We start from the raw sequence: 144,179 nt of genomic DNA, 5'->3' as shown, positions 1-144,179 counted from the left end.
GGCGGGAAGGAGGGAGGAGAGTGAAAACATTTCCTGATGCTTCTGATGATATTTAGGACCTACTGGTCCAAGCTATGTGTTCACTAATTAGCATATACTATGTATAATTAATGTCAACCCTACCTATCTCATCTTCTCAGCTAAACTATAAATTTCATAAGTTCAGAGTCCATTTCTCAATGCAGTATCTTCTGTATAATAGTTATTTCATTAAAGTATCAATGATTGCTTTAATCAAAAAACTGTCTCTTTTCATTGATCAGCACAATTGCTGGGCACAAATACAATAAGGCTTTCCAACTGATATGGAAGAAATGGCTTCTATTATTTAGAGAGTTCCTCTGCCCTTTCTGATTATCTTCTATGGGAGCCAAGGAACACAAGAGTGTTGTGTGTGGTTGGGGTAATGATACTTTATTTCTCCTTTGGTGCATTCACCTTGTCCAGAACTCCAAAAGTAAAGTGACTGCTCCAACATAACATGTTGCTGTATCTATACTACTGGTTTCTAATTTCTGTATAAAAATAGAGCTCCCAAGATTATGGAATCCGTTGCATTTTAACAAACAAGAACATAAAAGCCTATGAATTTTAGTACAAATGTAAGTGTAAGTGTAAACACACACATACACACAAACAGATCCTGAAGTGCTTTTCCTCTTGGGACCTAATCAAAATTCACCCTTTTCGAACATGTTCTCACGGATGTAAATCTCAGTCCTAGCTACATGTAACATATTGAATTATTTGATGCAAACCAAGATTTGAGTCAGTTTTCCATTTTAATAAGTAGAAACAACTAGCTCAAACTTTGATATCAAACCTAAAATGTACATTTTACAGATAAGCAGAATTGCTTTTAAAAAAGCGCTTCCCTGGGTATATTTTTAAAAATAGCTCATTTTTAAAGTAGCAAGGCAGTAATATCTCGAAGTTTAATTGTGTTGATTCTTAACATATTCTAAAGCCCTGTAATGCTTGGATAAATATGTTGCCTAGTTCCTCAGGCCTCAATTATATACCTTTTAAAAAAGACTAACGCCTTGGAACTGGAAGCATAAATAATTAGAATAAAAACATGCCCGTTTATATGAATTATCTATAGTCCTCAAAATGTGAAAATAACCAAGTTAGCACTTGCTGTATATGGCTTTTAATTTTTTTATTATATACTTTTTGTTTCTTATATGAGCATCTTTATTGCTTACAATTTTTCTTGTGGCTGATGGGAAGAGATACTATAAATCACCCACAATATACTATATGTTGTAGAATTTTCAATTTGTGAATCACGGGTGATGAGTCCCTGTGTTGGGACCCTGTATAAAAATGATGAGCTAGAAATAATAATTAACCAATAAGTCAGCTTAGTTTTATGCTAAGCTGAAGATTCTTTGCATCAGAATCAAAAAGATTTCACATTCAGGTAACAGATTACACATTACTGTATAACATGCTCGCAGCATCTAGCACATGGCAAGTATTAATACTGGTTGGACGAATGAAGAGTTAATGATTTAATTTAATTTCTCCATCACACAATCAGCTTGTTTTACCTTTCCTATTTGAGGACATATTTAAGGATAAAAGTCCTTTCATGACAACAAGCACTCTACAGAGTTCCTTCTCCATTACCCCAGTGATATATTATTATTAGGAAAGGAACACAACTCAGCTACATATACCTAAAGGTCCAGCCTAGAAAAGAGGGGAGAAGGAGAAACGATCAATGATAAAATAAAAACAAGCCACTGGAAACAGGAGGATTTCAATGGGTATGGCTGCATCTGTGCTGTGCCTTTGTAAAGGAGTTTATCTATGCATGATGTAATTTTACCTGGAAGTAGTAGACTGACGACCCCAATGATAATAATGTACTGAGGGCCTATTTTGTGCCAAGAACTGTATTAGAGGCTTTATATAAAACTCTCACTCAATCTTCATATAGATTCTCTTTTAAAGAAGAATAGTATCATTGCCTAACCACAGCAAACTCTTCCAAATGAGAGAACTTACATATTAAAGGACTTTGAGTGATATGTCTAGCAAATTGGTAGCAAAAGCATAGCCAACTCCTCTTAGCTCTCTACTTTCCCATAACCTCAGATACAGCATAGTGTGGTAGGCAAGGAAATTAGGATTATAAATTACCTGGAATGTAGTTCAAGTACTGGCTGTATCACTTACTGATATTATACCATTGAGCATATTATTTAACCTTCCTCAGGCTAAACTTCCTTGTTGATAATAATACTTTGTCCTGTTATGAGACTGGTATGTCTCAAGATGTATGATGTACTTAGTTCAGGATCTAAAACATGGCAAACAACTGTGGAAGCTGTTCTTTATGATGCAGGATTTTACATTTCTGTGGGTATTAAGAAGGAGTCTATTATGCTCTATGTGCATTTTCGGAGCTCCTTAAAAGGTAGACTGACTATGTGACTCAACCATCCTAGCCACAGCAGAGTAAAACAGAGATCTACGCCTCTCCCATAGGCAGCCAATATCTTTATGGCCAGGAGCACCTGAAGTGATCTGGCATGACAGATTTGCCCAACAGGGTCAAAAATGTCTATCTAACCGAATAACATCTCTATGTTGGAGATTTTGAACACACAATCTTTAGAGATAATGAAGTTGGTGGCTGCTGGCATATCCCAAATGCTTATATACTAAGATAGGGTAGTACACAGAAGCAGTTAGCAATAGAAGCCATGAGTAAACCAGAGGCCGTGAGAGTACTTAATTAGTTGATTCAACTTGAAGTGCCTCTGATCATTAAAACAGGAAGTAATTTAACTAAGTTTATTTGATATTAGAATCATGAGCAAGGGGACCAAGTGAACACAGTTGATCAACCCCCAAACCACTATATTGAAGCACATTTCCCAATCCGAAAAGATTACAAGGAGGAATATGATGTCTGTATGATTATTTAGGGAAAAAAGAGTTAATAACGAAGGGAATACATGGTCTTCTCCCTCAGAACAAGCAAGTTTTTCTCTAGGATTGTGTGTTAACATAACAACTGCAAGAATAGTAAAGAACAACACTGAAATGGTCAACTGACCACACCAGCCACTTCCATCAGCACAGCACCAATTGACAAATAATTTGCAAAATGTCACGGGAAGCATTTAATTAAGCCTGTGACGGCAGTTTCTGTTAGCTTTGTCTATAATTATTCTTCATTTCCTTAACATAAACAAATTAGCTTTAATAGTATGTCAGATAGTGTTTTCAGTCCCCGCAGAACTTCTAATTTGTAGGCTTTTCAGTTGCTGGTTTATCAAAGCTGTCCGTAAAACATGTTCTCAACCCCATGCATCTGCCTTCTGGTGCTCTTCTGGCCCCTGAATATCTATTAATTTACTGTCTTCACACTGGGACAATTTTTTTGTTTTTTTTTAAAGGGATAATTTCACTTTCTAAGAATAGATGTAACATGGTGTCAAGCATGTGGTAGAACTCCAGGATACTAGTATAATTTTGAAAATTCATGCATGTGTTAGAAAATTCCCATGTTTAAGGCAACAATGTTCCTCATCTGCTTAATGCAACTGAAAGACAAGACACATTTTAGAATTTGCAAATATTTTCTCTGTCAACTAGTTTAAAATAGTGAGTCATCTAAACATAAGTAATAGGGGTGTCATACCTATCTACGAATATGAAATAGCCATTCAAGTGAGAGCCAGGAACAAGTGAATACCTTCCCATCTGTGAAATAGAGGGGACTTAAAGTGTTGCTGAGTGTCATGGTGTTAGTCATCATTCAAACTACTGCCATCACTGCCTATCAAAATGGGTCATCAAACACAGGCTTCCAGGGCTGATACGTGCATGGCAAAGGGGGAGAAAGAGACATTCAACCCTCTCACCAATCCATTCTCATTCCCACTGTATCCAATGTAGTCCTGATATTTTGTTGATATTTTTATTAAATCACATGGACCTGAAAAGTACTGCCTGGGCAAAACAATGTTGACAGTGATCTCAACAAATTACCTCACAGTTGGCATCAGTCTCTTATTCTAGCTCAGCATAATGAGCTGTCCCCTATTTAGAAATATATACTCTAAATTTATAATCCCAAGGTCATTTTAGAGATGGGATTTCAATGTTTCAGTATATTTCTGTACCAAGTGGCTTACCATAGCTTCTCAATCTTCTCTTACACTTCCTAAAACTTATCTTCCTTATTGTCCTATGCCCTTCCTATAAAGTATTGGCTTTAAAATTTCTTGAGTTTTCCCAAATTCTGAAAATCCACATATTTTAGAAGTAATTTGGGGGACAAACAAAATGTTCTGGAGATGAAAACAATGTCTGAGAGAAACCAGTGAAAAATATAATCATAGTAAGCAATGTCTTCCTTACGCAAGCATATCAGGGGGAAACATCTTTTATGAATGCTAACCCACCCCGTGGGTAGCACCATGCTCAACAAATAACTCAAATGAAGATTCCAATGTCTTTATTTCTTTCTTAGTTCATTTCTGAGGCATCAGAGGTCCCATTCTAAGTTACAAAGACCTATTGCTTTAGAGACATCTCTATTTTTCAGTAATCCTTTAGCTTATATCAGTAACACAAAGACCAGCTGGAAAGAATTCCAGAGTTTTTATAATAAGGACTTTTAATACTCCAGGGCATCTGAATTCTTCCAAAATGGAAAGACCTTCCACCCTCTCTCTACCCCTTAGCAGTGTTCATTGATATATGTTTCTGGTGTAGTTAAATATTTTAACACAACTTGATTGAATTATAGAATGACAAAGTAACAAGTAAACCTTCAGAATCATTAAATGTCAACAAGAAAAAAACCTTCAAAGTAGGGGGATAATATCTCATAGCTAAGGTTTTCAGAATCTGGTGCTTATTGCCCGTCCCCTCTTCTCTGGGAGATTGCTTTGTGTGCCATGTGAATGGCAACTCACCAAGGAGAAACAAACACTTCCTAGTGAACATACTAGCCTTCATATCTAAGTTTTGAAATAAATCATTTTCTTTTTCTAAATGCAGCAACATTTTCCTCAGTAAATGTTCTAATTCAATACCTAGAGAGGTTTCTTGCCTTTTCTTCCATAGATTTGTTTTATAATACTTCCTTCTAGTCCAGGGAAAGAGCTCAGTGTCAGGCAGTATCTAACATAAAAACTCCTTCTGTCTCCATTCCACATGAGCCAGGGAACAAAGCTAAAAGCCATCTACTTGCTGCTATACAGTAAAGAAAGATGTTTAAATTTAAATGAAGTATGTAATACTGGGTGTTATAGTATCAAAACTCCACAGGTTTTATAGAGATGGGGCCAAATGTATCCATTATTTCAACTGTCCAATTCTCTATAGATTTCCACGTGCTTTTGACTTACAATGCTGTATGACAGATTACATCAACATCCTGAATGGGAAGGTGTTTGTTTATTTTTTATATATCAAACTCAGAATTTTTTATTCCTTTTGTCTTTTGGAAACTTCAGCTATTGACCCAAGGACACTCCTTACATCAGTGCAAAGACCAATAAATATAGCTTAAAACAAAGACAGTATTACTCAGCTTTTGGTTGCAAATTTAATTTCCTCAGTCCATAGTTATCTCTAATAGTCTTGAAGCTAGGCCATATTTACAGAGGAAGTCTCCCCTTTATATATCTAAACCCAAAAGTTATTTGGCTCATTGGTTTTTTAAAGTACTACTTTTGAAAGGATAGATAATATGACAAAGGAAAAGTTCCTACTTGACAGGAAGAAGAAGTAGAAATCTTGTGCATTTTGGATTGTAAAGAGATATGGAAGGATAAGGCTAGGGGAATTATGAACCCTGAGTTTCTGGGGAGAGACATTGTTGAGGAAAAACATCTGGGGAATTGTCAGATTGTCAAGCTGGTGATATACATCCTTACAATATGACACAGGAGTAAGAGCTCCAAGGACAGAAATGCATCGAGATAGATGGTCCTGGAAGACTGAACTCAAGTTTCTCTGATCTTCTGTGTCATGTTAAAAGAATCCAGATTATCTCAAATGTCCGTGAGTGGCTGTGGAAACTCTTTCATCATAACAAAGGACAAAAGTGGCATTGAAGCAGAAAGACAAAGAAACTTAAATGCTTGATCAGATGGTGCTGCAGCCAGGCTTCAGGGATTAAACCATGCTTTCAAGAACACTGTAGAAAAAGCCCTCATACCTTGCCTGTAACAAAAGAGCATGCTAGAATTTATACAAGCCCAGACTTTGCTTCAGTGACTGTAGTCAAGGTCAGCCAGAGCCCTCAGAGAAGAGTAACATGCCCCTCCCTTAACGCTATGGTGAAGCTTTCCACAAGCTTTCTCCACAAGTTTGGAGGCACAAAGCAGGGGAGAGACAGAACTAGAAAAGAGTTTACCCAAAGGATGTTCAGTTAAACTGAAACCGACTGCTTAAGGCCAGAAGAGTTACCTCTAACTGGCAAGTTTTCCTTTCTCTTCTACTATCAGCAGAAAGGGGGGCTTAAGAATATACAAGCAGTTACATTTTTGTACATTTTACAATATAAGTTATGCCCACTTTTCTAATATTGTATTTTCATTCATATCAGCTTGTATTTATGAATGTTTCTCTTAGATGTGACAACTATATCTCCCTCAGTGGTACCTATTATGTCAGTCTGCACAGAAACACCACCCTCATTAGTCATCAAATCCACTCGTTCTACCTGATGTCACTGTCTTTTAAATCTGCCCAGTTTCCTTCATCACCATGGCCATTCATATGGATAATCACAAGAGATTCCTAAGTGGTCTTGATCTCTGTGCCTCTGAATTTTTTCAATTCCATTCATAGCCAACACAACCTCGGTCTTCTGTTTCATTCTTTATATGCTGCATCTAAAATAATCTCTCAACTGATTCACTTTGTTATAAAGCAGAAACTAACACACCATTGTAAAGCAATTATACCCCAATAAAGTTGTTAAAAAATAAATAATAAAAATAAAATAATCTCTCAACATACAACTCCGTTCCATTATTGCCCTGCTCGAAATCCAATAGTTTTCAATTTTCCTGAGAATAAATCCAAGCACACTTTAATGGTGTATCATCCAGGGTCCCAATGGGAAAGACATGACACATTCAAATTAGTATCATTTCAGGTGGATCTTATAAGTAATGACTTATTTAGGTACTATAGGGTATAACATAAGGAAACCATAAGGAATAGTGTGGTGAGATTGCATCATGTCAATATGGCTAAGCTAGAACCACATTTTTCAGAATCTCCTTCACTGTATGGTTATGGATGTGAGTTGACCAGAAAAAAAGTTTGAGATCTGGAAGACAGAAGTGAGGCAGAGGCCATTACAATCTGACGGCAAGTGTTTTACAGTGGTAAAGGACAGATACAGAGGTACAGATGGGTCCCAGCTGGTCCTTGCCCCAGTTCCAGCTGTCCTTTCCAGCTGCAACCTCAGGATCCCTGTTAAATGCAAACTTTTCCCCCGGGGCTCCATCATCACCCCAGTCCACGAGCTGAAAGTGACTGGCATCCCAGATTGCCTGAGAAGTTTTGATTTACACGCCTGTACCAGTGCTTCAGAAGGGCTGATTTATGACTTCTCTCTCATCCTCTAACTCTCCCCATGGACCATTATTTCCCCAGCTTCTCCCACCATTGTGGAAGGTCTTATTCCTATAATAAATCCCTTATTTCATAATATCCATAGCAGTTCTGCTTCCCTGACTTTGCAGAGCATTTAGGAGTCTGGGATTATTGTTATCCCTAGGCAGAAAAGAGAGAAAACAATCAGGTGGAGGAAGCCTCCTTGAGATTAGGAGGGACTTCAAGCTATGGAACACAACTACTTCAAGGCTATTTCATAGGAAGAACAGTAGGGAAATAAATACCCTGATTTCACTCTCCTCCTGCCTTCCAGTCTACTGTCTGGGGTCCTCATTGGCAGAAACCACAGGCACAGGAACCATTGATATAATCCATACATGTTGACCTCCAGTGCAGAGAGTAAGGGACATATTGGAAGACACCCAGCACACATATATTACATGACACATCATGACCTGCCCTCTACTCCCCAGTCCTTTTAACCCCACATATCTCACCACCCTTTTCCCCATACTCTATGCTATACCACTCTTTTTCTTTTTATGTATTTGAGTCTTCTATATTTTTACTTTCCTGAGGGCCTTTGCAAATGATCTCTCTGTATGTGCTATTTTTTTCCTTTCTTCTTCTTCTTCACTCAGATAATTCCAAGTTGCCTTTCAGCTATCAACTTTATCACTTCAGCATAGAACCATCACTAGATAACTTAGCTAAATTATAAATCCTTTAGGTGGGCTTCTATAACAACATGTATTCTCCCTATTATATCTTATATCTCATTAATTATAATGTCTTTTCTGATAGAACATTAACTGTAATAGGAGAGGCCATGTATATACTGTTCACTGTCATAACTCAAAATAATAGTGTTGTGCCAGGCACATAGTAGACACTCAGTATTTGTTAAATAAGGGAAATGAATAAGTGAATGAATGAGGACTATGGCTTTACTACTAAGGCAGCTGAACACCAACTAGAATATTTTTGTACTTGTAGAATTTGAGCCTAAATCTCAAGAGTGAACCCACTAGCATGTGGTGTCCATGCCTTCTTTGCATAGAGGGATCACCAGTGTGTGGAGAGCCCATACTGCTGAGAATATTGTCTCTTTCTGAGAGGGAAGTAAAAAGGGAACAAACGATGACCACTGTGTCTCTAACAGCCCAGGACCAGATTTCACTGGAAATTTCACTTTCAAGTAGGACACTAAGGCTACCAGATGGACACCTCTGCAGAAAACAACTATAAAACTTAGACATAATACAAAAAGCAAATATCTGAAGGTACTGGAGAATGAAGATAACAGAGTCTGGTGGAAAGTGCACACTCACTTGGAATGGGGAATATGGCATGCTCCATGAGTATGTTTCCATCTTTTGTGGCCTTAACCTAGAACTAAATACATGCACATGGAACACACAGTGGTGAGAGGGTCTCACATGGAGAAAGTCCCACTCTCTCTGGTCTGGGGAACCAGAAAAGTGAAGCTAGGCAATGTCAAACTCTGAAGGAAGTGTGGCAGTTCTGAAGTGGCAAAAACCATAAAGGGGATCCCCAAACTCTTCTGTCAGTATCTCCAACTGAACCTGAACATGCTCAAAGCAGAATAGGCTCAAAGCACCTGAATTAAAGACAAAAGCTCTCAACTGAGACCAGATCTGATACCCATGCAGCAGAGCTTATAGTTCAAATCCAGACAAGCCAAGTACCTGCTGCAAAGGAAATGATCCTTATCACAGATAACAGAAGCTAGAATCTTTCCAACATTCATAATATCTTGAATGCAATCCAAAATTATCCAACACGAGAAAAACCAAGAAAATACAAAGGAGAAAAGGAAAAAAAGTCAAGTCTGACCCAGAGATGAACAAATGTTGGAGCTAACTATAAGAAATTTTAAATGGCTCTTATAATTATCACCAATGAAGTAAAACTTTTGGTGAATGGAAGAAATAGAAAATTGTTCAAGGCAAAGAACATGGAGATAAAAGATTGAGAAAAAAAATAGTCTCAAGAACTGATTAGATGGTATCAAATGATCTAATATACATGTAATTGATATACCAGGAGGAGAAAGTGAGGCAGAAAAAATATAAAATAACAGTTGAAACTTTCCCAATTTATTGAAATATAGTATTTTTCAAAAAGAAGATATTAAACATCAAGCAGAACACAAAGAACCTGTTATGAGGCTCATCATAGTCAAAATGGTGAAAATCAAAGATAAGGAACAACTCTTGAAAGCAGTAAGAAAAAACGTTATATACAGGGGACAAATGATCCAATTAATGGCTGATTTCTCATCAGAAACCATGAAGAGTGAGAAAATCTCTCTGTAGTGCTGAAAACTGTTTTTTTTTGGGGGGGGCATCTAACAAGGATTCTGTGATATCTTTATCCTAGATATACAGGATATTTTCCTTCAAGAATGAAGGCAAACTAAAGATTTCCAGGTAAAAGAAAACTAAGAAGACTTATTACCAATATAATTGCACTATGATAAATGCTAAAGGAAATTATTCAGGTTGTGGAAAATGATATCGGTGGAAACTTGGATCTTCTGAAAATAATAAAAAGAACTGAATTCTGCTAGAAACCTGAATGAACAGGGAGATAGATTCTCCTAGCATCTCCAGAGAACACTACAGCCCTGCCAATACCTTGATTTCTGATATATGAAAGAGTGAGATAGTAAATGAGTGTTGCTGCTAGTTTGTGGTAATTTGTTACAGCAGCAAGAGAAAACTAACAGAGGGACTTTTTGATAAATGTTAACCTTACGTTTTGAATGGAACGTGGAAAAATCCACACCATTTTTCCAAGGGTCCCCAACAGAACTGAGTCCCACTTTTCTACAGCAGTAACCAGCCCAAAGATGTTACTTGGGATACACTTTCCTTCCTTTCTTGATTTATTCTTCCCATCCCGCCCATCCCTGGGTCTCTGGAAGCACATTCTAAATTAACCTACCTGAAAGGCAGGCTTTGTCTCAGGTTCTGCTTTTGGCGGGACCCAGGTTAAGATAGCTGGTCTAGAGAGTGGCCCTAGACGGGAGATCCTTAGTTTGGGAGAGTCCTCAGGTTAGGATCCTTGGTTGTTCTCAGTGACCAACAGGTCAGCTGGCAATCAGGACCCCAGTGCTGTCAATAGGTGGAGTGGTGATCAGAACTGGCTGCAGAAGCATCATAATTATAACACTCTAATCCTCTGCAGATTAGGACAAGTTACAGGTGAAAGTGAAGCACTGGTTTATGAGGTAGGGGTAGCACTTGAAAGGTTTGGGGTCAATGGTAATAAGGTCTATAGAAGTGGCTGCCTTTGGTTAACTGTTTTTTAGAGTTTTTTTTTTTTTTTTAAAGCAAAGACAGGTTTGGGTTATTCAACTCAATTCAAGGTATACTGTGAAAGTCAGAAAGCCTCATGGCAATATTTAAGACCCTTTGCAGGTCCAAGTGCGGGGAAAATATCAGGTTCAGGCTTTAAAGGTACTGGTAGGACACCTACAAGATGAATGATAGCCTCAGCAGGACTTCTGCATCAAAACCAGGACCCTAATAGAGAGTAGGACCCTGATACCTGGGAAAGACTCATTTGCATGAAAGAAACTGAGAAACTTGAACCCCCTCGGCCAATTGTAGCAGATCCCACCTTCTTGATGGGGAGCCAGACTTCACTTGCCTGGACACCTTGCAAAGACCTCACCTGAGGCAGGTGCCTTATAAGATGAAGACTTTGCCATTTCCATCTGCAGAAAGGCTAGCTCTAGCAAGAGTTCACCTCTCTTGTAGGACTTTTTGAAAACTGCAAGAAGCAGATAATATACCCTTTTGCAGCACAGGGAAATATAGCCATTGTTTTGGAATAACTGTAAATGGAGTATAATCTGTGAAAATATTGAATCACTATGTTGTATACCTGAAACTAATATTGTAAATCAACTATACTCCAATAAAAAAGCAGCTAACATACTTCAACATTTTGAATTCATATGAACTTAAGAATATACAAAACAAAACTCTTTTTCAAAGGTGTAAAGAGAAAAGTCAGAGAGAAATAGAAAAGAAATATTAAAAATGTGGGTACTAGAATAATTTAAAATCAATTACATATAACAATGTTTTATCTTAATAAACATTAGTGTTTAGTTCTTACAAGGATTTCTTTAGTCAGGAAATGCTATTTAAATTCATGAGTACTTCCAAAGATATCATTATTTGAATGCAGAACCTGAGGCAAAAAAAAAAAAAAAACCAGGAAAGCACAAACACCAGGTAGTAAGTTTTGGTTTGTTTACATTGGTAAAGAAGGTTAGAAAAAAATTTTAAATAAGGTATTAGTTTAACAGGTAGTATTCCAACTGTTTATGGTTGCTTTGCAGTCTAGGTACTTTAAATAAAGGACTTGAATTCATGCTTTTGGAGATAAATATGCTCCTCACTATTGCTCCAGGCATAAATGAAGAGAATTGTCTTCCATCTGACTTGGCCCATAAGTCAATTGAGCACATTTAGCAAGTAAACCTTAGTAATTCTCATGTCAACAAGTCAATGTTATTGAATGCAGTATGACAACATATAAATAAGTGATATGTCTGCTTATGAGAAATGTGGCACAATGAAATAAAAGACTGTGGAGCTAAAAAAAAAAGTTCAAATTATATTCTTCATTTATAAGTTATATGAACTTTGGTAAGTCAATTTCTCTGAACTTAAGCTTTCTGTTTCAAAACACTGACATAAAAATGCATAGTTCAGAGGGTTATATTATATAGCACATGCAAACATAGCAAATATATTGGAGAAATATAAATCCAAGACAAAACCTTCTGCCAACCCAGAAAACTTTTCACAAAATTAGAAATAGAGTTTATTATTGAATGAACATTAAGCCAGAATATAAGTGCATCACAGTCAGTCTGCTAAGGGACTGTGAAGACAGAAAGAAATCTTCCCCTTTTATGTAGCCAAGAACATACAGCCCATTAACCACATGTTCAAGGTGAACAATAACTAGTCCTCAAGCAAGATGACTTGACAGCACCATGTGTCGTGCATAGTCCATCTTAACTTCACCTGGTAATTATGGTGGCCACCTGTGTTTGCTAATTTGCTTTAGCCAAAGGGAAATAAGCGTCTCATATCTTTATGATGGGAGGTAGTTTTACATCTTGGAGCAATGGACCCACTGAAGTTAGGCTCTGACCCTCTGACAGAGACTAGGAGATAGGGATGCTATCTTTCTTGATTACATTTTAAAGGAATGGCTCCCAGGTCCTTCAGAAAGCCATTTCTGGGAGAATCTTAACTACATTACATATCAAGTAAGCATGTTTTTCATTTTTTACCAAAATTAAAACTGGTACATAAAGCCTCCAAATATTTCTTGTTCCTTCTGTCCTATTAAGTAGCAGTGGAAAAAATAAAGAACTATAAAGACTCTCAGTATTACAGTTCAGCCCAACAGAGGCTAAGGGAAATGGTGTGGCTGGGGAACACCTTTGGGAGTTGCCAGGTAAAATCTGAAACTAGAGGGCAAAGAGAGAACAGAAAAAGAGGCAGACCACTCCAAATTGGTAGGTGGCAGTTTTACAACAATAAGCAACAGAACTTACATACAGGGTTTGTCTTAGGTGGTCATAAGACGAGCAGATCTCCACACCAACCCACCAGAATCTTAAGAGTTTATATAGAGGTCCTAATTGGGTTCAACCCCATATTCAGTTCAGGTGGTCTCAATCACTCCTTACTCTCTCAAGGTTTTATCCTTGAAACCGAGTCCCACTGTAGGAACAGTGGACAGAATGTATATTCCTAGACAGGGGAGGGGGTGAAGAGCCTCCAATTGCCAGGGTCCAGCTCACAAGACCTCCTCCAACAATAGTCTACTATACTCTGATCAAGATGCTGACCAAAATTAAATGGATAAATTACTCAAAAATTTTAAAAAGCCAACACTGTTGCAACAGAAATAGAAAACTTAAGTTTTAAAGATATTGAAATAATTCAAACACTTTCTCGCAAAAAAAAAAGTTTGCAGATACTACTCTCAAGTATTCAATATCAATGTCAGGTTTTCTAATTTAAGCTAAACAAATATTGCCTTTTCCCTTAGCCTCTGTTGGGCTACCCCCCACAGACCTGCAGGCCTTATAGTTGCCCAGCTTCAAGACCTAAGAAAGAACCCAGAGACAGCTACAGACACAGCAACAGTATATTGTACAGAGGATCTTACACATCTGAAACAAAGGGTCCTGGAGTGACACCCCCACTGTGTACAGCAGACAGCAGGCAGGATGTGGCAGCACTCTTCACCACTTGGGAGAGAAAGAGGCTACCATTTATAGAGGCAATTGACGTCGTGTTGACTCATCTGTTACCAGGGAAACGAGTGAATAGGGCGGGGGCAGGAATGTAGGCAGTTACTGATTACGCCCTATAATTAGGAGGACTGGATAGTCATGGGAGTGAGGCAGGGACTGGTAGAGCAGGGGATATACAGGCAGCAAGAGAACAGCCATCTTGAATGGCCTCAGAAGAAAAGTAGAGTCAGTGGCAGGGAGCATACAAACATATTTTGTTACAAACATGTTTCAAAGGTAATTGCTTCTAACTTAAAACATTAATGATAACTTTCCATTTGGAGTTGAGTTTATCTATGACCAGAAATATTTCCATAACAAGTTATGGACAGACTGGGAAAAATCTCCTTGAGTTCAGAGTTAAATCTCCAACAATCTATATAAAAATTAAAATTTACACTGCAAAGGTGAAGAAGCAAAAGTAATAAAACTCAGTTACAATTAATTGATACATATAATTTGAAAACCAGCACACCAGTTGATTAGGCTGTATGGATTGACTAAGCATCCCAGCACCCACTCAAGGCACTGCTCCTTTGGGGATAAAACACCTTTCACTCTGAACAGATGACTTACAAATGGACTTTGGAAAGGATGCACTGTCCCCTTCTGATCATTGAAGCCTCCTAGGTTCACAGCCCTCAGTTCCCTATGTTTATATATCTATGCCATTTTAATAACCCATAACTGTTAAGAATAAAGTAATTATTTTATTAAGAGATGGATCTGACTGAACCAAGAAACAATCAACTATGATTGAAAAGTACGCCTCTCCTAAGCTATTCTTTAAAGCAAGCATAGTTCCCAGACCAGTAACATCAGCATCAGCATCACATGGGACCTTGTGAGAAATGGAAATTCCAGGGATCTACTGTAGATTTACTAAATCAGAAATTCTGGGGGTGGGCCCCAGCAGTCTGGGTTTTAACAAGCCATCCAGGTGATTCTGATGTACTCTCAAGTTTGAGAACCACTGGCCTAAAGGTTGACTCCAAGAAGCAGTTACTAAAGGTGTCTGTAAAGTACAGATTGTCAAACAATGTTGTTTTCTACAATGTGCCTGAATTTACCTGTCATTTCAAAGAATCTGAAGTCTGCAACCTCATTTGAGTTATATTTTTCATGCCTCCAGAAAACTGTAAGACTGAGAGCAGGCAGGTTGTTGAGGTTCCTATCATGCTCAGCAATTCCTCTAAATGCTAATACCTGGGATGTCCCTGCTCTCCTTCTCCAGACTTTAAAACACAACTGCCCAGGCCCCAATTCCAGCAATTCTTATATAATAGATCTGGAGCAAGGCCTTGGTATCAGTATTTTTCAGCCCTGCACAACACACACATGCATGCAGCCCACCACCACCCCATAACCGCCCCACACACACCTCCTCCTAATATATAGGCAGGGTTGAATACCATTGGCCATTGGCCTTTGAAACCATTGCTACATAGAGGTTAAAGAATCCAAATAAACTTTCAACAAGAGACAAGAAAGGACACTGGATAATGATTAAGGGATCAATCCAAGAAGGAGATATAACAATTATAAATATTTATGCACCCAACATAGGAGCATCTCAATACATAAGGCAACTGCTAACAGCTATAAAAGAGGAAATCGACAGTAACACAATAATAATGGGCCTCTTTAACACCCCACTTACACCAATGGACAGAGCAAACAGAAAATTAATAAGGAAACACAAGCTTTAAATGACACAATAGACCAGATAGATTTAATTGATATTTATAGGACATTCCATCCAAAAACAGCAGATTACACTTTCTTCTCAAGTGCGCACGGAACATTCTCCAGGATAGATCACATCTTGCATCACAAATCAAGTCTCAGTAAATTTAAGAAAATTGAAATCATACCAAGTATCTTTTCTGACCACAACGCTATGAGATTATAAATCAATTACAGGGAAAAAAATGTAAAAAACACAAACACATGGAGGCTGAACAATACGTTACTAAATAACCAAGAGAACACTGAAGAAATCAAAGAGGAAATCAAAAAATACCTAGAGACAAATTACAATGAAAACACGACGATGCAAAACTTATGGGATGCAGCAAAAGCAGTTCTAAGGGAGAAGTTTATAGCTATACAAGCCTACCTCAAGGAACAAGAAAAATCTCAAATAAACAATCTAACCTTACACCTAAAGGAACTAGATAAAGAAGAACAAACAAAACCCAAAGTTAGCAGAAGGAAAGAAATCATAAAGATCAGAGCAGAAATAAATGAAATAGAAACATAGAAAACAATAGCAAAGATCAATAAAACTAAAAGCTGGTTCTTTGAGAAGATAAACAAATTTGATAAACCATTAGCCAGACTCATCAAGAAAAAGAGGGAGAGAACTCAAATCAATAAAATTAGATATGAAAAAGGAGAAGTTACAACAGACACCGCAGAAATACAAAGCATCCTAAGAGACTACTACAAGCAACTCTATGCCAATAAAATGGACAACCTGGAAGAAATGGACAAATTCTTAGAAAGGTATAACCTCCCAAGACTGAACCAGGAAGAAATAGAAAATATGAACAGACCAATCACAAGTAATGAAATTGAAAGTGTGATTAAAAATCTTCCAACAAACAAAAGTCCAGGACCAGATGGCTTCACAGGTGAATTTTATCAACATATAGAGAAGAGATAACACCCATCCCTCTCAAACTCTTCCAAAAAATTGCAGAGGAAGGAACACTCCCAAACTCATTCTATGAGGCCACAATTACCCTGATACCAAAACCAGACAAAGATACTACAAAAAAAGAAAACTACAGACCAATATCACTGATGAATATAGATGAAAAAATCCTCAACAAAATACTAGCAAACAGAATCCAACAACACATTAAAAGGATCATACACCATGATCAAGTGGGATTTATCCCAGAGATGCAAGGATTCAATATACAAAAATCAATCAATGTGATACACCATATTAACAAACTGAAGAATAAAAACTATATGGTCATCTCAATAGATGCAGAAAAAGCTTCTGACAAAATTCAACACCCATTTAAGATAAAAACTCTCCAGAAAGTGGGCACAGAGGGAACCTACCTCAACATAATAAAGGCCATATATGACAAACCCACAGCAAACATCATTCTCAATGGTTAAAATACTGAAAGCATTTCCTCTAAGATAAGGAAGAAGACAAGGATGTCCACTCTCACCACTGTTATTCAACATAGATTTGGAAGTCCAAGCCACGGCAGTCAGAGAAGAAAAAGAAATGAATGGAATGCAAATTGGAAAAGAAGAAGTAAAACTGTCACTGTTTGCAAATGACAAGACACTATACATAGAGAATCCTAAAGATGCCACCAGAAAACTACTAGAGCTAATCAATGAATTCAGTAGAGTTGCAGGATATAAAATTAATGCACAGAAACCTCTTGCATTCCTATACACTAATGATGAAAAATCTGAAAGAGAAATTAAGGAAACACTCCCATTTACCACGGCAACAAAAAGAATAAAATACCTAGGAATAAACCTACCTAGGGAGACAAAAGACCTGTATGCAGAAAACTATAAGACACTGATGAAAGAAATTAAAGATGATACCAACAGATGGAGAGATATACCATGTTCTTGGATTGGAAGAATCAACATTGTAAAAATCATTGTACTATCCAAAGCAATCTACATAGTCAGTGCAATCCCTATCAAACTACCAATGGCATTTTTCACAGAGCTAGAATAAATTTTTCACAATTTGTATGGGAACACAAAAGACCTCAAATAGCCAAAGCAATCTTGAGAAAGAAAAACAGAGCTGGAGGAATCAGGCTCCCGGACTTCAAACTATACTACAAAGCTACAGTAATCAAGGTAATATGGTACTGGCACAAAAAGAGAAATATAGATCAATGGAACAGGATAGAAAGCCCAGAGATAAACCCACACACCTATGGTCAACTAATCTATGACAAAGGAGGCAAGCATATACAATGGAGAAAAGACAGTCTCTTCAATAAGTGGTGCTGGGAAAACTGGACAGCTACATGTAAGAGGATGAAATTAGAACACTCCCTAACACCATACACAAAAACAAACTCAAAATGGATTCGAGGGCTTCCCTGGTGGCACAGTGGTTGAGAGTCCTCCTGCCAATGCAGGGGACACGGGTTTGTGCCCTAGTCCAGGAAGATCCCACATGCCATGGAGCAGCTGGGCCCGTGAGCCATGGCTGCTGAGCCTGCATGTCAGGAGCCTGTGCTCTGCAACAGGAGAGGTCACAACGGTGAGAGGCCCGCATACTGGAAAAAAAAAAAAAAAAAAGGATTCGAGACCTAAATGTAAGACCAGACACTATAAAACTCTTAGAGGAAAACATAGGAAGAACACTCTTTGACATAAATCACAGCAAGATCTTTTTTGATCCACCTCCTAGAGTAATGGAAATAAAAACAAAAATAAACAAATGGGGCCTAATGAAACTTAAAAGCTTTTGCACAGCAAAGGAAACCATAAACAAGACCAAAAGACAACCCTCAGAATGGGAGAAACTATTTGCAAATGAATCATCAGACAAAGGACTAATCTCCAAAATATATAAACAGCTCATGCAGCTCAATATTAAAAAAAACAAATAACCCAATCCAAAAATGGGCAGAAGACCTAAATAGACATTTCTCCATAGAAGACATACACATGGCCAAGATGCACATGAAAAGCTGCTCAACATCACTAATTATTAGAGAAATACAAATAAAAAGGACAATGAGGTATCACCTCACACCAGTTAGAATGGGCATCATCAGAAAATCTACAAATAACCAATGCTGGAGAGGGTGTGGAGAAAAGGGAACCCTCTTGCACTGTTGGTGGGAATGTAAATTGATACAGCCACTAGGGAGAACAGTATGGAAGTTACTTAAAAAACTAAAAATAGAATTACCATATGACCCAACAATCCCACTGCTGGGCATATACCCAGAGAAAACCATAATTCAAAAAGACACATGCACCCCAATGTTCATTGCAGCACTATTTACTATAGCCAGGTCATGGAAGCAACCTAAATGCCCGTTGATAGATGAATGGATAAAGAAGGTATGGTACATATATACAATGGAATATTACTCAGCCATAAAAAGGAATGAAATTGGGTCATTTGTTCAGACATGGATGCATCTGGAGACTGTCATACAGAGTGTAGTAAGTCAGAAAGAGAAAAACAAATATCATATATTAACGCATATATGTGGAACCTAGAAAATGGTACAGATGAACCAGTTTGCAGAGCAGAAATTGAGACACAGAAGTAGAGAATAAACATATAGACACCAAGGGGGGAAAGCGGTAGGGGGTGTCGGGGGTGGTGCTGTGATGAATTGGGAGATTGGGATTAACATGTATATACTGATGTGTATAAAATGGATGACTAATAAGAAAACAAAGAAAGAAAAAAATATTTCAACTGGGGATCTGTGTGAGGAAGATTTAAACATTTCTGATGTTAAGTGTCCATGCTGTTCTTCTGCACTCTGCCTTATCTCCTCTTCACATCCCAAGGCAAATTATGATGGATAGGGGCAAAAATGGAAGAATAGAAATAATTAGGAGCATGAAGCTCCATACCACCATGTCCCACTTTCGTAACTCGTGTAAACTCCAGAGGAAGCATCAAACACGAGCCATTCATGGAAAGTAGAAAATATTTTTTTCAAAACCAAGAAGTTCCCTATTATACAGATTAGCACACTTACAGGACATTACTAGCAGTATTACTGTAATAATCGGACCTTGATCTTATAAGAACACATCTCCACAGGAGTGACTTTTAGCCATTCAGACTCAATCTCTTCCTGAGTATTGCGTATTTAAGGAGAATTACGTCACTGTTCTTATCCTCAGGTTTGACAGAAAAAAAAACTTGATAAGTTACAATGAAGATAAGCAAGGTTTTTTTCTCTCTTTTTTCTGAATTTATTTTTCCAATTAATCTGTTGTCTATTATTCATCAGAAATTGACTTCAGATATTTCTCTAATATGTTTCAAAGACTCTTACTCAAATGGTTTAGCTGGGCCACTAGCCTGACACCAATCCATGGCCTCTCTCTCCTTTAATTAGATAAATCAGATGAAAATGTTGCCCAGGGGGCTTGGGTGACTCATGTCACTAGACAGGATAATAGGCAGAGGAAAAGACATCAGACCAATACCGCCATGGATACAGGGAAGCCTGCATTTCACTCAGTAGAAGTATAAAATCTCACAGAAAGCTTACACTATTGTGACTTTTCTTTCATGCTTTTCAAGAGGTAGATGGACAGGACTAAGCAGTATATTGCAACTTGAGTTTGCCATGGAACTGGAAGGAAAATTAAAATCTGTGCTGAACCACTAGTATTTAAGAGATGTCAACAGAGTAAAATATTTCCCCTGGCCAGAGGCCTCCTCACACTGTATAAATCTTAGGTAGTATCAAGGAAAGCCAAGTTTTATAGTTATCAATATAAACGTCTAAAACCTCAGTTTTTAGACTAATTTTAGCTAATCATCTGAGGTTGAGAAGCCAACTTATGCAACTATTCAAGCAGAACAGACCGTCAGCACTAAAGAAGAAAGCTAATCATAGAAGATAATACCTATGTAAGACTCAGTGAGGTCTTCAATCAGATCAGCTGATTCTCATAGGTGAGGTAACTTGTGACTCCTCCCTGGAAAACTGCCTAGAGGCAAAAAGGTTCTGAGTACTTGAAGCTGGGAAGACAAGGCAGCCTAAGAAAGAATATCAGAAAGATGGGGAGCATTGGAGTCACATGTCACATATATTTAAATTGAATAAATATTGTCCATTTATGTCTGTTTTTCTATGAAGGGACATGAACCATCAAAGACTGTACTCAGCTATTAAAAAAAATGGTCAAGCCTGGAAACCAGAATTACACTCATTCTCTGAAAATCAATCAAATAATGATGAAGTAATAACATTATATTTTATTTATGAGTAATTATCTTTTCCTTACTAATAAATATAACAATTTTCCCAATAGCCCTATGTGATGGACAAAGAAAGAGAAAACTATCCCCCATTTTATACATGGGAAAATCAAGATCCCAAGTTATTGATTTGCTTAAATTAGCAATAAAACTGAGGACTCAGGACAACAGATTTCTTATTTCACAACAGACACTAGAAGAGTTAATGTGATTCACACAAAAGGAATTTGGTTACAGTCACAAGGCAGAGAAATAGGATTTCCTTGACAGATTTGGAAACAAATCACATTCTGTGAAGCAGTGATGTTCATTCGCCTATTTTTCAGTCTGAATCTACCTTTCTGTGTGCTTTTACCTGTGGAAAATATGAAAATTAATAAAAATGGACAACTATGTCTAAACTACTATAATTAACAAACTTATTTAGGAAGTTTAGAATTTAAAAGTCATAGTACATCCAGGGGAATACAATGAAATACTGACATACTAAATTTTAAACGATGGGATACATAATGTGCCAAATAAAATACAATCAAGAATAGAAGGAAGTTTTTTAACGTCATAAAGGAAATCTACTATAACCTACAGTAGGCATCATACTTAGTGATTGAAAATGTAAAGAAGTTGCATTCTTTACAGGAAAAAAATGCCTGCTACTACTTTTACTTTCCAACATTGTGCTCAATGTCTTAATAATTCAGTAAGAAAAGACAAAGACATTAAGAGAGGAAAAGCTTAAAACTGTCATTATTTTGAGGTAATGAGTTATAACTTACAAAAAAGCCAACAGAAAAGGCAATTAGCTCTAGTTAGAATTTATTAAGGAGACTTGATATAGATGTTAACACTAAAATCAATAGCTTTCCTACTCCTTATCAATATCCAATTACAAAATGTAATGTTTTAAGTTCCCATTTTTTAACTTTTTATTTGAACTAATTATAGATTCATAAAAGTTATAAAAATACTACTGACAGGTCCCACATACTCTTCACTTGGTTTATCCCAATGGTTACCTTCTAGAATATTATACCAAAGCAAGAAATTGACATTGGTATACAGTGTGTATGTATTCCTATGTCATGTTATCACATGTGTAGATTCATGTAACCACCCTACAATCAAGAAACAATTAAAAGATGTAGTTCATGCTACCTTGAGAAGATGTAGGTATAGATCTTACCTATCTCCTTCCTCCTCACCATCCCTAATGCTTGACAACAATTAATTTGTTCTCAATCTCTGTAATTTCTTCACATCAATAATGTTAAATAAATGGAATCATACAGCTACAGCATGTGACTTAAGTTTTTTTTTTTCCTGTTCAGCATAATGCGCTTGATGAAAACTGGACATTTTGAATATTGTAATAGCCCTGAAAATCAGACTCCTTCCCCCCCTTTGGAGTCTGTTTATGTAGCTTGATGTAGACACTAGCTCTTTCTTTATTTAGTGACTTTGTTTTGTGACTTTTCTAAACGATTTTTGTTAAACTGTACTTTTTTGTTATATGTGGTCTCTGAAAGGAACTATTCATTTAGCATAGGTTCAGCTAGTATTTTGAAAGGTTTCCTTAAATGCCAGGAACCAGCTGAGATAGGGAAGAGAGAGAGAGCTGAAAAAGAAGTAGAACAAGAAGGAGGAGGAGGAGAGGAAGACAAAGGAGAAGTAGAATAAGAGTAAGAAATAAAAAGAAAAGAAACCCTTTCCCAGTTTTTGAAGACTGGCACTCCTTCAATGCTTAACCAAGCTATTTACAGCCCTGCCTTAGCTTTCACTTCTGCTTGCATTGTGCCTAGAGATAAGTCAGAGGTAAAAGCTTAAGGTCTTCTGAGGTCTGTGCTAAGCATGCATTCTGCCCTGGTCATGTCTGTGACATTCTAAAGTCCCCACTATACACAGACACTTTTGTATGCTCAAATTCCCCAAAGAACCTCTCTCCCCAGCTTTACCTCCCTGGCTCCCAGTGTCTATAGTTGGCCTCAATTTAACCTTTTGCCTCAGGTAGCTGCTGATTGTTCATTTACCTCATAATATTTTTGAACAGTGACCAGCACTTTTCTGCCCTCAGTGAGTTCCAAGGTAGGTGAAACAAACCTTGCCCTCAGGTAACCCCCAGATAGGTTAGAATAATAGTTTACGAATCAAGTCAGCTCTGCTCCCTCCAAAACCAGAGACTAAGGTCCCATGCTGGAAATGCAGGCTGCCATCTTTAAGACCATCATCAAGCCTGGGAGAGGTATGGAACAAGGGCAAATAAAAGGCTGCCAAGCTTTCCTACCACTTTTAAGTTGCCTTTTTCCTGATTCAGCCTTTGTTTGGTTGGTATAAACCTTTGACTATTTTCCAGAATGCTGATGAAGTTGATTCTAATAGCATTTCCTTTATTATTCAATGTTTCCATGGAGGCCTGAGCCCTTGGAACTACCTACTCCACCATTTTTGCTAATGTCACTCAGTTTAATGCCTTTGAGATGCACCTAAGTTCTTGTGTATATCAATAGCTTATTCCTTTTTATTGCTGAGTAGTATTTCAGGATATGGATCTACCATGGTTTGTTTACCCACTCACCTATGATAGGACATTCGGATTGCTTCCATTTGGGGCTATAATAAATGAAGCTGCTGTGAACTATCATGTACAGCTTTGTGTGGACCTAAGTTTTCATTTAGATGGGATGAATGCCCAGGATTATGTATGCTGAGTGACATAGTAAGTGTATGCTTACTTTTTTAAGAAACTGCCTATTTTCCAGAGTGACTATACCATTTCATATTCCTATCAGTAATGTCTGAGAAGTACACTTTTTCCACATCCTAACCAGTATTTGGTATTGTTACTATTTTTCATTTTAGTTATTCTAATAGGTGTGTACCGGTATCTCATTGTGGTCTTAATTTGCATTTCCTTAATAGTTAATGATGTTAAACACACACACACACACACACACACACACTGGAATATTATTCAGCCATGAGAAAAAAGGGAAATCTTGCCATTTGTGACAGTATGGGTGAAACTTGAGTGCATTGTGCTAAGTAAAATAAGTCAGACGGAAAAAGACAAACCCTTATGGCTCTTACATGTGCAAACTAAGAAAACCAAACTCACAGAAATAGATAGTTGTATGGTGGCTGCCAGAGGCCAAGGGTGGGAAAAATGAGGAGATGTTCATCAAAGGGTATAAATCACCAGTTATAAGATGAATAGTTCTGGAGATTCCAAGGTACCACATGGTAACAATAGTTAACAGTACTGTATTATATAATTGCAGATGGCTAAGAAAGAAGGCCTTAAATGTTCTTACCATAAATAAGAAATGGTAATTATGTGAGGTAATGGAGATGATAACTAACCTTACTGTGGTAATCACTTTGAATATATGGGTATCAAATTATCATGATGTACATCTTAAACTTATACATGTCAATTATATCTCAATAAAGCTGGAATGAATGAATAAATAAATACATAAAATAACACAGGTTTCTGAGCCTCAGAAAAAACTGTAATGGGATAAGCAAATATATTTAATTAAAAAGACAAGTTGAATTGGAAAGCATATCTCTAAATACATTATATAATTATATGTTATTATATTTATTTATTTTTTTGTGTGTGGTAGGCGGGCCTCTCACTGTTGTGGCCTCTCCCGTTGCGGAGCACAGGCTCCGGACGCGCAGGCTCAGTGGCCATGGCTCACGGGCCCAGCTGCTCCGCGGCATGTGGGATCTTCCTGGACTGGGGCACGAACTCGTGTCCCCTGCATCGGCAGGCGGACTCTCAACCACTGCGCCACCAGGGAAGCCCTATATGTTATTATAGAGACATCTAAAGTACGGTGATTCTGAAAGCTTTGAAAGTAAAGAATTGGAAGTTTGGTCATTTTGATTATAATTAACCAAAATCACAGCATTATCTGTATACAGACAGAACCAGTTTAGAAAGATTACTAAAAGGATAAAAGATCTAAGTTAAAACATGCTTAGGAAAATATACAAGGAAAATGAACCAAAAGGCCAGTTGAAAACTGGGAAAAGTTATTTCCACCGCATATGATAGATGAAGGGCAAGATGTCCTTAACATTGTTAAAAGAAGACTAAAACCCAATAGAAAAAATTTTTTCAAGCAGATCATAGAAAGGGAAATATAAATGGATCTGAATACTTGAGAAGATGCTCAACCTCATTCATTATGTAGCAAGTATAAATCACCACACGGAGAGGCCCTTAGGCTATGTGGAAAGGAAGAGAAGCTCAGCTGAACCCAGTCTTCCAGTTGTCATTTTGAACCTCTAGAAAATACCAGCCACCAGCTGAACAGCAAGTGACCCCAGACAACACCATATGGAAAAGAAGAATAATCCAGCCAAGCCTTTCCCAAATTCCTGACCCACATATTCAAGCACAAATTAAATGATTGTTGAATCTTAAGCCACTCAGATTTAGGGTGACTTGTTATACAGAAATAAGTAAACAGAAATTGGTCCCCAGAAGTGCTACTATAACAAAAAACTAAAACATGTGGCAATGACTTTAGGAACCAGCAGCAGGTAGAAGAAGCTGGAAGAGCTCTGAGGACACTATTGATGGAAGGAGAAGGGCACTGAGGCAGTGTCAGCAAAGAGTGGAAGGAAGGGGAAAAAGATACTAAATTCTAGAGTATCTGCCTCTCCAACTCTTCAGTCTGATATATCTTTTTCCCAGTTACAGCTTCCCGAGTAACTGGAAACTGTGTCTTGTCCACCATTCTCTTGACCCCGCCTGAGAAACCTACAATCTAGCTTGTTTTGTGTGCGGATGGGATAGCCTACGCTTCAGAGAGGTTTGGCTTCTTTGCCTTTTGTTGGCTACTATTGGTTTGATCAAAAACAGCCACATAACCTGTCAGTGTTAATTCTTAATCCTCATTCCTCATGCTTCCATAGAGACTGAAATGATTTGTACACTACTGACCAGGAGGAGACAGGTTGACTCTTCTCTGTCCCTCTTCATCCCTTCCCATGGAGGAGGAGACACTTGATGGGATGCTAAGTTCAAGAAAAGAATTCAACTTAGTTGCTCCAGATTCTCTCCTCCATGTCTTTCTGCCTGGAAAGACTGCTGTGTGGTAAGCTTAGCTGGGAAGGCTATGCTGTGAGAGGGGAGACCTGCTGCTGTATCTCTCATCTCTCATTTGCTTCTAAACTATGGTGGAGACAAGGAGGATATTTACACCCCATTCCCCCAAAATTCAAAACTTCTAAGGTGTTTACCTGTATCTTAGTTACAGGAACCTACTCGCTTACTTGACTCTATATCCACTCAATTGCATTCTAGAGCAGAGGTTTTTAATCATATAAGCTTAGAGGATCTTTGTGCACCATGAAAATATATGCATAATCTTGTCTTCATTTGTATTTTTTCTAGGAGAGTGTCAGTAGACTGCTCTCACCAGATTGTCCAAGAGGTCCATAACCTAACTCTGGTTAAGAACTAATGCTCTTGAAATATCCTGCTGAACTCCTATTTCCTATTCCCACACCCTCACCCCACCCCATGCACCTAGTTCTTAATTGCAGAAGTAAAGGATCCTTTCCTCTTTCAGAGTATTCTCTGACTGGTGTTTGCTTTCAAGGATCTTAATTTTGCAATATCAGTGTATCCCAAATTTAGGAAAATAGGAAGATCGTCTTCACCAAAGCTAAATATGGAAATGAAATTTGACAGTCTATAAGCCCCGGGAACAGATGTGTTTCAAAATTCACACTTTTTCAAACTTTAGAGAAGATGGTGCATATATTCTATGTTACCCAATGCCACCAACAAGGCCCGGAACAGTATTCCATGACCAAACACTTAAGTATTTCTGCAACAAAACATGAATATTCACACCAAGTGGGAGAGAGACTGTAAATAGTGTCACCTCTATTCAGTCAGGTTTTTGCTATAAAATGAGTTACGAAATACTTCTTTTTCAGTGACTTGGGGGGAGCATGTGGTTAAAGAATTGTGAACCTATAACTAAATACCATCACTGCCTTCCTTTAATCTCCCCTTGTCCAAGACTAAATAATTCTAGTTTCTTAAATATTTCTTTGAAAGTCTGTTTGTCATCATCTTAATTATCCCCGTAGCTGTCCTGTTTCAGCATAATCTGGCAAACAACAGAACTGAGAACACTGTATGTTATTATGCAGTAGGGTTTAAAGGGAAGATTACTTTTGGCTTCCTAGGACTGTGATGATACCTGAAAATAGTCAACTTCATATAGCCTCAGGGATAACACAATTTGCTCTGCTTCACTCTTCCTAAACTTGATTATTAATCCCTGATCTAAACTCCAGTCTCCAAACATCTGCAAAAGTAATCTTGTTCTTACAGCCCTTGGAAATAGGCCCAGTGATCCTTTTATCCTACAAAATGAGCTGTCCAAAAACGGAACAGGCTGTCTTAGAGTATAATGAGTTCCCTTTTATTAGAGGTTTTTAGGTGGAAGCTAGACAATGTAGTGAATGTGCTCATAATACTGAACAAATAAACAATGAAAGAAGTTCATTTAATCCCTATGTGATTGCACATTTCATCTTGTAAAGCCACTGCTACAGAGTTCATAACTAAGCCTTGTTCCACATGCTCAAATTTATTAACTCACACTGGGGCAGCTAAAGCTATGATCTCAATTGTTTTCTTGCCCACTGGGAGAATGAGTATTCTATTTGGACTCATAGGGTTCTCATGTCACAGGACTGCTCTTCCCTAGAAGAGGCAGACAACTAGAATCCGTTTCAATTCAAATCAGTTAATATTTATTGCTAACTTGCTTGATCTCTAATAAACAGCATAGAATCTGTTGAGGAGAAATTTATGTGTATATATAATACCTGGAGAACCACACTAAGGACAACGTAAGCATCTGTGAAATAATATGGTGAATTCCTTAGGCAAGAATACAGAGAAAATTTAAATTAAGAGTTAAGGCACTCAGATTGAGGAGGCTGAGTCTTGCTACGGACTGGGCCATCTCAGGGCAAAAGAGAAAACTAGATGGCATTTGTAAACAGGGGACCAACCTATTTTTCAACCTTTCTTCCACTGAGTATTCTTGGGTCTTCAGTCCAAAATTCACACTGGATCTCGTTTTCTTCAAAACTTGATATCAGGAAAAATTCTGATCAGATTATTTTTTTATTTGTATCAGATTCTATTGAGGGTTCAATAGCATTTCGCACAGTGCTAGACCCCTTAATAAACCCTAAATAAATTGTAGCAATTATTATAAATAAAGCATTGTATTTCTAAGGGTATTATCAAGAGATAAAAAGTTGTAATACAAAAGAAAAGAGCTTAAATGATGTATTATTATATGATTATAAAAAAGTTGCAAAAAGACATATGTAATATATTAACTTTGAAACACACAGAAAATTGCTATATGCTCAGATATATGTGGTGAAAAATATATAACTGTATATGGGAAATCTACTCTCCCCCATAACAATAGTGATTTTTCTCTGGGAAAGAAGGAAGTGGAACTGTGCCTATAATATTATCTTTAAAAATTCAACCAAGGTATATACATTCTCTTCATAAACATTTGGCAACACATTGTGTGGGTTGGGGATGACAAGAGAAAATGGCCAAAGATAACAAAGTCCTTTGACTAGATTCCATTAGACAATCAATAATTCTTAAACATCATCTATATTCAAGTCCATAATGGTGCTATGGTTGCTCCAACATGAACATGACAGAATCCTTGCCCCTGAGATGTTTGTGTTCTTACTCAGACACAGAAAACAACCAGGAATGATGTACAATCCTTTGGAAATTGATGACCCCTCAATATGAACAACATCTAGCATGTTGTAGTAACCAGAAATGCTTGCTTTATCAAAATTGGGTACTGTTTCAGGCCACATTTCCAAATATACTTCTGCCTACGTGCAGTCCAGTACAGTGAAATAAAATCAGGGTTTTTAGATGAGTATCCTGGGTTTAAGTCTTGGCCCTCATGCTAGACAGGCCATAGAAAAGTCTTTTTACTTCTTTAAGGCCTCAGTCTGTTCATCTGTAAGTTAGGGATCAGTAGTAATACCTGTATTACAGTTATTGTGGTTATTAAATATAGTAATTTTTTTCTAAAAGAAGTTCTTGATTGTATATAAATTGCTATACAAAAAAATTTTAGCACCAAGTAAGTACCCAGCACCATACTAAGTACTAATAATTCAGAGATTAATAAAATATGGACTTTGTCCTCAAGAAACTTATAGGCTGTTTTGAGAAATACTGATAATTAACTGTAAAACAAGGTATGATAAATGGTAACAACTTGTTATGAAGATCCAAAAGAGGGAGAGATTAATTAGGAAAGTAGGCAGATGAATGAGTCATAAAGATAACAAATAAGATGTTCCATATGAACTGTAAAGAATGACTAGAAATGTGTTGAATCAGCTGAAATTAAGGCAAGCTCATCATGAACTAAAGTTAGGAGATGGGCCAAAGCACTTGGAGAATAGTGAGATGGCCTTGTGTCTAGAGTAGGGGGTACATGGTAACAAAAAGTGGGAGACAAGTTCTCAGAATGAGGTTGTGCCTGATTTTAAAAGATATTGATGTGAAAAGAGTCAGGACCATGTTTGTTGGCCATGTGGGGCCATCAGAGCTTTATGAGCAAGGGAGAAAATAATACCACCTTGGTTTTAGGAAAATTAATTTTTTGAAGACAGTATAAATGACAAATTGAAAAACCCAAATTGGGTATATTAGTAAGGATTATTTTTGGGCTCTAACCTGGATGAGGGATGATGTGACACTGGACAGAGCAAGAGATTGGGGCAGGGTTGTTTCAAGAGAATGGATGAATTGGAGAGCTATCTCAGAGGAAAATGAGATACACTTCATAACTGATTGTATATAGAAAGTGAAAGAAGTCAAAGATGACTCGAGGCTTCCACCAGGGGAACTGTGTGGATAGTAGTGCCATTAACCAAGACAATGCCCAGACAGAGAGATGTGTTTTTGAAAACGGAAGGGAATGAGTTCAATTTGGGGTAAGTTGAGTTTGACAAGCCAGCAGGATATCCAGATGGAAATGCCCGGAAGTCTGGGCACAGATGCAAAGTGAACAATTTACTTTGCCATTCTTTCCTCTACTGCAAAATGGATGGGATATTGCTTGCCACTTCTCTCCAAGGACCGTGGAGAGGATTAATGAGGCAGTGTTCACATTTATTCCACACCGAGGATCAGTGAGAGCTTGGCAAAATATTACGTTGAGTCCCATTATGTTAACTTGGAAACAAAGCAGCTTTGATATGAAAGCCATTAAAGGAGGAGAATGCAAACTACAAGGCCACTTTGTAGAATATAATTGTACTTCAGGCAGCCAGTCCAAGTACTGCCTTGATGTGGGTGAGCACTAACCTGTTTCCAGCTGAAGGCAAAGAAAGTGAAGCAGCCTTCCTATTGTCTGCATTTTCTTTTTGAATTCCTTCCCAAAGTCACCAGGACTCAGCCCAGATGTGAGCTCAGGAATTAGTTAAATAGAAACCTTACAACACTTTCTAGTGAAACTCATCTCACAATTTCTCCCATCATCAATAACACTGATTTCTGAAGCAAGCTACTGTTAGCTGCCTCTGTCCTATAAAAAAGTAACTTTGTTTTATAAATAAGTTCCACAAATAAGTGATATCATATGATATTTGTCTTTCTCTGTCTGATTTACTTCACTTAGTATGATCTCTAGGTCCATCAATGTTGTTTGTGAATGGCATTATTTCATTCTCTTTTATGGCTGAGTAATGTTAGAAAAAAAATTTTATGGTTACCAAAGGGGCAAAAGGGGTTTTGGATTAAGAGATACACACTACTACACATAAAATAGATAAAAAAAAACAAGGACTTACTGTATAGCACAGGGAACTATATTCAATATCTTGCAATAACCTAAATTTAATGGAAAAGAATCTGAAAAAGAATATATATTCTTTACACCTGAAACTAACACAACATTGTAAATCAACTATACTTCAATAAAAAAAATTGAAAAAGAAAAAGTAACTTTGTGTTGGCTCATATGCCAGTGATTAACTGGCAACACTGAGGTCACCAGGTAACATATGCTTGAGACCACTGCCAAGCCAGCAACTCATATCTGACATGTTCCTTCTAAAATGTGGACTCAGGCAGAGAAATATGCCTATTCATAAAATGGAACCTTCCAGAATATCTCAAAACCTTTTAATTTACAAATTTTATTTCCTCTTCCTACACTTCAGAGAGGGCAGAGAAACAAAACACAGAATGAAAGATATATGATACAATAGAAAGAACATGTTCTTTGAGGGTTCTGACAGATCTGATTTCCAATTTGCCATTTACTGTGTCCCCTTGGTTCTGGTCTTTCTGGGCCTCAATGTCCTTAGTTGTAAACTGCAGTGTCATAAGGATTGAATTCTTGCCACTTGTTATCTCTGCGACCTAGTGCAGATTACTGAGACTCTTTCTGCTTCAGTTTTCTCTTCCATCAAATGAGGATAATGTTACCTGCCATAGTTTATGTGAGAGTTGGATGAAATAAAATTAGTCTTTAGCTTTGGTTCTGACACATAGTTATTTCTAAATAAATGGCAGCTGTTATACTGGTGGCAGTGGTACTTCTGCTGCTGATGTGATAATATGAAGCAGATGGCTCATTAAAGGTCCTCAATAAATGTAAATTTAACTATGGAGTGTGAGTAGGGATATCACTATAAGTAGCTCCCATGTGATTCAGGTTACAATATACATCAGTGGTCATTTTATTTAATTTTTTTTTTTTTTTGAGGAACAAGAGCCCAGTGTTTTTATTTGATCATTTCTTGCATTTGAAGTACTCCTCGATGGCATCCTTGGCCTGAGCCTCTTTGCCACAGCCCTTAACCACCACACAACTGCAACCAACCGCTTTACGGGTTTTCCCTCTCTCTCAGTTTTACAGAGGCCTACCCATCCCCCTAGTTTCTTGTTGTCATCAACCTTAATCAGGTTGATTTGGTGCTCAGCACAAAGGACCTCCACCAACTTGACATACATAGGCTCATCACAGTTGGATGCAAGCACGCAGAGATGGGCTTGACGCTTGTCTAAGGCTTTGGCAGCTTCGCATATTCCACGTGCTAGGCCATCGTGGATGAGGTTGGTCTTCAGCACCTCTTGCAGAGCAGGATTAACGTCCATTACACTTCCAGCAGTAGTGCCTTCCTCGGCCCTGGCGGTGGGTTATGGGTGGAGCCGAATCTTAAGTGCACCCGAGCCTCAGTCTCTGCGCGACTCCACGGCGTTAGTGGTCATTTTAAATAGGAATAGAAATCACCAAAGGACAGCCTTGGGTGGATAAAAGTATATTACTTGCTTTGCCTTGGCTTTCAATGAGGAAACCTAATAAGTTGGATATTTTTTTTAAATACTAAAATAAAATAAAATAAAACTTTGGAATTTAAAAAGTAGTTATGGTAGAGCCAATTTCTTCATCTTCAGTGGTGGTTTCCCAGCTGCTCATAGTGAGGGTCTTCAAAGCAGGCCCAAGGAGCCTCTCTTGGTCTCACCCTAAGAAAACCTCTGTATATGAGATGTAAATGATGTTGGGGATATCCTGAGTAGCTGAGAAAATCAGCAGAGATGACAAGACAAAAACAGATGCCTCCCAACTTCGATTCCAGTGGTTTCAGGAACAGGTGGAGACATCTATGAAAGTCAGAAACACTTTCTTTTGCAACAATTTTCCTCTCTTTACTAGAAAAATAGGTGGTTTCTTGTCTAGTATTGTATTTGTTGCCATGTTGGCACTTTAGAATAGCTAAACCTTATATTCCTTAAAAACAAGGTCATTTAAGAAAGATTTAGGAAGTAGGCAAAGATTGCCTCTTTCCTTCCTTTCCTGAAGTTCAGGTTGTTGGAGCTAGAACTAACCCTCCCTTTTCATCCAAACCTAAGTCCACTACTAATCAGGAGCAGATTTACTAGCTGTTTCTTCTAAAGACTGCTGTTTCTGCACGTACCTAATTTTAGAGGATTCTCAAACGTCCCCTGCCATTGCCTTCCCCACCCTATCATCCTGTGCCTCAGAAAAGATCCAGTAATCTGTATGTCCCCAGGAAATAGGAATTTATTGTGTTTCATCCCCCAGAAGTACCTACTATATTTCCTGGAAAAAAGAATAATTGGTCTTAATGATGTCAATTCTGCTTAATCTTTTATTACATTTCATTAGAATTTGGAAGAGGTAGTTCACATCTCTCTTCCACTGCACCCCTCCCTGCAACCCTTCTAAAGACAGAATTTTAAGCAGGATGGCATCTAGGGAAGAAGGGAAGAAATATACAGTAGAATAAGCCTTTCTCACCACCTCTTTAAGCCGTACCATGGGCACCATGATTTATTCCATCTCTTTATAGGACCTGTGTTGGTTATATGAAAACAAAAACTAAGCACTTCCCTGGTGGTCCAGTGGTTAAGAATCTGCCTTCCAATGCAGGGGACATGGGTTCGAACTCTGGTCAGGGACCTAAGATCCCACATGCTGCAGGGCAACTAAACCTGTGTGCCTCAACTGCTGAACCCACACACTCTAGAGCCCATGTGCCACAACTAGAGAAAAGCCCACTCACCACAATGAAAGATCCCATAGGCCGCAACTAATACCTGACGCAGCCAGATAGATAGAATTGATTTTTTTAATACTTAAAAAAAATAAATTTATTTATTTATTTCTGTATTTATTTTTGGCTACTTTGGGTCTTCGTTGTTGCGTGCAGGCTTTCTCTAGTTGCAGTGAGCGAGGGCTACTCTTCATTGCGGTGTGCAGGCTTCTCATTGCGGTGGCTTCTCTTGTTGCGGAGCATGGGGTCTAGGCACGCAGGCTTCAGTAGTTGTGGCACATGGGCTTCAGTAGTTGTGGCTTGTGGGCTCTAGAATGCAGGCTCAGTAGTTGTGATGCATGGGCTTAATTGCTCTGTGGCACGTGGGATCTTCCAGGCCCAGGACCCGAACCCGTGTCCCCTGCAATGGCAGGTGGATTCTTAACTACTGCACCACCAGGAAAACCCCAGAATTGATTTTTTTAAAAAAAGAAAATAAAAACTATACATAACAACAGCAATGACTATAATTCCGCCAAACAAATTAGTTTCAAACACCCTAATACAAGTTGTTGGATTTGTGAATGGTAAGGAACCTGCAATGGAAACAGGAAAATTTATATCAGACTCAAAATCAGTCTCATATTTAGGATGTGCTTTTTGTTATATATTTCCTGAAAGCGATTCTTCCACGCAGGATGTCAAATTCTTCCATTAACTAACCTGTTGCCTTGCTGAATAGAGGAGTGAAATAAACATTTAGAAGTGTTTATTTTGATTTCCATTGTTAGCACCAAAGTTTCAAGGTTAAGATGCTGCCTTTTATTTTTGTACAATGTTGCTATTAAAGTTGTTGCACTTTCAAAGGTGACTGTGCAGTTGGCCAACTAACTGCTGTGGAGGTATAACTTTTACCAGTTACACTGAGAATTAATACTTTCACACAGAATTTTATTCTAAAGAATATCAATGTTAGAAATGATTTGTAAAACTGTAAATTCATTTGACTGACTTCATTAAAATATTGCTGCCAAACTCTAGATATCATAGAAACAAAATAAAGAAGGATTATTGTCAAAGGTGAAAGTGCCTGGAAAGAGCAAGAAGTATGCAGATACTAGTGTATTATAATAATGTTCCTCAAAGAGAAATGTATTATAAATTTTTTTCCATACCTGGTCCCAAACATGGATTTTTAATGTAGGTTAAGCAAAAGTCATATGCAATAAAACCATTATGATAAGGATTACAACAATAAAAAACATGAAAATAAATGAAAGTCATGTATCATTTATGGTTAAGAATATAATCTTAAAGTGAGAAATTAAGTCTTATAACTGATTAGAAATTGTAGTGTTGAGATTCATGGCAGCCAAAGAAAAGAGGAAATCATTTGCTCAGGAGACACAATTTTACCTAGCATTAAACTCTAAGAGGAACTTAAAATTTTTTCTTTATACAAAGAACATTTAACTAGCTATTGAGCAATGAATTAAATAGCTGTTTTACAAAAGATATGGAAACTATATTCATGTAACTGAGTTTTGCACAAATTTACAACAAAAAAATTGCCAAGAAAATAGTAAAATCATATTTCCATTAAGAGTTTCCACCTGGCTCTAAAACAATGCAATCCACAGGTGCTGTTTTATTTTTATTTTATTTTATTATTTTTTTTTTTGCTACACGCAGGCCTCTCACTGTTGTGGCCTCTCCCGTTGCAGAGCACAGGCTCCAGACGCGCAGGCTCAGCGGCCATGGCTCACGGGCCTAGCCGCTCCGCGGCATGTGGGATCTTCCCGGACCGGGGCACGGACCTGTGTCCCTTGAATCAGCAGGTGGACTCTCAACCACTGCACCACCAGGGAAGCCCCCACAGGTGCTGTTTTAGGTAGCTTAATTGATAACAGGAAAAAAAAGCTCTCAACAAAAGAGGTCACCACTTTACGTTTGAAACAAAAAGTTTAATGGATTATCTGGTAGGCAAGAGAGATCTGTATGAACAGAGCTCAGTATTACTGATCAAAGCAAGTTGCTGATCTTATACAGGGTTTGGGGAAGCAGAGATTTTGGGGACTGTTAGACTTTCAGAACTCGGAATGACTCAGAATTAGTTGATCTTTAGTAGTTATGGAAGTGTCTCTAAAAGTGGAAGCATTTCAAGCGGTAGAAGTGTCTCTAAAAGTCAGTCATAGTGAGGCTATTGCTGATTGCCTGGCCTTCAGCCAAGTGATGATGTTCCCAGTGGGTAGCTTTCAGAAGTGTAGTTAAAGAAGCAAATTTACAGGGATTGATTGACATGGATCATGACCAACTTTTTTGAGTTTGAAGTACAAGAAGTTTTTCTTCTCAGAGCAGAGAATCTAGAAATGGATCATTATTTCTCCCCAACTTAACTTGGATAGGATTTTTAAGAAGTTCATTAGTAGTCAATTTGGATTTTAGTTCTTACTGAGTCCCTGAATAACAGATGTTATATGTTTGAGAGGAAATCAACATAACTTTAGAAACCAGATGTGTAGGTAATAAAGTTAACATATTGTTATAAAAAGTGAAGAATCTACATTGTTACTTTTCTATATGCCAGCAGTGAACAATAGGAATTTGAAATTAAAGATACAAGCATTTGCCTTAGTGCCAAAAAATAATAATACTTGGGCATAAGGGTAAAAAAAGAAGTACAAGGTTTATATTAGGAAACCAAAAAGCTGATAAAAGAAATTAAACAAAAAAATCTACACAAGTGGAGAGATATTCCATGTTCATGGATAGAAAAAGTCAATATTTTTAGAATTTCAGATCTTCCCAACTTGATTTATAGAGTCAACAGAATCCCAATCAAAATCAACCCCTTATATAGCTACTAGGAAAATTAAAAGACAAAAGTAGTAAAATCATCTATATCCACAATAAGTAGTTAAAGGAAACAAAAAAATGTAAAATATGATATCAGAACATTAAATATACAGGAAGGGGAGTAAAAATGCAGGGTTGTTAAAATACCTTCAAACTAAAGAAATCAGCAACTTTAATCATGTATATAACGGTAACACAAACCAAAAATCTGCAATAGATACCCATGCAAAAAGAGAAAGGAATCCAAATATAACACTAAAAATAGTCAGCAAATCATAAGGGGGTAGAGAGTAAAAGAAGAAGAAAAGAACAACTGCAAAAACAACCAAAAAAATGGAAATAAGTACATACTTATCAATAATTACTTTAAATGTAAATGAACCAAATGTTCCAATCAAAAGACACTGAATGGCTGAATGAATACAAAAACAAGGTCCACATGTATGCCACCTACAGAGGATTCACTTCAGATCTAAAGACACACACACACTGAAAGTGAGGGGATGGAAAAAGTATAAATGGGAAATAGAAAGAAAACCATGATAGCAATTTAATATCAGATGAAATAGACTTTAAAATGAAGACTGTAATAAGAGACAAAGAAAGACATTATAAAATGATCAGGGGAGCAATCCAAGAACATATATCAATTGTAAATATATACGCACCCAACAAAGGAGCACCTAAACACATAAAACAAATATTAACAGACATAAAGGCAGAAAGTGACAGTAAAACAATAATGGTAGAGGACTTTAACACCCCACTTACATCAATGGACAGATGATCCAGCGAGAAAATGCTGGCCTTAAATGACATTAGACCAGCTGTACTTAACAGATATAGAGAGAGAACATTCCATACAAAGCAGCAAAACACACATTCGTTTCAAGTGCACATGGAACATTCTCCAGCGTAGATCACATGCCAGACCACAAAACAGGTATCAATAAATTTAAGAGGATTGAAATCATATCAAGAACCTTTTCTGACCACAACACTATGAGAATAGATATCAACTGCAAGAAAAAAAATAGCAAAAGACACAAACACGTGGAGGCTAAACTATATGCTACTAAACAGGCAATGGGTTACTTAAGAAATCAAAAAATACATGGAGACAAAAGAAAAGGAAAACCCAACGATCCAAAGTCTATGGGACAGGAGGAGACCTTCAAGATGGTGGAGGAATAAGACATGGAGGTCACCTTCCTCCCAACAAATACATCACAAATACATCTACATGTGGAACAACTTCTAGAGAACACGTACTGAATGCTGGCAGAAGACCTCAGACTTCCCAAAAGGCAAGAAACTCCCCCACATACCTGGGTAGGGCAAAAGAAAAAAGAAAAGACAAAAGAATAGAGGTGGGGCCTGCACCTCTGGGAGGGAGCTGCGAAGGAGGAAAAGCTTCCACACATTATGAAGCCCCTTCACTGGTGGAGACAGGGGGTGGGCGGGGGCAGGGGGAAGCTTCGGAGCCACAGAGGAGAGCATAGCAACAGGGGTGTAGAAGCCAATGTGGAGAGATTCCCGCACAGAGGATCGGTACTGACCAGCACTCACCAGCCTGAGAGGCTTGTTTGCTCACCTGCCAGGGCAGGTGGGGACTGGGAGCTGAGGCTCCAGCTTCGGAGGTCAGATCCCAGGGAGAGGACTGGGGTTGGCTGTGTGAACACAGCCTGAAGGGGGCTAGTGCGCCACAGCTAGCCAAGAGGGAGTCCAGGAAAAAGTCTGGAACTGCCTAAGAGGCAAGAGACCATTGTTTCGGGGTATGCTTGGAGAGGGGATTCAGAGCACTGCCTAAACGAGCTCCAGAGACCAGAGATGGGGATGAAACACTTAGGCTGCTGCTGCAGCCACCAAGAAGCCTGTGTGCAAGCACAGGTCACTATCCACACCTCCCCTCCTAGCAGCCTGTGCAGCCCATCACTGCCTGGGTCCCGTGAAACAGGGACAAATTCTCCGGGAGAACACCTGGCATGCCTCATGCTGTTACAACATCACACGAGCCTCTGCCGCCAGAGGCTTGCCCCACATTCCATAACCCTCCCTCCCACCAGCCTGAGTGAGCCAGAGCCCCCTAATCAGCTGCCACTTTAACCCTGTCCTGTCTGAGTGAAGAGCAGATGCCATCAGGCAAGCTACATGCAGAGGTGGGGCCAAATCCAAAGCTGAACACCAGGAGCTGTGTGAACAAAGAAGAGAAAAGGAAGTCTCTCCCAGCAGCCTAAGGAGCAGTGGATTAAATCTTCACAATCAACTTGATGTACCCTACATCTCTGGAATACCTGAATAGAGAACAAATCATCCCAAAATTGAGGTGGTTTACTTTGAGGGCAACGGTAGACTTGGGGCTTGTTTTCTGAATCTAATTTGTTTCTGGTTTTATGTTTATCTTAGTTTAGTATTTAGAGTTTATTATCATTGGTAGATTTGTTTACTGATTTGGTTGCTCTCTTCCTTTTCATTTTTTTATATATAGTTATATATTTTTTTTCCTTTTTCTCTTTTTGTGAGTGTGCATGTGTATGCTTCTTTGTGTGATTTTGTCTGTATAGCTTTGCTTTTACATTTGTCCTAACGTTCTGCTTATACTTTTTTTTTGGGGGGGGGTATAGCTTTTAGCACTTGTTATGATTGGTGGATTTCTTTTTTGGTTTGGTGGCTCTCTTCTTTCTTTCTTTCTTTTTTTCTTTTTTTAATTACTTTTTAATATTTTTTAATTTTTAATAACTTTTTTATTTTAATAACTTGTATTTTATTTTTTCTTTCTTTCTCCCATTTCTTTTCAGTGGTGTGGCTAACGGGGTCTTGGTGCTCCAGCCGGGTGTCAGGCCTGTGCCTCTGAGGTGGGAGAGCCGAGTTCAGGACACTGGTCCACCAGAGACCTCCTGGCTCCACGTAATATCAAATGGTGAAAGCTCTCCCAGAGATCTCCATCTCAATGCCAACACCCAACTCCACTCAACGACGAGCAAGTTACGGTGCTGAACACCCTATGCCAAACAACTAGCAAGACAGGAACACAACCACACCCATTAGCAGAGAGGTTGGCTAAAATCATAATAAAGTCACAGGCACACCAAAACACACCACTGGACGTGATTCTGCCCACCAGAAAGACAAGATCCAAACTCATCCACCAGAACACAGGGACCAGTCCCCTCCACAAGGAAGCCTACACAACCCACTGAACCAACCTTAGGCATTGGGGGCAGATACCAACAACAACAGGAACTACGAGCCTGCAGCCTTCAAAAAGAAGACCTTAAACACAGTAACTTAAAATGAGAAGACAAAGAAATACACAGGAGATGAAGGGGCAAGGTAAAAACCCATCAGACCAAACAAATGAAGAGGAAATAGGCAGTCTATATGAAAAAGAATTCAGAATAATGATAATAAAGATGATCCAAAATCCTGGAAATAGAATGGAGAAAACACAAGAAACGTTTAACAAGGACTTAGAAGAACTAAAGAGCAAACAAACAAGGATGAACAACACAATAAATGGATTTAAAAATAATCTAGAAGGAATCAATAGCAGAATAACTGAGGAAGAAGAACAGAGAAGTGACCTGGAAGATAAAATAGTGGAAATAACTACCACAGAGCAGAATAAAGAATAAAGAATGAAAAGAATTGACAACAACAGTCTCAGAGACTTCTGGAACAACACTAAATGCACCAATATTCGAATTATAGTGTTCCCAGAAGAAGAGAAAAAGAAAGGAACTGAGAAAATATTTGAAGAGATTATAGTTGAAAATTACCTTAATATGTGAAAGGAAATAATCAAGTCCAGGAAGTGCAGAGATAAATCCAGGAGAAACACGCCAAGACACATATTAATCAAACTATCAAAAATTAAATACAAAGAAAAAAATATTAAAAGCAGCAAGGGAAAAACAACAAATAACATACAAGGGAATCCCAGTAAGGTTAACAGCTGATCTTTCAGCAGAAACTCTGCAAGCCAGAAGGGAGTCACAGGACATATTTAAAGTGATGAAAGGGAAGACTCTACAACCAAGATTACTCTACCCGGCAAGGATCTCATTCAGATTCAACAGAGAAATTAAAACCTTTACAGACAAGCAAAAGTTAAGAGAACTCAGCAATACCAAACCACCTTTACAACAAATGCTAAAGGAACTTTTAGGCAGGAAACACAATAGAAGGAAAAGAACTACAATAACAAACGCAAAACAATTAAGAAAATGGTAATAGGAACATATATATCAATAACTACCTTAAATGTAAATGGATTAAATGCTCCCACCAAAAGACATAGACTGGCTGAATGGAAACAAAACCAAGGCCCATATACATGCTATCTACAAGAGACCCACTTCAGACCTAGGGACACATACAAACTGAAAGTGAGGGGATGGAAAAAGATATTCCATGCAAATTGAAATCAAAAGAAAGCTGGAGTAGCAATTCTCATATCAGACAAAATAGACTTTAAAATAAAGACTATTACAAGAGGCAAAGAAGGATACTACATAATGATCAAGGGATAAATCCAAGAAGAAGATATAACAATTGTAAATATTTATGCACCCAACACAGGAGCACCTCAATACATAAGGCAAATGCTAACAGCCATAAAAGGGGAAATCGACAGTAACACAATCATAGTAGGGGACTTTAACACCCCACTTTCACCCATGGACAGATCATCCAAAATGAAAATAAATAAGGAAACACAAGCTTTAAATGATACATTAAACAAGATGGACTTAATTGATATTTATAGGACATTCCATCCAAAAACAACAGAATACACATTATTCTCAAGTGCTCATGGAACATTCTCCAGGATAGATCATATCTTGGGTCACAAATCTAGCCTTGGTAAATTTCAAAAAGAAAATTGAAATCATATCAAGTACCTTTTCCGACCACAATGCTATGAGACTAGATATCAATTACAGGAAAAAATATGTAAAAAATACAAATACATGCAGGCTAAACAATACAATACTAAATAACCAAGAGATCACTGAAGAAATCAAAGAGGTAATCAGAAAATACCTAGAAACAAATGACAATGAAAACATGATGAACCAAAATCTATGGGATGCAGCAAAAGCAGTTCTAAGAGGGAAGTTTAAAGCAATACAATCCTACCTCAAGAAACAAGAAACATCTCAAATAAAGAACCTAAACATACACCTAAAGCAATTAGAGAAAGAAGAAAAAAAAACAAAAACAAAGTCAGCAGAAGGAAAGAAATCATGAAGGTCAGATCAGAAATAAATGAAAAAGAAATGAAGGAAACAATAGCAAAGATCATTAAAACTAAAACCTGGTTCTTTGAGAAGATAAACAAAATTGAGAAAGAATTAGCCAGACTCATCAAGAAAAAAAGGAAGAAGACTCAAGTCAATAGAATTAGAAATAAACAATAAGTAACAACTGATACTGCAGAAATACAAAGGATCATGAGAGATTACTACAAGCAACTATATGCCAATAAAATGGACAACCTGGAAGAAATGGACAAATTCTTAGAAAGGTATAACCTTCCAAGACTGAACCAGGAAGAAATAGAAAATATGAACAGACCAATCACAAGTAATGAAATTGAAAGTGTGATTAAAAATCTTCCAACAAACAAAAGTCCAGGACCAGATGGCTTCACAGGTGAATTTTATCAACATATAGAGAAGAGATAACACCCATCCCTCTCAAACTCTTCCAAAAAATTGCAGAGGAAGGAACACTCCCAAACTCATTCTATGAGGCCACCATCACCTGGATACCAAACCAGACAAAGATACTACAAAAAAAAAAAAAACTACAGACCAATATCACTGATGAATATAGATGCAAAAATCCTCAACAAAATACTAGCAAACAGAATCCAACAATACATTAAAAGGATCATACACCAAGATCAAGTGGAATTTATCCCAAGGATGCAAGGATTCTTCAATATACGCAAATCAATCAATGTGATACACCATATTAACAAATTGAAGAATAAAAGCCATATCATCATCTCAATAGATGCAGAAAAAGTTTTGACAAAATTCAACACCCACTTATGATAAAAACTCTCTAGAAAGTGGGCATAGAGGGAACCTACCTCAATATAATAAAGGCCATATACGACAAACCCGCAGCAAATATTCTTCTCAATGGTTAAAAACTGAAAGCATTTCCACTAAGATCAGGAACAAGACAAGGATGTCCACTCTGGCCACTATTATTCAACATAGTTTTGGAAGTCCTAGTCATGGCAAACAGAGAATAAAAAGAAATAAAAGGAATACAAAACAACAACAAAAAAACAAACAACCCAATCCAAAAATGGGCAGAAGACCTAAATAGACATTTCTCCAAAGAAGATATACTGATTGCCAACAAACACATGAAAAGATGCTCAACATCACTAATCATTAGAGAAATGCAAATCAAACTACAATGTGGTATCATGTGACACCACTCAGAATGGCCATCATGAAAAAGTCTACAAAGAATAAATGCTGGAGAGGGCGTGGAGAAAAGGGAACACTCTTGCACTGTTGGTGGGAATGTAAATTGATACAGCCACTATGGACAACAGTATGGAGGTTCCTTAAAAAACTAAAAATAGAACTACCATATGACCCAGCAATCCCACTACTGGGCATATACCCTGAGAAAACCATAATTGAAAAAGAGTCATGTACCACAATGTCCATTGCAGCTCTATTTACAATAGCCAGGACATGGAAGCAATGTAAGTGTCCATCAACAGATGAATGGATGAAGAAAATGTGGTGCATATATACAATGGAATATTACTCAGCCTTAAAAAAAATGAAATTGAGTTATTTGTAGTGAGGTGGATGGATCTAGAGTCTGTCACACAGAGTGAAGTAAGTCAGAAAGAGAAAAACAAATATCATATGCTAACACATATATACAGAATCTTAAAAAAAAATGATTCTGATGAACACTGGGGCAGGACAGGAATAAAGACGTAGACGTAGAGAATGGACTTGAGGACATGGGGAGGGGCAAGGGGAAGCTGGGACAAAGTGAGAGAGTGGCATGGACATATATACACTACCAAATGTAAAATAGAAAGCTAGTGGGAAGCAGCCACATTGCACAGGGAGATCAGCTCGGTGCCTTGTGTCCACCTAAATGGGTGGGATAGGGAGGGTGGGAGGGAGATGCAAGAGGGAGGAGATATGGAGATATATGTATATGTATACCTGATTCACTTTGTTATAAAGCATAAACCAACACACCATTGTAACGCAATTATACTCCAATAAAGATGTTAAAAAGAAAAAAAACTACATCTATGGGACACTGCAAAATCAGTTTTAAGAGGGAAGTTTAAAGCGATACAAGCATACCTGAGTAAAAAAGAAAAATCTTAAATAAACAAACTAACCTTACACCTAAAAAATAGAAATGATCAATGAAACTAAAGCTGGTTCTTTGAAAAGATAAAGTCAATAAACCGTTAGCCAGACTCATCAAGAGAGAGGGTTCTTATGAATAAAATCAGAAATGAAAAAGGAAAAGTAACAACTAACAGCACAGATATACAAAGGGTCAGAAAATATCACTATGAATAATTATACACTAATAAAATGAACAACCTAGAAGAAGTGGAGTCATTCCTAGAAATGAACAATCTCCCAAGACTGAATCAGGAATGAGTAGAAAATATGGACAGACCAATTACCAGTAATGAAATTAAATCAATAATTTTAAAACTCCCAAGCAGCGAAAGTCCAGGACCAGATGACTTCAAAGGTGAATCCTACCAAACATTTAAAGAAGAGTTAAAACTTATCCTTCTCAAACTATCCCAAAAAATTGCAGAGGAAGGAATACTTCTGAACTCATTCTATGAGGCCAGCATCACCCTGATATTAAAATCAAACAAAGACATCATAAAAAAAGAAAATTTCAGGCCAATATCGCTGATGAACATAGGTGCAAAAATCCTAAACAACATATTAGCAAATCAATTCCAACAGTACATTAAAAGGATCATACACCATGATCAAGTGGAATTTATCCCAGGGATGCAAGGATTTTTCAACATTCACAAATCAATCAATATGATACACCATATTAACAAACTGAAGAATAAAAACCATACAATCATTGCAATAGATGCAGAAAAAGATTTTGACAAAATTCGACATCCATTCATGATAAAAACTCTCGACAAATTGGGTACAGAAGGAACGTACCTAACATAATAAAGGCCATGTATGACAAGCCCACAGCTAACATCATACTCAATGGTAAAAAGTTGACATTATTTCCTCTAAGATCAGGAACAAGACAAGGATGCCCACTCCCACCACTTTTATCCAACATAGTATTGAAAATCCTAGATGCAGAAATCACACAAGAAAAAGAAATAAAAAGCATCCAAATTAGAAAGGAAGAACTAAAACTGTCATTTTTTGCAGATGACATGGTACTGTACATAGAAAATCCTAAAGACACCACCAAAACCTACTAGAACTCATCAATGAATTTTGTAAAGTTGCAGGATACAAAGTTAATATATAGAAATTCTTTGTGTTTCTATACACTAAGAACAAACAATCAGAAAGAGAAATTAAGAAAACAATCACATTTATAATTGCAGCAAAAAGAATAAAATACTTAGAAACAAATCTAACTAAGGAGGGCAAAGATCTATACTCAGAAAACTTTATGACAAAAAAAAAATTGAAGATGGCACAAGTAAATGAAAAGATATACCATGCTTTTAGGTTGGAAGAATTAATATTGTTAAAATTACCATATTACCCAAGGTAATCTATAGACACAATTCAACTCTTCTCAAAATAACAATGGCATTTTTCACAGAACTAGAACAAATAATTCTAAAGTTTGCATGGAAACACAAAAGACCCTGAATAGCCAAAGCAATCTTGAGAAAGAAAAACAAAATTGGAAGAATCAGGCTCCCTGACTTCAGACTATACTACAAAGCTACATTAATCAGAACCAGTACAAAAACATGCACATAGGTCAATGGAACAGAATAGAAAACCCTGAAATAAAGTCATATTTATATGGGCAATTAATCTACAACAAAGGAGGCAGGAATATACAAAGGGGAAAAGACAGCCTCTCCAATAAGTGATATCAAGAAAATTGGACAGCTACATGCAAAGAATCAAACTGGACTACTCTCTCATACCATGCACAAAAATAAATTCAAAATGGATTAAACATTTAAATATACGACCTGAAACCATAAAAGTTTTAAAAGGAAACAGGCAGTACACTCTTTAACATTGTTCTTAGTAATATTTGTTTGGATATGTCTCCTCAGGCAAGGGAAACAAAAGCAAAAATAAACAAATGGAACTAAATCAAGTTAAAAACCTTTTGCACAGTGAAGGAAACTATCAACAAAATGAAAAGACCACCTACTGAATAGAGAAGATATTTGCAAATAATATACACAATAAAGGGTTAATATTCAAAATATACAAAGAACGTATACAATTCAACACCAAACAAAGAAACAACATGATTAAAAAATGGTCAGAGGACCATAATAGACGTTTTTCCAAAGAAGACATACAATGGCCAACAGGCACATGAAAAGATGCTCAGCAACACTAATCATCAGGAAAATGCAAGTCAAAACCACAGTGAGATATCACCTCATACCTATCAGAATGGCCATTAACAAAAAGACAACAAATTACAAGTGTTGACAAGGATGTGGAGAAAAGGGAACACTCATGCACTGTTGGTGGGAATGTAAATTGGTGCAGCCACTATGGAAAACAGTACAGAGGTACCTCAAAAAATTAAAAATAGATCTACCATATAACCCAGCAATTCAATATTATATATATATATATAAAATATTACTATATGTATTCTATGTATATAGAGAGAATATTAATATTACTCAGCCATAAAAAGATAATTATTACCATTTGCAAAAACATGGATGGACCTAGAGGGTATTGTGCTGAGTGAAATAAGTAAGGCAAAGACAAATATTACATGATTTCACTTATATGTGGAATCTAAAAAAAAACCAAATGGACAAATATAACAAAATAGAATCATAGATAAAGAGAACAAACGGTGGTTGTCAGAGGGGAGAGGGTGAGGGGAGGAGAGAAATATCTAAGGGAGATTAAGAGGTACAAACTTTTGATTACAAAATAAATGTGTCAAGATACAATGTAGGGAATATAGTCAATAATAATATAATATATTTGTATGGTGACAGATGGTAACTAGACTTAACACAGTGATTATTTTGAAATGTATAAAAATATTGAATCACTATGTTGTGTGCCAGGAGCCAACATAGTGTTGTAGGTCAGTTATACTTCAAAAACAAACAAATAAACAAAGAACTCATAGAAAAGGAGATCAGATCTGTGGTTACCAGAGGCAGAGGGTGGGGGTAGGGGAAATTGGATGAAGGTGGTCAAAAGAAAAAAACTTCCAGTTATAAGATAAATAAGTACTAGGGATCTAATGTACAACATGATAAAGATAATTGATTATATTTCAATTACATGTGAAATTTGCTAAGAGAGTAAATCCTAAAAGTTCACATCACAAGGAAAAAACCTTTTTTCTATTTTTTTAATTTGATATCTATATGAATGATGGTCACTAAAGTTATTGTAGTAATAGCTTCAGGATGGTGTAAGTCAAATCATTTTGCTGTACACCCTAAACTTATACAGTGCTGTATATCAATTATATCTCAATATCTCAACAAAACAGGAACTAAAAAAAAAACTTCTACTCTGTGAAAGGCACTGTTAAAAGAATTAAAAGACAAGTAACAGACTGGGAGAAAAATATTGTAAGATACATTATTTGACAAAGGATCCTAAAATATGAAAAGAACTCTTAAAATTCAACCATATGGAAACAAAAAACCTAATCTAAGAAATGGACAAAAGATATGAACAGACATCTCACCAAAGAGTATGTACCAATGGCCAACAAGCATATGAAAAGATGTTCAATATCATAAGTCATTAGGGAAATGCAAATTAAAACTACAACATGAATGCCAATCCATGTTTGGATTTGGTTAAAATCCAAAATACTGACAACATCAAATTCTGGTGAGGCTGCGGAGCACCAGGAACTCTAATTTATTGCTTGTGAATATAAAATGATACAGCCCATTTGGAAGACAGTTGGGCAGTTTCTTACAAAACTAAACATACTCTTACCATATGATATTGCAATCACTCTCCTTGGTATTTACACAAAAACCTACACCCAGATGTTTACAGCAACTCTATTTATAACAGCCAAAACTTGGAAGAAAGCAAGATGTCCTTCAGTAAGTAAACGGATAAACTGTATACATTAATACAATGGAATATTATTCAGCAGTAAAAAGAAATGAGCTATCAAATCACAAAAAGACATTAATTAGATCATTAAATGCATATCACTAAGTGAAAGATGACAATCTTTAGAGGCTACATACTGGATTATCTCAACTTTATGACATACTGGAAAATGCAGACCTATGGAGACAGTTTAAAGATCAGTCGTGCCCAGGGGCTTGGGGGAAGGGCAGGAGGGATGAATAGGTGGAGCACAGGAGATTTTCAGGGCAGTGAAACTATTCTGTATGATACTGTAATGTTGGATACACTACATTATGCATTTGTCAAAATCTATCTAGCTGTATAACACAAAGCATGAACCCTATTGTAAACTATGGACTTTAGTTTACAAACTATTAACATAGTTTAATACTATGTTATTAAACTATGTTAATAACACTGTATATATCAATAATAGTCAATTGTAACAAATGTACCACACTAATGCAGGATGTTAATAATAGGAGAAACTGGGGAAGGAGAGAGTATGTGCTAACTCTCTGTAATTTCAGATCAATTTTTCTGTAAGTCTAAAATTGCTCTAAAATATAAAGTCTATTAATTAAAAAAGAAGTGAAGAATCTAACTTGACTTCTTGCCCAAAGAAAAGGCATTCTATCCCTGCAAGGAAACAAGCTACATGAGTCAAAAGGTCAACAAGTAAGACAAAGCTCTTCTCAGGAAGCAGATTTAGATTTGCTAATATGGTCAAAACCACATAATCTAAGCCTCTAAATTATATTTTAAAAAGCCAATAGGACTCTGAGAATAGGAGACTTACCCTTGGTTCTCCTACGTGTTCAGCATGTCAACAAACTACTTTATCCTAAAGCCTTTGCCTTATATCTACCCTCAAGAACTGGGTAAGGGTGTGTGTTGAAGGAAAGGTCGACCTTGTAAACCACCAGAGATGAAGCAACACTGGGCACATGGCATGCTGGAATATCCTGTCAGGGAGATAGGAAAAAGCAGGGACTGGTGTAAGATTGAGGCTAAGGATGAAATCACTGGGCAGAGAGTACCCTAGTAAAAATTATAAAGTCCCAGATAGTACAAGAAAAGACTAAGCTGGATATTGATACACAAACGGTAGAATAATGTTTTGGGCATCATATGGGGACATAGACTTCTCAATAACAGAAGTGGTCAAGTCAGGTGGGGACCAGAAACCCAGCTCAATTCAGGGAGAGGCTTACTGTGAGAGGAAAGGAGTTGGGGCTCTATTCCTACATACTGGAGTTCTAAGGACAGGCTCAAGACCCATTAGGACCCAGACTAGAAACTAGTTGCCATGGCTTTGGCAGTGTGTCCATCACATGAGTGGAAATGGCGATTGTGGATCCAAGCTCATCAGTTGCTAGGCTTCCCTCCCTCCCTCCAGTTTCACTAGGCATTTTTTGGATATTCCAGACCACAGTCTGGTGGGGAAAAAAGTCCATGATACTCTACAACATTTTGTTCTCAATGGTTTTGAAATTAAGTGGAACTGAGCCTGCAAGTAACAGACCTCTAGTATATCCTGCAGGTTGAGCAGAGGTAGTCATTTTCTGAAATACCTGACAGGAAGAGTAAGTTCTGAAGTGTTGAAGTGTTTGCTAGAGAGTACCTAACTGTGTGGGACTTCTGCATGGGCAAAAGGTCAGCCCAAGAGCACTGGGAAAGATGGCTCTGCAAAGACTGGAAGGCTGGAAAAAAGGAAGTTATACACCAAGAGACTTCTCTTTAATGTCATCTCTCCCAACATACACTTTCAATTGTTTGCAGACATCCTGACTCTTTTCCTAATGGAACCTGGGATCCCAAGATGTTGGGATCCTGAGATCTCGATATCCATTGTTCTCCTGAATCTCAGTTATTCCAACCTCCCTTCTCAACTACCAAAGCCAGTTCAGAAGGGAGAGTTCAAGGTACATGCTAAACAGGGGCTAAAAGGAGTGTGTGCATGTGTGTATCTGACAAAACATGCATCTCTAACTGAGTATGATCATGTTTTTAAATCATGAATGACTAGAATAGGAAACATAAAACAGCCATTATGTCTTGACAGGTCATTTCCAGGCCACAGGAAGCATTAAAACTAGCGGTTTCAGGTGCCAATCAAGGAGCTTCCCTCCAGAGATGACACATATCAATCAGATTGATGAGTTTTCACAATCATGATATTTTACAGGACCAAAAGCTCACTAAATTATAGATGTATTTCTTCATTCAATTCTATATAAATATTCCCCAAACCAGTGTTAGTGCCTTTCCATGGAGAGCAATCAATAGGTGCTTACTTGATTGAATCGAAATGAATTATTTAATTGAATTGGTTCATACAAAGTAAATGCTCAATTAATTTATTTTTTGTATTGATTTAAGGACATCTTCATCTTCAGAACTGACTGTTAGCAATTAAACCAGTCTCTGCACAGCCTTTAATGGGATTACTGCTCCACAAGTTTGACAGTTGTGCCTGTACTAATCAGGAACAAAGCCTTGATATTCAGGTGATTGAATAAGTGATCAATTATTCAGGTAATAAGTGATAAGTTAGGTCAAAAGAGAGGTGATAGAATCTTTGTATCTTTCCATTCATTTGTCAACAAATATTTTTTTAGCACCTACAATGTGGCTTATAATTTCATTTCTCCATTGTTAACACAGTTCCTATCAAATTTTTGATATTTTATAAATTGTTGCCAAATGAAGTTATACAAACATTTGTAATTGACTTAGGTCAAAATCATTTTAGTGATTCCCTTATAAGGTTAGGAAAGCATTTAAACAAAGAAAGGGCACTTCAGAACATTATAGGCTAATTCGTTAGCAGATTATGTTAATGCTATTGCCTACAGCTATTCCAGTGGAGTAATTTTTGGTAATTGTGCTTGCATACAACAAAGTAAAAAAATTATTGAAATGTAGAAATCAATTAAAGTTTCAGAAAAGCACTAGAAGCCTTTTATATTTTATAGACCATGTAATGCAAAATTAGTTCAGCACTAAATTATTCATGTTCTATATAACTCTTCACTGAAATACCAAAAAATCTCACCTTGGATACATTTTAATGAGCATTTTCTAATTTAAAAAAATAAAAATATTATCAAAGGCACCAAGTGTATGCTGTGCTAATAAGATGCCGCCACATACAAGGATACCGCAGTTAATGAAACTCTGGACACAAAGGTTATTTTTAATAGTAAAGAAAATTGACTAAGTCAAATAAACAACAGTCCTTTTAAATCATGAAAAAGCACTTTGGCATAGTTCATGTGTCTCAGGCCCAGAGACATTCATAAGATGCATCTACGTATAGTTGTACCTGACATAATTACACACACACACACCAACACGCACAGTGTTACAGGTGTGCCAAGCAGAGAAAAACTGGGACGTTTCCAGGGTTCTCATCTTTTCTTTCCCAAAGGAGGTACCCCTCCCCATCACCTTGCATGAATTCTCTAGCTCCTTAAACGCCTACTAGTTAGGTATAACCATATTACTGAGTTCTAGACACTGGAATAAATACCAATGGAAATATTTGCCACTTCAAGACCTGGCCCCTAAAAACACCCACATATGTTCCTCACTGCCTTTTTCCCTTTTATGGCTAGTTGAAATAGAGATGACCCTCCCACCCCTGCAGAGACCATGGAAGCTACATATTAAAGATGGCAAAGCCTCCATCAACCAAGTCCTTGGAGAGCTACATGCAAGAAGGCCACCATGCCAACCTAGGCAAACACCCAGTGCTCTTAGCAAGAAATAAATCTCTTTCGGTTTGACACTGTACACATTGGGATCTATCTGTTATAACAGTTAACCTCAGCTACCAACATGTAGAGATGTAAATCTAGTCATGCCTCTAGATTTTTTCATAATGGCCATTCTGACCGGCGTGAGGCGATACCTCATTGTAGTTTTGATTTGCGTTTCTCTAATAATTAGCGAGGTTGAGCATCTTTTCATGTGCCTCTTGGCCATGTGTATGTCTTCCTTGGTGAAATGTCTGTTTAGGTCTTCTGCCCATTTTTTAATTGGATTGTTTGTTCTTTTGATATTGAGCTCCAAGAGTTGTTTGTATATTTTAGAGATTAATCCTTTGTTATTTCATTTGCAAATATTTTCTCCCATTCTGAGGGTTTTCTTTTTGTCTTGTTTATGGTTTCCTTTGCTGTGCAAAAGCTTTTAAGTTAAGGAAGTCCCATTTGTTTATTTTTGTTTTTATTTCCATTACTCTAGGAGGTGGGTCAAAAAAGATCTTGCTGTGGTTTATGTAAAAGAGTGTTTTTCCTCTGTTTTCCTCTAAGAGTTTTATACTGTCTGGTCTTACATTTAGGTCTTTAATCCATTTGGAATTTAAAGGTGTGGTGAAAAGGGAACCCTCCTGCAGTGTTGGTGGGAATGCAAATTGATACAACCACTATGGACAACAGTATGGAGGTTTCTTAAAAAACTAAAACTAGAACTACCATATGACCCAGCAATCCCACTATTGGGCATATACCCTGAGAAAACCATAATTCAAGAAGAGACATGTACCATAATGTTCATTGCAGCTCTATTTACAATAGCCAGGACATGGAACCAACCTAAATGTCTGTCGACAGACGAATGGATAAAGATGTGGCACATATATACAATGGAATATTACTCACCCATAAAAAGAAATGAAATTGAGGTATTTGTAGTGAGATGGATGGACCTAGAGTCTGTCATACAGAGTGAAGTAAGTCAGAAAGAGAAAAACAAATACCGTATGCTAACACATATATATGGAATCTAAAGGGAGGGATGGTTCTGATGAACCTAGTGGCAGGACAGGAATAAAGATGCAGATGTAGAGAATGGACTTGAGGACACAGGGTGAGAGGGGGAAGCTGGGGCAAAGTGAGAGTAGCGTCGACATATATACACTACCGAATGTAAAAGAGTTAGCTAGTGGGAAGCAGCCGCACAGCACAGGGAGATCAGCTCGGTGCTTTGCGATGCCCTAGAGGGGTGGGATAGGGAGGGTGGGAGGGGGGCTCAAGAGGGAGGGGATATGGGGACATATGTAGGCATATGGCTGATTCACTTTGGTGTACAACAGAAGCTAACACAGTATTGTGAAGCAATTATATCCCAATAAAGATCTATTAAAAATAATAACAATAAAAATAAATAAATAAATAAAGCTAGTCATGTCCACCCGTGTTTAGTGTTCTCTGGGTCTGCTTCCTTAGAGGGAATATTCAAAGAGCTAAAACAGCTCTAGCTACTTGAGATGTTTTTCCCCTGAGCTCTGCAAGTGGATGAACTTATGCCAGATTTAACCTGGATTTTCCCATTGTCAAGTCTAAATACTCCATCTAGACCTCCTCCCCTACATCTTCCCCATTTTCCCTGTCTAAACACAGACCAGTCCTCTTTACTCCCATTTCCAATTTAAGCCTGTCTTTTTTTCTGCCCTAGGACTTATAGGTACACTTTATACTTTTGACACTTTGGCCATAATTTTCATTATTACCAACAATGTTTTATTTGCCTCATACAACCTGAACAACTGGTAATGTTATATAAAATACTTTTCACCACTTTTGAGCTTGTCTGAAGGAAAATAAGACACTCCTTCTACCTCAGAGTGTGTCCCTGAGTTACACAGTAAGGTAAGTAAAGAAATAAAGTGCAGTGTGCAGCTCTACTGAGAGGAGGGAGTAAGGAGTGGTAGGGGTTAGACAGGGAATCCAGTTGGTTCACTAGCATGACCACTTATCAGCATTCCCTGTTTAGTGATACTTTCATGGTTCTTCTGCTCTCATACATTCTTAAAGATGATAAGCTAACTCAACTAAGCTTTATCAAATAAAAATGTATAGAATATATATTATATGCTGAAAATTATATTAAGGGTCAAAGAGAATACCAAGAAGTAGAGGCAGAGTCCTTTCCCACTAAAAGCATATGGCCTAATTAGAGACACAAGATATACACATTTATGTTACAAGACAGTGAGTGTATGATTAAGTGCCAAAATATATCACGCAGATAATACAGGCCTGAGGTGGGTCAAAGATGGAGGAGATTGGTGTGAAGTGCATCTGTCAAGAGACATTTCAGGAAGTTATAGGAAAGGGATGAAACTTGAACCAGATCTGATTTCTCTTTTCCTGTACCCTAAGTGGTTTATTTTTGCCTCTACTCTATTCAACAGCATGCATAATTTGATAAAGTTCCAGGAACTAGAAAGTCTCCCCTCTGTTGACAGATATAGTTTACCTAAAAATGAGGATGTCAGAGACTCAGAGGGTATGAGCTCTACCTGGCTCTTGTCTTCATTATGAGTTCTCCTCTGGGCAAAAGCTATAAAAGACCACAGCACTTACATATCTGAAACATAATGAAATGACATGTTTTTAAAAGGTCAAGATGCCAGAATGCAACATAACTATTGTGTTAAACTCATATTTTTAAAAATCAGCAACCTTAAAGTCTTTGCAGAAAATTACAATTAAATATTAGATAGAATGACATTAAAAACCCTTGAAAAACGTTATGAAAAATGGCATTCTAACAAAATCCAACCCCACCAGAGGTCTAAGGTAAAATTTCTTTCTCTAGCGTCTTCCATTCTCAAAGAATTCCCTTTTGGGTTATAAAGTCTGACTTAGCACAATATTTTAGATCCATAACAGCTCAAAGAGTCAAATATAAGGAACCAGGTGGAACTGTAGGTATTACAATCTTTAGCTTACAATTACCCATCTATTTGGACTCTACCAAAGTACTTGACTTTGAAAGTATTTCATTTGGTTGGCTGCTTTTAACTCTGAAGTCTTTCTAGTGGAGCCTGACTCCCCTGTAGGACTTTTTGAGAGGCAAAAAGTGACATTTAGAATGCCGTCAACACACTCAGTTTGTGACATATTAGTTGTCAAACCGAAAGCTTGGAGGTTGACCTCTTCAATGGTTTACCAAAAAAAATAGATTATCAAAAACAAATCAAGGACAATGTATATTTTTAAAAGTTTCAGGTTTTAAGTCAAACATTCATCATATTTTAGTTATTATTATTGGTGTTATGTTGTTAATATACTGAAGATTATTTAGTTCTTCATTTAAAATTAAATTACACAAAACTATGCCCCATCTCTACTAATATCCCAAAATATCTCACCCCTTTGCTCCTTCTTGCTGGCACACACATCCCGATAAACTCCTACTTCTAATTCAAGAGTCAGCTAAAAGCATCACCTCCTTTGGGGAGGCTTTCCTAGTCCCTCAGTCAAAATGAGACAGTCTAATATTTGTAGTCACCTGATATTTTGCATATTCCTTCATTTTAAAAATCTTTTTTCATTATATTCGTGCATTTTTCCACTAGGATTCCTTGAAGGGAAGGATTGTTTTTTATTCATCTTTGCTTTATGGTATCTGGTAAATGGTTAGCATTCAGCAGGAATTTAATAAACATTTTTAAAGAAATATATAAATGAAGGGAACTAAATTCTTAAGTAAGGAGGTCTGTTTTTTAAAGCATGCACTACATTATACAAAAGGACAAGAAGGTAGTTAACCACTACAAAGTGCAGAATTTATGCAAGTTGTTATAATAAAAATTAGTATTAAGTATATTATTTATAACAGAATCTACAATATAAACCCACAACCAACTTGGTTAATTTAAATCATATAATTAAATGAAAGGATAAATGAGTATTTAATAAACAAATAAGAAAAGTGGTTGGTGAGTGATGTGAGCAGAAGGCTTGTACACTGCTACTATAAAAAAGAATATGTATTTACATTATCAAATAATTTTCTGGAAAAATGTAATGAAAATGTTTCCCCTATGAATCTAAGTAACTGATCATTAAACTATAACACTCTGAGCTCTGATACATGTTCCTTTTTAGCACTGATCTAAATCTATGCCTGATCTGATTCATGACAACTATGCAGCTAAGGTTAAGACCAAGACCTGAAAGTGTAAAAGTGCTTATTGGATTCTTTCTCATTCCTGAGAATGATGAAAGTGACAAAAGCACACTGCATTGCAGAATGTACTTCCCAGCATTTTCTAAATCTTAAAATCTTATTTCTAAATTAGATAGGTAGGTGCATAAGTTGTGTAGCCTTGCCACTAGTTTGTCACCTAGAAGAAATAAAATGCTGCTACTGTCACTATTTCTTCCTGGTGCTCTCTTGTTCTGTTCTCATAATACATTTTCTCAGGGGCAATGCATTCTTTCACAATAGACCATGGGCTAGAAGTATCAAAGTGTCTGAGAAATTATTGTTCCCATTGCTCAGTAACACCATATACTGCATCTGAATTCAAATAATCCCAACATAGATCAAAATATTCATTTCTAATCCCACATTTTTCCTTAATAAAAATACATCAAAGATTGGAAAAGACATAAAACACTACCACAAGTTTATGGTGATTTGGCTATAAAGAGCTTCACAGAACTCGTTCTGCCAACTTGTGGTAGCTCCATCCCACATACTTTTATCCTCTTGCAAGGAAAAAACCATGGACCCTGCCTAGTTCTACTGACTTACAAAGAAAACACCATGGACATAACACAACAAACAAGAAGAGGAAGATGCTGAAGGCCGGAAAGAAGGCAGCAGATTCTAGGGACCTTAGGACCTAAGCAACAACATGGCAGTGAGTCCCCTGGGTTTCCTTAGTGCCTCTTCATATATCCCAGATAGGACACTGAGCCCCCAACTCAGAACTACTAACACACACAGATTTTTTAAAAAGCTCCAAGAAAAACCTGTTTATACTACACTGTTTTCTACATCCAGTTGCTTATCCTAGAAAAGACATATGTATATTCACGTTTGAAGAACAGCTGACACTCAGAAAACATCACCAAGAACACAGAAGTCAGATCTTTACCTCCTACAGGAGAAACAATTATAAAGTATGTTTCTGTGTAGATCAGTGGTTCCCAAACTCTGGCTTTAATCACAATCTCCTAGAGGACTGGTTGAAATAAATTGCTGGAATTCAGCCCCGAAGTTTCTAACTCAGTAGATCTGGAGTGGGGTCCAAGAATTTACACTTCTGAAAAGTTAATACCAGCATAACACCAAAGGCAATACCAGTGATACCAATCTGAACTGTGCAATGCCCAACTTAACTGTAATGTTAATACTCTCGCATTTAAGCCAAAATCCCAGCTACAAATGTACTGCTAATGGAGAATAATATTCTGTGTGTATCATGCACTGAAGACATAATCTTCCAAGTGGATAATACTGTTTGCCTGGAAGGTAGAGAATATTTCCACTGTCTATCATTTTGAGAAGAGTTAGGTTTGGGAGCAGGAAATGGGCGACAGAAGGCAAGCTTTAGAATATAAAACACAGTGAGGCAGCGGGATATTTCCCTGCTTGGGTACCATGGCTGTTGGAGTCTGAATACAAGAAGTATAGAGATGAAGCCCTAAAGTCATGGAAATTAGTCTTCTTTGGAAAGCTGAGGGATTAGTACCACAATATGGGGAAAAGAAACAACAGCAGACATTATGCAGTTAGATAGTTGATTCCTATGTAGAAAAAGAAGACAGTGGTTTTGGATCTGTGAAGTAACAGCAATACATAGCTGATCCTGTCTCACCACTTCTGGGACAATGAGGAAACATGGAAGTAACTTATAAGAGAGCTGAAATATGTGGACACTAAAGATCCCATAATGTGGAGAGCTTTGGGGCACTCTTAGCCAAGCTTAGCACCAAAGGATTATCTATCCTCAAAGAACCATCGTAGTCTCCGCAGGAATCTGGATCATCTAGGCTTCATAACATCAGTGATTCCATACTAATTGCATGACAGAGCAAGACTAAATGCAAAAGTCACACCACGTGGCAATAGATTTCATGGCAGTAGACTGGAAAACCCCAGGGTTCTTTCTTGTTGGTGTAAAAATGTGAACTGCTTTGGGGTTGTGTGAGATTGTGAAGTTTTTGGGCAAATTAAGGGTAGGGGGAACCCCAAGAGGGAGATTCTAGATTTCCTGATAAAGAAGGAAGTTGGGTACTGAAGTGATTAATTGAAAAAATTAAGGAGATGTGACCAAATTGGTCTTCTGAATCAGTGGAGCATTTCATACCAATTACATGGTTGTTGTTCAGTTCCCTGTAGCTGGTTGGCTCATTGGTTAAATCATGATGCTAGGAAAGAGTGGATAGGAGATTTAATTTTACACTTGAATAGGCCTGTTTTGCTCATGACACAGGCTCTGGATTCCTCCCTAACACCGGCCAGGCATTTTACAAAAGGATGGTGATGACCCAGATTAGGAACTTGAAGAAATCATTGCTTATGAGTACAAATTCATTACCATGGCTGGAGTAAACACCTCAAAAATGCACCTGATGTTAGTGGGTAGTTGTATTAGCTTCGTATTCCAAAAAATACAGCACTATTCTGAAAAAGCAGAATTCCAAATTGACTGAGAAATGCCAATTTGACTCTCATAGAGATCCTGGAAACTCGTTCAAAAAATTTATGCACCAGATACCACTATGCTAAGTGCTTTACTGTATTCTCCATTTATTCCTTATAACAACCACATGAGATGGGTTTCATCCACCAATTACAGATGTAAGAACAACTGTAATTTGATTACAATTTGAAACTTTTCTAAAAGAAGGTTCTGAGTTATTAGGATGGTGCTATCTAACAAGCTTTATCTTTTTAATATGGATCCCAATGAGTCCAATCAGTACAAAAGGCATGAAATAACCAGGGTCAGAATTTGGTCAAACTGACTTGTACCCATGTAATTATAAATTAACATTATGCCTGATGAATCCCTCTGGGAGTCTTTTGAGTAGTTTAACGTTAGGCCCCAAACCTGTCTGTGGATAAAATTAACCTGGAAGAGTGTAAATCTATACTATACTAAAAATTCCCAAGTTTTCTTCTGATATACAGTCAAGTTTAGAAACCACTAGTTCGCTCTGTTTTTTTTCCGAAAGAGCTGGAATAAGCAAGCATAGAGAGATGGGCCCAAGGGGTGCTACAGCTTTTGGTAATACAGCAGAAGTAGTAGGTTGAAAAGCCCTCCTGCTTCAAATCATATAGATTTTGGGTAGATTACCACAAAGAGTTTTGGTTTGGGTTTTGGTTTTTGAAGTTTTTATGGAATAATAAAAAATACAGTAAAGTATACAAATTGTGAGCATAAACTCAGTGAATTTTTACAAACTAAACAGTCATGTAAACAACAAATGGATCAAGAAACAATACTACACACATCCCAGAAGCCACCCTTATACTCGCTTCCTATCACTGACCTAACCCACTTCATCTCAGGATAACCACTACCCAATTTAAAATAGCACAGATTAGTTTTGCCTGGTTTTATATCTATATAAATAAACCATATAGTACAACTTTGCTATCTAGCTCCTTTTCGTTGTTGTAGATAGTTCAGTCTCATTGCTGTATAGAATTCTACAATTTATCCATTCCTTACAACAATTTAGTTATCCATTCTATGGTTGATGGACATTTGGGTGGTTCCCATTTTTTGGCTTTTACAAAAAGTGCTGCTAAGAAAATTCATGTATGTGAGTAAGTACATGAAATAAGTACATTGAAACATACACTTTTTTTCTGTTGGATATAAACCTAGGAGTGTAATTTCAGCATCATAGGAATGAGTGTATCAGTTATAGTAAACACTGTCAGTCTTACGAAGTGACTGTACTGATTTATGTTCCCATCAACAGTATAGGAGAATTCCAGGTGCCCTATATAAAAATCAACACTTAGTGTTTTCCATCTGTTTAACTGAAGCAAATTCAGTTGTATAGTGATATCTCACTCTGGTTTTCATTTTCATTTCCCTAATGGCTGATGAAGTTGATGATCTTTTCATATGTTTTCACATCTTCTCCCACTGCATAGGTTGACTTTTCACTCTTCTAATGGTTTCATTTTATGTACAAAATTTTTAATTTCAATATCATCAAATATATGAATCTTCTTTTTTTTTTTTTTGCTATATGCGGGCCTCTCACTGTTGTGGCCTCTCCCCTTGTGGAGCACAGGCTCCGGACACGTAGGCTCAGCGACCATGGCTCACGGGCCCAGCTGCTCCGCGGCACGTGGGATCCTCCTGGACCGGGGCATGAACCCGTGTCCCCGGCACCGGCAGGTGGACTCCCAACCACTGCACCACCAGGGAAGCCCCAAATCTTTTCTTTTTTGTTTCGTGTGTCTTGTTAAACATTTGTCTATCCCAAGGTGAATAATATTTTCTTATATATTTTATTCTGAAAATTTCATAGCTTTACCAGTCACAATTGGATCTTTGAGCTATTGTCATTTTGAATAAAATTTTGTGTGTGGCATGATATGAGTCAAGATTCTTTTTTTTCCATATATATATATATATATATATTCAGTACAATTTATTGAAAATACCTTCATATCCCCCATTGAATTGCAGTAATTCCTTCACTGTAAATCAGTAAATTATTTAGGTGTGACTACTTCTAGACTACTTTTTCCATTTGTATATTTGTCTATCTTTGCACCAATATCGCACTGCCAAATACTATGACTTCATAATATCTGCAGTCTCATAGACTATTCAGCAAATATTCACTTTCCAAAAGGGAAGGTCTCTGTGACAAAACTTATATGAGAAGTGCTGAGAGGTAACAGAACTCTAACTTTTCAGTAAGTGGAGAAAGAAGTTGCAGAAAGTGCCCAGGGGAGCCACAATGAGTGGCTTTCAGAAAACACTCCTTTAAAAGTGAGTCATAACTCGGGCAGGCAACAGTCCCTTGATGATGGCTGCCTCTGAGCCAGCCTGTGAGACTTGGCAGCCCCAGGAGTCACACTAGAAGTCGTCCTGAGCCAGATTATATTCTGAGATTCAGAGGCAGCCTCTCTATACAGAAGCATCAAACTCTATGGAAATAGGCTATAGCTACAGCAATAAAAGAGCCTCTGAGCTGAGAGGCTTAGAAAACTACCCAGGCCTCTCCCCCCACCACCTCCCACAAAAACTTCCTGCTAGTACTCTAAGAAAATTCAATGCCATCACCTTGGAATAACAACAGAAATATATGTTTAATAAGATATTATCAGAAAAAGGGGGAAATGAACAGCTTAACCATTTTACAGATGCTGAAAATTCACCAAGAAAATGTACCTGCAAAGCAGATAAAAAATATAAAAAAGGATTCTGGTTTCAGCTCTGACATGTAAAAGGTTTGGAAACACTACTTCTATCCCTACAAGAAAAACTTTAACAAACTGAAAATCAAGTACTTTTCTTTAAGCTATCAGAAAACTGACGTTGCAGGGCATATAACCAGGCTGAAATCTGGACAGTCAGGTTGCATCCAGAGAGATATAGCTCCTGAGATATGCTTACCTGGGGCAGAAGCTGCTGGATGTCATAAGCTGGTATAAATATTAAATTAAAAAATTCTGTCAAACTGCTAAAGACTAGGTGTGGAGAGTTTGAGAGTGAGAAATTTCTGGGGCCCACAGTCATTGGGGAACCCCCTCACACTAATAAATTAATTAATATTTATTATATAAATATCATTAAAATAAAAAATCTTAGAGTACAAAGTTCATTTGAGGTCTAAAGATTACTTTTAGAACTTTTAGCCTAACAACATTTGGTAACAAATAGTTTTTTACTATAAAATAGTCCATATGAAGTTGAAAATTAATTTTAAAATGTTTCTGCCTTACCTAAACAGAGTGATAAAAAGCAAAGTTTATTATAACCATTAATCCTGAAAACAGCTAATTTTAGTAAGAATAAGGAAACAATACTATTATAACAATACTACCGTAAACCTAATAAAGAAGATAGACATTAAAAAGACCTGAAAATAAAGGCTTTACTTATATCTGATTGGTTTATATGACTACTTTTTAAATAAATTTAATTTTTAAAACAAAACATTACTAAAAACTGTTAAAAAGCTGAATGACTTTTTCGAATTAAATGTATTAAATCAAGACAGTATGGTGCTGGCACAAAAACAGAAATATAGATAAATGGAACAGGATAGAAAGCCCAGAGATAAACCCACGCACATATGGTCACCTTATCTTTGATAAAGGAGGCAGGAATGTACAGTGGAGAAAGGACAGCCTCTTCAATAAGTGGTGCTGGGAAAACTGGACAGGTACATGTAAAAGTATGAGATTAGAACACTCCCTAACACCATACACAAAAATAAATTCAAAATGGATTAAAGACCTAAATGTAAGGCCAGACACCATCAAACTCTTAGAGGAAAACATAGGCAGAACACTCTATGACATAAATCACAGCAAGGTCCTTTTTGACCCACCAACTAGAGAAATGGAAATAAAAACAAAAATAAACAAATGGGACCTAATGAAACTTCAAAGCTTTTGCACAGCAAAGGAAAGCATAAACAAGACCAAAAGACAACCCTCAGAATGGGAGAAAATATTTGCGAATGAAGCAACTGACAAAGGATTAGTCTCCAGAATTTACAAGCAGCTCATGCAGCTCAATTAAAAAAAAAAAAAAAAACCCAATCCAAAAATGGGCAGATGACCTAAATAGACATTTCTCCAAAGAAGATAATCAGATTGCCAACAAACACATGAAAGAATGCTCAACATCATTAATCATTAGAGAAACGCAAATCAAAACTACAATGAGATATTATCTCACAACGGTCAGAATGGCCATCATCAAAAAATCTACAAACAATAAATGCTGGAGAGGGTGTGGAGAAAAGGGAACACTCTTGCAGTGTTGGTGGGAATGTGAATTGGTACAGCCACTATGGAGAACAGTATGGAGGTTCCTTAAAAACTACAAATGGAACTACCATATGACCCAGCAATCCCACTACTGGGCATATACACTAAGAAAACCATAATTCAAAAAGAGTCATGTACCAAAATGTTCATTGCAGCTCTATTTACAATAGCCAGGACATGGAAGCAACCTAAGTGTCCATCATCGGATGAATGGATAAAGAAGATGTGGCACATATATACAATGGAATATTACTCAGCCACACAAAGAAATGAAATTGAGTTATTTGTAGTGAGGTGGATGGACCTGGAGTCTGTCATACAGAGTGAAGTAAGTCAGAAAGAGAAAGACAAATACCGTATGCTAACACATATATATGGAATCTAAGAAAATAAAAATGTCAGGAAGAACCTAGAGGTAAGATGGGAATAAAGACAGAGACCTACTAGAGAATGGACTTGAGGATATGGGGAGGAGGAATGGTAAGCTGTGACAAAGTGAGAGAGTGGCATGGACATATATACACTACCAAACATAAAATAGACAGCTAGTGGGAAGCAGCTGCATAGCACAGGGAGATCAGCTTGGTGGTTTGTGACCACCTAGAGGGGTGGGATAGGGAGGGAAGAAGGGAGGGAGAGGCAAGAGGGAAGAGATATGGGAACATATGTATATGTATAACTGATTCACTTTGTTATAAAGCAGAAACTAACACACCACTGTAAAGCAATTATACTCCAATAAAAATGTTAAAAAAAGAAGACCTGAAAATAAAGGCTTTATTTATATCTGACTGGTATATATGACTAGTTTTTAAATAAGTTTAATTTTTAAAACAAAACATTACTGGGCTTCCCTGGTGGCGCAGTGGTTGAGAATCTGCCTGCTAATGCAGGGGACATGGGTCGAGCCCTGGTCTGGGAAGATCCCACATGCCGTGGAGCAACTAGGCCCGTGAGTCACAACTACTGAGCCTGCGCGTCTGGAGCCTGTGCTCCGCAATGAGAGGCCACGACAGTGAGAGGCCGTACACTGCGATGAAGAGTGGCCCCTGCCTGCCACAACTAGGGGAAGCCCTTGCACAGAAACGAAGACCCCACACAGCCAAAAATAAAAATAAATTAATTAAACGAAGGCTCAACATTTTAAAAAAAACTTACTAAAAACTGTTAAAAAGTTGAATGACTTTTTGTTATTAAATGTTATAAAACTTTTAAGAGAATTTTGTTTTTAAAACACTGAAATACTTTGATACAAATCTAACAAAAAATGTATACAGAATCTGTACATGAAAAACTATAAAATAACAATGAAAGAAGTTAAATATCTGAGAGGGTGTGGAGAAAAGGGAACCCTCTTGCACTGTTGGTGGGAATGTAAATTGATACAGCCACTATGGAGAACATTATGGAGGTTCCTTAAAAAACTAAAAATAGAACTATCATTATGACCCAGTAATCCCACTACTGCACATATACCCTGAGAAAACCATAATTCAAAAAGAGTCATGTACCACAATGGTCATTGCAGCTCTATTTACAATAGCCAGGACATGGAAGCAACCTAAGTGTCCATCAACAGATGAATGGATAAAGAAGATGTGTCACATATATACAATGGAATATTACTGAGCCATAGAAAGAAACGAAACTGAGTTATTTGTAGTGAGGTGGATGGACCTAGAGTCTGTCATACAGAGTGAAGTAAGTCAGAAAGAAAAAAACAAATACCTTATGCTAACACATATATATGGAATCTTAAAAAAAAAAACAATGGTTCTGATGAACCTAGGGGCAGGATAGGAATAAAGGTGCAGATGTAGAGAATGGACTTGAGTACACGGGGAGGGGGAAGGGTAAGATGGGATGAAGTGAGAGAATAACATGGACATATACACACTACCAAATGTAAAATACATAGCTAGTGGGAAGCAGTCGAAAACCACACGGAGATCAGCTCCGTGCTTTGCGACCACCTAGAGGGGTGGGATAGGGAGAGGGGGAGGGAGATGAAAGAAGAAAGGGATATGGGGATATATGTATGTGTATAGCAGATTCACTTTGTTATAGAGTAGAAACTAATATAACATTTTAAAGCAATTATACTCAAATAAAGATGGTAAAAAAAAGAGAGAAATTAAATATCTAAATAAATGGAGACACAGATAGTCTATTTTTATGGACTGGAAGACTTTATATTGTTAAAATATCAATTATGTCCAATTTGATCTACAGATTCAATACAATCAAAATCAATCCCAGCAAGCTCTTTTTGTAGATATTAATAAATAGATTCTAAAATCTATATGGAAAGGCAAAAGTACTAGAAGAACCAAAACTAGTACAGTTTTAAAAAGAAGAACAAAGTTGGTGGACTCCTTATAACCCAATTTTAAGATTAAGTATAAAGTTAATTAATCAATACAGCATATACCAGTGAAAGTATAAACAAGTATATCAATGTAATAGAATAGAAAGCCCATGAATAGACCCACACAAATATAGTCACTGATTTTTGACAAAGATGCAAAGGCAATTTAATTGAATAAGGATGCTTTTTTTCAGCAAATGGTGCTTCTAACTGGATATTCACATACAAAGAAAAAAAAATGAGAATCAACACAGAACTCACACCTGACACAAAAATTAACTCCAAATGGATCATAGACTTAAATGGAAAATACAAACTATAAAACATCTAGAGAAAAACAGGAGAAAATATGAATAACCTTGGGTTTGTTGATGAGTTTTCAGATACAACATACCACAGGCATGATCCATAAAAGAAAAAAAATTAATCAGTTTGATTGTATTAAAATTAAAAGCTTTTGCTCTATGAAAGATGCTATTAAGAAATTAGAAGATAAGTTTCAGACTGGAGAAAATACTTGAAAATCACACATATGATAAAGGATTTGTATCCAGATATGCAAAGAACTCTTAAAACTCAACAATAAGAAATGATCTCCCAAAATGGACTAAAGATCTGAACAGACACCTCACCAAAGAAGATATGCAAATGACAAATAAGCATATGAAAAGACAGTCAACATCATTTGTCATTAGGGAAATGGAAATCAAAACAACAATGAGGGCTTCCCTGGTGGCGCAGTGGTTGAGAGTCCACCTGCCAATGCAGGGGACACGGGTTCGTGCCCCAGTCTGAGAGGATCCCACATGCCGTGGAGCAGCTGGGCCCGTGAGCCATGGCCGCTGAGCCTGTGCGTCCAGAGCCTGTGCTCCGCAACAGGAGAGGCCACAACAGTGAGAGGCCCGCGTACCACAAAAAAAAAAAACAAAAAAAACAATGAAACATCACTACACACCTATAAGAATGGCTAAAATCCAAAACACTGACAACCCCAAAGGCTGGCAAGGAGATGGAGCAGTAGGAACTCTCCCTCATTGCTGGTGAGAATGCAAAATGGTACAGCCACTTTAGAAGACAGCTTGATGGTTCTTATAAAACTTATCATAAACTTAAATATGACCCAGTATTCATGCTCTTAAATATTTACCTAATTGATTTGATAACTTATTTCTACACAAAAACCAGCAGGCAAATTTTTATAGCAGCTTTATTAATAATCACAGAAAGGCTTCAACAATCTAGGTGTACTAAATAGGCGAATGCATAAACTTGGTACATTGATGCATAAACAAACTTTGGTACATTGATACTACGGAATACTATTTAGTATAAATAAAAATAAATGAGCTATTAATCCACACTCAGCATGGATGAATCTTAAATATGCATTGCTGAGTGAAAGAAGCCGTTCTGAAAAGGCTACATACTGTATGATTCCAATTATATGACATTCTGAAAAAGGCAAAAGTATAGCTGTAGTAAAAAGATCAGTGTTTGCCAGAGGCTCAGGGGTAGAGGAAGGTAGCATGAGTAAAGCACAGGAGACTGATCTGTTTTTAGCATGGTCAATCTATTCTGTATGATATTATAATTGCGGATATGTAACACTATGCCTTTGTCACAAGCCATGAATTTTAAAGCACAGAGTGAACTTTACTGTAGGCAAATTTTTAATAATATTTAGAAGGTTCTGGGATCCCAGGATATAGCCAATTATACAGGCTCCAAACAAAATGTTTTGAACACTCAAGAAAACAGGGAATATTAGTCACATGAGTCTTTCATGAAGAACTACTAAGAGACAAATTTAGCCTACTTCACCCGAAAAATAAATGGAGAAAGATCAATAGAAGGACTAGTGAATAAAAACTTCAGTAAAATATAAAATAGAAGGAGTGCTCTCACAGATAATTATCTGGTTCCTGATTTTGAAAAGAATGTTCATATTTGCCTTCATTACCTCTGTATCCTATGGATTACTGGCAGTGCCTTTTATTAGGTGAAAAAATTATTTTCTATACCTAATTCACTGTGTATTTTTCATCATGAATTGCTGTTGATTTTATGTTTTTTCTGTATCTACTATTATTTTTATATGTCCTTTCTTCTTTAATCTCTTTCTTATATTCCTGAGTTAAATCCTACTTAGTCACAGTATTTTAAGCTATTTTTACATTGCTGCTTTGAGTATGTACTCACTTTTTAAGAATATTTACTTTAAATTCACCTATAGCATTGTAAAACTTTTCCTATGTTCTATTCTTAAGAATAATGTGTGCATGACAGAGATGCTGAAGCTTTCAGAAAATTGCTTGAGTCTGCTAATATTTTGACATGTAAATTTTAACCATTGTTCAATTTTTAATGGTTATAAATATACGCAGATCATTTTTAACTCAGGTTTGATAAATTAGATTTTTAGAATATTTCCTGTTTTATTATGTTCTTAATCTACTGCCATTACGTGATTTTCATTGTTTTCTTATTATATATGAATCTGAGTCCTATCCCATCTCATTCCTAACATTATTTTATAGCTTTGAACTTTTTAAGTTGATAAATAGTGTTTTCTGTGTAGAAAATTATAGCATAGAAATATAATGTATAAATTGCAAACCTGTAAAGGAGAATAAATAGAATGAAAAGAAAATCAATCCAAAAGAAAGCTAGAAAGGAGGAAAACAGGATCCAAGATAAAGTGAGACAAGTAGAAATAAAAAAATAGGATACAAAAATAAAACCGAGAATGTAGTTATAAAAGTAAATATGAATAGATCAAGCTCACAAAGCTAAGAACAAGAATAAATAAAGCATATGGAAGGATATAAAGATAAAAACAAAATTAATATTAATGAAATATAAAATATTATAAAACAATATAAGAGACTTTTTAGAAGTTAGATATTAATATTCTAAAATGACTGATAAACAGACAAAACTCTGGTAAGAGTTACCAAGAAAAAAAAAATAGAAGGCACAAATTAACAATATTTGGAATAGGGGATTCTGGAGAAGATGGCGGAAGAGTAAGACACAGAGATCACCTTCCTCCCCACAGATAACATCAGAAATACATCTACAAGTGGAACTGCTCCTATAGAACACCCACTGATCGCTGGCAGAAGACCTCAGACCTCCCAAAAGGCAAGAAAATCCCCTCGTACCTGGGTAGGGCAAAAGAAAAGAAGAAAAAATGGAGACAAAAGAATAGGGATGGGACCTGCACCAGTGGGAGGGAGCTGTGAAGGAGGAAAGGTTTCCACACACCAGGAAGCCCCTTCACGGGCAGAGACTGCGGATGGTGGAGGCGGGGAGCTTCAGAGTCACGGAGGAGAGCACAGCAACAGGGGTGCGGAGGGCAAAGCGGAGAGATTCCTGCACAGAGGATCGGTGCTGACCAGCACTCACCAGCTCTAGAGGGTTGTCTGCTCACCTGCCAGGACGGGTGGGGGCTTGGAGCTGAGGCTTGGGCTTCAGAGGTCAGATTCCAGAGAGAGGACTGGGGTTGGCGGTGTGAACACAGCCTGAAGGGGACTAGTGCACCACAGCTAGCCAGGAGGGAGTCCGGGAAAAAGTCTGGAGCTGCCGAAGAGAAAAGAGACTTTTTCTTGCCTCTTTGTTTCCTGGTGCGCAAGGAGAGGGGATTAAGAGCACTGCTTAAAGGAGCTCCAGAAATGGGCGTGAGCCGCGGCTATCAGAGTGGACACCAGAGACGGGCATAAGATGCTAAGGCTGCTGCTGCAGCCACCAAGAAACCTGTGTGCAAGCACAGGTCACTATCCACACTGCCCCTCCCGGGAGCCTGTACAGCCCGCCACTGTCAGGATCCCGTGATACAGGGACTTCCCTGGGAGAACACATGGCACACCTCAGGCTGGTGCAACGTCACACCAGCCTCTGTGGCCGCAGCCTCGCCCGACATCCGTACCCCTCGGTCCCCCCGGCCTGAGTGAGGCAGAGTCCCCGAATCAGCTGTTCCTTTAACCCTGTCCTGTCTGAGTGAAGAACAGATGCACTCAGGCAACCTACACACAGAGGTGGGGCCAAATCCAAAGCTGAAGCGGGGAGCTGTGTGAACAAAGAAGAGAAAGGGAAATTTCTCCCAGCAACCTCAGGAGCAGTGGATTAAATCTCCACAATCAATGTGACGTACCCTGCATCTGTGGAATACCTGAATAGATGACGAATCATCCCAAACTGAGGAGGTGGACTTTGGGAACAAGATATATTATTTTTTCCCCTTTTCCTCTTTTTGTGAGTGTGTATGTGTATGCTTCTGTGTGAGATTTTGTCTGTATAGCTTTGCTTTCACGATTTGTCCTAGGGTTCTGACCATCCGGTTTTTTTCTTTCTTTTTTTTTTTTTTTACTCTTTAAAATTTTTTTTCATAATAATTATTTTTTATTTTAATAACTATTTTATTTTATCCTACTTTATTTTATCCTCTTCCTTCCTTCCTTCCTTCCTTTCTTTCCCTTTCTTTCTTTATTTCTTTCTTATTTTTTCTCCCTTTTTCTGAGCCATGTGGATGAAAGCTCTTGGTGCTCCAGCCAGGCTACAGGGCTGTGCCTCTGAAGTGGGAGAGCCAAGTTCAGGACATTGGTCCACAAGAGACCTCCAAGCTCCACATAATATCAAATGGCAAAAATCTCCCAGAGATCTCCATCTCAACACCAAGACCCAGCTTCACTCAATGACCAGCAAGCTACAGTGCTGTACACCCTATGCCAAACAACTAGCAACACAGGAACACAGCTCCACCCATTAGCAGAGAGGCTGCCTAAAATCATAATAAGGCCAAAGAACCCCAAAACACACCAGCAGACGTGGACCTGCCCACCAGAAAGACAAGATCCAGGCTCATCCACCAGAACACAGGCCCTAGTCCCCTCCACCAGGAAACCTACACAATCCACTGAACCAACCTTAGCCACTGGGGACAGACACCAAAAACAACGGGAACTACGAACCTGCAGCCTGCAAACAGGAGACCCCAAACACAGTAAGATAAGCAAGATGAAAAGACAGAAAAACACAGAGCAGATGATGGAGCAAGGTAAAAACCCACCAGACCAAACAAACGAAGAAGAAATAGGCAGTCTACCTGAAAAAGAATTCAGAATAATGATAGTAAAGATGATCCATAAACTTGGAAATAGAATAAAGAAAATGCAAGAAACATTTAACAAGGACCTAGAAGAACTAAAGAGGAAACAAGCAATGATGAACAACACAATAAATGAAATTAAAAATACTCTAGATGGGATCAATAGCAGAATAACTGAGGCAGAAGAAGAGATAAGTGACCTGGAAGATAAAATAGTGGAAATAACTACTGCAGAGCAGAATAAAGAAAAAAGAATGAAAAGAACTGAGGATGATCTCAGAGACCCCTGGGACAACATTAAAAGCACCAATATTCGAATTATAGGGGTTCCAGAAGAAGAAGAGAAAAAGAAAGGGACTGAGAAAATATTTGAAGAGATTATAGTTGAAAACTTCCCTAATATGGGAAAGGAAACAGTTAATCAAGTCCAGGAAGCACAGAGAGCCCCATACAGGATAAATCCAAGGAGAAACACGCCAAGCCACATATTAATCAAACTATCAAAAATTAAATGCAAAGAAAACATATTGAAAGCAGCAAGGGAAAAACAACAAATAACACACAAGGGAATCCCCATAAGGTTAACAGCTGATCTTTCAGCAGAAACTCTGCAAGCCAGAAGGGAGTCACGGGACATATTTAGAGTGATGAAGGAGAAAAACCTACAACCAAGATTACTCTACCCAGCAAGGATCTCATTCAGATTTGATGGAGAAATTAAAACCTTTACACGCAAGCAAAAGCTGAGAGAGTTCAGCACCACCAAACCAGCTTTACAACAAATGCTAAAGGAACTTCTCTAGGCAAGAAACACAACAGAAGGAAAAGAACTACAATAACAAACCCAAAACAATTAAGAAAATGGGAATAGGAACATACATATCGATAATTACCTTAAATGTAAATGGATTTAATGCTCCCACCAAAAGACACAGACTGGCTGAATGGATACAAAAACAAGACCCATATATATGCTGTCTACAAGAGACCCACTTCAGACCTAGGGACACATACAGACTGAAAGTGAGGGGATGGAAAAAGATATTCCATGCAAATGGAGATCAGAAGAAAGCTGGAGTAGCAATTCTCATATCAGACAAAATAGACTTTAAAATAAAGACTATTACAAGAGAAAAAGAAGGACACTACATAATGATCAAGGGATCGATCCAAAAAGAAGATATAACAATTGTAAATATTTATGCACCCAACATAGGAGTACCTCAATACATAAGGCAAATAGTAACAGCCAGAAAAGGGGAAATCGACAGTAACACAGTCATAGTACGGGACTTTAACACCACACTTTCACCAATGGACAGATCATCCACGATGAAAATAAATAAGGAAACACAGCTTTAAATGATACATTAAACAAGATGCACTTAATTAATATTTATAGGACATTCCATACAAAAACAACAGAATACATATTTTTCTCAAATGCTCATGGAACACTCTCCAGGATAGATCATATCTTGGGTCACAAATCTAGCCTTGGTAAATTTAAGAAAATTGAAATCATATCAAATACCTTTTCCAACAACAACACTATGAGACTAGATATCAATTACAGGAAAAGATCTGTAAAAAGTACAAACACGTGAAGGCTAAGCAACACACTACTTAATAACAAAGTGATCACTGAAGAATTCAAAGAGGAAATCAAAAAATACCTAGAAACAAATGACAATGGAGACACAACAAGCCAAAACCTATGGGATGCAACAAAAACAATTCGAAGAGGGAAGTTTATAGCAATACAATCCTACCTCAAGAAACAGGAAATATTTCAAATAAACAACCTAACCTTGCACCTAAAGCAATTAGAGAAAGAAGAACAAAAGAAACCCAAATTTAGCAGAAGGAAAGAAATCATAAAGATCAGAGCAGAAATAAATGAAAAAGAAATGAAGGACACAAGAGCAAATATCAATAAAACTAAAAGCTGGTTCTTTGAGAAGATAAACAAAATTGATAAACCATTAGCCAGATTCATCAAGATAAAAAGGGAGAAGACTCAAATCAATAGAATTAGAAATGAAAAAGGAGAAGTAACAACTGACACTGCAGAAATACAAAAGATCATGAGAGATTACTACAAGCAACTCTATGCCAATAAAATGGAAAACCTGGAAGAGATGGACAAATTCTTAGAAATGCACAACTGCCAAGACTGAACCAGGAAGAAATAGAAAATATGAACAGACCAATCACAAGCACTGAAATTGAAACTGTGATTAAAAATCTTCCAACAAACAAAAGCCCAGGACCAGACGGCTTCACAGGCGAATTCTATCAAACATTTAGATAAGAGATAACACCTATGCTTCTCAAACTGTTCCAAAATATAGCAGAGGAAGGAACACTCCCAAATTCATTCTATGAGGCCAACATCACCCTGATACCAAAACCAGACAAAGATGTCACAGAGAAAGAAAACTACAGGCCAATATCACTGAAGAACATAGATGCCAAATTCCTCAACAAAATACTAGCAAACAGAATCCAACAACACATTTAAAGGATCATACACCATGATCAAGTGGGGTTTATTCCAGGAATGCAAGGATTCTTCAATATACACAAATCAGTCAATGTGATACACCATATTAACAAATTGAAGGAGAAAAACCATATGGTCATCTCAATACATGGAAGCTTTTGACAAAATTCAACACCCATTTACGATAAAAACCCTGCAGAAAGTAGCCATAGAGGGAACTTTCATCAACATAATAAAGGCCATATATGACAAACCCACAGCCAACATTATCCTCAATGGTGAAAAACTGAAAGCATTTCCACTAAGATCAGGAAAAAGACAAGGTTGCCCACTCTCACCACTCTTATTCAACATAGTTTTGGAAGTTCTAGCCACAGCAATCAGAGAAGAAAAATAAATAAAAGGAATCCAAATCGGAAAAGAGGAAGTAAAGCTGTCACTGTTTGCAGGTGACATGATACTATACATAGAGAATCCTAAAGATGCTACCAGAAAACTCCTAAAGCTAATCAATGAATTTGGTAAAGTAGCAGGATACAAAATAAATGCATAGAAATCTCTGGCATTCTTATACACTAATGATGAAAAATCTGAAAGTGAAATCAAGAAAACACTCCCATTTACCACTGCAACAAAAAGAATAAAATATCTAGGAATAAACTTACCTGAGGAGATAAAAGACTTATATGCAGAAAATTATAAGACACTGTTGAAAGAAATTAAAGATGATACAATGGGATATACCATGTTCTTGAATTGGAAGAATCAACATTGTGAAAATGACTCTACTACCCAAAGCAATATACAGATTCAATGAAATCCCTATCAGACTACCACTGGCATTTTTTACAGAACTAGAACAAAAAATTTCACAATTTGTATGGAAACACAAAAGAATAGCCAAAGCAATCCTGAGAATGAAAAATGGAGCTGGAGGAATCAGGTTCCTTGACTTCAGACTATACTACAAAGCTACAGTAATCAAGACAGTATGGTACTGGCACAAAAACAGAAATATAGATCAACGGAACAGGATAGAAAGCCCAGAGATAAACCCCTGTACATATGGTCCCCTTATCTTTGATAAAGGAGACAAGAATATACAGTGGAGAAAAGACAGCTTCTTCAATAAGTGGTGCTGGGAAAACTGGACAGGTACATGTAAAAGTATGAAATTAGAACACTCCCTAACACCACACACAAAAATAAACTCAAAATGGATTAAAGACCTAAATGTAAGGCCAGACACTACAAAATTCTTAGAGGAAAACATAGGCAGAACACTCTATGACATAAATCACAGCAAGGTCCTTTTTGACCCACCTCCTAGAGAAATGGAAATAAAAAAAAAAAAAACAAATGGGACCTAATGAAACTTAAAAGCATTTGCACAGCAAAGGAAACCATAAACAAGATGAAAAGCCAACCCTCAGAATGGGAGAAAATATTTGCGAATGAAGCAACTGACAAAGGATTAACCTCCAGAATTTACAAGCAGCTCATGCAGCTCAATTAAAAACAAAACAAAACAAAACAAAAAAAAACCCCAATCCAAAAATGGGCAGAAGACCTAAATAGACATTTCTCCAAAGAAGATAATCAGATTGCCAACAAACACATGAAAGAATGCTCATCCTTAATCATTAGAGAAATGCAAATCAAAACTACAATGAGATATCATCTCACACCAGTCAGAATGGCCATCATCAAAAAATCTAGAAACAATAAATGCTGGAGAGGGTGTGGAGAAAAGGGAACACTCTTGCACTTCTGGTGGGAATGTGAATTGGTTCAGCCACTATGGAGAACAGTATGGAGGTTCCTTAAAAAACTACAAATGGAACTACCATATGACCCAGCAATCCCACTACTGGGCATATACCCTGAGAAAACCAAAATTCAAAAAGAGTCATGTACCAAAATGTTCATTGCAGCTCTATTTACAATAGCCCAGAGATGGAAACAACCTAAGTGTCCATCATCAGATGAATGGATAAAGAATATGTGACACATATATACAATGGAATATTACTCAGCCATAAAAAGAAACGAAATTGAGCTATTTGTAATGATGTGGATAGACCTAGAGTCTGTCATACAGAGTGAAGTGAGTCAGAAAGAAAAAGAGAAATACCGTATGCTAACACATATATATGGAATTTAAGAAAAAAAAAATGTCATGAAGAACCTAGGGGTAAGACAGGAATAAAGACACAGATCTACTGGAGAATGGACTTGAGGATATGGGGAGGGGGAAGTGTGAGCTGTGACAAAGTGAGAGAGAGGCATGGACATATATACACTAACAAACGTAAGATAGATAGCTAGTGGGAAGCAGCCGCATGGCACAGGGATATCGGCTCGGTGCTCTGTGACCACCTGGAGGGGTGGGATAGGGAGGGTGGGAGGGAGGGAGACGCAAGAGGGAAGAGATATGGGAACATATGTATATGTATAACTGATTCACTTTGTTATAAAGCAGAAACTAACACACCATTGTAAAGCAATTATACCCCAATAAAGATGTTAAAAAAAAAAAAAACTACAAATAGAACTACCATACAACCCAGCAATCCCACCACTGGGCATATACCCTGAGAAAACCATAATTCAAAAAGAGTCATGTACCAAAATGTTCATTGCAGCTCTATTTACAATAGCCAGGACATGGAAGCAACCCAAGTGTCCATCAACAGATGAATGGATAAAGAAGATGTGGCACATATATACAATGGAATATTACTCAGCCACACAAAGAAACGAAATTGAGTTATTTGTAGTGAGGTGGACGGACCTGGAGTCTGTCATACAGAGTGAAGTAAGTCAGAAGGAGAAAAACAAATACCATATGCTAACACATATATATATGGAATCTAAGAAAAAAAATGTCATGAAGAGCCTAGGGGTAGGACGGGAATAAAGACACAGACCTACTAAAGCATGGCCTTGAGGATATGGGGAGAGGGACGGGTAAGCTGTGACGAAGTGAGAGAGTGGCATGGACATATATACACTACCAAACGTAGGGTGGATAGCTAGTGGGAAGCAGCCACGTGGCACAGGGAGATCACTAGGTGGTTTGTGACCACCTAGAAGGGTGGGATAGGGAGGGTCAGCGGGAGGGAGACGCAAGAGGGGAGAGATATGGAAACATATGTATATGTATAACTGATTCACTTGGTCGTAAAGCAGAAACTAATACACCATTGTAAAGCAATTATACTCTAATAAAGATGTTAAAAAAATTTGGAATAAAAGAGGGTAAATTATAAGGCAAAAATTTTTATGTTAGAAGTCTATTGATATAATAGACCAGTAAAGATGAAAACAGAGATGAGATGTCAAATTCCAAAAATATATATAACTTTCAAAAACTGGCTCAAGAAGACCCCTACTATTTACATAAACATTACATAATTTGAGTAAGAAGTTAAAAACATGTCTCCACAAAGAAAACTCCAGACCCAGACAGTCCAATAGGTGAGTTCCATGAAACTATCAAGGAACAGGTAATTCCAACTTACAAAACTCGTCCAGAGTTTTATAAAAAAAAAGAGGGCCAACTCCTGAAATTGTTTATGAAATTAGTGTAACTAGATACCAAAACCAAGCAAGTACAATATGGGAAAAGAAAACAATAGACTAACCTCACGCAGGAACACACATTCAAAATCATAAACAAAATATAGACAAGCCAAATCCTGAATTATGTGAAAAATATAGTAAACCATAGGCAAGTTTCTTTTTACACAGGAATGCAAAGTTGGTTAACTTTTTAAAAATCCAATTAATTTAATTTATTACATTAATGGATTAAAGGAGAAAACAATAGAATCTTATCAATAATGAAGGAAAATAACTTAAAATTCATTACCCCTTTATGATAAACAATTCAGCACATCAGCCCAAAAAAGAAAAAAACCCAAACAAACAAACATAACAAGCTAGTAAAATAAGAGAACTATCTTACCTGATAAAATGATAAATGTGGTATTTATAAAATGTATAGCAAACACAGTAATATGGCTAGATTTGTGATTAGGGGCTTTATCTTACTGGTTAAACAAAGAACTCTGAACTTTGGGGGGACTATTTTGGAGAATATTAAAGGACTTCAAGCAGATTCTCTGTTCATTTTGAAAAGATATTTCTATGGAATATGTAAGAGAAAAATTAAAATATAGGTCATGGTCTACAATCTAGTGTGTAACTCAAATAGAGAGGAATTGGAAGATTTGGAAACAAAGGGAGCGATATGAGATATTGAAGTAAAACAAAGTAAAGGATATCTTAATCCCAAACTCCTAATTTATCATACACACATTACTATATATAACATAGATAATCAACAAGGACCTACTTTATAGCAGAGGGAACTCTACTCAATATTCCGTAATAACATATAAGGGAAAAAAATCTGAAAAAGGATGGATATATGTATATGTATAAGTGAACCACTTTGTTATACACTTGAAACTAACACAACATTGTAAATCAACTATATCCCAATATAAAATAAAAATTACATTAAAAAAAAAGTAAAAGAGTTTTAAAGAATTGCCTGTGAAGGGAGGAGAAGCAGAAATAGTGAAGATGTTTAGCTTTATTGAGTAGACACTGGGGGAAACAGGTAAGTCTCACTACCTGGAGGTGGGACATAGAACTACCCTTTAGGCAGCTGTGTGTACAAGTGTAAAGCTCAGCAGAATTGTGAGTGGTTAACAGTAAGTGTAGTGCTTGAAGCCATTCATTTAGAGGAGGTCATCCAAAGAGTAGGTACAGAGGTACGTTTAAATGGAAAACAAAAATAAAAAGAGGAGCATGAAAAGCCAAGGAAATCAGAGGAGGACTAAATGAGACTTCTGTCATTAAAGGTTTTAAGAAGAAGAAACTGTCCAACCATGTAAAATACTACAAAACTATAATACCCTTTTTTTCCCTCATTTTTCACCAATCATAAATCTTCAAATCACACAAGACCTTTTGCAAAGACCATTAATGTATATCTGTGAGCCAGCACTATCAGATCTGTATAAAGAAAAAAAATAGATATTTATCCCCACCTCTTACCTTGCCTTAATAGAAAGCTAGTTAGCTTCATCTGCCCCAGCAGAGTAAAACAGCTGTCATTAAGGAGGCATTGGTTAGGACAAAGTCTCTACTAACTGAATTATACCTAAGACTACAACAGCACATTGGAAAATGTTTCTCACAGAAAATGAGACAAATAATATGACTGCAATTATCAATGGACTTCCAATTACTGAGCTTGATAAAGGGAGAATAGAACCCAACCAAGGCAAAATGTTAGGATAAAGGTGCCGTAAGTGGACAATGGCAAAAGTGTCCATGGGAGATTAATGCTAATTCATTTAAATCCACTGAAGAGCTAATTCCCAAGAATTTAATCAAGTACAATGTTTTCTTTCTTTTTCTCAGAAAAAAAAGAAACAGCAACATAGATAAAAGAAGGAAAATATATTCTATGTTGCTACTCTTTCAACAGCCCTCACTTAATTCCATTCTAAACCCAATTCTACTCGCCAGAAATGACTTTTTTAACAGCTTTATTGAGGTATAATTGACATACAATAAACTGCACATATTTGAATTGCACATTATGCTGTTTCGATCGCTGCAATCAAAATAATTAGTATGTCCATCACTCCCAAAATTTCCTCACGTCCCTTTGTAAACCTTTCTTCCTTCCTCCTGTCCCCAACATACCACCCCCATATTTCCAGCCAGCCACTGATCTAATTTCTGTCACTATAGATTAGTTTATATTTTCTAGAACTTCATATAAATAGAACCCTACCTTGTATTACTTTCTTAGGACTGCCGTAACAAATTACCACAGGCCAAGTGACTTAAAACAACAGAAATGTATTCTCTAATAGTTCTAGGACTAGAAGTCTGAAATGAATGTGTTGATAAGACCACATTCTCTCTGAAGGCCCTAAAGAAGATGCCCTCCTTGACTCTTCTAGCTTCTGATAGTTGCTGGCAATCCTTGGCATTTCCTGTCTTGTGGCAGCATAACTCCAGTATCTGCCTCCGCCTTCACATGGTCTTCTTCCCTGTGTCTCCTCTATGTCTCTGTGTGCCCCCAAAGCTCTCTCTCCTTATAAGGAAATCAGTCATTGGATAATCCAGCAAAGAGTCTGTTTTCAAATAAGGTCACATTCACAAGTACCATGCCTTAGGATTTCAACACACCTTTTGGGGACCAGAATTCAACCCATAATAGTCTGCCCCTGGTCTCCCAAAATTCATATCCTTCCCAAGTACAAAATACATTCACCCCTTTCCAACCTCCTCAAAAGACTTAACCCATTCTAGCACCAACTCTAAATCCAAAAATCTCATCTAAATGTCATTAACACAAAAAATCCCAAAACTCATCTTCTAAATTATCTAAATCAAGTATAATAAGACTTGGGTTATGCTCCATCTTGGGGTAAAATTCTTCCCCATCTGTGGGCCTGTGAAACTAACAAACTAGTTATTTGCTCCCAAAATACAATGGTGGGACAGGTATAGAATAGATATTCCCATTCCAGTTGGGAAGGAATAAAGATGTTGCAGTTCCCAAGAACATCTCAAACCCAGCAAGGTAAACTTCATTAGGTTTCAAGGCATGAGAATACTCCTAGGGTCCTGAAAATGAGTCTATCTTTTCAGTCATCTGTGTTTTTTATATATTTAAGGTAAAAATAACTTTCTCTGAACCTGATTAATTCAGTGTTTATTGTAGTGACTCCTGGACCATCATCATAGGTAGATCAGGTAACAGAATTAAAGAGCTTCCAGGTCTTATGGTTTATACCTCTAGGGAGACACAAAGTCCTATTGGTGAGCAGGAAAGGTAGACCAACTTCATCTCTATAATTCAGGTATTAAGATTTCTACCTCTCTACTTATTTAGATATAACTTTTTAGTCATGAAGAAGCTTCCTGCTTATCCCTAGATAGAATTTTATAGTAGGGATACCATGCCCTATTACAATGGACAAATTGTATGTCTTGATTTTAACTAACAAGAAACCGAGGTGACCTTCCAAAGGCATTCTTTAACTTACTCTGCTGTATTAATCATGGAAATGTAGGCTGAGGCCACGTTTACCATGACTAGTTGTTTCTCTAGATCTTTTTAAAATTTTCCTGGGCTTTCAAGCTGTTTATTCATGTCAAACTGCATCAATGTACTTATTTGCATACCCTGTATAGGACTTTTCTTAACCTCTCCAGTTCCTACTCCTAGGGCACCATTAACTGCAGTCTCTTTTTACTCTGTATGGTCCTTGTAGGGATCAGAGAGAAGTGAAGTTAGCATTATGTAGCCCCACACTGATGCTCTAGAGTTCAAAAAATTTGAAGCTAGACCCTGGGGGTAATAGTCAACGCTTATTATCCCCCTGTTGGTATAATGAAATATAATTACTGCACTTTAACAGTGTTTAGTAATTACAGAATCCCACTTTCATAAAAAGAGAGGGCACGATTAGTGAATAAGTTATATTTTTTGACCACCTTGAGGAACCAGTGCAGGGCTTGGCTAAAGTTGTTAGGGTGAATGTGTTGGAGTCTTCGAATCCCCCCAATATTCACAGATGCAGATGTCACTATTTGGGGATGACATCCTGCTCCACCAAGCTGGTCTACAGGTCTAGTACTTTATCTTCAAAGCCAACATCCAAAATACATGTATCAACCTAAATGGGAAAAGAATTTGAAAAAGAATAGATACATATATGTATAACTGAATCACTTTGCTATACACCTGAAACTAACACAACATTGTTAATCAAATATACTCCAATATAAAATAAAACTTTTAAAAAAAGAAAAAAGAAAAAGACAATGACAGGAAAATAATTACTGCCAAATCCAGCAATTAGGAATGGTTTTGGTAAAATGGTAGGAACTGATGCCAAGACGCAATGAGTTGAAAAATTACAAATAAATTAAACTAATTATTAAAGAACACTCCTCAAAATTTTTTAGAAATAAAGAGAAGAAACGGGGTAGGAGCTGAAATTAGATGCTCTGATAAAGAAGCCAAGAAAGAAAAATGAAGATACTCCAAATGGGAGGCTGAGTGAGGCTGGAGATAATGGAAGACAATACACCAGATGAAGGTCACTCAACTGGGGCTCAAAGAACATCCAAATAAGTTAGCTGCTATTATCAGGGAAGTGACTTGTTTAGTTTTGTAGAGGAAGTTCTATAAGTAGTCAGTCAAGGTTCCAGATGAAATGTGAATTCCCACTTTGAGATCCTGTGTTAGGGTTATTGCTCACACTGCCTTTTCTTTCAAGTCGTCACAGACTGTATATAAAGCTTTTTTAACTGATATATACCATAACATGTTTTGTAATGAGCTATTAGAGAATGTACTATACTTGCAGCTAATAATCATTTTATAACACTGAATTAAACATTTTAAAAGCATATTAATTTCTATGTTATCAATAAGACCTTAACATCCTTATGCATAACGAACATATCAAAAAGGTGGAATTCTTCTAAAAACTACCAGAAAGTGTTAGAAGATGAGGTCTCATTTAAATGCTAATAAAAATTTCTTTTTCACATAGCAGACATTTTCGGAGTTAACCTTATTTGGCCATAGTTTATAGCAAAATAATAAAACTGACTTTGAAAAGAGTTTCACTTTTTGCATTTCTAGAAGATTATAATTATTCCTCTGTCCTCTGAGGCTTATAATTTGATAGCCTGCCACTCTTAATAAATAGACCAGTTTTGCAATTCTAATATAATCCTATCACATCTTATTATTAGATGATCATTAATACTTAAACCCAATGATCTATTCTTGCCCTCTGTTAATATATACTGTCATCCCTTATAAAAGAGATTAAAGGAAACAGAGTGTGTTCTCCCTTGGGAGAGGGATGCAATTTGTAATAAACTGGCAAGTAAACCTCATGAATAGCTTCTACACAGTGTCCCTCTTCTGATCTAAATCTTTAACCAGTTCAAAAAATAAATAACTAAAAAGTAAAAATACTGATAGGACATAATGAGCCCAAGCACAAACCATGTCGAGAGAGAATCTACTGGGACAATGTCCTTGCTCAGACAACTAAAGGACCACATTTAGGTTTCTACCTCTAACTCACTTCTACTTTAGATTTGAGGAGCCTGTGGAATAGTCCAAGTGTCCAAATATTGAACAGGATGCTAAATATCTCACAAGAAAGGGTAGCTGGAAACAACTTGATTTCTGTTTTAGCACTTTCTGTGTTAGCCTCTGATGTTCTAGTGATGAGGCTTTCATGTCTGCTTATGTTCTGGACTCTCAGACCTAGCATTCACTCCTTCATGTTACCTCAAAGCCAAGAGTATTTATACAAAAAGAAATTGGGAAAAAACAAAGTGGAAGACCAAGTGTATTTGCTTCAGTAGGAGTAGGTTAATAAGGGGGAAAAAGAGTCAAGCAGGAGAGCACCACTGGAGAAAATCCCTCAAATTCTTTTTCTTTTCATGAGTCTCCCTCCAAGATGTGATAACTACTTTTAAAGGTGAGGTTTCCAACAACAGAGAACAATGGTGTCATAAATTACTATTTATTTATTTCAACATTTTGTTAAATAGTAATTTTCCCTAGTGGCTAAAACCAGATAGAATGTTATGGTATTAATGGTTCTTGGCTGTGAGGCTTATATTTCATTTGCAATGAAATCAGCAGGCTCCTCATCCTCTAAAGCAACCTGGATTTAAAAAAAAAAAAGATACAGCCGTCAGAATACTCAAGAGGAAACAAATTCACACAAAACCACACAATAAGGAAGAAAAACCTTTTCAAATTAATTTTTCAAAGGCTCCTAGATGTTATAGCATTAGGAAACCTCCTGCTGGTGTAATTAATGAAGTCTCTGCACTTAAAATGGACCCAAAGCAAATTTAGAATCTTTATTTTAATTAAAAAGGGCTCCACTGTGAAGAAGTGACCTTCTTGACACCAAAAGGCATAGGACAGAGCAAGGCAGAATACTTACAAGAGAACTAATGTAATAAACCTGAAAATCTGAAGGAGATTAAGACGGATACAATTCTCTCAGCCAGAGATGACCAAGGTTTTCACTATTTCCTTAGAAAGGAGAAAGTAAAATGCTAATCTCAAAACCCCAGTCTATAACATTTTAGTTGTTGCATCTTCAAAATAGCTAAATTCTATAAAGTTCTAAGTCTGTAACTCGTGTTCAGTAATTTACAACATACCTTTTTGTTGTTCTGATGAAGCCCCTCTGGGAGTAGGATTTATAGTTATGTGGCCCGTGTGGACGCTGATGGACAAGGGCTGGTGCCCAGAATGGGCAGATCACCCAAGTAAGCCCACCTTGCAGAATAGTACCTTAACATTCATTCCTGAGTAAGAGACTTATAACACCTGATTTTATTCATTCTTCTACAAGCATTCATTGAGCACCTACAATGTGTACTGCCTTCTGAGAAATACAAAAATAACAATTCTTGGGTGGGTAAGAAGAGGGTTCCTAAGGCACATGAATAAATGCCAAATTAAGGACATATCAAAATCTCCTGATTCCTCCTTAAAATTACTCTACCCCCCCAACTATTCTGCAATGGCACATGGCCACACATCTCTTACAAACATTTCTACTCTATTATAGTAAGTTACTAGGGAGAAGTTACTGACATTCAAGCTTATGTGCCCAGGGTATTAAAAATATAGTGGGTGCTTTGGAGTATGTCTTTGGAATGAATTAATGAATTCAAAGAACAGAGACTTTACTTTTAGTTCATGTGATCTCTGGAAAGATGTCAAGAAGAAGAAGGAAACTCAACAGACCTGAAACAAAGAAATTATGATAGAAATAGTGGTGGGACGTAATTTAGGAGAAAATGCCTCTGGTCTGGATAATGTAACTGGAAGATGTGCACCCTGTCTCCTGCTTCAGAGTTCTCCTCCCCTATGATCTACTCCTAGATCAGCCATCAAAATGTAACACCTACAAAAAATGAACAATTACTTAAGACAACTGGAGCTGATTTTTATTTTAATTCAATCTTCAAGACATATTCAGGTAATGGAGGGAAAAGAAACTTTTGATTTGAATTTCCAGACAAATTATAGCTGTAGACATAGCGTTATTTTTCAATGAAGTCCCGTTCTCTTAAGACAGTTTGTCTATTTATTGCATGTTATGGGCTAAATTGGGTCCCATCAAAAATTCATATGGCCAACAAACACATGAAAGAATGCTCAACATCATTAAACATTAGAGAAATGCAAATCAAAACTACAATGAGATATCATCTCACACCAGTCAGAATGGCCATGATCAAAAAACCTAGAAACAATAAATGCTGGAGAGGGTGTGGAGAAAAGGGGACACTCTTGCACTGCTGGTGGGAATGTGAATTGGTACAGCCACTATGGAGAACAGTATGGAGGTTCCTTAAAAAACTACAAATAGAACTACGATATGACCCAGCAATCCCACTACTGGGCATATACCCTGAGAAAACCATAATTCAAAAAGAGTCATGGGGCTTCCCTGGTGGCGCAGTGGTTGAGAGTCCGCCTGCCGATGCAGGGGACACGGGTTCATGCCCCGGCACGGGAAGATCCCACATGCCGCGGAGCGGCTAGGCCCGTGAGCCATGGCCGCTGAGCCTGCGCGTCCAGCGCCTGTGCTCTGCAACGGGAGGGGCCACAACAGTGAGAGGCCCGTGTACTGCAAAAAAAAAAAAAAAAAGAGTCATGTACCAAAATGTTCATTGCAGCTCTATTTACAATAGCCAGGACATGGAAACAACCTAAGTGTCCATCATCAGATGAATGGATAAAGAAGATGTGTCACATATATACAATGGAATATTACTCAGCCATAAAAAGAAACGAAATTGAGGTATCTGTAATGAGGTGGATAGACCTAGAGTCTGTCATACAGAGTGAAGTAAGTCAGAAAGAGAAAGACAAATACTGTATGCTAACACATATATATGGAATTTAAGAAAAGAAAATGTCATGAAGAACCTAGGGGAAAGACAGGAATAAAGACACAGAACTACTAGAGAACGGACTTGAGGATATGGGGAGGGGGAAGCGTGAGCTGTGACAAAGTGAGAGAGAGGCATGGACATATATATACTACCAAACGTAAGGTAGATAGCTAGTGGGAAGCAGCTGCATAGCACAGGGAGATCAGCTCCGTGCTTTGTGACCACCTACAGGGGTGGGATAGGGAGGGTGGGAGGGAGGGAGACGCAAGAGGGAAGAGATATGGGAACATATGTATATGTGTAACTGATTCACTTTGTTATAAAGCAGAAACTAACACACCATTGTAAAGCAACTATACCCCAATAAAGATGTTAAAAAAAAAAATCATGTGTAGGGCTTCCCAGGTGGCACAGCGGTTGAGAGTCCACCTGCCGATGCAGGGGACACGGGTTCGTGCCCCGGTCTGGGAAGATCCCACATGCCGCGGAGTGGCTAGGCCCATGAGCCATGGCCGCTGAGCCCGCACGTCCGGAGCCTGTGCTCCGCAACGGGAGAGGTCACAACAGTGAGAGGCCCACGTACTGAAAAAAAAAAAAAAATTCATATGTTGCAATCCTAATACCCCCATACCTCAGAATTTAATTGTATTTATTTATTTATTTAATTTATTTATTGGCCATAAATGCATGAGTTTATTTCTGGAAACCCAATTGCATTCCACTGATCTATACGTCTATCATTACACCAGTGTCATACTGTTTTATTTTTTTAATAGATCTTTATTGGAGTATAATTGCTTCACAATATTGGTTAGTTTCTGCTGTTTAACAAAGTGAACCAGCCATATGCATACATATTGTCCCCATATCCCCTGCGTCTTGAGCCTCCCTCCACCCTCCCTATCCCACCCCTCTAGGTCATCATAAAGCACCAAGCTGATCTCCCTGTGCTATGCAGCTGCTTCCCACTAGCTAACTATTTTACATTCGGTAGTGTATATATGTCGATGCTACTTTCACTTCACCCCAGCTTCCCTCTACCACCCTGTGTCCTCAAGTCCATTCTCTATGACTACATCTTTTATTTCTGCTCTGCAACTAGGTTCATCAGTACCAATTTTATTTTTTTTTAGGTTCCATACATATGTGTTAGCATATGGTATTTGTGTTTCTCTTTCTGACTTACTTCACTCTTTATGACAGGCTCTAGGTCCATCCACCTCACTACAGATAACTCAATTTCATTTCTTTTTATGACTGAGTAATATTCCATTGTATATATGTGACACATCTTCTTTATCCATTCATCTGTTGATGGACATTTAGGTTGGTTCCATGCCCTGGCTATTGGAAATAGTGCTGCAATGAACATTGTGGTACATGTCTCTTTTTGAATTGTGGTTTTATCAGAGTATATGCCCAGTAGTGGGATTGCTGGGTGATATGGCAGTTCTATTTTAGTTTTTTAAAGAAGCTCCATTCTGTTTTCCATGGTGATTGTATCAATTTACATTCCCACCAACAGTGCAGGAGGGTTCCCTTTTTAACCACACCCTTTCCAGCATTTAATTTTTCTAGATTTTTTGATGATGGCCATTCTGACTGGTGTGAGGTGAAACCTCATTGTAGTTTTGATTTCCATTTCTCTAATAATTAGTGATGTTGAGCATTTTTTCACGTGCCTCCTGGCCAGCTGTACATCTTCTTTGGTGAAATGTCTATTTAGGTCTTCCACCCATTTTTTAACTGTATTGTTTGTTTTTTTGATATTGAGCTCCATGAGCTGTTTGTATATTTTGGATATTAATCCTTTGTCTGTTGTTTCATTTGCAAATATTTTCTCCCATTCTGAGGGATGTCTTTTTGTTGTTTATGGTTTCCTTTGCTGTGCAAAAGCTTTGAAGTTTCATTAGGCCCCATTTGTTTATTTTTATTTCCATTACTCTAGGAGGTGGATCAAAAAAGATCTTGCTGTGATTTATGTCAAAGAGTGTTCTTCCTACGTTTTCCTCTAAGAGTTTTATAGTGTCCAGTCTTACATTTAGGTCTTCAATCCATTTTGAGTTTATTTTTGTGTATGTTGTTAGGGAGTGTTCTAATTTCATTCTTTTCCGTGTAGCTGTCCAGTTTTCCCAGCTCCACTTATTGAAGAGGCTGTCTTTTCTCCTTTGTATGTTCTTGCCTCCTTTGTCATAAATTAGGTATCCATATGTGCGTGGGTTTATCTCTGGGTATTCTATCCTGTACTACTGATCTATATCTCTGTTTTCGTGCCAGTACCATACTGTCTTGATTACTGTAGCTCTGTGGTATAATTTGAAGTCAGGGAGGCTGATTCCTCCAACTCCATTTTTTTCCTCAAGATTGCTTTGGCTATTCAGTGTCTTTTGTGTTTCCATACAAATTGTAAAATTTTTTGTTCTAATTCTGTGAAGAATGCCATTGGTAGTTTGATAGGGATTGCACTGAATCTGTAGATTGCTTTGGGTGGTATAGTCATTTTCACAACATTGATTCTTCCAATCCAAGAACATGGTATATTTCTCCATCTGTTTATGTCATCTTTGATTTCCTTCATTAGCGTTTTATAGTGTTCTGAGTACAAGTCTTTCGCCTCCTTAGGCAGAGGGAGAAAGACTTAGGCAGGTTTATTCCTAGGTATTTTATTCTTTTTGTTGCAATAGTAAATGGGAGTGTTTCCTTAGTTTCTCTTTCTGATTTTTCATTGTTGGTGTATAGGAATGCCAGAGATTTCTCTGCATTAATTTTGTATCCTGCAACCTTATGAAATTCATTGATTAGTTCTAGGAGTTTTCTGGGGGCATCTTTAGGATTTTCTATGTATAGTATCATGTCATCTGCAAAGAGTGACAGTTTTACTTCTTCTTTTCCAATTTGTATTACTTTTATTTCTTTTTCTTCTCTGATTGCCATGGATAGGACTTCCAAAACTATGTTAAATAACAAGTTTTTAACAAGACATCCTTGTCTTGTTCCTGATCTTATTGGAAATGTTTTCAGTTTTTCACCATTGAGTATAATGCTTCCTGTGGGTTTGTCATATATGGCCTTTATTATGTTGAGGTAGGTTCCCTCTATGTGCATTCTCTGGAGAGATTTTATCATAAATGTGTGTTGAATTTTGTTAAAGGTTTTTCTGCATCTATTGAGATGATCATGTGGTTTTTATTCCTTAATTTATTAATGTGGTGTATCACATTGATTGATTTGCATATACTGAAGAATCCATGCATCCCTGTGATAAATCTCACTTGATCATGGTGGATTATCCTTTTAACGTGTTGTTGGATTCTGTTTGCTAGTATTTTGTTCAGGATTTCTGCATCTATGTTCATCAGTCATATTCGTCTGTAATTTTCTTTTTTTGTGATATCTTTTTCTGGTTTTGGTTTCAGGGTGATGGTGGCTTCATAGAATGAATTTGGGAGTGTTTCTCCCTCTGCAATTTTTTGGAAAAGTTTTATAAGGATCAGTGTTAGCTCTTCTCTAAATGTTTCACAGAATTCGCCTGTGAAGCCAGCTGGTCCTGGACTTTTGTTTGTTGGAAGATTTTAAATTACGGTTTCAATTTCATTGCTTGTGATAGGTCTATTCATATTTTTTAATTCTTCCTGGTTCAGTCTTGGAAAATTGTACCTTTCCAAGAATTTGTCCACTTCTTCATGGTTGTCCATTTTATTGGCATATAGTTGTTTGTAGTATTCCCTTACAAATCTTTGTATTTCTGCAGTGTCAGTTGTGATTTTTCCTTTTACATTTCTAATTTTATTGATTTGAGTCCTCTCCCTTTTTTCTTGATGAGTCTGGCTAAGGGTTTATCAATTTTGTTTATCTTCTCAAAGAACCAGCTTTTAGTTTTATTGATCTTTGCTATTGTTTTCTTCATTACTATTTTATTTCTGCTCTGATCTTTATGATTTCTTTCCTTCTACTGACTTTGGGATTTCTTTGATCTTCTTTCTCTAGTTGTTTTAGGTGTAGGGGTAGACTGTTTATTTGAGATTTTTCTTGAGGTGAGATTGAATTGCTATAAACTTCCCTCTTAGAACTGCTTTTGCTGCGTCCCATAGATTTTGGGTTGTCGTGTTTTTGTTGTCATTTGTTTCTATGTATCTTTTGATTTCCTCTTTGATTTCTTCAGTCATCTCTTGGTATTTAGTAGCATATTGTTTAGCCTCCATGTGTTTGTGTTTTTTATGTTTTTTTCCCCCTGTAATTTATTTCTAATCTCATAGCGTTGTGGCTGGAAAAGATGCTTGATATGATTTCAATTTTCTTAAATTTACCAAGGCTTGTTTTGTGACCCAAGATGTGATCCTGGAGAATGTTCCATGTGCACTTGAGAAGAAAGTGTATTCTGCCACTTTCAGGTGGAATGTTCTATAAATATCAATTAAATCTATCTGGTCTATTGTGTCCTTTAAAGCTTGTGCTTCCTTATTTATTTTCTGTTTGGATGATCTGTCCATTGGTGTAAGTGGGGTGTTAAAGTCCCCTACTATTATTGTGTTACTATCGATTTCTCCTTTCATGGTTGTTGGCATTTGCCTTATGTACTGAGGTGTTCCAATGTTGGGTGCATAAACATTTATAATTGTTATATCTTCTTCTTGGGTTGATTCTTTGATCATTATGTAGTGTTCCTCCTTATCTCTTGTAACAGTCTTTATTTTAAAGTCTATTTTATCTGATATTAGTATTGCTACTGCAGCTTTCTTTTGATTTCCATTTGCATGGAATATCTTTTTCCATCCCTTCACTTTCAGTCTGTATGTGTCCCTAGGTCTGAAGTGGGTCTCTTGTAGACAGCATATATATGGGTCTTGTTTTTGCATCCATTCAGCCAGTCTTTTCTTTTGGTTGGGGCATTTAATCCATTTACAATCAAGGTTATTATCAATATGTATGTTCCTATTACATTTTCTTAATTGTTTTGGATTTGTTTTTGTGGGTCTTTTTTTTCTCTTGTGCTTCCCACCTAGAGAAGTTTCTTTAGCATTTGTTGTAAAGCTGGTTTGGTGGTGCTGAATTCTCTTAGCTTTCACTTGTCTGAAAAGCTTTTGATTTCTTCATTGAATCTGAATGAGATCCTTGCTGGGTAGTGTAATCTTGGTTGTGGGTTTTTCTCTTTCATCACTTTAAGTATATTCTGCCACTCCCTTCTGGCCTGCAGAGTTTCTGCTGAAAAATCTGCTGATAACCTTATGGGTATTCCCTGGTATGTTATTTTTTGCTTTTTCCTTGATGCTTTTAATATTTTTATTTGTACTTAACTTTATATAGTTTGATTAATATGTCTCAGTGTGTTTCTCCTTGGGTTTATCCTGTATGGGACTCTCTGCACTTCCTGGATTTGGGTGGGTATTTCCTTTCCCATGTTAGGGAAGTTTTCAACTATAATCTCTTCAAATATTTTCTCAGACCCTTACTTTTTCTCTTCTTCTCCTGGGACCCTTATAATTCAAATATTGGTGCATTTAGTGTTGTCCCAGAGGTCTCTGAGATTGTCTTCAATTCTTTTCCTTGTTTTTTCTTTATTCTGCTGCTTGGCAGTTATTTCCACCATTTTGTCTTCCAGCTCACTTATTTGTTCTTCTGCCTCAGTTATTCTGTTATTGATTCCTTCTAGTGTATTTTTCATTTCAGTTATTGTGTTGTTCATCTGTGTTTGTTCTTTAGTTCTTCTAGATCTTTGTTAAACATTCCTTGTATTTTCTCAATCCATGCCTCCATTCTATTTCTGAGATTCTGGATCATCTTTACTATCATTACTGTGAATTCTTTTTCATGTTGATTGCCTGTTTCCTCTTCATTTATTTGGTCTTGTAGGTTTTTACCTTGCTCCTTCATCTGTCACATATTTTTTTGCTGTCTCATTTTTTTTTATTTATATGAGTGGGATTGTGTTCCTGTCTTACTGGTTGTTTGGCCTGAGGCTTCCAACACTGGAGTTTGTAGACTGTTGGGTAGAGCTGGGTCTTGGTGCTGAGACAAGGACCTCCATGAGACCTCACTCCAGTGAATATTTCCAGAGGTCTGAGTTTCTCTATTAGTTCAGTGGTTCAGACTCAGAGCTCCCACCACAGAAGCTTCCTTCACCTGACCCCCGGCTCATGAACCAAGATCCCCCAAGCTGTGTGAGTGGCAAAAAAAATAAATAAATAAAAGAACAATAACAAAGTAAAAAATTAGGCTAGGAAACTAACAGATATGTTAGAAAGAATACAAAAATATTGAAACAACCAGAAGGTACATCAGCACCACAATAGGAAAAAAAAAATGTGGAACGCTTCACGAATTTGCGTGTCATCCCTGCACAGGGACCATGCTAATCTTCTCTGTATCATTCCAATTTTAGTATATGTGCTGCCGAAGTGAGCACTAATTGTATTTATTAAGAGTCCTTAAAGAGGTAACTGAATTGATATGAGTTAATTGGGGTGAGCCCTAATCAAACATGACTGATGTCCTTATAAGAAAAGGAAGTGTGGACATGGACACATACAGGGGGAAGATGATATGAAGACAACAGGGAGAAAACGGCCATCTAATAAGTCAGAGAGAGGCCTGGAACACATCCTTCCCTCAGAAGAAATCAATTCTGGCAATGCCTTAATTGAGGACTTCCAGCCTCTAGAACTGTGAGAAAATAAATTTCAGTTGTTTAAGTCACCAGCTGTGGAACTTTGTTACGGCAACCCTAGCAAACTAATACGCTGCATTTAAATTTTGTAGCCCTTTAGCCATGCTTCAGTTGTTGTTTCCTTCATTTTTCCTAGGGGATTGGAAAAGTCTGCCCATCTTTGACACTCCCACTTTTGCATGGAGGGGATATTATGTGCAAACCAGTGGCCTTGGAGATAACTGGTCCCTTAGGCTGACTGCCTCCCAGAGAAGGCAAATTCATCCCAGCCACTGAACTATCTCTTAGGAAAAAAAAAAGAAAGAAAATATTTCTGTAACGAGGTAATGACCTCTACTGGAAGCTGTGTAGAATTACAGAGATCCCAGTTAGTCTCAAGACTTAGGGAGAAAAAAAATAGAACAGGTTTAAATGTTAAGAAGTGGTGACCTCAGAGGAATTTCTAAGGGAGGACACTGTTACCATCAACCAGTAAATAAATCTAAATTAAAAGAAAGTGTAGCAGAATAAAATAGAAGGAAAACCTTCAAATCATGTGTTGCTTATTGCTGCTGAGGGCAAGGTGGGCGAGAGGGAGGGTCACACCCAGTCAGGGGCATCTCCACACTCACATCCTCTGAAAGATTTCTAGCTCCTTGCTACTCAGAGTGTGCTCTGGGGACCAGCAGCTGAGGTCCCACCCCAGAGTTGTTGAATGAAAATCTAAATTTTTTAACAAGCTTCCCAGATGATCTATAAACGCGTTAAAGCTTGAGACGCACTGCAGACTTATTCAGAAAGGTGACATCTTTGTTCTTCTCTGGTAATTCCAGGTGGGAAAAGGCAAATCAACCTAAAGAAGGTTCTAAGTTCCTAAGCTCATTTTTCTTCACATTAGTGCGTATTATCCAAATACCCATAAAATGTACAGGTTGAATTAACAAATGTTTAATTAGTCATTTTTTTTAAATTTTTAATCCTGAAAACAACTAATGACAGCTTGGAACTCTCTGATTTCCAGGGTTTTCCATGGAAATGATGATCCTTCTAGTCCTCCTGTTAATCATCCTGTGTCAGGGAAGCAGGAAGTTTGAATTTTAACTCTTCTTAATGAATGCATTTCACATACCAGAATTACCTCGGCAATTTGCTCAAGAGCTTTAGAAGCCATTACTAGATTGCAGTTCAAATTCATTTCATCTGCTTCCTAAACTGGCCCTATTGTTCATCTTCACACTATTCTAATGCATGGTACCAAGAAACAGCTACTTTTGTTCAGCAGGAAAAACAGTTTTTCTTGTAAGTGCCCCTAAAACCAGAGTGTATTAATTTGTTTAAAACGCAGTTTATATCTGGTGGTGTTCTGGTGAATGTTTAATAACCAGCTTTCAAAACAAAGTTGAAGCTATAATTTACAGCACTTGCCAATTGCCATAGTATAAATTCTCCCATCTTGAACAATTTCATGAAACCAACATGATCATGAAGTTGGGGAAATATGCACACAGTTGCTTCATGACAGTACAAGCAGGCATCACTATGTATTTCCAAAATACCATCAAATACCTTCCCATTCCCCAGACTACCTTCAAAATACATGTCAGTGCACAGTATATGTGCTGTGCAATTGTACAACCTTAATATATACCAATAGAAAACTACCAGGTTTGGGATAAAATACTAGTTTTATTAATGATGTGATTAATGCTTTTATTATAACAGTAAGATGGTGATATAAAAATTTAATGCTATGAAACTCTCAGGAGCAGAGATTCAAAACAGCTACTCCAAAATTTACTCTAGTAACCTTACCCTTCCCACACTTCCCTGTAGGAGCTGTCTTCTACATAAAGAAGGCTAAGTTTGTATTTAGTGTCCTTGCAACTACCTTAAGGTAGTTCTCCTAGTTATGGCAATCCTTCCCACAGTCTTCGTTGCCAATTACTTTTTGCTGGCAGTTTAAGGCCTTTCAATCTGGGCCAGTCATGCCTCTGGCAGTTTCTGTGCTCCATCTTTAATTTCTCCATCTCACACCTGAAAAACCTGTCTATGTTTTTATTAATTGCCGAAGGACCATGATCCACCTCATAAATTAATTCATTAGATTTTCACCATCAATGCCACCATACAATGGAATGACACTGTTATGGGTTTAACTGTATCCTCCCCAAAATGTTAAAGTCTTAACCATCAGTACCTGTGAATGTAACCTTATTTGGTAATAAGGTCTTCACAGATGATCAAGTTAAGATGAAATCATTAGGATGGATCCTTACATAATGTGACTTGTATCCTCATAAAAAGGAGAAATTTGGACACAGAGCCAGACATGCCTAGAAAGAAGAACACCTTGATTTCAGACTTCCTAGCTTCCAGAACTGAGACAATAGGTTTCTGTTGTTTAAACCAATCAGTTGATGGCAGACCTAGCAAATTAACACAGTCACAATCAGAAGAGGCATGTCTCAACTAATTTTTTTTACTCACATCCAACTTGGAGAATTAGTGATACTTTTATTCTTATAAAACTTGACCAGATTCTAGGTTATTCTAATAATTATGTCACTCTCATTCTTTGCATTCTGAGATGCTTTCATAATAGGAAGGAAAACAGTAGAGATACAGTTGGGCATCGTACACAACACTGACTACATCAATGAGAAAGAAAAGCACATGTGAACACAACTAGTCATAAGTGTCATGATAGAAAAAGTGGCTGAGAAATGCTACAATATTTGGTACAAAACTATTATCAACTTGCTAATGCAGTTACTAACTCCTACAAAAGGGGACTTAAATATGTAACTAAAGAGACCTCACTTTAACCCATTCCTCTAATGCAGAAATTTCCGAAACTGAAAGCAGGCTGGTGTAGAAGATGTTCTGAGGAAGAAAAACCTACTTGGAATCCTTTGAATTGGTGCTATAGTCAGCCACAAACTCCATCTACATTAAAGGCAAGCTCTGAAAATTAGTTTCTAAACCCAAAGGCACAAAAACAGAAATGTAACTGCTAAAACTCTTATTTATTGAATCATAACATTTTAGATCCTGGAGGGATCTGGGAGCCTCATATTTTATAAGAAAGAAGTAAAACCTAGAGGTACTTCTCTAAGGTTGTAATTAATGGGAAAACTCAACCCCATTTCTTAGTTTCTTATATTCTAGTCCCAACTACCAGAAATGAAGTTTATGAACCTGATCATGTCTCTTAGTCACTTCAAGAGCTTTTATAAAAATGCACATTTCCAGGGCCCAAGCTTAAAAATTCAGATTCAAATCCCAAGTTTTGCTCATGGATCTGTACTTAAATTCTTGGGGACTTCGGCCGTGTAGGGAAGTCTGAAACCACTTTTGAAAAAAATTCTGCCCAGAGACCTCTTACCTTTGGTCTGCTTCTCATTTCACTCAGACCCAGCTCTGTGTGATGATTACCACATCTTCTCTAATCCTGAGAAAAATGCTTAGGGTCCTGTGGACCTGCTGATAATACAGGTTCACACTGACTCTGATAATGTAGAAGCTGCTCCTCTTGACTCCTGGGCAAGTCCTTAGTACACAGAATATTTTAGAGCAGGAGAGAAAAAACAAACCTGAAACATCTTAAAACAACCTTTTTTGAATGCTCTCATTTCATACTCGTTTTCTGCTCCTTAATTTGCCCGAGTACATTCAATTTTCAGCCTCACACGAATAGCCATTTTCCCATTCACCAAGGGTAAGATGATTTATGTAGGGTGAGTTGTAATAGGCACAGGTTTCATTTATTTTCTATCATTGCTGTATCTCCTAGGGGAAGAGTTGATTTTAAAACAATAAACCAAAATGAAAAATTTATAAAACTATGGCGAAGTGAATCACAATTAGTTATAAAATTTGATAGTTCAAACTGGGACCTAGGATATCCCAGGGGATGGGGAGACTGAGGAGAGCACAGGGGAGAGCTGAATGTAGGAAATTTAGAGGTGTAAATAACTTCGCATTGGTGGCAGTGGTGGTAGAGGTTGTCAACTGCAAGGTGTGCGACTAGAATGAAGCTGAGCCTATATTCTGGGCATCCATCCTGAGCTTTCTCACTCTCACACTTGAAGCTCCCGTGCAACACCAGTGAGGGAGACTGAAACTTCAAAGTTTAAGAGGTATGGTTGTACTGAAGATTTTACCTGTGAAACATCTCTCAAATATTCTTTCCCTTCTTCATCCCAGCTCTATCTCCTTAGGTGAGACCCTCATCAACTCTCTCCTGAAGTAGCTCAGGAGCCTCTAACTGATTTCCTTGCTTCCAGATTCTTCCATACTCATGCCCTTTCAGCAATACTTCTTTCCCATCTGAGCACTTCACCCTCAGTATCTCCAGCTCCCACACCCCACACCCCAGAGATCACAAGGCTTCTGGAAAATAGGAACTATCTCCTCTTGCCGCCTGTTTGGAGATTCCTGCTGTAGAATAGAGGATCAGGCTGAACTCCTGTAGCCTATACAGCCTGCAGTAATGTCAGGGTTTCTATTCCAAACTGGAGAACCCAAGGAGGATCTGGAAGAGTCATATTCTGAAATCTTCCTAGTTGGGCTGTCTCTCCTTTGGAGCCCTATTTATTTGCAAAGGACAAGAAAAAAAAGAGCAATCGGGCTCTTTTGGAATTTGTGCTTCAGAGTCTAGGGTTGACCTTTTTGCCTTTGTTTCCAGCACTGAAACATGAGACCAGTTCGGTTCAGTGGCATACAGCATGATTAGGACTAAAATCAGGTCTCCTCAGAAACTGCAATGTGAACCACAATTTTCCTATCTTTTTAATAATGAAATAGATATAGCACATCTTTATATTGACATTTTATGACTTCATATTTCATATTTCGTTATGGAATACTTCCGTAATGAGCAAGGCATCTTCTGACACAGAGGTGTCCTGAACAAATCACCTCTGGACAAATGAATACGAACCTATGGGACTTTAGGTTCAGGTGAAGCATTTGCACAGTCCTGTAGTGTCCCAGTAGAATAGGGATAAACCTTCCAGCCCTCTGGTACTGCTCTCCAAGAAGTGAGAAGGAATCCAGAAGCTTAAGTACATGGTGTCAGAGAAATTCGAGTCACCAAGCTTTCTTTTAGGGATATATATCTACAGAGCCCAAGAGACATAGACGTACATGTTACCTGTCTTAGAAGATCACAGAAAACTCCTAGATACCTGAATGTGGGGAAAATCGTCCTCATGACTACAGCTTAAGGACGCCAACACTAGCCAGTCAAGAACTGTGATTTTCCAGCCACCTTGGAGTCCCTCTGTCCATGGTGAAAGCCTAAGTCCCTCACTTCCTTGGCTTTCAAAGACCTTCAGAAAGGAAGAAGGAAGAATTAGAGAGTTTTTGCTGGCTTTTCTTTAGCCTCTACCCCTAGTTACTCCTAAATGGACAAATACATACAACATAGTGTTGTCCTAAATAAGAACTCAGGAACTGTGGAGTATAAGTCACCATGAAGGCTAGAGAAATCTCAGTAAGTCTGGTAACTGCTCATCTTAGGGGTACAAACGATTAAAAATAATCACAGTAAGGTGCATGGTGTAGCTCTAGAGTCCAGCATTTTCCTATTTCAACTATTCCTTTGATTCTGTAGCTTTTGTCTCTAACTTTGTGTCACCTCTTTCTGGGCCTGATGTCTTCTCTGTGGTCATTACACCATTGATGTCATAGCTGTGTCTGAAGCTTTCAATCTATGCACAGCTCTTGGAGAAATTTGCTCCTTTAACCCTGCTTATCTTCTGTCCAAGTCTCCGCTAGTGTGCTCCTCTCTGTGGAACTGTTCCCTGGCAGTGTGAGGCCCATCATCTATTCAAAGGCGATGATGTATACAGAGGCACCTGGTGCATATAGGTGCCTAAATATTAGTTCCCATCTCTCAGGGCTACCAGGGAGGACTCCCCACTCAAGCCTAACTCTTTGAGATTTTCATGCTGTGCTCTGCAAAGACAAATGTTTACTCTGAGACTACCTTTATATGAGGCCAAGAAAGTAGAGCTCTACCTCACTATGATCATTTTCATCTATTTAACATAATAGAATCTGTTCAAGAGTTCAGTTAATAAAAGAGTTTTGTGAGTAAAAGGGATTTGAAAACCATGGTTTCCAGCCTGTTCTAGGACCTCTGAATGAATGCAACTCTCTCAAGTATGGAACAGATGTTGGCAAATGCTCTTGAGTTCCTCCAGGCTACCTCCTATTTTTCCAATCACTAAAGCTAAATCTTTTCTTTCCTGGTTCCCCAGCTCACATCCCATTTTGGCTTCATACCTTGCATCCAGTCCTCTGCCTACTTGATAAGCCAACTTCTTTATCCTTACTTTAGGACAAAAAAAAAAAAAAGACCAAAATCCTTAAAATTAAGATGCAGAGATCATTAATGTATAAAACTAGATCAATCCAGAAACAAACATTTTAAACATTGATTCTAAGTATGTTGCTGATTTTCATTAGGGAAAAATTGAGAAAAATAACTAAAAATTCAACTTTCCAACTTTTCAAAATAAATACATGAAAATATACAATGTGATCCAAACACAAATCAAAATACATTGTATAGTCTCTTATTATGACCCTCTCTTTTGTCAGAATATATCTCCCTTCCGTCATCTCTTTACTCTGGAAGGAAAAAAAGACAAAATCAAGAGTTGAAAGAAGAGAGAAAAAAATACAAAGACTGAAAAAAGTAGAAAGAGAAAGAGAACAGGACTGTTGCAGATAGGTTTAAAAAACAAAAGGTCATCTTTCAAACTTCCAAAAGACTGCTATCTCTAAAATTATTAACCCATATATATTGTTGTTCAGTGACTTCATATTAGTAGTCTACAGAATGAGCAACCTGCAGAAGGCATCCATCCTCATTTTTATGAAAATTTTATCAGCAGACTCACTGCACGCCAAGCCCAGGTGGACTGGTCCCTGATGACTTTCAGGGCAGCATGACACAGCTTTCTGGGCTTTCCTTCAGGGTTAGTTAAAATTAGATGCTAAGCACTCAAGGAACAAGGGAACTCATTTTTAGCTGTCACAGATGCCTATGCACCCCAAAGAAGATACTGATATTGCATTAGGCATGGTGGAGATGCCCACTTAACGTCTTGGTCAAATTCATTTACCTGTTGTGATGAGTTCATTTCCACAATGCAATTTCCAACCTGAAGCATGAAATCAAAATCAGCCAACTACATTCTAGCTTGTAATGCAGTGCAATGAACAAGTAGAATTAAAATCAGCGTAGCTCATCACTGCCCAGAAAATTAGTGAAAACCTCAGATTCACAAATCAACAGGATTTATGTATGCAGTGAAATCTAAAACATTATCTGTTATTTAACTCTAAAATAAACACATTTGAACATTGATGCTCAAAGTATTCCTCATTTGAATTATACAGAGCTTAGGAAACCAACATGTGTTCTCAAAACACAAGAGCAGGAATAATTTACTGGCCTATTTACATATTAGCAGCACATGGCAGGCTTTTGGTAACCACCATCCATCTGTTCCTGTAATCTGTCCAAACCAAATTCATTAATTGGATTTCCTCAGCCTCCTGATATAGAAGATAAATCTATAAATGTATATACCAGAAGATGTGCCCTTGGATTTCCCTGGGGGGTGAAAAAAACATGTTAAAACAAAACCATAAACACAAGAGGACAGCTATCAGCTTTCAATTATCCTTCAGAGCAGACAGAATGTTCATTTTACATTTTAGGACTTAATAATAGAGAAAATAACTCTACGATCTCTAGTCACTTCTTGAAATTCAAACCTGGGACTCCATTGGGCCTCTAGAGATGTAAACAGTGAGCTCTTCTAAAAAGTTTGGAAAAGAGGCTTCCAGTAGAATAAGAAGGCAATCACCCTTCTGAAGAAATCTAGAGGGACACCATTTTCGCATGCCAGATTGTAAGAGGCAAAATAAACACTTCCATTTCTACCTTGGGCATGGCTACCACTGCCACCCATTCCAAATAGCCCTACACTGGCTTAGGATGAGGTGGGATTTGGAGGTGCTCACACATCTTTACCCAGCCCCTCCTCCCCCCAAGTAATGAGATAGTGGCGTCCTCCAGCATAACGTTTTTGTCTTCGTAAGACCATATGTCCTGGGTTGTCACTCACATTGCTTTACCAAGAAGCGAACACATTATTTACTTAATTGATAAATACAGTTCTAATTAGAATGCCATCTGCATTCATCCTCTTGTAAAATTACATGTAAATGAGCATGTTTGTTTTTTTGTTGTAATCATAGTCTTATGATGCATTTAAAAATATTTACATAGATAGACCTAGAGATTGCCATACTGAGTGAAGTAAGTCAGACAGAGAAAACCAAATATCATATGATATCGTTTATATGTAGAATCTAAAAAAATGGTACAAATGAACCTATTTACAAAACAAAAGTAGAGTCACAGATGTAGAAAACAAACTTATGGCTACCAAGGGAGAATGGCGGTGGGGGGGATAAACTGGGAGATTGGGATTGACATATACACACTGCTATATACAAAATAGATAACTAATAAGAACCTACTGTATAACACAGGGAACTCTATTCAGTTCTCTGTAATGACCTATATGGGAATAGAATCTAAAAAAGAGTGGATATATGTATATGTATAACTGATTCATTTTGCTGTACAGCAGAAACTAACACAACATTGTAAATCAACTACACTCCAATAAAAATTAATTTAAATAAAAATATTTAGAAGAAACATAAAATAAGCCCTTATTCTTAAGAACTATTAAAAGACAAGTAGATCATAGTGCATAAATAAAAGAGGACTCTTAAATAAACACATGTATATCACCTTCATATCAATTCATAAATATTTTATTTGAGAAGTCATATAACATAACCTTGAAATATTAGTAAAATTTTGAATTTCTCCCTCTTGATTCTATAATTAGAAGCTAAACTAACCAATCATTTCCACTAAACACAGTGTTTCTACTACAATTTATTATAGTAACATGCTACTATAATCAATATACATCTGTCTTGTGCTTTGTATGTCTTTCCGCCCACCATAATTACTGTAAACACAATGTTATAAAACCACACTTTAGTTCTTTATCTTGACTATAAATAGAAGGGTTTAGGAAGGCTTCGTGGCCTTATATTTTGTGAACTTTATCTGTATACTGTAACTGTAAATCCTCTAGCTTAATACATTACAAGTCAGCTATATTACTTTGTCTACTTAATAGACAATTTATTTATTTTTTTTAACATCTTTATTGGGGTATAATTGCTTTACAATGGTGTTTTAGTTTCTGCTTTATAACAAAGTGAATCAGTTATACATATACATATGTTCTCATATCTCTTCCCTCTTGTGTCTCCCTTAATAGACAATTTAAACTAAATAATTGATAACCCTTGAGTTTTCTTTTGAGGAAAAAAATTATTATCCTATCCAGAAGGTGAGTCACTTAATCACATCTACATTCACTCCTTTCATGAACACAGCACATCCACGAACCTCGTAGGTGTCCACAGGTCATCAGGTCAGCCCCTTTTCCCCAGATCCACCCTGATTCTTATGTATACCACCACTCTATATTACTAGGGTAATTCCAGCATGCCCTTTGCCGGAGAATACACAAATTCTAAAATAATGAACCATTATTACAGGAAATAAAGACTAAGCCTTGAGGGAATACATCCAAGAAGGCAAGTTTGAATTGATATTTGGTGGAGAGATTTGCAGATAAAGGACAAAGGTTTAGAATATGAGATATATCCCCCAAAAAGGGGAAAAATCAGGCTGGACTTCAAGGGCAGACACTAAACCTTTCCACTGCCTCATGAAAACTTTATAGCTCCTTAGGTAGGAAAAGGATTCCCAATTAGTTAAGTTTACAGTGGGTATAGCTTTACCATTTTCCCTACAGTTGCCCTTATCAGTGGCCCTTTGACCATAAAACTTTGGGGTGAATTGGTAATTGATAACATCCTACTAGATGCTCCTTAGCTTGCATGCTTATTACTAAGTTCTCTCTCCTAAAGAGATATGGAGCATAAATTACAAGAATCATGCAGACATAATTCAACCTCAATGCTGAATGAGAAGCTTTTCCAAAGAAGCATAAGCTCAACTGCCTGTGATGTTCTCTTCAGGGACAGGCTCTGTCACAAGCAGAAATAAATCTTTAAATGTGATTTAAGCCTCTAGATAAGTTACTGACATATTCCTATTGACTAATGTCAAAATTTTATATACAACTATTCCCAGTTAATATGACTGATGTGTTTCTCGGCTGATTGGCTAGTCACTACCTCTTTTGATTGATGTTCATTAAGTTAATCAGTAAATTGGCACTTTAAAGTTCAATTTGCGCGTCTGGAGCCTGTGCCCCACAAGAAGAGAGGCCACGACAGTGAGAGGCCCGTGCACCGCGATGAAGAGTGGCCCCTGCTCCCCGCAACTAGAGAAAGCCCTCGCACAGAAACGAAGACCCAACACAGCCAAAAATAAATAAATAGATAAATAAATAAAGTTCAATTTGATAGGTATGTGTGTATATATATATATATGTATAAAGTTAAGATAAATTTTCATTAGTAAGGAATTTTTTTCTTTTTTTTTCTGGTACGCAGGCCTCTCACTGTTGTGGCCTCTCCCGCCACGGAGCACAGGCTCCAGACGCGCAGGTTCAGCGGCCATGGCTCACACTCCCAGCCGCTCCGTGGCATGCGGGATCTTCCCGGACGGGGGCATGAACCCGTGTCCCCTGCACTGGCAGGCAGACTCTCAACCACTGCGCCACCAGGGAAGCCCAGTAAGGAATTTTTAAAAGGTACGCATACGTGGCATGTTAAGGAGCTCGGTATTTCAAAAACAGGTTTCTGCTCTAGAATTTACCATAGTCATCAGTAGAATCTTGCAGTACATGACTGAATAAGTATGTCTGATAAAACTGTCCAAATGATTTCTGTGGAACTTCCCAAATCCTGTATTTCAGACATCATTATATTGGATTTACAGAATGGCTCATCTCTACTCACACTTAACAAAAAGTAAGGGAAGGGGAAGATGTTAGCAGAGAAAAGCTTCCAATCATACCCGTTGCAACTATTTGATAGATTGAACTGGTGGAAATAGGAGATTTTCCATCAAAGTTAGAAACTTAACCACCATAGTCACAGATGAAAAGCTTTGATTTAAAATATTAGAAGTTTTAAAAAATTTTATTAGGCCAGAGAACTAATAAATGTCTATATTATGGGAAACAAGAGCTGGCATCCAGAGAGAGAATGAGACAGAAAGAGAGATCTTGTGCTCTGGTCACACAGAGGGAAGGAAGGGAGGAAGGAAACTAAATTGACAGCATTTTTCTCCAGATTCCATTTGACAGCCTAAATTCCTAAGGCAGTAAACATTTCTTTAAGGTCTGTGACCTCATTTTGAGGCTTTCCAAAAGGCATCTTCTTAATATAATCACTTTAAAATATAATTTCCAAAATACCCCAGTTCCCAGGTAAATAAAAATATTTTCATTAGCAGAGGATGGAATGGGAGAGGATTGCAATTTAGTCATCTGATCACATTATCAGAGAGCTCTCCTCCTGACCTGAGATGGCTATAACAAACAAACAAACAAAAAAAGAGAAGAAGAAGAATCCAATATCACCCATATTTTATTTTTTTTTAACATCTTTATTGGAGTATAATTGCTTTACAATGTTGTGTTAGTTTCTGCTGTATAACAAAGTGAATCAGCTGTATGTATACATACATCCCCATATCCCCTCCCTCTCACCCGTATTTTAAATGTTGAGTGACCTGATATTAGTGGACTGATGGGAAAAGAAGAACATTTCACTTCTCAAAAGAATATCTTTTGAAATTTAAAAAAAAAAAAAGAATATCTGGAAATAATGGACATAGAAATTGCTAAAACGAGAGCCTTAAGCTTACCCAAACTCTACCTGTTTCTTCTGATTGGAGAGGAAGTAATCAAATTACCCTAAGAATGTGGCTTAGTTTAGCAGAGCAGAAAGTAATCAGAAATAATTTGAATTGTGCCAAATACCACCCATCAATACACACTGTTGTGTCTGAAACTCCAAAACTCAGGGTCATTCCTCAAAGTCAAGGCATTTTTTTTCTATAGACTTGTGTTAGAATAAATAATAATATCTGGGAAGGATAAAAATTTACACCTTCATTTTTATTGTTATAATAGTCTCTTCCATACTGAATTCATCACAAAAATTTATTTCTGAAAGACTTCACCAAGCCTTAATATGCTAATGAGAATTGTGAATCTTTAAGACGGTGGTATAGAATGCAGAATTTTACAAACTTATTTTGCCAAGTAACTCTTTTTCTATCCCCCTGAGTTGTATCTACTGATATCTGGAGGAACACTAGAAGTTGGGTTTGAGAGAGCACGGGTTATCAGATACTCTCATCTAACAGAAAACGTGGCCTTGGGGTCAGGAGAGCAAGGACATGTAAGTTTAAATAGAAGCTAGGCAGAAAGGAAAGGGCTGCAGTAGAGACGCAGCCAGAAGCAGACCCAGGTGTGAAGTCTCCGTGAGCCAGAGGATGTGAGTGAGCACTAGGGAAACGGAAAGTGTGGGAAAGTTCTGGGAACAGGGACAGAGGAGGCACGTGGGAGTAAGAGACACTTGAGATGAACTCTGTCTACTGCACAGTTCGGCATAGGCAGGCACTGTTCTTCCAGGACACAAAGCTTACTGTGAACAGATAATTTTTAGGGGTCTTATTAGCTCAGTGCTTTTAATCAACTAGGCTAAACATCCTGTCTGGACACACTGTCTGTATCAGAAACCCAAGTAATATAAAAGGTTATATATTTTTATCTCTCAATTTGTTTGCAGGATATTAAGCCCGTCTTTGTTAGATAAGAAAGTGAGCAGGATTATTATTGGACTGTCTTCAGAAAGATCAGGAACTAGGCCCCTCCCAAAGTCCTGTTATCACCCTAGGAATGTTATTACCCTGTCTCTTTAAGTGTCCAGAGTCACATGTCCTGCTTTTCCCCCTTAATTCTAACCCTGTTAAAACCTTTTCTTACAAATGACTGTTGAGTTTATGTGCCTTATGACTTAAAATCCTAATAAGGCTTAAAATTTTACCCCTCCCTGGGGGAGTTGTACTTTCATGATTTATGTGTATGTTCAAAGACAGATGTCCTTTCCTGACAAGGGGGCGGCCAACTAGGATTCTTTCTCAGTTTATATCATTGTCTTTAGGCAACAAAATCCCATTCTTCTCTTTCTGTAATTGTTTAATCTTTCTACCAAAATTTTATTTTCCTTTATAGCATCACTTACTTGACAGTAGTAGCTATATCTATCACAGTTGGTTCTTTGGGACTCTAGTAATCTAAGACAATTAAATTCATGCTTCTGAAAATAGCATTTTTCTATTATAGTAAAAAAAAATCAACTTTTTTTAAATAACTAGCGTTCCACAAACTTATTTTTACAGTAACATACAGGCCAACCAATCGTGAAAGAGGAAATCATTCTTGGGAGAGAAACAGGAAAGGGATTACAAAAGTCATTTTAAACTTGAAGCTGTTTCCATGTGTTGACCTAAATAATTTGACAAATATCAGAAAACTTCAAATAACATCATTGTTTAGTCAAGAAATCTGAAAAAGAGTAAAGGATCTAAGCTTTTCACCTTGGAACTATAAAGCAGAATTCAAAACTGACATTACAAGCCTCAGTTTCTTAGCCTGAAGAAAGAATCCCTGTAATGTTTAAAAAAAAATTTAATAAAAATTAAAGTCATCACCATTATCCTCAATGTAATCAGCAAGATAGCTGGGGTAATAAAGAATGGGCTCCAGCTGAGGTCACATGATCTATCTCCACCACTCACTTGCTGCGTGAGCTTAATCAAATTAAACAAGAAAGTTTAGCCTCAGTTTCCTTGTAAGAAATATGGGAACAAAATAGTTTCTTCACAGATTGGGAGGATGAAAAGAGAACTGATGCATAGAAGAGCTCTTTGTATGCTCTAAAGCACAATTCAAGTATTAGTTATGGGAAGGGTTTCTAATAAATAGGATGCACATTTCCACCAAGCTCCTTTGCCCCCAGAAATCTTAATAAACTTTTTCTGCGTCCCATTTCCAAGTCCAAAGCTTTCTCCAAATTTCCAGCTTTCCTTCCTCAAAGCTCTGACTGTACTCCAATATTTGTGTGGGTCATCATGCTTAGGCACCCTATCAGTTGTATAGAATTTTCCGCCCTTTCTCCAGTAGTCTCAGGGAACCCAATCACAGTCAGTTTACAGTTGTCCTCCCTTATCCTCAGGAGGATATGTTCGAAGACCCCCAGTGGATGTCTGAAACAACAGATAGTACCAAACCCTATATGTACTATGTGTTTTTCCTCTAATAAATAGCTATGATAAAGTTTAATTCATAAATTAGGCACAGTAAGAGAATATCTGCATTGCCAGCCTCACTACTCTTGTACTTTGGGGCCAGTTTTAAGGAAAATAAGGGTTACTTGAATACAAGCACTGTGATACCACTACAGTCGATCTGATAACCCAGAAGGCTACCAAATGACTAAGGCAGGATGGAGCAGGACGGCGCCAGATTTCATCACGCTACTCAGAACACTACCCAATTTTTATAACTTATCTATGTTTTATTTCTGGAATCTTCCATTTAATATTTTAGACCATGGTTGACTGTGGGTAACTGAAACCATGGAAAGTGAAACCACAGTAAAGGAGGAACCACTGTATTGTGAAATAAGTTATTATACTGAAGATTTCAGGCTTCTGCCATCTCTCCACCTGTGCTCCTGATATCTGATCCTCTCTGCTGAGAGCAGTTGCATGGCAAGTGCAGCCTGTTCTTCCATTACAAATGCTTTTCTCACAGGGAGTGGTCTCATGTGCCAGTGAATATAGTTATCACCAGCTATCCTATGCATATAATGATTGTAAAAATGAAGATAGAACACAGCTGAAAAGTTATTATAGCAAACTTGACCTACCATAGCCACCCTTGCAAATTATGAAAAATGCTCCTTTTGATTTCTACACTCAGGAAAATGATGTAATCCTGAAGCACAGATGGGAAGGGGGGAATGCAGTACACCCAAGAGGAATTCATGGCTCTTTTACACATTAGACCTACTCTACCCTTTGAGGAAGAGGGGTGGGGGCGGGGAAGACAGCAGGAGAAGGGCAGTCCCCATGGAAATGACCTTGGCCTTTTTCACTAGACAACACAAGTGCCAGGGTCCCAGTGTTCCATCTTCAAAAGACAGACTTGACTTAGCAACTACCCAGCAACTTTCCAGAGACCTAAGGACCTCTAGGCAACTTCTACTATTCTTCTATTTACTCTTCTATTCTTCTATTTAATTGAACAAATAATATTTGGGGAATAAGAAGTTTTCATGGGTAATAAAGCATTCAAAAAATTGGCCAGTCTTTCCAGAACTGTAGATGAAATGTATTTGACTCTCCTGGGATCCTGAATTGCTATATTCTGATCAGAGGCCTTACATAATTTGAGAAAAAAGACGTTTGCATGCAAAGAAATATATATGTTCTCTATGCCTTCCTAAAAATGTCTTTCCTTTTTTCTCCTAGTAATCCGGCTTTTTAGAGAAAAGCCAGATTATAATAAATTAAATTATAATAAATTATAAATGGATCTGGCATTTATTTTCTACCATTTTCTACTCACAGAGATGATTCAAAAGACCATAGCTATAATAATTATTATTTTATTTATTTTAGCTTTTCATTGCCCACAGAACATTTTTATCTGATCTTCCAGAAAACTTGAATAGATGGAAAATACTACTGTATGATTATTTCAATTTTATAGTGAGGAAACTGAGTCTCAAAGCAGTTAATAAACTTGTCTAAGACCACATAACTAATAAAGGGCAGTGCCGGAACTCAAACAGGTCTTCTGATTTTTCACCCCATGATCCTATGCTTCAGTGAAACAAATTTGCTGAATCATATGCAGCAAATCAATGCAAAAGCAAAATCTTAAATACAATATTTTGAACCCAGAGTAAGTCTTCATGTTATCTAAAACATTTTCCTCATAAGCGTCTTAGTTTCAATAGAACACTGTTAGAGTAAAGCTATATCTATTAGTGGTGGAGAAATATTGTAACCATTGATAGTCCTGACTTTCAGATTTTTCTAAGGATTGTCTTTATAAAACAGATTAATGTCTACAGTTTTTCCCTCTTCAAATATGAAGAATAGAAGCAATATTGGTAATGTTGTTGTCCTGGCCAGGGTGCTTTGCTGTAGCCAACAAACCCTGTGTTACTGCTTTAAGCAGAGAGAAAGACAGAGAGAGCCCGCAGAATCCTTGTAAGGCTGAAGAGTCAGAATCCAAGCTGAGCTTCTGGGGAGGACACCCAGAGCTACATCTCAGAGCCAACCTACCAAGAAGGAAACTGCTGCCTCTGCCATCATCAGAAAGTGCCTAAGTCAGGGGGCTGCTACCATCACTGTCAGTAATAGAGCCTTCCTCAGTGCAATTGTCTAAATGTGTGTGTCCCCCCACAAAATTTGTATGTTGAAATCCTAATCCCTAAAGTGATGGTATTAGGATTTGGGGCCTTTGGGAGGCGCTTAGGTCATGATGGCAGGGCCCTCGTGAATGGGATTAGCGCCCTTACAAAAGAGGTTACAGAGAGATCCCTTGCCCTTTCTCTGCCATGTGAGGATACAATGAGAAGTCTGCAACCCAGAAGAGGGCCTTCACCTGACCATGCTGGCACCCTGATCTTGGACTTCCAGGCTCCAAAACTGGAAGAAATAAATTTCTGTTGTTTATAAGCTACGCAGCCTGTGGTATTTTGTTACAGCAGCCCAAACGGATTAAGACACTTTCTCTGTCTCAGTACCTGCTGCAAAATGGAAACTCAGCACCATGCCTCTTCCCTCCATGTGACTCAATTCTGTATGACGTCTCTTGCAGGTATATCTGATGGGTAGAATCTAAATCACTTATTCTTCTCCAAAAACAAAGTTTTCATGTGTTAGTTTCCTCACTAGGATAGTAAGACATAATTCAATGGAATTATTACAAAATGGGAAGGCTTTTTAAAATATTTTTGTGCAACCAGATATAAGTCCATTACAGAGTTTAACTGTTTAAAATAGAATAACAATAGAACTATCATATGGTATTGTCATATGGATTAAGTGAAATAGAATACATAAAATGCTTAATACAATCAGTACAAAGGAAATCATCAATAGATATTGTATATTATAATGTAAAGGGCTGCTGAGTAGAACCTTTCCTACTATTCTGGAATTGGCAGTGAGGCCTCACGGCTGAGGACACAGAATTGTCTAGTAACACACTTCCTAAATAAACGTACAAGCAACTGGGGAGCAGGACAGCCCCTCCAAGTTCTTGTAAAAGGTGAGTATATTCTCTCTGTTGCTCCAAAAAATCCCTCAGGACTCTCCCCTGAGACAGAAACAGAAAAGTAGAGAGGGAGAAAGGGAAGAAGGGGTTGAGGATCCACAGACTCACACATGACTGATTCTAAGGTCTAATCAGGGTACTGAAGCTTTTCCTCATGGAAGGAGGAAGGAAGGCGAGTGCTCATCCACCAAAGTCCAGTGAGGGCTCCACCAAAAGGACCACTTGTAGGATTTGGGGGTGTCTACAGGAAAAAGAGACGAGCATCTCATTCCTAGTGTTACTGCTAATCTGAACAGACAAGAAAGTTGAACACAGATGGCAAAAGTGAAGGAAGGGAACGGAAGCCATGTGGTGTCTGGTGATGTTTGAGTATGTGAGTGATGTGTGAGGTATGAGTGATGTATGAGTCTCTCATACGTCAAGAGAACACTGGGACGTAGTAGCAAGGCTTGAGTTATGAGCTCACACCCTAAATAGGAGGGCTCTCTGTTGCTTCAGGAAGCAGCCAGGAGCTTATGGCCATGTGATATACTAATGGTGAAGGAATCTGGAGGCCAAGGGAAAAGTTTGAGCTGGAGATGGGTCTTCCATGAGAGTAATTATGAAGTGGGAGTCCCTCCCACAGTCCACCTAAAAAGCTTACACATGTGTCCATACATCTATTTCTATCTTCTCCTTCTCATGCCATCTCCTTCCTCCCTAGCCCAACACACCAGAGGAGGAAAAGGGGAGGGAAGTAGACTTTAATAGCGAGGGCCTCCTTCCCCACCGTGCTGCATACCCCCTCAGGCCACTGATGAACCCTGAGCTTAGGAAGAAGGGGTAGGAGTGATTGAAGTTTTATATTGGACTGGACTAGACTTAATAACTGAAATTTATTTGGAAGCTATAAGATCTGACAAAGATGTTATTAAGATCTAGGAAAGCCAGATTCAACAGAATAATGTCAAAGGCACTGGCTGAGAAGAAATTAGACCCTTGCGTGTTTGTATCCATTAGGATAAACTTTCAAAAACCAGTTACAATGGGATTGCTTTTATTATTTGTATTCACTCCCCTGTTTTTCTGTCAGGACTTGGTTCACCTTAGAAAGATAAAGCAACTAGAACCAAGATAGCCAGTGGCCTCAGCTAATGCCATGAAAGTGTCTCACCATCCTCTGAAACTTTTCTCACCAATATAGGCCCAAATTTCTACACTATGTGGGCAAGGCAGATGAAGGACAATGAACTATGGTTTTTCTTCTTTAACATTTTTTTTTTCTCTGCCTATTTGTTTGCACCCAACGCATATCTTAACTGGAGCAGTATCTAGGAGAATGTATCTTCATGCTCTCTGTTAGACCATGATCTGCTTCCCCACAACCCCTGATTTACAATGTTGGAATGTTGTAGCACAGCTTCTGAAACTTAAAAAGGCACATAACTCACCTAGGAATTTTGTGAAAATGTAAATTCTGATTTTATATGTCTATGGAAAAACCTGATATCCTGTTTTTCTAACACATTTCCAGGTCTGTGGACCACATCTTGTGTGACAAGGCTCTAGAGTAGAGAATACTCCACCTCATTAAATGAGAGAACCAAAAGAAAAAAAACCACACCACACACAAAGCTTTCCAGATCCTCTGAGAAGACATCAGTACGAGCAAACAAGCAGGAATTCTATTTATTCTGCCATTACAACATTGTTCAGACTGTATTCTGTATGCTTTAGGACTAGATTTTTCATATCTACACTGGTCTCTTTTCATGGTAATGTTTATCACCTGATAGCAATCATATTTTTCTTTCTAGTACATGAGATATTCTTAGAATATTTAATAAAATTCATTTCTCACCTGAGAAAATCAACTGAAGTCAACATTTAAAAGGTGACCTGTGGTGTCAGGAGGAGTCAATCTACAAATTCGACTTATGAGGGGAAAGAAAATGTGTGGGACCTTAACCACAAAATTCCTAACAATTGAATTCTGTTCAAGTCCATGTATGTGCTAGAGTTCAACTTGTCTTTCATCTTACATAGAATTATTCTGCTTCATCTTCTTTTCGTGCTCCTCTTGTGTCATTGTTTATATTTAATAAAATCAAGTATCAGGTATTTTTAGGATAGTCATAGATTTGAATACTCTTGTTAGGGGAACCACTGACTGAAACCACCCTGGCCAGGCATGAGTTATCTTAAAACAGGAGGTCCTGGTAAGGAACTTGGAACTAACAAGCTACCACCAACCAGAAGAATTTGGGAAAGGTCAAAAGGAGAGAAGAGATGCCAGTCCATATGCCTACCAACCTCCCAGAATTCTCGCTGGAATCCATCTTGGCTGAGTGATGCATGTGCCACCAGGAAGGACCCTGAGTCAGAATGATTGGCCAGAGACAACCAGGAAACTAACCCCATTACCATAAAGCTGAGACTGCGAGTCACATGGCAGAGCAGTCCTCCTGGGTTCCCTTACCCTACTGCTCTCTGCCCAGGCAGCCCTTCCCAATAAAGTCTCTGTCAGCCCATGTGTCTCCTTGGACAATTCATTTCTGAGTGTTAGACCCACTCTAACACTAAGAGACCACTCTCGAGCCCTGGAAGAGATGTCCCTTCCTGCAACACTCTGATCTGTGGACAAACTATTTGACCTGATGATGTTCACTTTTGAAACAGGAGGAAAGGGGGCAGGGCACAACCTCTAAAAGAATGACATAGCCATAGTACATAACAAAAATTAGTGAGAACCAACTGGGTCCAAGATGGCAGAAGATTCGACGTCCACTAGACCTTGAGCCTCATTATAAGCTCATTGTGACACATTAGCATGTTAAGTGACACACCCACCAATGCCATGACAGTTCTGAGGCTAACCATAAACGGCCAGAAAGTGGGAGGTGGCCCAATTTCTGGAAATCCCCACCCCTTCCCCAAAATAACTGGAATAATCCTCCCACTCATTAGCCTATGAAATTACCCAGCCCATAAAAATTAACCATACCATATTTTGAAGCCTCTTGCCTTCCAAGATGGCCCACACTGTCTATGGAGTGTGTTTCTTTCTAAATAAATCCGATTCTTACCTATCACTGCATCTCCGAATCCTTTCGCGACAAAGAAAGAACCTCAAATTCACCAGGAACGCTTTCAATGAGCGTAGAGCCCAGCAATCTATTTTAACAAACACCCCAGTTGATTTTGACACACAAAAATGTGAGAATCATGGCTATAAACCTGTAGCTTTCAAACCAGGCTCTCAAGCCTATCTCCGCCACCACCCCAGTCCCCAACGAGTCCCTGATTCTGACTGAACTGTTCCAGAAGTGGGCCCAGCCACCTGTATTTTTTCAAAACTCCCAGATGAGTCTAGTGCTCTAATATCCAAATAAGGTTGGAAATCACTGCTCTAAGGTGTGTGTGCTGTTCGGTACTGAATCATATATGGACAGATGTACAGTTGAGGACAGAGCTGAGATTTGAACCCACATGCTTGGATTCCAGAATGCAGCACTATGCTGACATTTTGGTTCCCAATTCCTCTGTTCCAAGTCCATGTAATTATCTCCATTCCCAGTCAAACTTCAACTTTATGACTATCTGTGATTTCTCTAAGTTTGCTTCTATAATATTTTTCATCATGGCTCCTTCATCCTGGGATTGATCTCTCTCACTCCTCATTTCTTAGGTCACATGGACATTGAAACCCTCCCTTCCTCATACCCCTTTGCCCTCTGCCTAACACACAATAGCTCAATCATTTGGAGATCAAACTCTTTGTTAATACTTGAAATTCCAGGCTGTTAAAGCTGAAAGGATCTCTGGGATCAGCAGGTCCAGCTCATTAGTATAATTACTCTAGATTTTCCAGATGAGATCTTCTCAATTATATACATTTCCTGCAAAGGATATGAAGGTAGTGCAAGCAAGTCCTCTGACACAACATGCCAAAGGAATTTTTGTTCTTTGGAACAAAGAGGGTTGGAATTGCCAAAGTCATCTGTATAAATCTTTATTTTCCTTTTACTGTGGTGCTATGACCCAAATGCTCTAAAATCCAAATACAGGGCTCATGTGGAGAAGAATCTCAGCCTTTGCTTCAGGGTAAAGAAATAAGCAGAAAGGGGCTGGGAGGGGATTAGTGAGGGATACAAAATCCCAAGCCTATTTAATGGTCTGTGCCTTGTCTCAAAGCACCAAATCACACTGGTGCTTCAAGTTGGAATATATAGATGAAAAAATAGCATTAAAAATATTGGGTATCTTGAAAGTGGAGAGTATTATCTTCAACTACTAGACCATTTTTCTGAGCCTAAATATGAATGGGGAATGCTCTCCTACGGTTAAATTATGTGGCATATGTTAAATATGAATAACTCATGGAAATGAAAATTAAAGCCTATTATGCACTAATAATCTAGGGTTCTAGTGCTGCCTGATAATAACAGCTCTCTGCCTCAGATTTCTCATCTGTAAACTAAAAATAAAGCACTTTCCCTAAGAACCTCATTACATTATCCCAAATATAACATAACCAAGCATGTGTGAAAGGAATTTGGAAAACAAAGATAAGAAGAATTATCTTTACTATTAGCATCCTATAGCCAAGTAATATATTCTTTCCCAGTAACTAGTAGGTTTAGCTTCTGTGGGCAAAAGTGGCAAGTGCTCTGGGTCACTGTTTTGAGAGGAGAACCATGATATATGGCCCTTAAAGGAGTATCTTTAAAAAAAAAAAAAAAGACAGCTGCAGCAGCTGTCAAATTCTATCAACTACTGAATGTTCAAATGATCAAATCCCACAAAGATAGACAGCTTGACAAGAATGCTCTAGTAACTTTTTCTAACAGAAAAATTCCTTTAAAGTTTTTACTCACGCTGTGGATCGTAAGCAGTTTTGGTCGTTGATCCTTTCTGAAAATGAAACTGGATAAAATCCTTACCAGGAGAAAGGTGACCTCAAATCATCTCATGAGCCTTACCACAGTGAGGGCTGAAATAGGCACATTTGGCTTTTCTGACCATATGTACACTCTTGGAAAATTTACGAGAAAGCCCAAGGGTATTACTACCAGGCAAATTTCATGAGTATAAGCAGTTTCTGTTTTAACTTGAGAGGTAGATGGGAAAGTAAAAAGAAATGCAATCCAGAGAATACACCCAGAGCCCTAGGGATGGTTTTTAATACTACTAATTGGTAGTAAATACTTTTGCCATATTGCCAAATGAGGCTTGTCTAACTATTGTATATTTTTTATAATCTGTATATTGCTACATATAAGAAAACACTGACCTAGAATTAACACTTAACAAAAAAGCAATACTTGGTGAAAAATAATCCAATACTGAAAATAGTGAACAATAGTTGAAAGGCACTATTTATAGGAAGACTCTGTGTGTATGGATTCATCTCTGGTTTTCATAGGCACACCTTGCTTGTAACTTCCTTTAAACTACATTTGTCTAATCATCCCAGTCCAGATTCCCCATAGAAATATAAAAGTCCAAAATGTAATAGGCTTCCTTCAGTTTCTTACACATTGAGTCATAGAACATTTAGAACCAGAGGAGACTTGTGAAAGAGCTAATTCTGGACATCTATGCTCACCTCCCTCTAGCTGAACTCACGGCAGTCATCACTGACCCACCATGGCCCCTTCTTTGATGAACAGTGACATAAACTAAGAGATCTTCTCATAATAGTCCATTGAATATACATGTCAGGGGGCTTCCCTGGTGGCGCAGTGGTTGAGAGTCCGCCTGACGATGCAGGGGACACGGGTTCGTGCCCCAGTCTGGGAAGATCCCACATGCCGCGGAGCGGCTGGGCCCGTGAGCCATGGCCGCTGAGCCTGCGCGTCCGGAGCCTGTGCTCCGCAATGGGAGAGGCCACAACAGTGAGAGGCCCGCGTACCAAAACAAAACAAAACAAAACAAAACATGTCAGGGTGCCAGCAGGAAACAGTTGGTACAACCAAATTAACATAATTCAAAGAGAGTTTAGTAAAGAGACTATTTATCAAGGGAAAATCCTCAGCTTGTAAGGTAGGTAGGGACTATGTGGGTGAGGGATAAAGGGGGACAGCAGGGAGGGTCACACAAGGATAATATGCCCAAGGGCAGTTATGACCTTTGGTTGAGGGACAAAGTCAGCCCAAGGTGAGCTCACAGGAAAACATCCAAGCTCACTGTTATCCCTCCCTCCAGCCTCCTGCTGGGGCTCAGCATTTACCAAACTCAACAGGAAACCAGAAGACTAGGAAGCCTTCTGATATAGTCCCTAAAAGTCAGCCCCCTGGGACAGAGAGCAGGTTAGAGAAGGGTAGATAGGACATCCAGAGAGGCAAAAGGCAGTTATCCAGCGTGATTTGCTGAGGTGATTTGCTCTAGACCACATAGCTATTAAGTAACAGAAAAGGGATAAAAAACACAAGCTTTCTTGGTCTTATTCTCAAGCCTTTCCTTTGCACACCATGGTGTGTGTGCGTGTGTATGTGTTCACTTGGGGGCATGCACACAGGTGAGTATTCACATGTGCACCTTGAAGATAGGGAATTGGCCACTGAGCAGATTCATCTGGCATTCTGGGACTGGTTGAGTCAAAATGGTTCTTCAGCTCTGTGACCAGCCCAGGCCCTGAAAGTCAAGCACTCTGTGACGTTCTAGATCCAACCAACCTGATCACAAGTGTTGCAGTTTAAACGAGATGGCCTTTAGGACCCTTCCAAGGCAGTGTTGCAATGGACTCTAAGGATTGTTTCTTTCCTTCTACTGGGTAAAACATAAAGCTGCTTTCCAGATTTACGTGAGCCCAAATTAGCTTACCTTTCTGACCTATGGCATTACTGAAAATGTCAACCTGTCTTCAACCCAGTGTTATTTTGGAAAGTCCTGCACCCATAATTAACTCAGTGTCATGTCCCAACCTCCTGTGCATTTGGTGAAAGTAAAGGAAGAGGATTTATTGAGCAACTGGGCCATTCAAGTTTGTTTAAAATGCCACAGTACCTCAGCTACTACTGTTAGCTAGAAAGCCTCCCTCTTCTTTCTCTTAAGCTCATAGCATGAAAATATGTTTTTTGAAAGCACAGATTTGGGTTGGGACAACTCTTTGTGTACTAAATCTTACAACAGGACCATATTTCTAGACATTCAATAAAAAACATTTTTGGCATGATATTGATATAGAATGTTTTGCAAAAAGCTTCAGTTTCCCACTCCAATTTTGTACTGCATAGACAGGATATTAAATTTCCACCTGGATTACTACATGTTCACTTCCTTTGGTGTGAAGAAATCAAATCAGAATTAAAGCAATCAACCAGGAAACAAACAAGTCCTGATTTTCACATTCAATTCACATTAGTGATTGACTCTCTACTGTCATCTAAATCACAAACCAAGAATGGTACTATTTGCTGAAGAAATTCAGCAACAGGTAACACACAAATAATTAGCCTGAAATATTGACCTGCTTTAAGCTACTCTGTCATCAAAAGCATTGGAAGTGTTATTAGTAAATATGAATAATATGGGTAAATATTCATGATTTTTTAAATGATATGAATTATGTGAAAGACTTTTCACTAAGAATAATAATAGTTTCTAGATCAAAGTCACTAAAAGAAATTCTGGTTTGGCATTAACAACAGAAAGAAGGTCACAAAAAGAAAGAACCAGTAATATAATCATATCGACACACTCATGTTGGCATATCACCCTCACTCTTACAAAATTCTTTCATATCCAGGTGAACCTCTGGTAACAGTTGAGCCTTAGTGGTTTGAACAGGTAAAAGATAATGAAGTAAAGAAAGAGATAAGAGGGGGGATACAAAAGGAAATACATTATCAGTTACTTCACCATTCAGGCCCCATATTCATCTTATCATATTTATTTATCCTACAAGCAACCTTTCCAGTTACCCAACTAGTCAGTGACAGAGCCAGAAACAAACCCAGGTTTTCTGATTCCTCTGGTGCCATTTCCACCATATTTCTTTTGATGATTCTTCTCTATTTGCATTGACTTCACAGCCCCACCTTTCTAGGCAGAATACTTCAAATAAATGGACATGTATTTTAGTTAAACCAAAATAAGCTGTGTTAGAAATCAAAAGCAATTAAGAATCATATGCCACCTCTTCATCTGAGGTAATCTTACTCCAACAATTTAGGGCTCAGCTAATAAAATAATGACGCCTCTAGGTTATAATCTCCCAGGTGGCAGCTTATTTTAATGTACAAATCATTTTTTGATAGAAATAACTTCTCTTTGAGGATCTCAAATTGTGTACAAAGCTACATTCAAATACCATAAAGATGATGGATCCTGAAGCCAGACAAACAAACATAATCAGTGAGTGGGCAAATAAAAATGTAATTGAAAATTAACAATGACAACAGACATAGCTAGTCTATTTCTTTTAGGGCACTGTTTCCAACTATATGTGGTTTTTCTCCCATCCCACTACCAATTTGCTAATTCAGGTCCATGCTGTCTCAATATCTAGAAATGCTATTCTTGAGTTTGCCATATAATTTCTGCTCCTCCAATCTGTCCTCAATATAAATTAAAAGCAGGGAGTGGCGATAGTCTCAGTAAATGAACTAACAATTATTAAGCCCAAACTAAGTAAGTACTAACTCCATAGACACACAGACATATACACACAGAAACATACACTGGATTAGTCAAGGTTCTCCAGAGAAACAGAACCAATAGGATAGTACAAAGAACTCTGCATATGTAGTTCCTCATTTAAATTTATACACTTTGAGGTGAGTAACAATCTCTCCATTTTAGGTGAAGAAACTAGGGCTCAAAGAGGTTCAACAACTTGCCCAAGATCAGGCAGCTAGTAAATCAGAGAACCCAAAATATCAACCCACAATATTTTCCATATCTAATCTAATCCATATCTAAACCACATTCCACGCCTACATTGTGTGGTCACATACATTTTAGTAGCACAGCTGGCAAAAGTAACTCCCTTGGGATCTATGGCAAATGCAATCCCTTTGGCAAGTGATCCTTAGGTTCATGATCCTTTTCCTGCCTTGCACCTGCTACCTCCTCTATTGGAAACTGCCGCCAGTCCTGTGAGACTGAGCTTTGGTCACGTTTCATCTCTTATAGGAAGCCTTCCTCATGTCACAGCTTGATTTCAGCACACTTCTTCTGCTTTGCTACGCCCATAAGCATACCTCTATTACAGCATATGTCACACTGTAATCCAATCTACCATTCGTCTGTCCCCACAAAAGACAGTGAGCTTGAAAAATAGGTCTGTGTTTTGTTTATCATTATCCAACACCACACTCACTTTCCCACTGTAGGCTTTTAGCCTAAAGCAGGCAGAGCTGGAGCAAAGAAACGAAATAGCACTAAATCAAGCTTAAAGCTTTAACCATGTCTTAGACTGGAAATTCGACTGAATTGAGAGAGAGTTTGTGACTTAGGTTAGAGAATGTCAATTACTCAAGAGTGAACAGAATATCTATAGGACTTGATGGGTTCTTATCCAGTGGCTGAGAAAGTTTTAAAAACGGAGGAAAGAAAAATATAATTTTGCACTTTAGTTCCAACAGGCTTATTCAACAAACTGGTCACTTTGTATCCCCAGTGCCTAGGATTCGGAAGAAATAAAGAATGATTTTCCTTGCTCTAACTATGAAAACTCCCCTAGTAATTTCCTCGGAACTCAGGACATCACTTGTCCTTCTGAGCAAACTTTCCAGATACCAGAGCCCTCATCTTTAGAGATCCAAGAAGTGGGAAGAACTGACTCTGCCTTGAGAAATTTTGGTCATAGTATCTAACATTTATTATACATTTACTGTTCTAAGAAGGGATGTGGAGTCCTGCTACATATATTTTATCATTTAACTCTCATAACAGTCTTAAGATATAGATATCATTATTTTTTTTTTCCATTTTTTTTTTTTGCAGTACGCGGGCCTCTCACCGCTGTGGCCTCTCCCCTTGCGGAGCACAGGCTCCGGACGCGCAGGCTCAGCGGCCATGGCTCACAGGCCCAGCCGCTCCGCGGCATGTGGGATCTTCCCGGACTGGGGCACGAACCCGTGTCCCCTGCATCGGCAGGTGGACTCTCAACCACTGCACCACCAGGGAAGCCCTAGGTATCATTATTGATCTTCCCATGTTATGGACATGGAACCTAAGACAAGGGAAGTTAAGTGACTTGCCTGAGATCACACTGCAAGTTGGTGGAGGATTCCAACCCAGACTATCTGTCTCCATAGCTCCTAGTCTTAACCAGTACCCAAGACTGTCACCCATTTGGAGGTGGCTTCAAGGAGAATGCAGGAAGAAGGAATAGAGGAATTCCAAGCAGGGGGAGTTGCAGATACAAAGGAGTGAAAGTGCAGAAGAGCCTGGCATATTGGGGGAATGGTTAAGAATTCCCAAGAGCTGGGCTTTGGGAAGAGTGAGTGGTTGTCACAGGAGAGGTGTGTTGGGACCTGGCTGTGAGGGGCCTTTGTGACATGATGAGGAGTTTGAGCATCACCAGTGGTCTGCAGACTGGGGAACTGTTCTGGCAGCAGTACTGGCAGATGGAGAGAGATTCAGAGGGACTGGAGAAGCACAGACCTGTTGGACTCTGTTGATAAGAGTCTGAACTAAGGCAGGGGGAAGGGAGGCAGAGGACAGAGGCTTGCATTCAAACGACAGTTCTGAGGAGCAACAGGAGTCAATGGACAATCAAATATGAGGAGTAAATGGAAAGGAGGGGGAAAGGGTGAATCTGGGGCTTATTGTGGGAGACTGGCTGGATGGTGATGGCACTGAGGCACAGGTTTGCAAGGGGAAGTGATGGGTACAGGTACAGGTTGGGGTGCGCTGAGTCTGAGGAACCAGAGTATCCACGTAAGATGTCTAGAGGCAGCTGCCTGTGCAGAGCTCAGGTCTTTCATAGAATGTTATCTGGTAAACTTTTGCTAAAAGTTTCTCTTCTAGTCCACGTTTATACACTGACATCTGGGCTGAAGCTCTGGAAGTGAGTGAAATCATCAGGAAAGGGTATAGAGGGAATGAAAAACAAAAGGGGGGGAGAACATTTTTCCCTTATTTTCAATGTTTAGGTTGTACTCAGGTTCTTTTGATTCAAATGCCTTTTTATTAGATTTCCGATTCTATGAAATCTGACTGGGTAATAAGTTTTTATTCTCTAATTACTCTTTATTCTTTCTTTACATTTTATTTCTATGCTTCTCAGTGGATTCTTTTCTATATCAAATACTAGCTCTATAGACACATAGACACACACACTGTATTAGTCAGGGTTCTCCAGAGAAACAGAACCAATAGGATATAACAGATATGTAAAAGAAGATTTATTATGAGGAACTGGCTCAAATGATTATAAAGACTGAGAAGATCTGCCATCGGCAAGTTGGAGACCCAAGAAAGTCAATGGTATAATTCACTCTGAGTCTAAAGACCTGAGAGTGAGGGGGTTGATGGTGTAAGTCCTGGTCTGAGTCCAAAAGCCCAAGAACCAGGAACGCTGATGTCAGAGGGCAGAAGATGGATGTCTCAGCTCAAGCAGAGAGAGTGAAACTACCCTTCCTCTGCCTTTTTGTTCTATTCAGGCTCTCAACAGATTGGATGATGCCCACCTACATGGAGGAGGGCAATCTTTACTCAGTCTACTAATTCAAATGTTAATCTCTTCTGGAGGCACCCTCACTGACACACCAGAAACACTGTTTTACCTGCCATCTGGCATCCCTTATCCCAGTCAAGTTGACACATAAAATTAACTATCACCACCAGCCCACCAGCTGTCAACTTGGCAACTGTATGCATCTCCTTAAACCATACTTAATCTCCAGATAAAAACAATAACAAGGTCATAATTCCATCTAACATGATACAACTATCCTACATACAACCGAAAACGCACTAATACCTTTCCCAGAAAAAGAGGTAAAGTCCTTGAGTGATGTTTACTCTTCTCCCGACATCCAATAACTTAAATACTATGACGTAAAATCAACAATATTTAAATACTGATATCAAGTCAATATATCTTACCTTACATGATAAGGGAATAATATAGGAAAGAAAAAAGATATTATACACATACACAAACGTATTCATAAGAAATACGGAGGAAATACTCATAACAATTACAGTCCTCATTTTTGGAACTGGTCATGTGGCTGTAGCTGATATTTATAGCTACCTTCTTCTACCAGACATTCTGTATTCTCTTCGCCTTCGCCAAGCATCTCAGCTGGTCATCGTTCATTACCTGGCAGGGTGATCATTCATGGTTCATTACCTGGCAGGGTGATCATTCATTCCTGAAGGGTCTAGGCCATTAGTCCTACTTGGATGGGGTTGCTGTAGTTGACCATATTTACAGGGCATGGTAATACTAAGAGACAATCTAAGGGATCTTCTTTATTCCAGACATACTCTTCCTTACCTCCATTGTAGAAAAGCAGTCCAAGTTCTCCTTGATAATCAGGACCAATCACTCCAGCCAGCACAAGAACTCCTTTTTTTGCCTGTTGAGTCAGAGGCATGAGGACTTCACAGTGGACATGTCTTAACTTCCAGTTTAATGGAAACATTGTGTCTCCTGGTAGAAGCATTCCCCCCTCTAGAATTAAGACCTCTAGGCCAGCAAAACATAAAGTTACAGGAACAGATAGCAAAAATTTTGCTAGTGGGTTACTACAGGTAATGGTGAGTAGTGCCACTCCCATTCCACCCCTTGATACCTGAGTCCATGGATCCTGACTATGGAAAAAACAGCATCATATATTGTATGCTGATTTCAGAGCATATACTGCCCTCAAGAGAACCTTGCCTCAGCTCTGCAAGGAACTGCCACCTAACTGGCATGGTAACTTAGTTTTCAAATGGCATCCTACCACTCTATCAAGCCAGCTGCTTCAGGATAGTGAACATGGGAAGACTAGTAAATTCCATGAGCATGGCCCCATTGCCATACTCATTTTTCTTTGAGATGAGTTCCTTGATCAGAAGCAATGCTGTATGCAAATCTGTATGCAGAGCGTCTATCCCAGTAAGAACAAAGCACTGACCTTTCCTGACGAAAGTGGTCCCATGTAATCAACCTGCAACCAGGTAGCTGACTGATTACCCCAGGGAATGATGCCATATCAGGAACTCAAAGTTGGTGTCTCCTGCTGGCAGATTGGGCATTCAGCAGTGACCACAGCCAAGCTGGCAGTGGTCAGTGGAAATCCATGTTGCTGAGCCCATGCATAGCTTCCATCCCTGCCATCATGGCCACTTTGTTCATAAGCCCACTGGGCAATAACAAGGGTACCTGGGGAAAGATGCTGGCTAGCATACACAGAACAGGTTGCCCTATCCACTTGATTATTAAAATTTTCCTCTGCTGAAGTCCCCCTTTGGTGAGCATTCATATGGGACCACACACATGCATAAATTTCCTTTAATTTTCTTTCTAAAGTATACATGGCTCCATGATGTCTGGGGAACATGCCTGATTTGAAAAGGCACCAGGTCTTACCTTACAAGTATTTGCATCTCAGTAGCTCACATTATTATCATTAAGCTGTATTTATTAAGCATTAGATCACAGACAGCATTTTTGTAAATCCACTTGTAGTAGCCAGATCCCTTTTTGGCAAACTATCGGGTGGATAGGATATAAATTCCAGCCGAGAAATTCAGAGCAGCTGGAATTTTCTTTGTCTTAGGCAGCGATATTATCTCAGGCTATACCGAGTCCCACTGGCTTAGTAAACAAAATAGGAACTGCATTATTTATATTGGTCTTCATTAATAATTAATAAAATTACAGGTGTGTGATGTTCCCCCGCTTCTCACATCAGTGACAGTGGTACATGATTTCCTTCTCCCAAAAGATCACAATTAAATGAATGTTGCTGACTGTATGTTGTTCATTAATTTGTGTGACCTTCTCACACTGAAGCTGGAAAATAATGAGGTAATTTTCAAGTAGACAAATATGTTATGGTTTGTGAACTTCTTGTTCATAGGTGTTGAAATTGCAGCAGACTCATTATTTAACTTCCTACAGACATCTAAAGAAATGATTATTACTAAATAATAAAGTTCCAGGAAAGAAAATGAGCAGAAGAGTATCCTTACAGCAGTGTGGGATTTGGCTTTCAAATCCAATTTTTCTTTTGATCACTTTACCTACCATCCACTCAGACTCTTCTTTTTCACCAACACCACTATCCTTTTCTCACACTTTTATGTAAACATCTCATTTGGTAATTAACAAATAGTTAAGAAGTGCTGATTATACTTTACTGGACAATTAATAATAGTAATATTAGGGCTTCCCTGGTGGCACAGTGGTTGAGAGTCCACCTGCCGATGCAGGGGACACGGGTTCGTGTCCCGGTCCGGGAGGATCCCACGTGCCGCGGAGCGGCTGGGCCCGTGGGCCATGGCCGCTGAGCCTGCGCGTCTGGAGCCTGTGCTCCGCAATGGGAGAGACCCGCGTACCGCAAAAAAATAATAATAATAGTAATATTAAAATAATAATAATTTATCATATTTATAAAAGCTCCCTAGAACTTTTTAAATGCTATCAAAAATATGATTTTACTTTCATGGTATATGCTAACCTCTGTAGAGATACAAAGATGATTGAGATCCTGCATTCAGTGTGGTAAAGTCTAATGGTAAAAAAAATAAAATATGTAGTACAGATGATCAAACTATGCATCAGAAAATAAAAGGCCATGCTCTTCTCCACTCAGAGCTCCTTGAAGGCAGGGTCTTATTTCCTTCCTCTTGATTGCCAATATCTAGCTCCATAGTTGGTACGTGCTTGTTGACTGAGTGAAGAGCCCTAAGAAAAGTGTCATTCTTTCTATGCTGTGTGTCACTAACTGTGCTGAAAACCCAAGATAGGGCAATAAAGACAACAGACCAGGTTCCCGCCCTCATGGCACTGATATTCTAATGAGAGAAACAGCCACTAATATGGAAGCAAACAAATAAAAATCTGTAACAGATTTGGTAAATTCCATGAAAAAAGTAACAAATAAATGGAATAGGAAATGATGGGAGGTAAGCAGAAGAGGAGGGTGACTTTAGACCAGGAGGTCAGAAGATGCTCTGACCTGAGAAAATGATGTTTAAGGTGAACTAAAAGGAGCCAACGGGAAGAAGCAGGTAAGGAGCATCCAAGGCAGAGGCAACAATAAATTGCAAAGGTTTGAACGTGGGAAAAGCATAGAGAAGGAATTGTAGGAGGACAAGAGCAAAGCAAAGAGACCAGGTGGAACCCCAGTAAGAGGGGAAGACACGTTGGTCTAGGAAGGTGACAGTGGAGATGGAAAAATACAGGTAGGCTTGAGATGGATCTGGAGACATGGTTTCCCTGCTCTTGATTCTCTTATAAAATAATCTCAATTGCTTTTTATCGTCTAAGAATTCTTTACATTTTTTGATTTTCTAATGCACTTATGGATTTTTTTCAATGTTTGGGGGAAAAAATGGAAAATGACAAGTCTTTCTTATATTTCAAAGAACATTGAGTAGAAGGAATTATAGCCCTTTACCTCATGCACATAAAACACTTTAAAGTAAGCAAAGTTTGAGTTTACAGTATTCTTATTTTCCCAGTCTTATCCTCTTTTTTTTTTTTAATGAGTATCTTAACTTAGGTTCCCTAGAAAACAGAGCGGGAAACAAAGAGAAACTTCTTTTCAGGGACTGCAATCCAGGTAGCAAGAGTTAGGGGCAGTGAATGAAGTGGAAGAGCTGGGAGAACCAACAGAAAGAGGCATGATGGAGATGGCTAGCCCCTCCCACCCACCCCATTACTGCAGCTTCAGGAGAGAAATCCTGGGAAAAAAGTTTTCAGATGGGGGCAGATGTACATTAAAGCGTTCACTTGTCAATTACTGCTGTCAAAGATCTCTCAACAGATACAGTTAATTTCATTATCACAATAACTATGGGTGTGTTAGAGGTTGGACAAGTTGAGTACCTCCAGGACTCCATTCCATAAGGGTTGCTAAAATATCATGAGAATCATTTTAACTTGTTTACACATCAAAACAATTTTTAACACAATAGAAAGATGTAAATGGGCCCCTCTCCTATGCAGGCCATGTAAGAAATTGCTTATTTTGCCTTTTACTATGGTCATCTGCTCATAGTAGATGGGTCAGTTTTTATTTCCCATTGCCTTCTAAGGAACGCAAATTTTGGTATCTGGAGGAACTTCTATTTGTTAAACAGGAGTAAAACTTTTGTTCCTCATATAATGGCCTTTGATGTTACTGTAGGCAGTTTTAACTAGTGAGTGGGAGTGTCAAAGTTTGAATTTAAAACTGTTACAGCACTAAATTGCTCTGCCTAAGAAAGGAAAAATTGAGAATCCCAGATACAGATCTAGGAAATCTAAGGCAGGAGCAAGAAGGCAGAGTGTGGATGGGAAAAGAGAGGGAGGAAACCTGGTAGCTGTGAGGATGAGAAGAGGAATTTGGAAAACCAGGTAGGGCTCACTGAGCTTGGTGTGCAAACTGTGAAACAGCGGGCACAGTGCAATACCAACCCTCTCCTTGCCACCCCACTTCACCTCAGTAAATACTTTATCATTCCCTAATGTTCTCATTGATGTGAAATTTTGTTTGGGAGAAAATAAAATAGGAAAAGAGGATGAAAGGAAGGAAGGGAGGGAGGGAGGAAGGAAGGGAGGGAGGGAGGGAGGGGGGGGAGAGAGGGAGGAAGAATTTTTACTATTAATAAACCAGTTTCCCCTCTAAATAAATATTGAACGTGAACACATACTTAATAAATATTGGTTGAAGTGGTGCATTTTTCTTTAATTCTATAGGCCACCACATGAATTTTTCTACACCTGACTAAAGTCTATTTCTACAATCCAAAGTAAATAAGTTTTCCAGCTACATGAGTCAGGACATAACTAATGATGCAGTCTCAACTATAGAAGCCAGTACTAATTCTTCAATATTTAAACGCCTTCTCTGTAAAGCCTGTCATTATCATGGAGAGATGCAAAGGTGGAATGAGACATAGACCCTACTTTAAAGGCTTGGAGAATGTTTTTTCTTAGAGTTTTTGTTTTGTTTTTTTAAGTTAAGGGCTTTCCCTGACCTTTCTAGCACTCCAGTCTGTCAATGACAAGAAGTGGGCAAACTATGGAGAACAGTATGGAGGTTCCTTAAAAAACTAAAAATAGAACTACCATACGACCCAGCAATCCCACTACTGGGCATATACCCTGAGAAAACCATAATTCAAAAAGAGTCATGTACCACAATGTTCACTGCAGCTCTATTTACAATAGCCAGGACATGGAAGCAACCTAAGTGTCCATCGACAGATGAATGGATAAAGAAGATGTGGCACATATATACAATGGAATATTACTCAGCCATAAAAAGAAACAAAATTGAGTTATTTGTAGTGAGGTGGATGGACATAGAGTCTGTCATACAGAGTGAAGTAAGTCAGAAAGAGAAAAACAAATACTGTATGCTAACACATACATACGGAATCTAAAAAAAAAAATGGTCATGAAGAACCTAGGGGCAAGATGGGAATAAAGACGCAGACCTACTAGAGAATGGACTTGAGGACACGAGGAAGGGGCAGGGTAAGCTGGGACAAAGTGAGAGAGTGGTAGTGTATATATGAACATATATACACTACCAAATGTAAAATAGATAGCTAGTGGGAAGCAGTCGCATAGCACAGGGAGATCAGCTCCATGCTTTGTGACCAGCTAGAAGGGTGGGATAGGGAGGGTGGGAGGGAGGGAGAGGCAAGAGGGAAGAGATATGGGGATATATGTATATGTATAACTGATTCACGTTGCTATAAAGCAGAAACTAACACACCACTGTAAAGCAATTATACTCCAATAAAAATGTTTAAAAAAAAAGAAAATAAGGGGACTAGGAAGTTAAAAAAAAAAAGAATTGGGCAACTATCCCTCTGAAAAATTAATAAGACATGATAATGCTAAGTTTTTAAGACCTAATGATATGATTTGATCTGTTAAAAAAGAAATATACCATTCCTCCCACATTCTGGTTATTTGTCAAGGCATTATGTTCCATAATAGGGCCTCCTTGGTGCAGGTGGGCATATTTTCATTGGGCAGACCATGGGATGAACATCAACTAGCCTATTCCATTCACACCAAAGAGAAATGTGCTTTGGACAAAGCATTTCAATTGCAGATTAAAGTACACAACAACATTTTCTGCATTAATATCTATTTCTATTCTGTATACTTCCTTTCCATTCAAATTACTGTGACAGCTTATTTACAAAATTGGCCACAATTATTCCCTTCCCTATATCCATACCCATTTGTAATGTGACCTCCCAGCTGGGCTGGACTTGTGACTTAGTTTTATCAATATAATACAGCTGAAGTGATGTTGTGCCAGTTCTAAGACCAAGCCACAAGAGAACCTGTGTGCTTCGTGTATTAGTTTGCTAGGGCTGCAATAACAAAATACCACAGACTAGGTGGCTTAAATGACAGAAATTTATTTTCTCACAGTTCTGGAGGATGGAAGTCCAGGATTAAGGTATTGGCAGGTTTGGTTTTTTCTGAGACCTTTTTCCTGGCATACTGGCCACCCTCTTGCTGTGTCCTCACATAGTCTTTCCTCTATGCATGGGTACCCCTAGTATCTCTCTGTGTGTCCAAATTTCTTCTTAAAAAAGCGTCAGTCAGATTAGATTAGAGCCCACCCTAATGGCCTCATTTAACTTAATCGCTTCATTAAAGGTCCTATCTCCAAATACAGTCACCGTCTGAGTTAATGGGGGGTTGAATCTTCAATATACGGATTTTGAGGGAACACAATTCAGCACATAATGCTTCCCTCATTCTCTCGGGACCCCACCACCACCATTTGAACAAGCCCAGAGAAACTTCCTAGATGGCCAGCTAACCTCCAGAAGCAAAGCTGCCCACCTGACGTGCATTTCACCACAAAAGCATGAGAAAATCTTTCTAGGCAGTTTCACCATAAACATCTTTAGCGACATCTTTGCCACAAGCATTTTTGCCCAAAGCTAATTGACCTTAAGGCAATTATTCCATGAAAAGTGAAATAACTGGTTGGCAGTTTTTGATCAGAAAGTTCGCTTTCACCTGGTTGAATACATTAGCATTTCTTCTGGTTTGCAACGTTATTGGTTTTCTTTGAGTTGACAGATGATGATGATGATTTGTCCCAAGAGTGGGTTTTTCTTATTTTGAAACACACAACATTGGAAGAGAAAGAGGCCTCAAAATCCTCAAAGGCACAGAGTTGAACCCACGTTTCCCATAGAACTTTGAAACATCTTTCAACCAGCATGTGAAATAATGCTAACAAAAAACAGTACAGAGGCTTTCCCAACACAATACAAAGCTCAGTTACAAATATGCATCCTAGTGTTTGAAAACTGCTACCTTTACTAATAAAGGAAGAAATTTTAGCAAAAAAGAAAAAGTGTGGCACCAAACAGGGAGACAAATTAACAATCAATCAATCAATGTATAAAATATCATGAACGAAAGCCTTGGAAGACAAGTGCTTAGGTACAACCCACAAAATAAAATCAGTTATACGTGCAGTATTGCATGAATCTACACACATTCTAAATGTATTCAAGTATTTTGTATTTTGCAATAAGGTCCTCTTAACTTTGTTACTCATTTCTCATGTTTTAGTATGTCCTTTTTAGTATCCCACTTTTATTTTTCATTATTTTATCCATGATAGCAAACTTGCCTCACAGCCAGTTAGCTATGCAGTGAAAATGTTTGGGGCAAAAACGTCTGTGGCAAAGATGTTTATGGCAAAAATACTGAATGTGGGGAAATCTGGCTGAGGCCAAGAGAACCAAACAGCTGAGCCCAGTCTAACCCATAGGCCTGCATAACTGCAGCTAAATAAGTGGTTGTAATTTCAAGCCACCACATTTAGAGGTGATTTATTACAGAGCAGTAGCTAATCAAGACACTAACTAAACAATTAAAATGTATTGGGAACTTACCTTACTCATAGCTATATCGTCAGAGTTCTCTGGTGGCAGCTAAGAGAAACCATCTCTGATTAATTAGGTAAACAGGAATTCATTCGAAAGAGAGCATGCTAACAGAAACCGTGGAAAAGCTTGGAAATAGACAGAAACACACGTAGCTCTGACATCCAGGGAGCAAGAACTATTCTATAGCTTTGTCAGAGTGCTGTGCTGCCAGTCAAATTAAAAAAGAAAAAAAATCCATTTAGGACATATGCCACCAACCCAAGATTCAAAGTCCCAGGAGAAAGTATCATTGGCTGAGTCTGGGTCACACACTGCAAGACTGTCAATCAAGTGCACAGCATACAATAGGCTTATCCATCACTGAGTTTACTTAGCCTTAAGAAAGCACACAGAAGCCTTAAGATGAGGGACCACAACATACTGCAACAAGGTCGTGGAGGCCTTGGACACCCCAGACACATCTTCCAATGTCTCAGTCACTACATGGGATACACTTTAGTCATGAGGGACCAGCACTGACATGACAAGAGTGCAAATCACATAAACACAAGAAAACTGCAGGGCCTAGGGTCCCTCAGCTTAAATATCTTTCTAGTTACCTGTCAATGGGGAACTAAAGGAGAGGCTGCCTGGCTTTCTGTCTTTTATGAGGCTACAAATCAAAACTTATAGGTTATATGATAAATTATCTTGACAACCAAGTATACAAGAATATCCATGGATCAGTAATCTATTCACAGCAAACCCACAGAGACCCTTGCAATGAAAAAATTCCTTGAGTTGATATCGTAAGAAGGTTGACAGTGTTCTATCTTTCCTCAATTAATTATAATGCTGAAGAAGATTACAGTCTAGCTGTTAACCTATTTCTTCCAAAACCTCCTCTCCTGCTTGGCTAAGACAGGACAGGATAGCTTGTATTTACCCACAGTTGTCTACAAAATAGAGGTGAGATGAGTTCCCAGAAAGAAAGCAGAATGTTATTATCAAGAGAAGAGGAATGGAAGAGGAAACAAGATGGCGGGGAAGAAGGACGTGCTCTCACTCCCTCTTGCGAGAATACCAGAATCACAACTAGCTGCTGGACAATCATCGACAGGAAGACACTGGAACTCACCAAAAAAGATACCCCACATCCAAAGACAAGGGAGAAGCCACAATGAGGGTAGGAGGGGCGCAATCACAGTAATAGCAAATCCCATAACTGGTGGGTGGGTGACTCACAGACTGGCAAACACTTATACCACAGAAATTCACCCACTGGAGGGAAGGTTCTGAGCCCCACGTCAGGCTTCCCAACCTGGGGGTCTGGCAATGGGAGGAGGAATTCCTAGAGAATCAGACTTTTAAGCGTAGTGGGAATTGACTGCAGGACTTTGACAGGACTGGGGGAAACAGAGACCCCACTCTTGGAGGGCACACAAAAAGTAGTGTGTGCATTAGGACGCAGTGGAAGAAGCAGTGACCCCAGGGGAGACTGAACCAGACCTACCTGCTAGTGTTGGAGGGTCTCCTGCAGAGGCGGGGGTTGGCTCTGTTTCACCATGCGGACAAGGACACTGGCAGCAGAAGTACTGGGAAGTACTCCTTGGTGTGAGCCCTCCCAGAGTCTGTCATTAGCCCCACCAAAGAGCACACGTAGGCTCCAGTGTTGGGTTGCCTCAGGACAAACAACCAACAGGGAGGGAACCCAGCCCCACCCATCAGCAGTCAAGTGGATTAAAGTTTTACTGAGTTCTGCCCACCAGAGCAACAGTCAGATCTACCCACCACCAGTCCCTCCCATCAGGAAACTTGCACAAGCCTCTTAGAAAGCCTCATCCACCAGAGGGCAGACAGCAGAAGCAAGAACTACAATCCTGCAGCCTGTGGAACAAAAATCACAGTCACAGAAAGATAGACAAGATGAAAAGGCAGAGGGCTATATAGCAGATGAAGGAACAAGATAAAACCCCAGAAAAACAACTAAATAAAATGGAGATAGGCAAACTTCCAGAAAAAGAATTCAGAATAATGATAGTGAAGATGATCCAGGACCTCGGAAAAACAATGGAGGCAAATATCGAGCAGATGCAAGAAATGTTTAACAAAGACCTGGAAGAATTAAAGAACAAACAAACAGAGATGAACAATACAATAACTGAAATGAAAACTACGCTAGAAGGAATCAATAGCAGAATAACTGAGGCAGAAGAATGGATAAGTGACCGGGAAGACAGAACAGTGGAACTCACTGCTGAGGAACAGAGTAAAGAAAAAAGAATGAAAAGAAATGAAGACGGACTAAGAGACCTCTGGGACAACATTAAATGCAACAACATTAGCATTATAGGGGTCCCAGAAGGAGTAGAGAGAGAGAAAGGACCAGAGAAAATATTTGAAGAGATTATAGTTGAAAACTTCCCTAACAAGGGAAAGGAAACAGCCACTCAAGTCCAGGAAGCGCAGAGAGTCCCATACAAGATAAACCTAAGGAGAAACACGCCAAGACACATAGTAATCATATTGGCAAAAATTAAAGACAAAGAAAAATTATTGAAAGCAGCAAGGGAAAAATGACAAATAACATACAAGGGAACTCTGATAAGGTTAACAGCTGATTTCTCAGCAGAAACTCGACAAGCCAGAAGGGAGTGGCAGGATATACTTAAAGTGATGAAAGGGAAGAACCTACAACCAAGATTACTCTACCTGGCAATGATCTCATTCAGATTTGATGGAGAAGTCAAAAGCTTTACAGACAAGCAAAAGCTAAGAGAATTCAGCACCATGAAACCAGCTCTACAACAAATGCTAAAGGAACTTCTCTAAGTGGGAAACACAAGAGAAGAAAAGGACCTACAAAAACAAACCCAAAACAATTCAGAAAACGGTCATAGGAACATACATATCAATAATTACCTTAAACACAAATGGATTAAACGCTCCAAGCAAAAGACACAGGCTTGCTGAATGGATAGAAAAACAAGACCCATATATATGCTGTCTACAAGATACCCACTTCAGACCTAGGGACACATACAGACTGAAAGTGAGGGGATGGAAAAAGATATTCCATGCAAATGAAAATCAAAAGAAAGCTGGAGTAGCTATACTCATATCAGATAAAATAGACTTTAAAATAAAGAATGTTACAAGAGACAAGGAAGGACACTACATAATGATCAAGGGATCAATCCAAGAAGAAGATGTAACAATTATAAGTATATATGCACCCAACATAGGAGCACCTCAATACATAAGGTAACTGCTAACACCTATAAATGAGGAAATTGACAATAACACAATAATAGTGGGGGACTTTAACACCTCATGTACACCAATGGACAGATCATCCAAAATGAAAATAAATAAGGAAACAGAAGGTTTAAATGACACAGTAGACCACATAGATTTAAACGATACTTATAGGACATTCCATTCAAAAGCAGCAGATTACACTGTCTTCTCAAGTGCGCATGGAACATTCTCCAGGACAGATCACATCTTGGGTCACAAATCAAGCCTCAGTAAATTTAAGAAAATTGAAACCATATCAAGCATCTTTTCTGACCACAACGTTATGAGATTATAAATGAATTACAGGGGAAAAAAACGTAAAAAACACAAACACATGTAGGCTAAACAATACGTTACTAAATAACCAAGAGATCACTGAACAAATCAAACAGGAAATCAGAAAATACCTAGAGACAAATTGCAATGAAAACACGATGATCCAAAAGCTATGGGGTGCAGCAAAAGCAGTTCTAAAAGGGAAGATTAAAGCTATACAAGCCTACCTCAAGAAACAAGAAAAATCTCAAGTAAACAATCTAACCTTACACCTAAAAGAACTAGAGAAAGAAGAACAAACAAAACCCAAAGTTAGCAGAAGGAAAGAAATCATAAAGATCAGAGCAGAAATAAATGAAATAGAAACAAACAAAACAATAGCAAAGATCAATAAAACTAAAAGCTGGTTCTTTGAGAAGATAAACAAAATTGATAAACCATTAGCCAGACTCATCAGGAAAAGAGGGAGAGGACTCAAATCAATAAAATTAGAAATGAAAAAGGAGAAGTTACAACAGACACCGCAGAAATACAAAGCATCCTAAGAGACTACTACAAGCAACTCTATGCCAATAAAATGGACAACCTGGAAGAAATGGACAAATTCCTGGAAAGGTATAACCTCCCAAGACTGAACCAGGAAGAAACAGAAAATATGAACACAGCAATCACAAGTAGTGAAATTGAAACTGTGATTAAGAATCTTCCAACAAACAAAAGCAAAGGACCAGTTGGCTTCACAGGTGAATTCTATCAAACATTTTGAGAAGAGCTAACACCCATCCTTCTCAAACTCTTCCAAAAAATTGCAGAGGAAGAAACACTCCCAAACTCATTCTGTGTGGCCACCATCACCCTGATACCAAAACCAGACAAAGATACTACAAAAAGAAAAAATTACAGACCAATATCACTGATGAATATAGATGCAAAAAGCCTCAACAAAATACTAGCAAACAGAATCCAACAACACACTAAAAGGATTATATACCACAATCAAGAGGGATTGATCCCAGGGATGCAAGTATTCTTCAATATACGCAAATCAATCAATGTGATATACCATATTAACAAATTGAAGAATAAAAACCATATGATCATCTCAATAGATGCAGAAAGAGATTTTGACAAAATTCAACATCGATTTATGATAAACACTCTCCAGAAAGTGGGCATAGAGGGAACCTACCTCAACATAATACAGGCCATATAAGACAAACCCACAGCAAACATCATTCTCAATGATGAAAAACTGAAAGCATTTCCTCTAAGATCAGGAACGAGATAAGGATGTCCACTCTCACCACTATTATTCAACGTAGTTTTGGAAGTCCTAGCCATGGGAATCAGAGAAGAAAAAGAAATAAAAGGAATCCAAATCAGAAAAGAAGAAGTAAAACTGTCACTGTTTACAGATGACATGACACTATACAGAGAGAATCCTAAAAATGCCACCAGAAAACTACTAGAGCTAATCAATGAATTTGGTAAAGTTTCAGGATTCAAAATTAATGCACAGAAATCTCTTGCATTCCTATACACTAATGATGAAAATTCTGAAAGAGAAATTATGTAAAAAGTCCCATTTACCATTGCAGCAAAAAGAATAAAATACCTAGGAATAAACCTACCTAGGGAGACAAAAGACCTGTATGCAGAAAACTATGAGACACTGATGAAAGAAATTAAAGATGATTCCAACAGATGGAGAGATATATACCATGTTCTTGGATTGGAAGAATCAATATTGTGAAAATGACTCTACTACCCAAAGCAATCCACAGATTCAATGCAATCCCTATCAAATTACCAATGGCATTTTTTACGGAACTAGAACAAATCATCTTAAAATTTGTATGGAGACACAAAAGACGCCGAATAGCCAAAGCAGTCTTGAGGGAAAAAAACGGAGCTGAAGGAATCAGACTCCCTGATTTTAGACTATATTACAAAGCTACAGTAATCAAGACAATATGGTACTGGCACAAAAACAGAAACATAGATCAATGGAACAAGATAGAAAGCCCAGAGGTAAACCCACGCACCTATGGTCAACTAATCTATGGCAAAGGAGGCAAAGACATACAATGCAGAAAAGACAGCCTCTTCAGTAAGTGGTGCTGGGAAAACTGGACAGCTACATGTAAAAGAATGAAATTAGAACACTCCCTAACACCATACACAAAAGTAAACTCAAAATGGATTCAAGACCTAAATCTAAGACTGGACACTATTAGAGGAAAACATAGGAAGAGCACTCTTTGACGTAAATCAAAGCAAGATCTTTTTTGATCCACCTCCTAGAGTAATGGAAATAAAAACAAAAATAAACAAATGAGACCTAATGAAACTTAAAAGCTTTTGCACAGCAAAGGAAACCATAAACAAGACGAAAAGACAACCCTCAGAATGGGAGAAAATATTTGCAAACAAATCAACAGACAAAGGATTAATCTCCAAAATATATAAACAGCTCATGCAGCTCAATATTAAATAAACAAAAACCCAATCCAAAAATGGGCAGAAGACCTAAATAGACATTTCTCCAAAGAAGACATGCAGATGGGCAAGAAGCACATGAAAAGCTGCTGAACATCACTAATTATTAGAGAAATGCAAATCAAAACTACAATGAGGTATCACCTCACACCAGTTAGAATGGGCTTAATCAGATAATCTACAAACAACAAATGCTGGAGAGGGTGCCGAGAAAAGGGAACCCTCTTGCACTGTTGGTGGGAATGTAAATTGATACAGCCACTATGGAGAACAGTATGGAGGTTCCTTAAAAACTAAAAATAGAATTACCATATGATCCAGCAATCCCCCCACTGAGCATATACCCAGATAAAACCATAATTCAGAAAGACACATGCACCCCAATGTTCATTGCAGCACTATTTACAATAGCCAGGTCATGGAAGCAACCTAAATGCCCGTTGACAGACGAATGGATGAAGAAGGTATGGTACATATATACAATGGAATATTACTCAGCCATAAAAAGGAACGAAATTGGGTCATTTGTTGAGACGTGGATGGATCTAGAGACTGTCATACAGAGTGAAGTAAGTCAGAAAGAGAAAAACAAATATCATATATTAACGCATATATGTGGAACTTAGAAAAATGGTACAGATGAACTGGTTTGCAGGGCAGAAATAGAGACACATATGTAGAGAACAAACGTTTGGACACCAAGGGGGGAAAGCGGCAGGGGTGTGGGGATGGTGGTGTCATGAATTGGGCAATTGGGATTGACATGTAAACAGTGATGTGTATAAAACTGATGACTAATAAGAACCTGCAGTATAAAAAGACAAACAAGCAAACAAAACAACTAATACCAGACTTTCTTTGGGTTATTTGTATGGAAATATGTTAATATAAATATTTGAGACATTACATGAAATTTCTAAAAATCTTATATATTCTGGTATAATGTTGTAAGTCATAATTCTAGTTATTATTTTAAAATGTATATCTCAGAAATAACTAAATTTCCTTGTCAGTTGCATTATTATGAACTTTCATCAAATCTTTAACCGTGGTCATTTTTAAGTCTTTTGTCATTTACAGACAGTTCTGGCTGTACGCTGATGCTTTTGCAAAAATGTTCCTATAAAAGGGTTTCGTCTTCAAGGAATTCATGGAAAAGACTCTGAAAGTACAGGTTTCTGACTATACTGGTGAACTGAATGAATAAGCATTTTCTGAACTCTAATGGAAAACTGATGGAATCATACAAGTGCTAACAAAAGATCAAGATGAAAAAAAATTAATTACATGGGACTGAGTGAACTGATGAGGATGATTATAATTTTTGTGACTTTCTGTTTGAATAAAAAAAAAATCCCACAAGGACTCAGAGGCAAAAAATATACAAATCAATTTTCATTGCAAAGTAAAGGAGCTATTACAGTGGAGGATTACTGGACTGAATGTCGATATTATGACATAGTATGAGTGGGTTTCATGTTTGGTAATTGCAATCATTGTTGCTTTTGTTGTGATCATCCATTTACAATGCTTGGTGTCAGTCTATTTATCTCTTGTAAAAATAAAATACAGTGTGTGTGTGTGAAAAAAAAAAGAGAAGAGGAATGAATAGAAGCCAGGAGAAACAAAAATAACAGATGCCTACAAAAAAAAAAATAGGCACCATGTCAGGTTCTGGGTTTGAAAAAAAGAGTAGAAAAAAATAGATAAGAAGTAGTTTCTGTCCTTAAGAAGCTTAAAATGTGTTTCAAGAAATAAAATGCACAGATTAAAAAGGCACTCAGCTCAGCTAGTGGGGCCTATTTAGAAGTAACAATTGAGCAACAGAGAAATAAAAACTAGAAGATCAATAGAAAATTACTGAGAGGGAAGGAAGAACTGTAGAGTGGGGTTTCATTTAGAGTCTAAGGATGACTTCAGAGAGCTCTTTAATGGCTCTAAAATGTAGACAAAATTCTATCTGTGTTTGGACGGTTAATATCTGACATTTTAGCTAATGCAGTTCCATCCTTGAAGTTCTGTCCCATCATTAGTTCAACCAGTATTTACTGGACACGTGCTAAGTACAAGGCACTGTTCTAGGCTCTAGAAATATAACAATGAAAAACTCATATCAATTCTCTACCCTCAAAGAAATTCTTCTAGTGAGGCAAGACTTGGGATCAGTATTGTCCTATGTTGATGGCCTATGGTGAGAATGAGCAGTGGTGCCATAAAAGTAACCAGAAAAAAAAAAATCCAAATTCTTGGCTTTTCAGTTTTTTAAAACTCTCAATGTACATATTTAATAGAAGGAGAATACTTTAATTTTTAAATATTTTTAAACAGCTGAATTGACATTGTAAATAGTAGAATATGTGTGAGGCATAGTTCAATCTATAGACAAAGCTGGGTACACAAATTCATTTGCAGGACAGATTTTCTGCAATAGATCCTGAAGCCACCAGGGCCCACAGGTGGTTAAACACTGATTTAATAAAATGTACAACAGATGCATAGCTGGAATACCTGAGTTCTACTCCATCCCTGATGTTCACTGGTGCTTGTGTCTATGTTCATATTATTAACCTTTCCTATGTGCAAAATGACAATAATAATCCACACCTAGATTAACTCATTTTTCGGTACGCGGACCTCTCACTGTTGTGGCCTCTCCCGTTGCGGAGCACAGGCTCCGGACGGGCAGGCTCAGCCGCCATGGCTCACAGGCCCAGCCTCTCCGCGGGAGAGGATCTTCCCGGACCGGGGCACGAATGCATTTCCCCTGCATCAGCAGGCGGACTCTCAACCACTGCGCTACTAGGGAAGCCCCTAGGCTTTTTCTTTTTAACTAATTTTTTAGCTTGAAAAATTTCAAACCTATAGAAAATTAAAAGAAAATTGCATGAACACTTGCATATCCCTCCCCAAGAACCACCAACTGTTACCATCCTGCCCCACTCTTTCCAACCATCTCACTCTCTGCCTGCTTCCCTTGGCTCATGGCCTGCTTCCTCCACCTTCAAAATCAGTAATTGAGTCCTTCTCATAATGCCATCTCTCTGCTTCTCTCTTCTGCCTCCCTCTTCGACTTATAAGGACCCTGCTGATTACGCTGAGCCCACCCAAATAATCCAGGATAATCTCTCCATCTCCAAGTCCTTAACCTTACTCCCATCTGCAAAATGCCTTTTATCATGTAAAGTAACACATTTCTGGGATTAGGGCATGAACATTTTGGGGGGCTGTTTTTCTGCTACCACAGCACCACAGCATCCATTGATGATGCGTACCTATATCAATTTAATATGTTAGAGTTTACAAAGTGGGGACTGTTCCATCATTCATTCTGCGTTTATTAGTTGGCATTATTCTACTTAAAGGAGGACAATCTTCTCTCTCAATCCCCCCCTCTATTCCTGCCCTTCTCCCTCTCCCTCTCCTTTTCCCTCTCCCTATTTCTGGATATCACTGTGGATTCATGGACTTTTTAATATGTATTACCATTACTATTCATGTTGTGTTCTTGACAAGACCCAGTTAGTCTTTGAACAGTTCATTGTTTCCTGTCACAAGAGGTTCCAGGCTCATTTTGTACTTTCCCCATTTTAGCTGTTTCTCTAAGAAATTCTGGTTTCATTTAGTAGATTATGGTATTCACAACCAAGGTCTGGGTACTAGTGGTACTCGCTGCCACTAGGGTGTCTTTGATTTTAGGTCTTTCCAGGGGAGAACAAATGTATACAGTTAGCCAGTTATCTCTCTGTGTATATATACATATATATATGTTAGTTCTCTATTATTTATATAATATTTATATGTGCTTATAGCTATATACAGATATTTTAAAGTTTTAATTTATATTATAATATAACTCCAATCTAAATTTAATACCAAGGAGTTCTTCCTTACTGTCCTTACATCCTGTATGTTGAAACTCCCTTCTGGTGAAAATCCTGGCTGCCAACGATATCGACATATTGATTCATTTATTTTATCCTAAAATACACACAAAATAGTTTTAGAATTACAATAACTACCATTAGTTAACTACTAAATATAGTTTAAGATTTCCCTGCAGTTATTTTATTATCTTACATTATATCCAAGTACAAATAGGTATACAAATATAATCCAATTAAATATCTATAGTTATGTTATCAGTTCAATATATAGTTAGGATTAGTATTTGCTCCTGTTAGTAAACAATTTTAAGGTTTGACTTGTTTCATCCTTTTTCATTTAATTTCATTTTTTGAATATGTAAATTGTTAAAATGGTTTAAAAGTCCAAACTATTTAAAAGGCACACTGGAAAGTCTCACTCCCTTCCCCATCCCTTTTACTCCATTCCTACCCACCCACTATAAATCATTTTCATTACTTTTTTTTGATTACTTTTTCATTTATTCTTTGTATATTTTTAAATAAGAAAATACATAGACATATTATTATATTCCCAGAAGGAGAATCCTTTATGACCAAGTTACTTCTCCTGTGCCATCCAGAGCCTCCAAGCTGTCAAGGAGAGAAGGACTGGAAGAAGGGCAGAGCCATAACAGAGGGAGAATCGGGGAGTCAGGACAAAAGGACATAGCAGTGACCAGCAGCAGGGACCATGCAGGTGCAGCACAATGGGGACATGGCTGCTCAGCAAGAAAAGCAAGCAGTGATGGAAGCAACAACCAGAAGCCCCAACACGCTGTTCATATGTCTCAGGTATACCTGCTCAAAGTAGAGCCAGAACAAGAAGCAGAGCCCCAGGGTTTAGAGGTAACCCCAGAAGCAGGAAGAGGGGAGGAAATATCAGGATTTTGTTGTTGTTGTTATTTTAAACCTCAAGTCATGGAGAAGTCACTGAAGGGATGGCTTACTGCCAGGAGCTGGATTAGGTTCCTGCTATCAGGCAGAATGCAGGCTTGAGACAGAGACAAAGTGCAGCAGGTAAACAAAGAAGGTTACATTTTTGCACACCACTTAGTGGCCTTGGAGAACATTGTGCATAGGAGCATTTTTTTCTGGGGAGAAAATCTATCATTTTTAACAAGATTTTCAAAAGGTCCCTGGATCAAAACAGGTTAAGAACCGAACCATTATGTTTATTTAACAGAAACAATGTAAGGGCAAGAAAAAAAAAAATAGACGGAGGACCTCATTTCATTACAACAGCTGCATTTTCCATTTTACGGTATCACTGGACCCTCTGGCTCTCCTCTGTCTTATTTACCTGGACTTTCTAATCTTCACTCAGAATTTCATTCATTCTGCTGTAACTATCACACAGACTTCTTTCCTTTTTCCTGTTCCCATCTATTTTCCCCTGGTAGTCTTACATGTGTATAGTTGCATGAAAATAGTATTTCTTCCATCCAAATCATTATTAATTATTAGCTAAATATCAGTTACTCTTCTAGTCTAAGAATTATTAAGTATTCAACTAACGCTTACTGTGATTAGCACGTTCCTTTTCAATTTGTAAATCTTGATAGGTAAAAGCTTGCTTTATATGTTTATATTTTCAACAGAGCAAAGTTCTGTATTAACATATAAAGTGCACTGATATCCATTTTGAAGGATTTGTGAGAGGGAAGCAGTGTATCGTGGAAAAACAGGAGATTAAGGCAGCCCTCAGTGATCTGAGGCAGGGTTCTGGGCCAGGTTACTGGGAGAACAAATAGAGGCAGACATATCTTTTGATTACTTTATGGTTCACCATCTTGCTTTCCCATCAATTCTTTCAATGTCTTTATACTACGGCCTTAACAATTTTTGTGTCATCATGTGTTTAAAAATTTGTTGAAATACACAAATTTCGGAGACTGTGGACTAAGACCTGTTATTCCTGATGCCCACTTTCCCTTGCTTCTGGCCAGTATAGCACTCAGGCCAATTTCCCAGCAAAAAGTAAATACATAAATAACATTGTGTCCCCTTCCCCACTAGGAATTTTCAATCACATGGAGGGTTAATATAGAGTAATATACCTAGGAATGAGGGAGAGGGAGTTTTCAACAATTTATTAAAATACAATAACTTTTACATTTCAAGAACAGTTTTAAAAATCTCTCAAATATGAAGCTCACTGAATGTGTGGGTTTTACAGATGACTCCCCATCACACCCACCCCTTACACTCCTCATGGGGTGCTGAAAAAACACTGTAATCACAATATTTTAGTCTCAAAAATACACGATCACTTATAAACACTTTTTGTTGTTGTTATCCCAAATCAGTGGTTTCAAATTGTTATTATCCATCTGCATAAACCTTTTCCCTAATGAAATCCTACCTGAACCCCAAAATATAAGAGAGATAAAAACTGAGCTGTCCTGTTTGAATGGGAAAGGAATGGGCCACAGTTGTGTTTCCTTGGCCTCCCCCTCACTCTGTACCATAGCTACAGAGACCTCTACAATCCTGGTTTTGTCACAAAAGAGTAACCAATTACCCATGTGATGTTGTCAAAGATCTAGACCCATGGATTTATGGCTACTACAGGTCAGCTCACACTCATTTATTCAACATATTTTATTGAGCATCTACTATGTATCAGGCACTATTTTAAATGTTGGAGATAACAGCGGTGAATAAAACAAACTACAATCACTACCCACTGGGAGCTTTCATTATAAGGTAAAGATACACAATAAATGAAAATAAATAACTATATATAATATGTAAAATAATGATGGATCCTAAAGGGAAAAAAAATAAACCAGAAAGGGGGATAGAAAAGGTGTGTTTGGTCAGGACAGGGGATTGAAATTTTAGACTAGATGATGAAGGAAGGCTTCTTTGAGACAGTAACATTTGCATAAAATTTCTGAAGAAAGTGAGGATGGGAATCATTATCTGAAAGAAGAGCAATCAAGACAGAGAAAACAGAAATTCAAAAGCCCTGAGGCAAGAACATTCTGTGTGAAGACAGCCAGGAGGCCACAAGTGTGGCTGAGTGAGGAGGGTGAGTGGTAAGAGGTGAATTGATCTCTCAATGGTGTGGGTTGAATCATATGGAACAGCCAGTATTTGACAGTTTTTCACCTACCAAACAGCAATTTTATATAGCTCAAGCTAAACTGGCAAGCAAGTACTTAGAATAATATAAATGGATTATTCACCACGTGCAAGGGCAGGGACTAAGGATACTTAAGCAATTATTTTCCAATAGCCAGCGTAATTTTTAAATCTCTAAAATAGAAGCTCTATTCACAGTCGACTAAAATATATGATGTGGCCTCAGTAATGCAGGAGACAGAGCCCTGAGTTCTGTCCTGACACCATCATACCACATAGATGCAGAGCTGCAGTTTATGTGTCTGTAAAGTGGAAATGACATGTGCCCTCCTGATCTCATCAAGTTTTGTAAGATCACTCAAGGATTTCTTTCCTTCTGCTAACTTTGGAGTTTTTTTGTTCTTCTTTCTCTAATTGCTTTAGGTGCAAGGTTAGGTTGTTTATTTGAGATGTTTCCTGTTTCTTAAGGTAGGATTGTATTGCTATAAACTTCCCTCTTAGAACTGCTTTTGCTGCATCCCAGAGGTTTTGGGTCGTCGTGTTTTCATTGTCATTTGTTTCTAGGTATTCTTTGATTTCCTCTTTGATTTCTTCAGTGATCTCTTGGTTATTAAGTAGTGTATTGTTTAGCCTCCATGTGTTTCTATTTTTTACAGATCTTTTCCTGTAATTGAGATCTAGTCTCATCATGTTGTGGTCGGAAAAGATACTTGATACGATTTCAATTTTCTTAAATTTACCAAGGCTAGATTTGTGACCCAAGATATGATCTATTCTGGAGAATGTTCCACGAGCACTTGAGAATAATGTGTATTCTGTTGTTTTTGGATGGAATGTTCTATAAATATCAATTAAGTCCATCTTGTTTAATGTATCATTTAAAGCTTGTGTTTCCTTATTTATTTTCATTTTGGATGATCTGTCCATTGGTGAAAGTGGGATGTTAAAGTCCCCTACTATGATTGTGTTATCGTCGATTTCCCCTTTAATGGCTGTTAGTATTTGCCTTATGTATTGAGGTGCTCCTATGTTGGGTGCATAAATATTTACAATTGTTATATCTTCTTGGATCGATCCCTTGATCATTATGTAGTGTCCTTCTTTGTCTCTTCTAATAGTTTTTATCTTAAAGTCTATTTAGTCTGATATGAGAATTGCTACTCCAGCTTTCTTTTGGTTTCCATTTGCATGAAATATCTTTTTCCGTCCCCTCACTTTCAGTCTGTATGTGTCCCTAGGTCTGAAGTGGGTCTCTTGTAGACAGCATATATATGGGTCTTGTTTTTGTATCCATTCAGCCAGTCTGTGTCTTTTGGTGGGAGCATTTAGTCCATTTACGTTTAAGGTAATTATCGATATGTATGTTCTTATTCCCATTTTCTTAATTGTTTTGGGTTTGTTATTGTAGGTCTTTTCCTTCTCTTGTGTTTCTTGCCTAGAGAAGTTCCTTTAGCATTTGTTGTAAAGCTGGTTTGGTGGTGCTGAACTGTCTTAGCTTTTGCTTGTCTGTAAAGGTTTTAATTTCTCCATCAAATCTGAATGAGATCCTTGCTGGGTAGAGTAATCTTGGTTGTAGGTTTTTCTCCTTCATCACTTTAAATATGTCCTGGCTTATTGCAGCTCTATTTACAATAGCCAGGACATGGAAGCAACCTAAGTGTCCATCGACAGATGAATGGATAAAGAAGATGTGGCACATATATACAATGGAATATTACTCAGCCATAAAAGGAAACGAAATTGAGTTATCTGTAGTGAGGTGAATGCACCTAAAGTCTGTCATACAGAGTGAAGTAAGTCAGAAAGAGAAGAACAAATACCGTATGCTAACACATATATATGGAATCTAAGAAAAAAAAAAAAGGTCATGAAGAACCTAGGGGTAAGACGGGAATAAAGACACAGACCTACTAGAGAATGGACTTGAGGATATGGGGAGGGGGAAAGGTAAGCTGTGACAAAGTGAGAGAGTGGCATGGACATATATACACTACCAAACGTAAAATAGATAGCTAGTGGGAAGCAGTCGCATAGCACAGGGAGATCAGCTCAGTGCTTTGTGACTACCTAGAGGGGTAGAATAGGGAGGGTGGGAGGGAGGGAGACGCAAGAGGGAAGAGATATGGGAACACATGTGTATGTATAACTGATTCACTTTGTTATAAAGCAGAAACTAACACACAATTACACTCCAATAAAGATGTTAAAAAAAAATCACTCAAGGAAATGGGTTTATTTAGTCATTAGTCATGCCTCTAGTGACAATTGGTTAGAATTTTTCCACCTCAACCATCCACCTAGCACTACAGATCCATGAGCAAGATATATACTGGGTTGGCCAAAAACTTTGTTTGGTTTTTTTCCATAAGGTGGCTCTAGTAGCGTTTAGTTGTCTTTAACTACATTTGAAACAATTCTGTTTGATTGATTGTGAGAGCTGTCATATTAGCCTGCATTTAAAAAAGAAAATCTTATCAAAACTGGTAAATTTT

General features: G+C 37.9%; 1 non-coding gene and 1 pseudogene across 1 annotated transcript; both read right to left on the bottom strand.

Annotated features, from left to right (window-relative positions):
• Window positions 1-31,563: 31,563 nt before the first annotated feature.
• On the bottom strand, window positions 31,564-121,227 carry LOC114892082 (annotated as a pseudogene).
• On the bottom strand, window positions 90,820-90,926 carry LOC114893550. The gene has a single exon (XR_003792967.1). It is a non-coding gene; the product is annotated as a U6 spliceosomal RNA (small nuclear RNA).
• Window positions 121,228-144,179: the final 22,952 nt, after the last annotated feature.

This window comes from Monodon monoceros, unplaced genomic scaffold (genome assembly GCF_005190385.1).
Source record: "Monodon monoceros isolate NGI ecotype Baffin Bay Population unplaced genomic scaffold, NGI_Narwhal_1 Super_Scaffold_12, whole genome shotgun sequence".
In the NCBI taxonomy this organism is placed as follows: domain Eukaryota; kingdom Metazoa; phylum Chordata; class Mammalia; order Artiodactyla; family Monodontidae; genus Monodon; species Monodon monoceros.
Note: the sequence above shows the minus strand (reverse complement) of the source record. Positions and strands in the feature narration are given on the sequence as shown.